Here is a 102,860-nt window from a genome sequence, read left to right as displayed (position 1 = left end):
GTTGTGGAGCCTTCTTTGGTTGGGTTCCTTCTCAGAGCAGTGCTGCAGTGGCACAGGCTGCCCAGGGAGGTGGTGCAGTCACTGTCCCTGGAGGTGTTCCAGAGCCGTGTGGATGTGGCACTGAGGGATGTGGGCAGTGGGCATGGTGTGATGGGCTGCTGGTTGGACTGGGTGATCTTAGAGGTATTTTCCAACCTTAATGGTTCTTTGACTCTATGGAATGCTTCAAGCCTTTGGATGAATCAGAGGCAGGTGGTGACTGCAGGCACCCCAGTGGGATGGCATAAGCAAACACCTCAAATATTTCCAACTATTTGTTCCACTTCCAGATTTCAGATCCTGCTGATCTTTACTTTTTCAGCTGCCTCCTTCGTTTTCATTCTAATGAGTACAGCTGTAGCGTTTCATGTTTGACAGTGTGTTGGAGTTATATGAGCAAATAACTGCATGATCCATCACACTGACGGTAACAGCTGGTGCAAGAGTGAGGCTGCTCTGTTTGATGTACATTGAAAACATGATTACTAGAAGCCAGTGAGTTGCTATGGGGATTGAAGAAGCACAGGACAGTGCAAGGGGTGCTGTGTTTTTTTCCACTGAGCAAAGCTCGTGCTTACTTTGCTGAGAGAGTTTTGAACTCCCTGTTTGACACCATCATGGGGTACTGTCTGAAATCAATACTCAGGGATGTTTCACAACCCTGGCTTTTGTTTCCAGGCATCCTGCCAAAGCAGCAGTTAGAATGTGCTGTGTACATGCTGAGGCCTCTATATTAGTTAGCTACAAATTGGAGACCTAAATAAGTCCAAGCTCACTGCATGCACTAAGGGCAATTACTCCTCAGTTTAAGAGAATGGAATCAAGTCTACAGACTCCTCAAACGTGTGAATTTAAAGAGAGATTTAGCATTGCATCCAGTGTGTCAACATTAAACGCAGCTGTAGCTGCATTCAGCAACAGTAAAATGAGAAACCAACCTTCCCCAGAAAACATGAGGCCAACAAATCCAAGTGTGGCTGGAAACCATGGATTCTGATGTGCATTTGGGTGTATTTAATGCAAATGGTACCGCCAGTTCTTTGAACCACAGCCTTGTAAGAATCGCTCTCACGTAAGCAAGATTTCAGTGTACTTGAAGTATTCTGAAACCTTTCTTCACTTGGATCTTGCCATGTAGGTCATCAGAACTGATACTGACAGCAGAGAGAAAAACGTGGAAGTCTGCAAGCAAGTCTGTATGAGATAACCTGGCCATGATGCCAAGGTAGGAAAACAGGCCGGGAGATTGGTTGGAGCTTCAGCAGGTAGGTAACATCCCAACCTCTGCATGTCATTTTTGCTGCAGCAGGTACATATGTTGGTAAATCACAGCCAGGTCACCTTGAGGCCTGGGTGTCAGCACATACAGGTGCATGAAGAGCATGTTGCGGGCTGCCCATCTCCACCAAGAAAACAAGCAAGGAATAGGAACAAGTTAAAACAGCCACAAGGAATGCAACTGTTTCAGGAGCACTCAGAAGAGAGCAAGGCACTAATATTCTACTGTTTTGCACTAACAACTTCTATCTTCATTGGAACAGGCTGCCCAGGGAGGTGGTGGAGTCTCCTTCTCTGGAGATATTCAAGACCCGCCTGGACGCCTACCTGTGTGACGTGGTGTAGGGAGCCTGCTTTGGCAGGGGGTTGGACTCGATGATCTCTAGAGGTCCCTTCCAACCCTTACAATTCTGTGATCTACTTCAATTCTTGCCACTGAACCTCTCTCTCTCCCTCACAACAAAAAAGCAAAGCTGCCTTCTCCTAAGACAACAGCTTTTCTTATGAGGCAGGAAACAATGTTAGAGTCCACCAAACTCAGAAAAACCAGCACCTTTTAATGATTTTGGCAAGATGGACAGACTGAACTGGGTACTCAAGGCATTTCTTGATTGGTTAGAAAAGCTTTGTCAGGCATGTACAGCCAGGTACCTTGGCTAAGTGTCAATGATCCCCTTGAACACCTGGACAGGAGAGCACCTACACAGATGCCCTCATTCCAGGCTCTAACTCTGCTTTACAGAGTGAAATCACTGGCTGAAAGAATCCCTGACCTGCTTTTTTAGGGGTTTGGGAGCTCTCCGTGCAGAGAAAGCTGCCTTATCTCTACCCAGACCTTCCTCTGTCAAACATTATCTCCATTTTCAGCAGCCCCTGTAACAACTTCAACTTCACACAAGCTTAGTTTTAAACATTTATTGTTTAAACTCCACGCTGGGTCTTCAGTTCTCCTTTTCCTGCACAGTCTTTGTACCACGCAGTCTACCCGTACGACGAGCAGCGATGAGACCGACTTTGCGTCCAGCAGGAGCATCTCTCCTGATGGTTGAAGGCTTCCCGATGTGCTGATGGTTACCACCACCAAAGGGATGTTCTACAGGCTGTGGAAAAGGAAACGTAAGTCAAGTAATTTGTTCAACAAAAGCATCGTTGAGCAGCAATAAACCCATCTGAGGGGACAAGAAGTTCAACTGCTTCATATATGACACAACACGGTAACTATCAAGCGCCAGTAACTACCCTAATTAATAACGTGATAGGCCACAACCCCCGCCATGCCAAGCAATTCCTTTTCAAGCCTTAAAAAGGCAAAGTGAAGACTCACGTTCATGGCCACACCACGGACACGCGGCCAGCAGTTCCTCTTTGCCTTGTATTTATGGTAGGCACGGCCGGCCTTTAGGATGGGCTTGTCAATACGACCTCCACCAGCAACAATCCCTGGAATACATCACAGCAATAACAATGTGAGAGAAAATGCATGAGAACAAAACCAGTCACAGAATCACAGAATTGTAGGGGTTGGAAGGGACCTCTAGAGATCATCGAGTCCAACCCCCCTGCCAAAGCAGGCTCCCTACACCACGTCACACAGGTAGGCGTCCAGGCGGGTCTTGAATATCTCCAGAGAAGGAGACTCCACCACCTCCCTGGGCAGCCTGTTCCAGTGCTCCGTCACCCTCAATGTAAAGAAGTTCTTGTGCACATTCATGTGGAACTTCCTGTGCTGTTTCAGCCCATTACCCCTAGTCCTGTCCCCAATTACTCCTGTCTAGTCCCTACAACATATTCAATCTTAGGAACAAGCTTATGAAGACCAGTTGCCAGCTCAGCTGAAAGACAAGTTCCCAGTTATCCCTGCTTACCGACAACAGCTCTGTTTGCAGAAGAAATCACTTTCTTGGAGCCAGAGGGCAGCTTCACTCTGGTTTTCTTGGTCTCAGGGTTGTGAGAGATAACAGTGGCGTAGTTGCCAGAAGCACGGGCCAGCTTTCCACGATCACCTGGTTTCTCCTCAAGGCAGCACACAATGGTGCCTTCGGGCATGGTGCCGACAGGCAGGACATTGCCGATGTTCAGCTGAGCTGCAAAGAGCCATCACAAAACAACAGCTGCTTCAGTCAGGCTTCCAGACACCGCTCCAACCACAACTCAATTGAACACGGCTCCCTGTGCACAGAAGGGCACTGCATACATTCATGCACAGCAACAGACAGGGGCACTTATTTGAGTTCCAACCCACGTATCGACAGCCACTGTAACCTGCAGTCAGGCAAGAGCTGCCTGCATAGATAAAGCAATCCAAACACTTGAGAGCACCGCAGCTGGGCTTGCTTTAACAGCCTGTGTGAGGAGACTTCCATCTCCAATAGGAAAGTACGTCTGCTTACAGTAAGTGAAGCCATGGCCTTTGTAAAGGCTCCCAGCAGCACCTCAGCATCCCACCCTCTATGTAATCAGACAACAGTTGCTTTGAGCCTCCTGAAACTTCTCAGGCAACCCAAGGTTGCTGTTCACTCACCTTTCTTGCCACAGTAAACGAACTGACCGGTGTGGATGCCCTCAGCAGCAATGAACAGCTCGGTCCTTTTCTTAAACCTGTATGGGTCACGGAACGCAATCTTGGCAAGGGGAGCACCTCGGCCAGGATCGTGAATGATGTCCTGTGGGAACAAGGATGTGTGTTAGAACAGGATGCAGCATTCACCTGAGGTTTAGCAGCCACCCAAGGATTACAAAACCTGATAGAATCACAGAATCATAGAATTAATCAGGTTAGAAAAGACCATGAAGATCATCAAGTCCAACTGCAGCCTAACCGTAGTACCCTAACTCTAACAACACTCTGCTAAATCCCTGAGCACCACATCCACACGGCTCTTAAACACATCCAGGGATGGTGATTCACCCACCTCCCTCTGGAGCCTATTCCAGTGTTGAACGACCCCTTCTGTACAGCAGTGCTACTGTTACACCCCCCCGTTACCTTGACGATGCCCTTGATGTAGCCGTGCCTCTCAGCGAAGTCCACGGCGCGGAGCTTGGCCGGGCCCTTCCTGTGCTTCACGTGTGCGCGGAACACGGACCCCGCTCCCTTCCTCTGGCCCCGGATGACGCGGCCCATGGCGCCCTATGAAAAGAGGCAGCGGGGCCGCACCGCCCGTTAGCACCGGCGAGGCGACCCTTTCCCCCGCCCACTGCCGGCACGGACGGGTGACAGGAGGGGAATAGCGGGGACGGCCACAAGCGGCGGCTCCGCAGCGGCCAAAGCGCGGATGGCGGCGGATGGGGAACGCTGCGAGATGGCTCCTACCTGCGCTGCGGCCTCGCTGGGAAAGAAGGAAGCGCCCACGTCACCGCAGCGCCAAGGCCCTGCCCATGTCGCGGGATGTGGCGTCACTTCCCGGCTGCCGGCTGTGCTGTTATGCGGGCGGGGCTGCGCTGCCTGTGGGGGCGGGTGCGGTGTGAGGGCGGGGATGCAGTGACACGGGCTGCACAGGGAGGTGGTGGAGTCTCCTTCTCTGGAGATATTCAAGACCCACCTGGACACCTACCTGTGTGACGTGGTGTAGGGAGCCTGCTTTGGCAGGGGGGTTGGACTCGATGATCTCTATAGGTCCCTTCCAACCACTACAATTCTGTGATTCTGTCATTCCCTGCTGCAGCTTTGAGTCCTGAGGTTTTGGACTTTGGGACATTAACTACAGTTGCAGCTTCATTGGCTGCAGATGTTACTGTCTTTACTAATTCTGCCCTGCCTCTCTGCCAGGAGTTACAGCTGTGTGGGAGGAGCAGAGGCAGGATTCCTCTAGAGAAGGCTTCTTTTTCCATCAGAGCTGTGTGCTGGAATTTGAGGAACTTGTTCATTTGCCTGATTACTCCCAGAATCACAGAATCACAGAATGACCCAGGTTGGAAGGGACCTCAAGGATCATGTAGTTCCAACCCCCCTGCCTGGCAGGGAACCAGAAACCAGGCAGCGAGCAGGAAGCTGTCCAGATAACCCGGGCTTGTCCACTGCATCTGCACAAATCCACTTGGCTACACAAGGGCCAGAGGTCTAAGGCCTTTCCAGAAGCTTTGGCCTCCTTGCATGTGCATTATTCCTCCTGGATGTGCGCACAGAAATCTGGGTCTGATCTGACAGCACTAGGCAAAATAGGCCATATGTCCTGATCACTGCTGCTGTGCATCGCAGCCTTAATCCTTTCCTGATGGTCACAGGCTAATTTGATAAAGTTTAATTGTACTGTAAATTGCAAAAGGGGTGGTGCTCTGCTTGTTATAGATGGCAGCCAGGGAGAAATACAGATGTGAATGCTGCTTGCAGAGGAGGAAGGAGAAGCAAATGTTCTGTGGGACCCCACTTTGAAAAGAGAACTGAGGGGAAGCCCATAGTTAATTTGTGCATCTTTCTCAAGTGAAAAGCAGGAACATAAGGGCTGGCTGTAAGACTCTTACGAACATTTCCTCTCTGAGATTGATGTGCCCCAATGAAAATAACCCTGAGCTCTTTCAGGTGGGCACATTCCTCTGTCTGTGGCCTTGCTGGCTCCTGCAGGGCTTTGTGTGGAATTAGGAGCTGACACATGGACTCCAAGCAGGCTGCAGCACCACAGTTCCAGCTTGCAAAAATAACTATGCTAATCTCAGTGAACACACTCAGGACGATCATATTACTGCACCACTCCCAGAGCAGGACACAAGGGGTGCAAAACACCTACTGCCACTGAAGCCAAGGGCTAAGGCAGGACTGTGGAGGCAGGTGGAAGTGGCTGCTGAAGGGGCAACTTCTTGCTTCCTTTCTCCAGAAAGGACCAGGTTCTGTTTGCCATCTTGTAATAAATCTTCTCCCCAGCTGTCCCCAGCTCCCTCCTCCACAGCCTCCTTCATTCCTAAACCCTGGAGAGAGCTCAGGAAAATTACTTGAGCTTTTCCTTCTGCTCTTACACGAAGCAGATGAGGTTTCTGGCCTCACAGCAACCTTTTGAATCATAATTAAATTGTAGCTCCTCTCTAAATGTAGAAATAAGTGACCTGGAAGGCAACTTTAGTCTTCTTCTGCTTCTTCAGACACTAATTCACAGGGTAAAAAGAGAAGTAGAAAAGTCTTTACCAATTATTCAATATGCACATGTGGCCCGTGCTCTGTTTTGAGTTACTGCTTTCCTGAACCAGTGCTAGGGAAAGAACTGGCATCCTTCGTGGTTTGGTGACACTCACAGCATGTAGTGGGCTTAAAGGTATGGGGCATGAGAGAGCCCAGACTCCAGCTGTGCCAGGGAAGGTTTGGTTACAGAAGTGTGAGAGTCTGACAAGAGATGCCAATGTAGTGACTGCTTTCTTACACAAAAGGCACCTGACTTCTGCACAGCAAAGTTTGTCCAGGAGGTATTGCTGGCATCTGATAATATTCGCTATTTCATGATGTCTGGATTGCTTGTGAGAGGGGACATAAGAGAGGCATGAAGTCTGCATCGAAACAAAGCAATTTACACTCCCTATCTGGGCTTAGTTCTGCCTTACTAATTATGTTCTGGTGACCTCTAGAGGTCTCTACCCAAAAGCGCCTGATTTTTCAGGATCAGAAACCCTCAGAATTCACTGTTCTGGAACAACGGGCAGGACAAGAATTCTGCATTATTTCAGTTTTAGTCTTTCTTTTAACCTTAACGCTGATGGTATTGCAGAGTTAATAATTTATGGTTGTTCTTTTCATAGAATCACGGAACTACTGAATATCCCAAGTTGGAAGGGTCCCACAATGATCACTGAGTCCAATTCCTGGCTCCACACAGCACCACCCAAAATCCAAATGCTGTATCTGAGAGTAGTGTCCAAATGCTCCTTGAGCTCCAGCAGGCTTGGTTCTAATTCCACATCTGGATATGTGTTTTCCTTAATGAGTTAAATAATAGGGGCAGGCGATGGAAGAGGGGAAGAGTCCTCTAAGCTCATTTTCTTTCCTCTTGAGCAGCTGAGATATGGGATTGAAACAGTACCAAGAAACCAAAAGAATTGGAAGGAGAGGCAGAGGAGCACAGAGACATTGCCCAGAGAGCCACTGGGGAGTTAAGTGGCAGAGGCTTACAGCCACAGAGAGGCTTAGCATGAAGCAGATAGAAAAGCTGGAGGACATGGAGCATATCTAGAGCAATGCAGAGGTGAATAAACTCTAGCAAGCTTGCAGTTTTACAGAGACATGTGGGAGACCTTCTAAATACTCCTGATTTATGAGCACCCAGCTGTTCTTCCAGACTCCTGCATTAGTTGCTGTTCCTAAAAAGACCCTCCGGCCTCCAGCTGTTTTTCTCCTGGCACTTCCCAATGGACCTCCTACCAACCCTTTAATGGCAGCATTTGTGTGGTGACAACATCCCTGGAGGCTACACACGAAGCAGTTTGTGCATCTAGTTGAGAGAACAAATACAATAGCACGAGATTTTATCTTGATTGATAGATACGGCACATAAGAAAGGGAAAAATACATACGTTCTGCATTTTTTTTTGTTGTTGTTTTCTGGTGGCATAACGCTGGATGATTCATTTTTCTTAACCAAGTTTTTATTGTTCTCTCATGTGTTGTCTTTTTTTACACAGCCTCCTGCCTTATTCATGCTCCTTTTGCTGTGTAGGCAAGGGAACTGCGGGGATTTCACGCCTCAAAAAAGACTGAGACTCTGAGCTAGTGAGGAGAATTTAAACCACCCAGTAAAGGGGAAAGATTTAAAGCCAAGACTTTAAAAGAATTTTTAGCCAGACTGCGTGAAAATTTGTCTGAGATTGAGGCAAAACTCCTGAGGAGCGTAAGGAGAAAAGCTCCCGCCTTTCAGAGATGCCATGGGAAAAGGGGGAGGTGGGAGAAAGCGTAAAGGGAAAGACGAGAGGAAAAGAATAATGGGAAAACAAAGGAGTGAAACTCCTCCTTCCTCCAAATCTTCTTTGTTGGTTCATAAATACTCCATTAGACTTAAGATTTCCATTTGCAGATGGAAAACAGTGTGACCGGCTCCAAGTATAAGAACAATGCTTGCGGGCAGGCCTAAGGAGAACAATAAATCAGAGCAGAAAATAGTTCGCACAGGGAACACACAGTTATTAGAACATAAATAATCTTGTTTTCTCCTATCTGCAGCACAAAACAAACACAGCTGTGTGTGCACAGGCGCACGCACACGCACGTGCTGCACACACACAAGCACACGTCTCAGCCCAGGCTCCCCAGGGCGGTTCTCTGATGGCACTGATGAGAGGCAGAGGGCACACAGAGGGGTCTGTGGCACGGTGTCTGCTGCACCCTTCCATGGAGAGCAGAAGGCACAGGAGCACTCAGATGAAGCAAGCTGCTGGCCAGCAGGAAGCTCTGATGCTTTCAATTTCTCTGTGGTAGGATTACAAAGTAGATGGTGGCCTTAAATTGGGACTGTGCTTGGGACCAGGTGGCCTGGGCATGTATCCACTCCAAGTGCTACTCCAGAGCATCCGACCCAGATTAGCCAAAGGGATGTTCCATACCATATGTCATCATGCTTAGCAATAAAACAGCAGGGGAACGTTCAAAGTGATGGAATTTATCTTCCCAAGGAACTGTTACAGGTGATCAGCCCCGCTCTCCTGATGTGGCTGAACACCCACCTGCCAATGGGAAACTGTATATTAGTTCCTTATTTTGCTTACCTTTCCAATTCTCTTCCCATTCTACTTGGGGAGAGTGAGTGAGTAGCTGCGTGGTGCTGAGCTCACCTGATCTTCTTCTGAGATGACCAGCATTTAACATTGTCCATGAGTAGAGTGCTTTGCTTAGATCAAACTTGTGAACATGAGAAATGAGTGGGATCTGGTGTTTGCACAGATACTGTACCAGGGTGATTTCCTCTTGTGACCCAACCTCAGGTGGGTATCTGAGAGCTGGCAGTCCTCCTATCTATTTGCTACAGTTCCTGACTTTTAGCACTGGAAACTTATTTATAGCAACGTGGTTGTTGAAGGCAGGGTTTCAAACAGCAGATGCTTCTCTTACCAGCCCAAGACCCCCAAACCAGTGGGACTGAAGATGAGAACAGCTGGAGGACTCTTGCTACCCATGCATTTCTGCTTCAGGAATGGCTGCCAAGGAATGGAAGGCAGTGGAGGTGGATGGCTGGCTCTGGTAGGTGTCGATCCTGGAAAATGACTGTTTATAAATAACCAAACGAGGCATTATGTCCCCAAACACGCTGTTGGCAGAGAAGAAGGTTGCTTGTGGTGCCTGACTGCTGTCTAGAATGCAAGGACAGTCTGCATTTAATCCTTTTGAAACTTCACAAATAAGAATTCTTTCAGCATGAACTGAAAGCTTGGACCACCACAAAACACATGGTAAGGTTACATGTCCTTACTTCCTCCCTATTGCCACAGTATGGCCTTCATACTTGAGTGACTGAGTCATCAGATTGCCAATGCTAACACCCAGCCTCCAGCACTGTTACTACACAGCGGGGAAACAGAACACACGTCGGACAAAACCTGACAAAGCAAAACTTGGATTTAGGTCAAGCAGAGCAAACAAGAGTTACTTGTACACTATACCTGGCTCCCAGTCAAACACAAAGCCTGATGAATTCACACTAGCCCAGACATGCAGAACGGTATCTCCCTTTTTTCCTTCTGTAGAGATTTCTTTCCAGATAGTGTGTTCAGCTCTTCGTTTCGGTGCCCTCACGACATCCATTTTTGCAGGCTGCCTGGCTGCCACTCACCCTATGGCAAGCAGACAACTTGCATGCTCCACTTATTAACACAAACTGCAGAATTCACGGCTGACACGGGGCATGCCTGAACCATCCAGATACGTGCGTGTCTCTTACTGCAGCCTCAGCTCTGCCAGCTTGCCGTTACTCACTCATTTACCACTCAGTACTGCTACAGCTGCTATCACAGAGCAAGCAGTGGGGTGCTCAAACTCAAACTACACACTGTAAACAGTTCAGCCCCAGACTGTCTAGCTTGGTCTCCTCCATAACTCTGACCAAGAAACCCTCTGCTCAACATAGTAACTTCTGTTGGGCTCTGCAGGGCACGCAGCCTTTGTGTGCTGATGCCTAAGGTGGTGAATACCTCTCATCCCGGTGGTCTTTGAGATTTTGTCTCCTCCCCACTCTTCCTTGATCCCTTCCCAATTCCCTCTGGCTGCTCTTGCTTTGGGGATAGCAGACTTTGAGTTCCAGAGTTGGCAAAGGCTTTCAACTGCGTTTTAGTCTGGTTTTGTAGAGGCTTCAGTGAGTAATACATTAATTCCTCTTTCACTGGTTGCTGGAGTTTTGAATGTTGTCCTTTCCTGTCCTCTGGGCCACCTCAGGGCTCCTCAGCATAACTCCTGCAGTAAAGAAGCCATATAGTACTAATCTTTTGATTCCTGCAAGTATTATTATTCCATAAATGCACAACAGGGATTATTTTTTATTAGTTATACACTGAAAATAGGAAAGTACAGATATCACAAACGTATAAAACACACTGAAGTTAGCCACAAAGTATTTCTCAGCTTTGCCAATTCCTGACAGAAAAGCGATTAAATCAGACTGAGAGTTTAGCAACCTCACCTAAAAGTTTAAGATTGATTTGGTGGTTGGAGAGTACAAGGATACCCAGGCTTTTATGGGAGCAATTGGGATTAGGTTGCATCCTGAGTGTTTTGTCAGCCTGTACAAGAAGCCAATTTAGTACGTTTCTGTATGTTCTTCAGCTCATACGGAACGTTTAACATGTACATGTCTCAATCTTGAAACAATTTTCAATGTTTCTATTAAAAACATATGTGATCTAGGCAGTCAGCTGCAGTATGATTTCGCTGGGACATATATTAAGCACTGGGGTTACTGAAATGCTCTCAGGCTGTTCTAAGGGAAGCCCACAGCTCCTCTCTACAGCACGTCTGCCCTCCACTTCTGCACCTGCAGGTGGGTCTGTAAGGCCAATGTCATAGACTGCAGTTAACACTTATCCTTCCAATATTCTCTCCACTTTGTACTTCAAAACAGTTAATAACATGAGTTTTCTTCACAACACCAATTATACGTAGGCTTTCATGTGCTTGGGTACCCCTGCCATCACTGTATTTTCAGACTACATCTCAAAGTCCAGAGCAGGGCAGTGAGTTTGGAAACTGTGGTTCCTGTGTGCTTTATCCGTTGCTTTGGATGCATTCATCACTTTCCTTTTCTATCTTACCCATCTACTTCCACACAAATTAGGATTCCTAGTGGATATTAGACAGAAGGAAAAACTTTTTCTCTCAGAGAGTGGTCAGTCACTGGAATGGCTGCCCAGGGAGGTGGTGGAGTCGCCATCCCTGGCAGTGTTCAAGAGGCATCTGGATGAGGAGCTATGAGAGATGGTTTAGTGGCTTGTGGTAACAATGGTGATGGGAGGATGGTTGGACTACATGATCCTGTAGGTCCTTTCCAACCTTGTGATTCTATGATTCTATATTCTTAGTGCAGGCTCAAGAACTTGTGGTTTTATTGTTTTGTGGTTGGCAGGTCAGTAGGTGCCCATCAAGCTGCTCTCTCACTTCCCTTCAGAAAGAGGAAATACAATGGAAGAGCTCATGGGTTGACAGAAAGACAGGGAGACCACTCAGTGATTACTGTCACAAGCAAAATAAGCTACTTGAGGAAGATTGATTATATTTATGGCCTGTTAGTAATAGGGCACCAAGAATGGAAAACAGACTGAAAACCTCTTCTCCACTCACCTTTTCTCAGGCTCAACTTCTATCTCCTTCCCTCAGCAGGTGCAGGGGAATAGGGAAAGGGGGCTGTGGTCATTCCATAAAGCTTCATCTCTTCTGCTCCTCCACAGTCACTCTCTGCTTCTGCTTTATGTGGGTCTCTCCCCACAGGTTGCTGTCCTTCCTGGTCTGGTCCCACACACTGCAGCTCTCCCAGCACTGTTCAAACACAGCTCCATACCACGGAGCCCACCTTTCAGGCACTGCTCCACATGGGTCCCACAGGTGGCAGCTCCCCCAGCCCTCCTGCCCCACTGCAGGCTGCTCTCCATGGGCTGCAGCTCAGACCTGGGCTGCTCCTACAAGGGCTGTGATCTGACATGGGGCAGCTGCTGGGCTTCTTGCAGGCCTCCCCAGTGCCAAAACCTTGCCACATAAATCCAGAGGAGGACTATGAGTTCTTTGTCCACTGATGCATTGTCTGTATTGTTGCCATACGTTAACAGGGCTGGAATAAAATTGGCACAATATCCAGTTTCACCCAGATGAGGTTGTTGAGCAGGATCCAGAAGACTGGTATCCACAGAGGGCAAGCACAATGTTTAAACAGAAACAAAGCCCGTGATTTATTTCATTATTTACTAAGTGCCGTCAGGGTGCGTGGTACCATATAAACACTGTCTGCCCCAGGTTATTAATACTATTAGACAAAGCAGGTTCAAGATTCAAACACCTTACATAAATCATTTTCAGAACAAAACTTTTAAGAGCAAGTCAAAAGTTTCCTCGTGGCTGAAATCTGTTTGTAGACAAATGGTGCTGATTAAACATTAGACATCAGAATAGGTAACTATTCCAGTGCAAAGAAATGTTGTTCTAGGAGCTAACTTTCTACCTGTCCTCTATAATTACTCCTCACTGAGTACTGCTGTAATGCATGGTCTGCCCTAATGAACATACAAGGGATGCCAGACTGGTCTTTTTACTGCATGATAAGGAACATCCATTCATCCAACAGAGTGTGAAGAACTAGTGAGAGGTTAGATATCTAGAGATATCAGATTGAAATAACCCTAAGTGTGTGTAATTCCTCAGTGAAGACATCAGTACGTGTCAAAAATGTGTCTGCACACTCAGGTCAGTGAAGATTATATATTAGATAAGGCTGCTTAAAAGATAGAGCTCTCACAAGAATTACAGATTATTCTAGTCCCATGAAAATCATCCTGTTTTTAATTATAGCATTAAAGACAAAACCACAATGGTTTAAGTTCTGCTGGCACAGCAAATGATCATTATAAATCTGGACAGGGGATCACACAGAAATAGTAAATAACGACTGCGAGATATTTCAGTACTATCTATTTTTGTCTATAGGAATGTTTTTCATTTCAAAGAAACTCATTAACACTTCTGCTTGGCCAAAACTTGGTCACAGGACCTTTCAACATAAACTCTCAAAAGGACGCTGTCAACTCAACAGCTGGTCTGTTTTTCAGAAGGTTTTTTGAGATGTTTTAGTATGTGAGTCCCTGCGGCAGTGCCTGTTCTTTTCTCACAATTCTTTAGTTATTTTACAGTGCTTTACCTTGCCCTGCTGCAGCATCAGTCTCTAGACAAGCTCAGGGATCCGAGAAACAAGGAGGATAAGGAGAAGTTGACAGCCTGAAAAGCACTATCGAAAGATGAAAATAAGCCAGTGGAGTTACACACAGAACTAAAAACGTATATTTACTTTTCATTCTCAGCGCCAGGAATCGTTTGGAAAAAGAGAGAAGCATGTAATGCTGTTCTTACAATTCAACACTTAATTATAGCAGATGCTGTAATAAAAAGAGGAAGGATGGACAGAATGGAAAATTCTCTCCTGAGATTAAAGTAAGAAAATGACTTTTTATAAAGAAAAACATCTTTAAAAATACAATAAAAAAAAAAAATCAGCCAAAATACGAGTGCAGCGCGTTGTGGAACAGTTGTACAACACAGTTCCTCCGTCTTCTTGGCACTCAAAAACAAACGTTTGCTGTGAATACCATGATCCAAAGCCAGGATAAACTGCTGGAGATCATTACACTGACTTCAGTGGGTACTGCAGGCCAAACGGGGAAAGCAGTGCTTCAGGCCACCAGACAAGTGTTGTTTGTGCATTTTATTATGTTGCATTTGTTTCCACTACCCTGCTGATAGGATTGGTGTAGCCGGGCCCTTCTTTCTGCAGGAACCCCAAATGATACCAACACAAATATTTCAGCACACTTTCAGACACCACAAAGCTGTGGCCTGAGACAGTAGAACAGGATGGAAGGCCCTCCAGACTGAAGGTTCCTAGAGGTTAGGCCTCACTGCTTCCACCGGGTTTATCTCAACACTAGTCCAGAATCACATCAGAAAAAAACCTCAGACTTTCTAATTCTGGCTGCACTGTCAGTTTGCCTGGAGTTTTACAAGCTTCACTGTGTTTATCCAACTGTTTCTGATGACTTTCTTGGAAAGTTATTTGCGAGGATGGAAAATCCCTAACTCTTTCTGATTGTTGCAATATAGAGTTTAGATGCCTGGAAATTGGTGACTGACAAGTCAATACGTGTAGACCTCTGTAAATAGGAACACAAGCTATTATCGTGTTCTGATAAGTGAGGATTCACTCCATGAAAATACCAGCCAGGAATCATTCCCTATGCAAATGCGTAGAGGTGGGTGAAGAGGTAGAATTGCTGACAGAAGGGCGGATACATCTGCTGTGAAAACCCTTTCCCTCATCTCATCTCCTTTTTAGCAACCAACTTTAGCTGTCTAACTTTAGATGACAAGTAGGCAGAAGCACCCTTTGGAGGTGCTGGTGTCTCCTGTTGACTCAGCAGGATGACTAACCTCCACGCTGGTCCCTACAGGCGGGCTGCATGTCTTCCCCCTCCCACCATACCAGACCCTCACTGGGCAGTTCTCTGCACACAACAAGGAACTCACGTGCTGCGCATGTATCACCCCTAACATCTGCTGTGATCTTCAAACACAATTACAAAACTGTTATTTGGAACAGGGTGCGCTTCTTAAAATGGCAGCCAAAATACAAGCTTGGGACACAGCTCTTCTCTTCCACTTTCTTTTTCCTGCTTTGTCTTCCCAGCTGTTCTAATTGTTGCACAGTATTTGGCAGTGCAGTTAAAGCTGCTGTTGCTTCAGTGTATGAAAAAAAAAGGAGATAACCTTCTGCTGTACTTTATACTGGGTCCATTTGTGAAGATGGGAACTTTCTGTCTCACAATGGCAATGAATTAATATTCCTGAGGTACTCCACTGTTCCACAGGCATGAAAACGAAGCCAAGTCAAACCCGAGGAAATCTGTTCTTTTCAAATGGAAAACATATTCCAGCTTTAACGACACGCTGCTATTTTGTTTTGGTTTCTTTATTGCAATGATTTATGATATGCAAACTTCACATGCGTTTGCTAAAGTCATGTGTCTGCCTTATTTAAGCTTTGAAAATAACAGCCATGCCAATATTCTTTACCGTCATACTCAACAACTCGAGTAGTTTTGAAAGACATCAACCTTATGGTACCCAAAAAAGCAAATAGTTGCTTTTCTACCCTTTGGCTGAGGAATAAAGTAGTAGGTTCTCCAGAAGGGCCCTCTACACATCAAGCCTTTCTATAAACACCTTGACACTGCTAATGCTGCCATACTTCCACTGTTGTCAGTAAAGGTGGGTTTCCCATTTGGGATCATCTGGCAAAAGACTGTCTCATTCTGTCTCTACCTGGCCTGCTTTAAGCCCAGCTGAGCTACAGACAGGTAATAACACCAGAGTTCTGCTAGTACTGGCAGCTCCAATGCTAAGTACATTATTAGAGCTGTAATGATGATTAAATCCTTCAAAATAAAAGCAAATAGAATCCAAAAACAGCTCCCCACCCCTCTCCTTACCTTTCACCCAGGCCCTACAGAGGACTTAAACTAAGCAGAAAGTCTTCCAGTGCTGTCATTTAAGTCAGCTTCCTGCAACGTACCTCTGCAGTTCTGCAAGCAGCCACACAGAGAGAGGGGTGGAAAGGCAGTAGACTTCTCTGTTTCAGTAAGTGCAATGCTCATTCTTGCAGGTATAAAAGGGCAGCACGCAGTCATCTATATAAAGAATGTTCTTCAGATGGGTTATGTATAACTCCGTGATGGCAAGGGTATCAAATGAAGGTCGAACATCAGAGACCTTTAGGTACTTACGAAACATGACTCATGGATTAGTTAACTGCCTGTCAGATTTTCCATTATAAAACTTTAACCACATTCCATATCTGCACAGAACCAACCAACACCTGTAGAAGTACAAACAAACAAGTGGTTAAGGATGCATTTGCACAGCAGTGGGTCAGGAGATGTGCCTTGGTAGCACAGTAAGTTTTTTTCTTCATTATAAACTATTAACTGAGGAATAAAAATGAGAGGAAGAAAATGAAGGCAATTCAATAGTAGCAAAAACAATATTTGGAAGTGCCTATTTTCCAAAGACTCTGCAAGATGAATCTTTAGTGCTCAACTGTATCAGATGAATACAACCCCAAAATTCCTCTCTGCAGAACATTATTATTTTAGTCATGGTGAACATCAGTGAAAAAGCAACTACTCCTGTTTTGAAAAAGGCTTATTAATAAGTTTTGTAAGTATTAAAATACTCAGTTAAAAATGAAGACATTACTTTTCAGTTTGAACATCAGTGAGAAGTTCCAGCCATCAGACCTTGGTACATCCCTCAGATGCCATACTATCTTACTGTTTCAAGGTGCCTTCAAAAAGGCAAAAGGTGCGCTCTGAGGATTCCTAACAGGAAGTGGTGCTTTTGACCTATGCGTCATCAGTTTAGTGAACTCAACATGTGACTTTCAGCTCACCTAATTTTAGATGTCTATCTTGACATCTGCTGCCCCACTGACACTTGACCAAGGTATGTCTTATCTGATCTGGTTTAGATATCTACCTTAGGATGAGATGATTCATCACCTCAGCGTGTGATTTTTCTCTCCAGTGGCTGTAACCTTGTTTTGGGCTCTAGCTAGGCTAGAGAGCCTTTATCCATAGCCATCTACAGCTGATAAGATGAGCCTTGCCTGAACGAACGTTCTGCCCCCACAGAGCTGGTAATTTGTGTGAAATAAGTTGGTTACCACTGTTGCTACTGGGATGTTTTGTCTGTATCACAAAAACACTACCACATCTGGCACAAACAAATCATAATTGTCTGAAACAGCCTAGAGGCTAACGACTTTAGAGGAAATCCCAAACACTTTGGTAAATTTCAACACCACGTAATATTTGTGCCTCTAGAGCTAGTCCAGATCAGAAATCAGGTATGGAGTTCTTGCTATACCTACCACTGTGGCATCTAATCCATGAAGACAAAAGTCTCAGTATCCATTCCTGTTAGTCAGGTCATTTCATAAATGCTATTTCCAGGCAAGTGTAAAGCTACCGCTCTGCTGGACGCTCAGAATACTTGGACTATAAGGACCTATGAAGAATAATATAGTCTGAGAAGGGGCAAGATGCCATTACATAAATATATAAAACAAAGCTGCAGAGAGGAAGGAAATAAAACTCCCTGTTTACTAGGAGTAGTCGAAAAAGCAATGAGTACAAGGAAAATTAAGTTAGAGTAAAGAGAAGTGCCACACAACTAGAAGCCATGCAGCCACTCCTCTGAGCTGAACAGAAGCACCATGCAATCTCTTAGACAAAGGGCTGTATGGCCAGGAAGTCGATCTAAGCAGAGAGGCAGCAGCTCCTGCTTCCCTGCCTCTTAGGAGAGAGCAGTTCCTGCTGGGGGTGGTAGCCCTCCCCCAGCTTAGGAATGCAGTTATTCTGGAGATCCAGTTTGAGAGCATCCATGCGGTGTAAAGGGACATTCCTAGTCTTAAGGCAGCATGATGTGTTTCTCACTTCCCCTCTAACTTACATGATGTGTTAGTTAGCTGCAAAGGGTGCGATGAGCAAACTGAAGCCTGAGTGTTATAACCTCTTGTAGTAATGGACCAGAACTCCAGCTACATCAGCTGCACAGCTGGCCAAAGCGAGCAGAAGGGAGGGAGGGTGGTCTTTGAAGAACTCATCTGGGGAAAAAAAAAAAAAAAAAGAAAGAAAAAAAAAAGGCAGTTTACTCCTAACATAAAAAGAATTACGACTTTTTCCTCTGCTCCCATCACAAGAGAGATGACTGAAATAAAGATTATGCAGCTGAGCGCTCCTGTTTAACGCTCCTTCCGTAGGAAATACTGTTGCAACACATGCAGAAAATATCAGGGATGCAGGGAAACTTAAAGAGGCAAAAGTGACCTTATTTAAAATAAGAAATGAAACAAACCAGGCAGCCTCATGCTAAGTGTGCGGTGCCCAAGAAGTCCAGCCATAAGCCGGTGTACTCAAGCCATCTACCCAAACCCCACCACCATTAAGATCTGTTGTGATGGAGGAGAAAAAGAACGCCATGTATCAAAGTCCTCATGTCTCCTGGGTGAATTCTCAGGTTGGTTGCAGCCAACAGGGTTTAGACATCCTTTTGTGTCTGTTCAGAGCTGACGGTACCTCCATGCAGCCTCAGCTCCGGGAGCCATCGGGACTAATCACTCTTCTTTGTCTCCAAATCTGTCTTTGTGAAGCAGCGGGCAGATGCCCCGGGGTCTCGATGACCCGCTAATCAGGTGTCATTAACATAGGCATTCAGAGCCCTTCCTGCTGGGCGCTCCTCCTGGGACCTCCACCCCCAGGCCTCCCCACTCCTCACACCGATAACCTTTCCAGTTATCGTTATAAACCTCTGTACCAGTTTCACTCCCTCGCGGACCAGCGCTGTGTTTGGCTCATGGGCCCTCGAGGCATTTAGAAATGGTAACTGGAAGAAGTTTACAGAAACCATATGAAGAAGCAGTAGTGCCTTCTTCAAAGTATAATATTAATGCTGCAATACAAAGTGGTATAGGAGCCGTCTTGACTAGGTGCCTATTTGGATTTAGATAATTGCTAGCTTACCAGTTCAAACCAGTTCAAAATGAGAATGCACAGCATCCAAGATTTACTCATGTGCCTCTCGTTGGGCTTTTTTTTTCCTTCTCTTCTCTTCTCTTCTCTTCTCTTCTCTTCTCTTCTCTTCTCTTCTCTTCTCTTCTCTTCTCTTCTCTTCTCTTCTCTTCTCTTCTCTTCTNTTCTCTTCTCTTCTCTTCTCTTCTCTTCTCTTCTCTTCTCTTCTCTTCTCTTCTCTTCTCTTCTCTTCTCTTCTCTTCTCTTCTCTTCTCTTTTCTCCTTTTTTTTTTCATTCTTTCTTTCCCCTGCTGATAAAGTCTACCCTGTTTCATCTTCCTTCATCTTCAGTTACTTTGACTCTGCCTACAGGAGAAAGATAACACCTGTAAAACTGCAGGCTGCTCATAATCCAGTACAGTCTGGGCATTCACGGAGCGATCAAAGAGGGGCAATAAGTGGATATGTATGACTTTGTTCATATTGGGCATGACTATAATCTTATTTATCGATTTAGTAATAGGCTGTGTTTTTAAGTATTTAACACCCATCCCATAGATTGTGTCTTCTGCTGAGGCGAAGGCCCTGTCCTGTCATTTGGTCCCATTTGGAGGGCACAATCCACAGAAGAAAGTGCTGGACTCTCTTTGTTCTGGTGCAGGGAAACACACTGCTTTGCAAGTTCTTCCTGATCGACCTGATCTAACTTGAAATAAGCCATTTATATTCCTGCAAAGGAATAGCAGGTTATCCGCATGGCCTTTTGCCCGGGCTTAACATAATTCCTTTAAGACAAACTGCAAATGAATAGTCGTGCAGTTTTCCTGTGCAGGCAAGCCCTTAATCTAATTGGAGCATGGAAAACAGCATTTGGGAAGGCAAAACAGTGTGTAGACTTGGGGAATGAGAGGGGGAGGTAATGTAATGTGGTGTCCACAGGGGCTGATGGAGAGATCTGGACACAGAAAGCTAAAAGTGATTAAGATTTTTAAAATCCAAACAACAACAAAAAAAATATCCAGCAATGGGAATAGGAAAAATAGAACCTAAGCCTGAACTTTTCCACATTCCGAGAACTTCTACCTTCCTTCTTTTTGTTTTGAAACAGACAAGGTTCTGACAATGCTGAATCTGTAGCATATAAGGTAGTGCTGCCTCTCAGTATGAACTATTTCAAAATATAGCTCTCCCTTAATAAGGAGTGCTAGTAACATTGGGCTTAGCTTGATAGCTGTTTAACGTGAATGCTTTTGGCAGCTGCATTATGTAGCACAACCATCACCTTCAAAGGTCAAAGCTTGTCAGGTGTTCACACCTGTCTGCAACAGAGGGGAGAACACCGGCAAGACACCTCCTTAAAATGCCAGGAAAGATCTGACCCATCCCATACACACAGCATGACCAGGGCAAATCCTCCACAGCCACAAGAGACACGTGAGACTGAAGACACTCCCTGGTGCAGTGGGGATATTTAGCTGAGGCATAGGCCCGAGGCTGGAGGTGAGAGACTGGATGTTTCACCAGGCTATGGTCTGGGTACTAGCCAGCAGCAGCAGCAATTGCTGTGAGGCTGGGCTGAGCACAGCTTTTTTGAGGCTAGCCAACAGACGTGTCAGGAGGCTACAGAGCTAAAACTAACTAGTGCTTTTGTTCTTTCCACTGTTTGCCCCATACTTTCATTCCCCTTTCCTGCCCTTTCAGTGGCAGCCTTGTGCAGCAAGAAAAGACTCCACCAAAGATGAACAGAAAAGCATCACAAACTGCTTCAGACAAGGACCAGCATATGCTTGAACTGATGAAGTCCTCTCCTTATATCCCTATTTCTATGGTCACAGCTTGCAAAACTTAACTGATTCTGTGTATTCCTTCTATAAAGAGTCTCTGCTTTCTGTAAACAGTCTTTTGTGGCTTTTCAGAGCAAGATGTGAACCCCTTTGAAGTTTTCAGATGTGTTTGAGGACATCTTTGGTGGGATCACTCGGAATCTGCTCTTCATCAAGGTCTCCTCAGGTCATTATGTACATTCTATTGGCCTCGACATTCTATCAGCCTTTACCCATCTGGGAGAGGAGGGAGATGAGGGGAAACTGCAAGGCTTAGATGGCAATACACTAATGAAAGAACAAAGAAGCTCTTAATCAGATTGCCTTTTAATTCTTTGTGCAAGTTAAACACTTGATATTCTTCCTAAAAATAAGGGTGCAGAACGAGGTAGGGACTACCTAAAATGATCGTGTCAGTGAATGAAATGCTTGGATTAAGTGTACCAGCTTTGCACTGTGCACTGGGTTAAGGCATGTATTGCAGGAAATAAACACTCCAAACTGAGGAAAGTCACTATGAAACAATATCCCACGGGCATTTCTTCGGGCAGCAGAGTTGACTTGATTTGTTTTTTCCCTGCTCCTACGAACAAAGTTATTTTAAGCTCCTTCATTCACTGCACTGGCTGGCAGCAATAGCAGCTACACTGGGATGGTCACGGGGACACCTTGAGGGCAGGAACAAATGGCAAGGCCAGTGCTGGGAACTGCCTCCACCAATACTGCTCTGTGTGAGATATCTGAAGAACAAGCCCCCAGAATGTGAGGAATCAGGGAAGGGCCCCTTATCCAGTAGATCTGGGCTTGTTTTGAAGTTAGAGTAGTGGTACCACCTTAAAAAATGCTTTTAAATTCCATTCTGCCCAAGAATTGCTTTTTCATGCATTATTTAACTCTTCTCCATCGGTGCAAGGAGTTTTCTGGCCACTGCTGTAGGGAAATTGAGAGTTTGTATTCATTAATACCATATCAGCAATTGCAGGTGCTTCTTCTTTTCAATGTATTGCTCTAAATCTGTAAGACTAACTAACTCTTGTTGCCTAAAAGTGTACCTAGGAATTTGAGAAGTGATCAGCAGCATTAAAAAATTATGCTATTAAAGACAGATACCTGATACTTCTGAGAGATACACCACTGAGTGAAGACTGTTTCTTAGTCACTTCGTTAAAAACAGTCCAGCTTTTGGCTGGAGTTAATTTTCTCTCTCGCTGCTGCTATGGTGCAGTGTTCTGAACCTGGGATGAGAACAACACTGATAGCAGGGCAATAGATGACTTGTTGCTGTGCTTACACAGAGCCAGGGATGTTTCATCTTCTGTCGCTGCCCTGCAGTGAGGAGCTGGGATATGGAAGGAGCCAGGAAGGAACGCAGCCAGGACAGCTGACCCAGACTGCCCGAAGGGATGTCCCGTACCAGGTGGTGTCGTGCTGAACTGTACAACTGGGGGAGCTGCTGGGGGTCTGACACTGTTCAGGGACTGGCTGGGCATCGGTTAGTGGGTGGTGAGCAATTGCACTGTGTATCACTTATTTTGGGTGTTTGTTCATTTTCTGTCCTATTAAATTGTCGTAACATCCATAGCACAGCAATGGACTGCCCAGTGAAACAGATAAACATGTTTTTACATGTTACATGAGATGGAAGTTCATGGCAGAGCCAATAGCTCTGCTGGAAAAATCAATAGAATACCCCTCTGGAGCACCCTGCCCCATCATGTCTGTGAGTAGGAAAAGGATGGGTGAGATACTTCATGAATCCCATAATCCCTGCCAAAATGAAACATATATGATGATACACAGTGTGTAACGTGTAACAGATACTTCTGGCTGTCACAGAAGCAGAAGCTGAGATGCAGTGCAGAGAATATCTACATGTGGCCTGCTGATAAGTTTCAAAACAGATAAGGAAACTCATGTATGCCAAATCAGTGCCCACCAGCTTTGAGGAAGAATATTCTAAAACGCAGCTGCAACTTCATACGTGTTGCTCAATTTATATCCCAAACTGATCGGTGGTGATCATGGATACCACTTAACTAATGCATAGCAACTATCTCCTGAGTGCTCAGGAAGTTGTTTCTCTAGCTGTTCTGATGACAACAACATTGCCTTTGAGAATGAATAACAGAGAAGGCCCTGTAGGTGAGGATATGGCAAATCTAGAAGTCCTGCTGGGACTTGAAATCTGAGTGTCCAAGCACTCAGTACTGCCTAAAGCAGCTTTGAATCCACCAGCAAAAACTCAGTCAGTTTAACAAACACTGAACAGGATTTGTGAGGACTCCAGTGTTAGGTAAGTGCTTGACTCAGGTACTTGTTAGCTTCCTCTAGCAAACTGTCTGAGTCAGCTGCAGGAGAATGAAAAGTGAAACAGAGAATGCACAGTCCTGCCTAATGAGGATTGTAAAACTTAGAGACAAAGGGAAAACTAACTTCCTCGAGCAATGGGAGCACTTACGTGCCTGCAGCACAAGACTCCAAGGTTGTAATTTGCTGTGCCTTGGGTAGACTACATCAAAACACACCTCTGGCACAGCACAGTATGACACACACACACAGGTCCCCCTGTTATCCGATCACTCCCTCACATTTTGTGGATGATGAAGGCATGTGGGTCCACTTGCTTTCCAGACTGCAAGGCAAAGACTGTTATTACTACTAAAACTTGTACAGTAAACAAGAATTAATTAATGCCATTTTCCAGGGCATATGAATTACATCAAGCAATGCAGTTGTTTACAAAAGCTTTGCAAACACTGTAGGGATGTGAGCATTACCAAATCGTTCAGAATTTAGACCTGCCTGCAAAGTTACAAGAAAGAAAAGAAAAAGCCAAACAAAAAGCAAGACTTACTTGAAATTTGCTTTGGAAGAAAAAAAACAGAACAAATTCCGGCCTAAGGCCTGTAGCTTTCTTTATACTGTAGCGGTTGTTTTTGCTTTCTTTTTTAACTGATCTCAGGCAGCCCTGCTGACCACACCTGCAAGCATTTAAATTATATAAATAGGTGCATGTGGAGGCAAACACAGGCTTAAACCTTTAAGTCTGGAGCTGCAGCTGACCACGGAAACATTAGGGAAGACCTAAGCAGGAAGATGGTAATTGTTTTGTCTAAAGATAGAGTTTGTCTCCTATAGTACTGGCTGTGTTTGTTTGTTTTTTAATGAGTATGCATGTTCTTTTAAAGGTTTGTTCATGGATGTTTAAGCCTTGTAGGGTTTAAGTGGAACAGATGATTTAGACTTTAAAGGCCAAACTTCATGGGCAGCTGCATGGATGAACTTTGTAAGCAGGAAAAACTAAGTAAAGATAGGTGAAAGACTATTTTGTTTTTCAGTTTTTGTGTGCGAGTGCTGTGAAAAGTTTTCGTTTTGCTTTTAAATCCCACTGTGAAACTAACTGAGATTTTTAGAACGGATTTCTTCCTTCTACTTTTGTTGTTGCTGTTGAAAGAGGCAGACTGCCAAAGAGGAGAGAAATAGAGGAGTAATTGCTGTGTTTGTATAAAGGACAAACAAAGCCTATTTCCTCTGCCCTGTGACCTTATAGCCTGAGGTATCCTGGTAACATAACACACTTGTCAGTACTTTACTGACCCAAATTCAAGGGAACAGCTTGAACGTTATCCTGTGTCACTACACTGTAACGTGGTGGATATAGTACTGGAGATGTTTTTTGCTTCTTAAGCAGTGAAAGGAGGCTGGATGGTTATTATTTGATGGGTGTTTTACAGGCTAACAGCAGGTTTCTGCCTTGATGAGGGCAAGGTGGGGCTTTTTGTGGTTATAATGGAGTAACCTGATAAAAGTTATTGCTTACTGGTGACCTCAGCATATCACTGAATCTCATAGCTCAACAAGGCTTACAAGGTGAAAGGTGCTATCAACACTAACTAATGCTGACCCCCAACTTCAGCATGTTGGGGTGAGTAGCTCAGTTATGGTAAACTGTGTGGTAACAGACCAACAGGTGCAGTCCCAATCTGTGGGCACACCGGAGGTGTTTCATGCTGGAGATATGAGAGGCCAGTGTATTTAGTGAAGCAGCCCCTCCCCCGCCGACTGTCGTCAGCTGGAGCGGAAAGGGGACGCTCAAGCCGGGAAAACACCACAGCGTGCCAATACTGGAGCCCTCTCAGGGCTGGAGCCGCACTCAGGTCCGGCGAGGCGACGCTGTGACGCCTCCATTAGGAGCTGCGCCATTGCACTGTGGTAAGCGCACAAAATGGCGGCGGGCGCCGGCAGGGCCGGCCACGTGACCTAGAACCCGACTCCTTCTAGAGACATCTCAGAGCGGGCGATCTCGCGAGCGTGCCGAACAAAAGGAGGGGGCTACAGGCAGGAGGGGGGGCGAAATCTCGCGAGAACTAGCGGACCGACCCTGTAGGGAGAGCGAGCCGAGCGGGCCGCCAGCACGAAACATCGCGGTGTCGCCGGCGGAATGCGAGACAATCTGCCGGGCCGGGGCTCCAAATCTCGCGACACCCCCGTTGCTGCCTTCAGCCAGACCTAAGCTAGAAGAGACGCGCGCAGATCTCGCGATAACTTCTCCCCCCCTCCGGCGGCGCAGCGCGGTCGGTTTCTCTCTCGGCAGCGCCGCGCGGGAGCGGGGAAAGGAGGGGGCGGGGCTTAGCTGAGCGCTGAGGTCAGCGCGCGCCGCCGGGCGGGCGGGGACTATATAAAGGCCGGGGCCGAGGCGGGGGGTGTTCAGTCAGGAAAGCGAGTCGTGGTGAACGAGTGGCAGCGGCGGCGAGTTCCACGGCCCGGCGTATCTGAATTTCTTGAGGCTGAGCGGGATATCCCGAGACGATCTCTCGTTATGAGTCATGTGGCGGTGGAAAATGCCCTCAGTCTAGACCAGCAGGTGAGGGATCAGACCACGGGAACGGACCGGGGGTGGGGGAGGGGCGCTCCGTTAATCGGGATATAGGGGTGGTGGGGGGGGCGATGCGTGCGTTGTGAGGGGCCGAGCTGCGCCATTCGAGGCGGCTACGTCGTGATTCTATTCTATCGCTCTCTTATCATCCCATCCCCCCACCGTTTCTGGTTCCATCCCCCACCGTTCTCTGTTCCATCCCCCCCCCCCCCTCCCCCGGAACGCGGAGGGTTTGTGGCGTGTTCGGTTGTTGCGCAGTTCCCGTCGTTGGTGCGGCCCTTTTTTCCCCGCGGAGAGTTGGGGGGAGGAGGAGGAGGAGGGGGGGGTGGGGTGGGGGGCGGCCGGCAGCCAGCAACACCAGCAACAGCGCCGGCGGAGGAGCTACAGCCCCGCGTGTGCCCCTGTGGCCTCCTCTGCACGCTCCGCGCCCGGCTTTGTGTGCCGGGCAAGAGACGATGGTAAACGCGCGCGGGCCCCTGGCGGCGGCGGGCGGGGAGCGGCTGCGATGGGGAGAGGGGGAGGAGGAAAGGGGTGTTGGGGTAGGGAGGAGGCTGGCTCAATGGCGGCCATTGTGCGTGTGACGGAGCCGGGCGGGGGTGGGGGCGCTTTGTGCTGGAGCCCTCGCCGAAGGGGCGGGCGGGGAGAAGCGGGGCGTCGCGGCCGCCTTTGTTCGTGCTGACGGTGGCTCCTCATGGCCGGGCCGCGGTGACGCAGTTGAGCTCGAGCGGGCTCTCGACCCGCCGTGTTGTTGTTCTTTGCTTTATTTCCTTCTTCTCATTACGTCTTCCATCTTCTCCCCCCTCTCCCCCCCCGCACTTGTGGGGAGGAGTCAGGCCCCTGCTTGGAGCTGGGGGACGGATGGTTACCTAACCCTGAGGGAAAGGGGGTGGGGGGAGGAGGAGAGCTCGGCTCTGTAGCGAGGCCCCGAGCGAGCAGAAATAACCTTCGGGAGCTCTTAGGTTTCGGGCAGCCACGGTTCTGGGGCGAAGTAGGTCAGGGAGCCGGTTCCCCCCTCTCCCCCCTCCGGAGCTGCAGCACGTGACGGGTGCCGGCAGCCGGATTAGCTGGGCGGGCTGCGGCTGCTCCTGCTGCGCCGAAAATCCAGCCCCGCAGTGCCGGCTGCACCGCCGCACTGAGATGCGGCCCCGGCCTGCGCCATCTCCACAGCCGGGGGGGGGGGGGAAGGAAGAGCCCGGCGCTCTTGGTTCTCTGCCCGCTTCTTATACCCAGCGTTTGCTTCTTACTGACTACCCGAGTAATGTATTTATCTCTCGGATAAGCTAAAGAGTTTGGATTTTAAGCAGCTTTAGAGGGAGCAGTCCAAGGCTCCCCGTTAGGATTTATTTCAAGGAGCTGAACGGTAGCACATAGTAGAAACATACAGAATCACAGAATGACCCGGGTTGGAAGGGACCTCAAGGATCATTGTAGTCCCGTCACCACTGCTGGCAGGGCCACCAAAACATACACCTTTACCTAGATCAAGGTTGCCCAGGGCCCCGTCCAACCTGGTCTTGAACACCTCCAAGGACGGGGCATCCACAACCTCCCTGGGCAGCCTGTTCCAGGGCCTGACCACTCTCCTAGTAAAGAACTTCCCCCTAACATCCAGCCTAAATCTTCCCTCATACAAACATACAATCGTTGAGGTGGGAAAAGACCTCTTTAAGATTATCTAGTCCAATCATCAGCCCATCGGCCACCATGCTAAACATCTTTGATTTGGATTGACTCCTGTTGCAGTTGGAAGATGTGCAGTGCAATTGGCCTCGCATAAAATTTAGTTGTCTTTAAACATATTTCAGCTCTTAATATGTTCTGCCTTGTGCTCTGTAGGTAAACAACTGTACTAAGCTTCCTCTTTGTTATGTGTGTGGGTTGCCTTTTATTTACGTGAGTTGCTTGACCTGAAAGCCTTTAAACCAAGGCACATTTTGGTAGGCTGAGGGCTGCAAACTAAGCCTGCATAAAGCAAATGAAAAGTTGTATTTGCCAACAGTGAGGGTAGGAGGAATTGGCCTAATGTTTTGGGAGCAGAAGTTGCTTCTGACATGGAAATGCTGATGTCTTAGTGATGTTAATGCAGTCTAAAAGTGGATTCTACAAATGAAGCATTACCAGTAGGGCACATGAACGATCCTATTCATGTTTCAGAAAAGAACAAAAAACCTGACCTCACTCAGAATGCATTTTGATAGACTGGGAGACCATTCTAGGCTGTTACTCAGTCCTCATTTAGTGCATTAAGCAAGTCAGCAGTACTTGATTTGGTGGGTGTACAATAGTCTTCAGTAGTTTTGGTGGGTGTAGTCTTCAGGCTTTGCTGCCTTTATGGTGCGTGTTTATTGGTAGCTTTGAAGACACATGAAGATAGTTCTCAGTCCTACTGTTACTGTGCTATTGAGCATTATAGTATTGGCTTTTCTCCATTAAAGGAAATGTAGCAAAAAAGCTGTTTCTTTGCAGCACTTACTTCTCAGAAATCTGCTCTTGATCTGCAAATGAGCATTTTGCCTCTTAGCATAAATTCATGATATAACATGTTGATATTTACTTTGCTGTTTTGTTCTTTTTCCAGTTTTCTGGTCTAGACTTGAATTCCTCAGACTCCCAGACTGAAGGAAGCTCTACAAACAGTAAGTACATGCAAGTACTTAAAAGTTTTCTGTTGAGCAGGAAGTTTCAAAAACAAGGCAGGCTCTTGTACCTGCAGAAGTAATTTCCAAAGCAAGATGTACAGCCTTTAGCGAAGTGCAACGAGGTTACTAGGTACATGCATACTTTGGACAGGCACACTTAGTTGCAGTGGTTGTGTAAGTTGAGCGTTTTGGTAGCGCTTCTAAGTACTGAACCAACTTGAGAGAATCCAGATCCCCAAATTTTCTGTGGCCTCTGGTCAAACAGCTGAGGCCAGTAATTGTTGTAGTAATTTTGTGACCTGGTTTAGCAAAGCATTCCGCTAGTGTTCACAGAATCACAGAATTATCAAGGTTGGAAAAGACCTAGAAGATCATCTAGTCCAACCATCACCAATACTTCCCAGTTAAAGCATATCCCTCAACGCAACATCCAAACGTTGAACACTCCCATGGTCGGTGACTCCACCACCTCCCTGGGCAGTGCATTCCAATGCCTGACTACCCTTTCTGAGAAGTAATACTTCCTAATGTCCAGCCTGAATCTCCCCTGGCACAGCTTAAAACCATTCCCTCTAGTTCTATCACTGAGTATATGAGTTGTGGTGTTAGAGGTAAGCGTTTTTAGTGGTTATCTGCTCTAATTGAGATTTGTTAGGTAGGAACAGTGTTATTTCACATGCCAAAAAGACAAGTATTTTAAGACGAGAAGGAATGTTCAGGGAACTCCCATTAAGCCTGTGCTTACTATGTTCTGCTTTATGCTGATTAACAATCCAGATGCTTCTGGATTGTAAATGAAGAATGCTATTTGGAGGCAATTGCACGTGGCTTCTGGTTAGATCTAAGCTGAACTGAGTGGGACGGTTAGATTCAAGGGGAAAACCTACTGGCATTAATACTGTGAGTGCCAGTGTAGGAATGACATAGTGAACATCATAAGCTGCTCAAATAACCTGGAACTATGTGAAGCCTTAATCAGTTCTTGGAAGACAAACTTTAATAACAGGTACTGTATGTCCAGAAAAGGCATGTCATGTCTGTATTATCTTTTGAAAGAGAAGTTAATTAAATGTATAAGAATTTTATTTTCCCTGCTTTGGGTCCACTGTGAGAAATGTAAGTATTCAAAAACTGTTTTAAAAATGCCCTTAAAGGTCTAAAAGCTTGTGAGGCAAACTGTTTCTTCCTTTGCAAAGGGTGGTGTTGAAAAGGCTGTTAAGAATGAAGTTACAGTATAAAGCTGGAGTATAACATAACATATATATATAACAGTATATAGTGTTATCTTTAACATTGTCTTTCTTTTGTCCTGCAGAAGGCAGATACATTCCTCCTCACTTAAGGAACAGGGAAGCTTACAAACAGGGTATGTATAAAATAGGGGGCAACGCTTGTAATTGATTCTTAGAGGCTGTTAAAAGTTTTGGCACTATAGTTGGAAGCGACTCTGCAGCCTGCTTGACTGTTCTGCACAAAATACTGCAACTTCACTTCCTGTTTTTAGCTTGGTGTTGTTGGTTCCATCTCCAGGTGATGTTCTAAGCTTGAGTTTGGTGTTTGATAGGCAAAATGTCTATTGTAGAGAAAGATTTCAGAGCTTGGTAGTGACCATTAGATAAAGTGATATTGCTTTGTGTAGATAACAGTTGCTAGAGGAAATGTTCTTTTACATAGACCAGAGAAACTGAAGTGTTCTACTATGCTACGAATTGAAGAAGAGACTTCTCATAGCTTAAATTTTAAACCTCTTACTGTGAAAACAGCGGGACTTTGAAAGGTCCTGCCTTTATGGTGCAGGAGGTCTCTTCCTTGATGGAGTAGGTAGGAGAGTATTGAAATACATGCTGATATCTTCTGAAGTTCTTCTGGAGCTGCTTAATGACTAAAACAAATATTCTGCCACTTGAAGAAACAGATCAGAAATGTGAAAATGAAAATTCCTTTAAACATTGAAGAGTCATTAAATTGCCCTAAGGCACCAATTGACATGAACAGTCTGTAATGGAAGCTGACTTAAGTGGGGAGAGTGCAGGGATTCTTTATCAGCTCAGTTCTCTTGAAGTTCCCAGTAACTTTAGTCTCAAATGTGAGCAGCCTTGGAGGGAATCTCAGAGAAACCCTGGAGGAACTTTGGTTGTAGGAAACGAGAGTTAAAAACGCTGGGGAACGCTGCATACAGAGGTATTTTCATCTCACATTGAGGAACATGATGTGTAAGAGTGTCCGTATTAAGAGCTGCTCTCAAATAAACCTATTTGAAACAGAGGCATCTTGTTTCACTAGATATTTGAACTCCACAGTGTGTGTGGAGTTCAAGTTTTCTCCTTTGAAGTGAGAGAAGTGGGAATGTTGCCTTTTGTATTTGACTAAGGAGAAGATAATAGGATGTATTCATTATGTAACTGGATTTTCTTATTCATGCCATTCATTGTAGGCACTAAAATGTCACCTTGCAAAAGGGTAAAGAAGTCGTGAAACAACTTAAAGAAACAGTGTGGTAGACCTAGTTCTTAGGGGATGTCAACTTCCATTGGTACCTCTGTTGCTTGGGAATTTCCTATGAGCTCTATACCGCTAGATCCCTTGTGACTCCTTGTGGTAGGAAGTTTGTAATAGTTAAGCTGAGAAAACCAAACCAGGACTTATGCATTGTAGCAAAGTGTGTCATCCTCACCATGAGGTGACAGTAAAGTTATTGCATGGCTAGAGGTCTGTAATGCAGTATTTGGTTATATGCAACAAATGCGATTTAACTACTTTTTTTAAACAAACAACTTTCTGTGTATTGGCTGTTGATTAAAAGTCCTTTGCAGGTTCTGAAAAGTGTCTGTACACGTTAGCAAGCAACAGGCAAAGCAGTCTTTGGATAGCAGTAGTGATTGACCATATAAGGAAAGTCTTGAAGTGTGTTCAGCTGTATTTTGATATTCCAGTAGAATCCTCATAAACTGTGCCCTCTAACTTGCATGAAAGCACTAAGTAATGCTGCATTCAGATGGAGAAGGAACTATTAGTTTATCCTGTGTGCTGTTCCCTTAGATGCATTTTGGGAATGGCTGGTATGTAGTTTCTAGCTTGGGGTTCTCAGTTTCTTCCGTAGCTGATTATGGTGCAGTAATACAGAGAGGCTATTAATGTTGCACAGTATACTTGTGGCTAAGTAAGAAATTGCTTAAGGCAGTAGACTCAGTGATTTAACCATAACAGTTTTTTTCCTCTATGTGAAGAGCTGAGTGTCCACTGGGTTTAAATAGGTGTTGGCTGGGGAAGAATACTAAAATGTTGAGGGTATGTCTGTTCCAAAACCGTATGGCATGTTCCTTGTCTGTTAGGTAAATTACAGTATGATGTTTCCATAGACGTGAGGATGTGCCCCTGTTGTGGTACAGATAATGCCAGTTTTGTATCTGAGAGCAGGACAGTGCAGAACTTCAGGAGATCATATAGTAAATTCAAGATTCTTTAAGCTAATTAGTGTCAATTCTGCTTTTCAGCAGCTTAAGCTACTGCATTTAGAGCTCAGAATAAGCAGCCCTGTATATTGATGCGTTTGGCTTTGAGTTTTGCTTGATAATATTGATATGTTCTCTCATGGCATCCTTGTTGAACATCTTAAAGCTACTCTTGGGTATTTGAAGTCTGAGTTTATCTATATTAGATGAAATGAAAAAATACAGCTTTTCAAGTGATGTAACCATAATTGCTGTTAAAACATCATGTAGTGTGACCTAAAATGCTGATTGAAATGTGTAGCAGCTACTGCTTTTCAGAGGTGCGGAAGCCACAGTTTCCTTAGATGTTATCATCTCCTTGGGGAAAATATGTGCTGGATAGGATCATGTAGATCATGGAAAGGGTATTTTCTTACTTATTTTTTGAGTCCAGTATTTGAGACTCTGGTTAGATCTTTTCTGAACTTCTGAAGGTGAAGCTCTAGATAAGTATTATAGAACTAAAGTTTCCAGTTCAGTACCAGTGCTTCTGTCCATCTCCTGTCCCCTGAGTAAACACCACTAGAGGCCTAGTTACATTCACAGCAATGAAACGTGCTGTCATGCCATATTGGATTCCTTACTTTTAATTTGAAATTACTCAAATGCACCATGACCTCTGTTGCCTTTGTGACTTTCTTTCCAGAGGAAAACAAGTACTAGCAGTGATGTAGGTGCATTTTTAAATGTACTGCTTCTGCATTTATGGAGGTATTTCAGCAAGTTTGATTGGCAGTAAGAGATTTGGTGCCTGTTGGAGCAAATCTTGTCTGCTTTTCATTATTTTTTTTCTTTTAAAGACTGCCAGTATTTAAACCATGTGGACTTTTGAGTGGAGACTTACTGGACAGACATTTTTCTTACAAAAAGTTGGAGTGTGTAATATATGGCTTAAAATACTTTCTCTCTACTAGGCTTTGATAGTGGTGGCTGGAGTTCTAGCAGAGACAAGGATGCATACAGCAGCTTTGGTGCACGGTCTGACCGTGGAGCAAAATCAAGCTTCTTTGACCGTGGAAATGGATCAAGAGGAGGAAGGCAAGTGCTTATTTGCATAGGTGCTGAATTCCAAGTCTGTTGCAGTTCTATGGCACATATATAATGTTGCTGTTGAAAATGGAATTCTAGGTGTGAAGGTTCCTCCTCCCATCCTTCTACTACTTCATAGCTGTAGGAATTAAATGATGGGAAGCTTGCATGTTGTAGATGTGCCTTATAGCCCATCACCAGCCAGTACTGCAGTTCCTATGACTTCCTGACTTGCCATGTCATCAACAAAATTCTAAATGGGTGGCTACTACCAGAAATTGATTTGAGCGTTTAGGAGTACATAAAATACATCAGAACTGACTTCTTTTTTCCAGTTTTTTTCCTTGTTGAAAAAGTGTAGTTAATAAACCTGGGTGAGACTCTTGCAGGTTCTCTACCTTACTTGATCAGTCTTACACACATCATGCGTTGTATGCACAAGTGTGGTGAGAGTGACCTTTGTCAACTAGTAAGGCTGACGGTGGTAGTCCTGTATCCAGACTTTTCTCAAACATGATTTACCAGGCCATAATCTAAACAGTTGAGGTAAGGACTTTTTCCACCTTCTTTTTAAGTCAATAACACAGGTGAGCTCACTCTTGGTAAAACTGGAAATCTGACATGTTCCTTGAGGGATTTAGTTTTATCATGTGGTGGGGGGGAGTAGGGGAATAAAATGAAGTTTTTTGGGGAACTGTTTGGGCTTGGAAGATGAATATAACATGAGGCATATACCAAATGCAGGTTTAAGTTTCAATGTATTAAGCTAAAACTAAGCTGCTAAGTTAATAATTAGAACAAACTTTTCCTTTCTGTAATGTAGAATAACATGACCTAGTCCTATAAGTAGGTCTAAAATCACTTCAAAGGTCAGTTTGAGTATCTGTTTATCATCCTGTGGTCATGTATTTAACATACAGACATAATATATTCAGCTAGGCTATACTGGCTTTGGTGTTTTGTTCTTGTGATGGTGGCCTAACACTCATACTGTATTTAGGTATGAAGAGCGTGGAAGAGGTAGCGACTATGATAGGAGTGGCTTCGGTAGATTTGACCGTGGTGGAAATAGCCGTTGGTGTGACAAGTCTGATGAAGATGACTGGTCAAAGCCTCTTCCCCCAAGTGAACGCCTGGAACAGTAAGTAATGGTTCTACACAACACAATGTGATAGTGCTAATTGGTTCACCTAATAAAAAAACCACTTTTTTTTCTACTTTCAGAGAGCTCTTTTCAGGAAGCAATACTGGCATTAACTTTGAGAAATATGATGATATTCCCGTTGAAGCTACAGGCAGCAATTGTCCTCCACATATTGAAAGTGTAAGTTGTTTTCTTAATCCAATTTGTCTAATTGTGACAGTTCTGCATGTGAAATTTGATGTTTTGCTGTGTTAATTTTAGGAAGCTAAGGAAACACTGTCTTGCTTTCCTACAGCAAAGATTTTTTTTTTAATGAGGGGAGCTATATATGATGAACTAAAACATAGGAGAGGTTGTGTAAAGTTAGCACTTCCAGTTTACTTAACTGTATGATGTATCTTTAGTAAATGTGTAAGTAGTGGAAATGCTTGGAGGTGCTAGTTTGCAGGAGCTGTTTAAACATTGCCATTAAGTGAGGTGTTAAGCATTGTATGAATAATGTAGTTTGCTTTAGAAGCTTAGCTGTCTCTTTGAGAATCACTTATATTGCTGGACTAAGTTGATATCATATTCCCAATTAACTGATTCTTTAGTATCTGACGTTATAAGCAACTTCCATAGGAAGAAGTAAAACCAAAAGTATTTCATGAGAAAATCTGCATGGACTGAGTGGCTTGTTCAGGGAGGGATGGAGGGTGAGGATCTCAGATTTAATCTTTTCAATTTAAATATTTAATTTTTAATTATTTTACAGTTCAGTGATGTTGATATGGGAGAAATTATTATGGGAAACATTGAGCTCACACGTTACACTCGTCCTACTCCAGTCCAGAAACATGCAATACCTATTATTAAAGAGAAGAGAGACTTGATGGCCTGTGCTCAGACAGGTAAGTTTGTAACTATTGCTTATTATTTAGTCTCTGTCAGTGATAATAGATTCTTGCATTCTTGAAGCTTTGGGCAAGGTTTCCTTAAGGCAGTAAACCTATTGTTCAGAATGCATTGGAATATGCCTTGGGAATTATGAGTTTAGTCTTGCCATTGATTTGCATGTGCCTTGTCAGGCACATGTGTTACTATGTCCTTAGAGAGCTGTTGATGCTCTAAATTGCTTCAGAGTGTTGTGGTGCTCATTGATTGACAGTCTTCTGTAGATAACTTTTCTGGCTGAAAAATAAACTCGAATAGCTTGTGCAGTATCTGTATATCTAGCACAGATAATACTAGGAATGTTTATGGTACGGGACTGTGTTCAGTAGATAACAGTATGACAGCTTTAAAAATAACTAATAATGCTAAATTGTATCTATTAGGGTCTGGGAAAACTGCTGCGTTTCTTCTACCAATATTGAGCCAGATCTATGCAGATGGACCTGGTGATGCCTTGAGAGCTATGAAGGCAAGTATTTTATTACCTAGTCCTGAAGAAGCTGAGTCCAGTGTATGCATTTGCTTCATATGCTGATGCCTGCTACTGGATGCAGTTGTTGAGCTGAAGTGTGTCGTTGTTATTTTGGGTAGATGAGGGGAGTTTCTCACATCTGAAGCCTTTTCTTGGGCATGGAGAAGTTTGTAACTTTTTCCTCAACTGAAGGAGAAAAATGATTTTGTTGAATGACCTTTTGAGTAGATCCTTGCTACTAAAAAAACTGTTAGGTTAGTTGTCTACGTTGCTGATTTTAAGATGAGGCAGTACTCCTCTTGTTTTCCATTGGTAGGCTTGCTTCTAGTTGTAGATATTGTTACAGGTTTTAGAGGACATGCTTGTGCTGCAGTTATGCAGTTGTTAACATAATTAACCAAAAGTTTAATCTTGGGCACTGCAGCAGGGCAGTCAGATGCAGTATCCAAAACAAGTTGATGCTCAACTGTTTGCTTTCTTGTGTTTTTAATTCACCTTTTATCTGGGGATTTTTCTTCCTGTTCTAGGAGAACGGAAGGTATGGGCGCCGTAAGCAATATCCAATCTCACTGGTCTTGGCCCCAACTAGAGAACTGGCTGTGCAGATCTATGAGGAGGCCAGGAAGGTATGTCTAGGGGTTTATTAGAATACAATAGTTCATGTGTCGTTCTTCTTAGCACTAACTTGCTTGTTTTGTAGTTTGCATACCGTTCCCGAGTTCGTCCATGTGTTGTGTATGGTGGTGCAGACATTGGGCAACAAATACGTGACTTGGAACGTGGATGTCACTTGCTCGTAGCAACTCCAGGTCGACTGGTTGATATGATGGAGAGGGGAAAGATTGGACTGGATTTTTGCAAGTAAGTGAAGTGATTCTGTCCATAACCTAATGAGTTGCTGATGTGAAACTGAATCTCTTTTGAGATCTAGAGAGAACTCTATAGCACTTAAACTATAAATGTCTGGTTGAGAAATGTAGTCCAGTGTCTGTAGTGAGTTGTTATTTCTAAAACCATCTGAAAAAACCTCTTATTATTACTTTAGGTACCTAGTGCTTGATGAAGCTGATAGAATGCTTGACATGGGTTTCGAACCTCAGATTAGACGAATTGTTGAACAAGATACAATGCCGCCAAAGGGGGTTCGTCATACCATGATGTTCAGTGCTACTTTCCCCAAGGAAATCCAGGTACTTCATGAAAGTTCAAATACCTTAATGTTCAGTCTAATCCTATCTCTGAAAGGGGGGAAAGATGCTGATCTTTTGCCTTTCCTTCTTTAGATGCTTGCTCGTGACTTCCTTGATGAGTATATCTTCCTGGCTGTTGGCAGAGTAGGTTCTACATCTGAGAATATCACACAGAAAGTAGTCTGGGTGGAAGAGTTGGACAAACGATCATTTCTGCTCGACCTACTAAATGCCACAGGTAAGCTACCAATTTCAGATATCTAAGTGAATATTATAATTTAAGTATCTCCTTATATTTCTTCAGCATCCAGTGAATTTCTTGCATTGGCTAAATGGTGGTTTTATGTTGAAAACTTCCAGTAAGATCTTCAGTTTATAGAATAATTGGGAGCAGAGAACTAAAGCTGACTTTTTCCAGACTGTGATGTATTCATCATTGCAACTTTTCCTCTTGTAAACTTGTGCTTCATTTATTCTTAGGCAAGGATTCCTTGACTCTGGTGTTTGTGGAAACGAAAAAAGGAGCAGATGCTCTTGAGGACTTCCTCTACCATGAAGGATATGCCTGTACAAGTATACATGGAGACCGTTCTCAAAGAGACCGAGAGGAAGCACTCCATCAGTTCCGTTCTGGCAAGAGCCCAATTCTTGTTGCCACAGCTGTAAGTCCAGTTTTTTGAAGTTTTTTGAAGGCACATCATCTCACTGAACTCGGCTCAGGGATGGATTTTTCTTTTACTCTATTAGGTAGCAGCAAGAGGACTGGATATATCAAATGTAAAGCACGTCATCAACTTTGACTTGCCAAGTGACATTGAAGAATATGTGCACCGCATTGGTCGTACAGGCCGTGTAGGAAACCTTGGTAAGTATAGACATGTAGTAGCTGATTTTTGAGTGTAGTGATACAGAATAAATAGCAAGCTAAAGCTATGCAGGACTTGAAAGGAGGGGAGCCCTTGTGCCTTCTGTGCCAAGGCAGAATTGCTAAGAAACTCTGCAGTATGGAGTGTAGGGGTTTTTTTTTTTTCTCTTTTATTTGGGATTCTGGAAGTTATTTACAACTGGAAAAATGAGTAAAGAGGACTGAAGCTGGAAGTGAAGCCTAAGCTATATACTAGCACTCTGTTTTTAGCTTGGTTCCGCAGGGTTCTGTTTTAGTTCCTGCAGTTTTTTTACTGAGTTTCAAAAATACCTTCAAAGGGGAATATTAAGATGTGGAATACTTACCCCCCTCATGGTAGGAAAAGCCTGTCTGAAGCCTGTTCTAACTTCTCGCTCTGTAAGAATGTTTTAGAGGATCACATGTATTATGCTTTGCTGAGGAAGAATGGGATGAACAGTCTGTGCAGTTTTCTTGTAGTACCCTTTTTTTTGGTGCTTATGTAACTACATGAGATCCCAGCACAGCTAGAACTTCAGTGTTCTTCACTTGCATAACTGTTAAAGTCTGGACAAAGTGCCACTGAAAACTAATGCTAAGATTTGATACCATATGTAAAATAGATCTGTCTTCAGTGTCTGTCAGTAAATAGGAGACCTGTGTGAGTGGCTAGGGTGGAAAAATGAGCATTTACTGTTCAGATCATTCTAATGCTCTTCATGGTTGAGTTTGAGAATATGATGTGCTTGATATGGAATGAGTGCTGTACGGTATCTACTTCACGTGGGGCTAAAATTGAATGTGTCCTTCAGGTCTTGCCACCTCATTCTTCAATGAGAGAAATATAAACATCACCAAGGATTTACTTGATCTTCTTGTTGAGGCTAAGCAAGAAGTTCCATCTTGGCTGGAAAACATGGCTTATGAACAGCATCACAAAGGAGGTGGCAGCCGTGGGCGATCTAAGAGGTAATGACATGAGAGCTTTGGCTAAAGGTATATTTCAGTGACTTGTGAGGGGCAGTTCTATCTAAAAACAGTTAATTTTTGAAGAGTACAAGCCAGTGCATGCTGCTGTCTGCTTCACCCATAGGTTTGTGTGTTCTCTACAGTGTTTTTTTTCCTTCTAAACTAACTAGGTAACTGCTAACATTTGCTAGCAGAAATAGCTCTACAACTCACTGAAAGCATTTAAATACCTTCTTTTTTTTAAGAAATTAAGAGAATTTCTTAATTGTGCGAGCCACAGTTGTACTTGAGCACCTGTTGAAAAGTTAACAGACAAGTGTTACTAACATTAAAGTATAAGGTAATGTGCAGATGTGAGAATACTTGTGAAATAGTTTTGGTGCAGAAAGCTGAAATGTTTCCCGTAAATTGGAACCAATTATGTTAGTGGCTTTATAGCCATTAATGTTTATATATCACTTAAAAGCCCTGTGGAACAGAGGTTGGACTGAATCAAATCTCAGCAGGTCCCGGTAAAGTAATTCTTTGTGACAAGTTGACTGGACATTTAAGTTTTCCTTTGCTACATTGAATGTCCTTTCTAGGTAGTATTGGGTGCTCATTAAAAAGAGAATTGAAATCATATTTGCACTGATTGCTGGGCAGTTGTAACATTTATTGAAGAAACTGTGCTTGAGCTTATAGTCCTTAAAATATCACTGAATAACGTGTTTTTATTCCTTTATAAAGCAGTAGGTTTAGCGGAGGATTTGGTGCCAGAGATTACAGAACAAGTAGCGGTGCTGGCACCAACAGCTTTAGCAGCAGTCGAACAGCCAGTGGCCGTACTGGAGGAGGTGGCAGCAGAGGATTTGGAGGTAAGGAAAAAGAGGGCAGGTGTAGCTGGCAGCTATAAAACAAGACTTAGAGTACTTGTTACAATAGCGCTTGTGGAAGTTAAATGGGTAATTGGGGTCATCTGGTACGTTGTATGTAAAGTTCAGCATCCTTATTGGGTCTGTATTAGCATAAGTTAACGTGTATCTGTTTGATGCAACCTGTCTCTTTGGTTTTGTTTACATGTAGCAGAGCTTTTTGGGGTGGGTTTCTTTAATTGACTGTAGATGTCTTGTTTGTGTTCTGAGCTGTTTTCTGTTGTGAAGGTGCTGCAAGTTACCTTTAGCAGGTTAATTAAGCATCGCTTTCTCTTGCCTTTCGTAGGTGGTGGTTATGGAGGCTTCTACAGCAGTGATGGATATGGAGGAAACTATAACTCCCAGGGGGTTGACTGGTGGGGCAACTGAATCTGCTTGCAGCAGATAACCTACCAAACAAGCTAATATGGAAACCACATGTAACTTAGCCAGACTATACCTTGTGTAGCTTCAAGAACTCGCAGTACATTACCAGCTGTGATTCTCCACTGAAATTTTTTTTAAGGGAGCTCAAGGTCACAAGATGGAAACAAAGGAACAAGTAGCCCTATCTCGAAGGTGGTTTTGAAGACTCTATTGCTGTAGTCAGGATTAACTCCCCTCCCACCCATCCCCACCCAGAAACTGCATTTATGATTTTGTGACTGAGGATCATTTGTTTGTTAATGTACTGTGCCTTTAACTTTAGACAACTTTTATTTTGATGTCCTGTTGGCTCAGTAATGCTCAAGATATCAATTGTTTAGACAAAATAAAAATTACTGAACTTGGGCTAAAATCAAACCTTGGCACACAGGTGTGATACAACTTAAACAGGAATCACTGATTCATCCATAATATTACAAAGAAAAACTTATGCGGTAGCCTGCATTAGGGCTTTTGGTATCTGCAGATTTGAAAAATAAAAACATCTTGAAGCATATCAATGCAATTAGTTTCTAATGTGGCAAAACTGTACTAAGTTAAAGTTCTGATTTGCTCACTCTATCCTGGATAGGTACTTAGAACCTGATAGCCTTTAATAAGCCATTCCAGTCATGATGAGATGATGTATGGATACATGCATACATTAAAAGCACTGTTTTTGAAGTTAATGCAAGTAAATACAGCAATTCCTTTTTCAATATTTAGGCAGATCATTAACGTGAGCTAGCCAAACGTGGGCAGAATATTACAGGGAACGTTTAAAGGTCTGATAACTTGAAATAGTTTTTAGGAGAATTCATCTATTTAGACTTTTTAAAAATGCCTGCCATATGAAATTGAAATGGTAGAATGGCTGACCATGGCAGTGATGGGTCCTCCTTCAGGGCCTGACTGAATTTTTGGTCTAATAACGCATGCTAGTGTTGATGTTTTTTGGTCAAGAGGGTATGAACAGGAAGAATTATGCAGCAGGCTTTATTTTAATGCAGATTCACATTACTCTGTTCAAGCTGCGTGGAGATGTTAAACTGGCTTACTGTAGACTTTGTAAAATGGCTCCAGAAGAGTAACAAACAAAACCTGAGATCACAGAGGTTGGAAATGTACATAAACTGCACAAGGTTTCAATTCTGCTATTAAAGTGCAGTTTTAGTCAGTTTTAGTTGCATAGGTTTCCATTGTATTTATAGTCTGTTTATGCTAAATCTGGCCAAAGATATAAGTATCGTCCACCAGAAAAACGCCTAAGCCACTCGGAATTTCTGTGCTGACTTTGTGGCCAGAGCGGTTACCAACTCTGATCTACAGTGGCGTAGGAAAAGAGGCAAAAATCTCCTAAAGTGCAATAGATTTTTTCAAGTGTATTGTGCCTTGTTCTAAAACTTTTATTAAGTAGGTGCACTTGACAGTATTGAGGTCATTTGTTATGGTGCTATTTCAAGTCTAGGTTTAGGCCCTTGTACATTTTGCCCATAACTTTTTACAAAATACTTCTTTTATTGCACATTCAGAGAATTTTATATATGTCTTGTGTGCGTGTCTTTAACTTCCAATCTTATTTTGTCTCTTGGAGATTGAACGCAGCTTGTTTAAGGAGAAGGAAATAGATTCTAAAACTTATTTGGGACCACGGGAATGATAGCTGGGAAGAAAACTATTTGCACACGACAGATTTCTAGATACTTTTTGCTGCTAGTTTTGTGTAATATTTATTGAACATTTTTGACAAATATTTATTTTTGTAAGCCTAAAAGTGATTCTTTGAAAGTTTAAAGAAACTTGACCAAAAGACAGTACAAAAACACTGGCACTTGAATGTTGAATGTCACCGTATGCGTGAAATTATATATTTCGGGGTAGTGTGAGCTTTTAATGTTTAAGTCATATTAAACTCTTAAGTCAAATTAAGCAGACCCGGCATTGGCAGTTATAGCCATAACTTTCTGATAGTAAAACAAAAATTGGCAACTTAAAATTGAAACATGCCAAGGTTTTGATACACTTGTCTTAAGATATTAATGAAACACTTCTAAACACTGATGTGAAGTGTCCAGATTCTCAGATGTTTGTTGCGTGAGTTTTGTTTAGTTGTGTGTTCTTTTTTTTTTCTTTTGGTTTGTTTTTTTTTCCAGTGAATGTCTGGCACATTGCAATCCTCAAACATGTGGTTATCTTTGTTGTATTGGCGTAATCAGTGACTTGTGCATTTTAGCAAGTTTGATCAGCCAGCAATACTTTTCAGTTCAGTTACAAGGATTCCAAACAATATGCAAGAATGGATTGAAACTTGCTGAATGTGAAAATTTGAATTTCAAGTCACTGTAGGTTTAGAATTGCTTATTGTATTAGTTTAGATGCTAGCACTGCATGTGCTGTGCATATTCTTGATTTTATTAAAATAAAAAAGTTGAACTGCATAGTCGATTCGTTTGTGAAGCGTCACTCTCCTGGTTTCTGAGATGTAGCTCGAGCAGTTTCATCCACGTGCAAATCTGGAAGCAGGTGAATATAGTGTGGTACACGTCAGCGTGCTTATCAAATGGGAGCTGAACCCAGGCTCACTGCTGTGGTAGCAAGCACAGAATTGCCTGTACTTAGCAGCATTGTGTACTTATTCAAGTCTAAAGAAGCTGAAATGGGGGCAGGACTGATAAGATTTCCTTCCCCTCCCTTAGGGGTGACAAGTTCCAACTGCAATGAAATTTGATTGAAGTTGATGTAACAGAACTCAGTTCTTCAGCCATAGGTATTCAGACCCATCTCGGTTGTGTTGCATCGTAGTGGAGATGTCTTCTGTAGGGTGTCACCTGTTGATAGTTGCTTGGTAGCCCTGTTGAGAATAAGCGTGCAGTTGTGTGGGAAAGCTGCAGTACATAGTGGGTCACAATTGGAGGGTGGTAACTTGTCCATCTTCCCTCCAGAGTTGCTGCCCTCTGGTAGCACAGCCAGACCTGTGCTTGTAGTTCTGCCTTAGCTTTATACAATGTGGGGTTATGAGCTCTGTGAATAGAATGGAGTGAGCTTGTGTGCTGGGATAACCGTGGGGAGGCAGTGAAAGGAATAAATTCATGTCTTCAAATCTGTATTGACCTATTGTAGAAACAAATCTAAATGCATACTGGAATGATTTAAGTGGATTCCTGCTGAGGAGGAAGAAAGAATGAAAGTGAATCTGCTGCAGATCCACGGTGTGGGTTAAGGACTGGTCCCTCAATTAGTAAAGGTGTGATGTGTACCTGTAGTCCTGTATCCACAAATGCCCATCTATGAGTCTTCCTTGCCTTGTGAAGCATCTCTCAGTAGAGCACGTGTGCTTTGAAGCATTGAAGTGCTGTGGAGGAGATAGCTGTGTTTACCTGCGTTGCTTCCTTGTGGCTTGCTGTTTTGAACACACTGAGCGTGGACCACACTAAATTTACCTGCTTTAGACTTGCACTAATTCCCAACCTCATCCTGCAGGGCTTTGTGTTGTCATGCCGTGTCCCTGGATGTGCAGCATGCACTTGCCTTCCAAAAGCTCTAACCTGGCAGTTATTCCTCCCTTTGTTTGTTATTAGTCATAGGAATTCCATACTGTAGTTGGGACGTAACTGATTGAAGCATAGTGTAGTTTGGAGGTGGTGCATAGGGCATACAAGTTGAGCCTCAGGCATAGAGGTTTGTGTTTTCTGAGGTTGAGGCTCGTTCAAAGTGAAGGTTACTGCAAGCGTGAATGACAGAATTCACTTGGGTGACTGAAGAGCTCAGTGGAGCAGCCTTTAGACCAGACGTGCATAAACTATGCTCTGGACAAGGGAACGTGCTCATTAGTGGTAATGATTACTGTAAAGCAGGGGGAGCTCTGATACATGAGAACTGGGGTTTCCTGTGTTTTGACAGAAATATTCAGAAGTTTCGATACAAGATAGGAAGCGGAGAGTAATTTCCCTCTAGTGGCAGGTATGAGTGTTAGGATGCTTATAAGCTTTTAACATCTTCCCACAGAGGTGGGGAGGGGTGCCTGATCAGTTCTCGGTGTAGCAGGCCCTGTAGTTCTGATGTTTTGTGTGATAACTGGAGAAGTTAGAGAGGAGTTGTGAAATTAAATGGTAAGGGTTGCTCATCTGAGTTTTCTTGTTTTCCTTTAGTGAGGTCACTGTGGTGGTGGATAGAGGGTGGGCTTATAGAATAACATACTATGGAACTTTCAGAGCGTGGGAGGGCAGAGGGGTTAGTAGGAGGACTTGTTGAGGACTAAAGGGTTAGTTTCATTAGGTGCTGGTGTGAGATCTAGGCAACAACTGTACAGGAAAGACGAACAAGCAGGATGTAGCTGAGGATCTCCTTGTGGCCAGTGAAAGTTATCCTGTATACCTCATTAAAATCGTGTGTCTGTAGCCTGCTGAGTTTGTGAATCCTCCCATCAAGTGTAGTGTTTACTGTTGCTCGCATTGGTCAGTGTGTTCATAAAAATAACCCATGGCTATATACTGCAGTCTTGAATTACAGAGCTTGAGTGTCAGCTCATCCCTTGGTGGAGGAGAACAAATTAGAAGTCTGTAGTTTTGCTCTTCTGTTGTGAGCTCGTCCACTATGACTGAACCTGTTGTGTGAGCACACAAGTAAACTCCCAGGACAACTGTAACTGAATTATTTCTGAGGGGAAGATTGCCAGGGCTATAGAGATGACAAAGTAATGCCTGAAACATCTGTCTGGAGCTATATCAGGGCCACAAAGATGGTGAAGGGCCTGGAGCATCTCCCCTATGAGGAGAGACTAAGCAAACTGGGTCTGTTTAGCCTTGAGAAAAGAAGGCTGAGAGGGGACTTGATCCAGGATTATAAATACCTGAGGTGTGGGAGCCATAGTGGTGAGGCTGGTCTCTTTTCAGTAGTGCGTGGGGACAGGACTAGGGGTAATGGGATGAAACTACAAGCCATAGGAAGTTTCTGCACGAATGTGCACAAGACTTCTTTTACAGTGAGGGTGGACGGCGGAAGCCACTGGAACAGGCTGCCCAGGGAGGTGGTGGAGTCTCCTTCTCTGGAGATATTCAAGACCCACCTGGATGCCTACCTGTGTGACGTGGTGTAGGGAGCCTGCTTTGGCAGGGGGGTTGGACTCGATGATCTCTAGAGGTCCCTTCCAACCCCTACAATTCTGTGATTCAGTGATATCAGATCTCTGTGGTTCTATCAGCCTTCTGGTTGATTGCTTGCTTTTGTTGAAGCAAGCCTCGTACACAGCACTGCTCATACGTTAGCACTCATAAAAGTAGTCCCCAGAAAGTCATTGGTCTAGAAATCCTTAGTCTGCAGAAATGTTATGAAATAAGGAGCTGCTATGTGGGAGTGGAAGGGCAGACGCTGATCTCTGGTGACAGACCGTAAGTCCAAAGGAATGGTGTGGAGCTGCGTCAGGAAGGGCAGAGTGGTGGGTGTTAGGGAAAGGTTCTTCACCAGAGCGTGGCAGGCATGGCCCCAAGTGCCGGAGTTCAAAGAGCGTTTGGACAGTGCTCTCAAATGTAGAGGTTGAATTCTGAGTGGTCTTTTGTGGAACCTGGAGCTGGCTTTGATCACTGTGGAGTCTCTTCTAACTGTTCAGTGGTTCTAGCTGGAGTAACTTGTTAATGAGAGCTGAGGTTAAGAAAAGCCTGAGTGATGGCAGTCTTTGCTCACTTCATCTACCAGAATGTGGTGGTTCTGAAGAGAGAACGTTGGTTCTTGGTGTTATTTACAGAAGATACGGAAGTCTGTCAGCGCTACGGATCTCCTGAAGTCTTGGCAATCTGTTCAGGATAAGGTTGGAAGGAAATTCTGTCATGTATTTAATTGTGAGAGGCACTGCTCCTCTGCAAACAAGCAATTGAAATCCTGCTCTAAACTGAGCATTTTGCCAACAGCAGATCCGCTATAAATCCTACCATTTGACTGGAGACTTATATCATCTGAATTGGTTAGCGGAGAAATATTGCTGTTAAATGAATTACATTGCTCAAATAAACGTTCAAACAGCGTGTTTGGAGGACAGAGTACGCTGTGCTGAATCTGATTAATAACTCAGACAGGTTTCGGTACAGTGACAGTGGCAACGTATGCGGTCTGAATGAAAACGTTGTTCTTGTTGCTGTTTTGTGTAAGCTTGATACTTCAAAGGAGCTGCTTATTGTTCTTCCAGGGGTGAACTGTGGTAGGCCAGGGATATTGATTGTACAGGGAAGGCTTAAGTACAAGCCAGAGTAAACTGGTAGAAATCTGTTGGCATTATGTAATTCAGTAGAAACCGCAAGTGTTATTTCTGAGTATTGGAGCTTTTTCAGGAGTGAGGGGGCTTATCTAATTTCCTTGAGTAGGTGTCTCAGAGGGGAAGAAGGTAGTGATAAACCTTGAGGAGGGAGCAGTAAGAATAAAGGTTAGACAAGGCCTAAAACAGCTGACAACCTTTCTGAGCTGCACAGGGAACTGTTCTCTGAGTGCAAAACACTTCTACTGTGAGAACTAGCGCATGGAAAGAGAGCACTTCATTATTGATCTTATCCAACTAATCTCATTTTTGTCTGTGTACGAAGAAGATGAGGATTCTCTGGTAGAAATGACCGTATATCATTAGGCTTTCAGTTGCACAAGTCTAAAAATATAATGGGAACGTGTAGTTGAAAGCTTGTTGGAGTCTTCCATCTTCCTTTCCAAAGGAGGATACATCCTTTCCTCCCCCCGTCCCTTTAACAGCTGAGAAATCTGCTCATTAGGCTGCTGTGGGATTGTGACATACTTTATGGATGAAATGGAGTAATTCCCAAAGGGAACTCCAGTACGTGCTCACTTCATAGAGATAAATGATGGCCCCACCCAGCCGCTACTGTTCCCTGCTACTTCTCACAAGTCTCAGCAGGCTTTGAGAAAAGGAGGTCACTGTTAGCAGGAAACAGACCCAAAGCAGCTAAGCAAGAGGCCGCTGCTGCAGTCAGAAGTAGAACCCAGAAGCCCCGAGTGTCATTGCTCTCTTCTGACGATGACCCCACAGTGGTCTTGTGCAAACAGCAACTTCCCTTCTTAGTAACCTGGCGAACAAGGAGCAGCATGGGGCACTGCTTTAGCATGGGAACTAACAGGCTGCAGTTATAGCTCTTCCCTTCAAAGTGTAGTCATTCCTTTAGTAGCAGCTCCCTGGGAATCAAAGTTCCTCACGCAAGACTAGTTTTATGTGATCTTTAAGGTTTTAGGAGGTGCTTGCTGCTGCCCTCGTCTTCAGTTTAGCACCAGGGTGGTGTAGCCTTGCTTCAGATGATAGGTCTCTTGCTGTAAAACTCTTTGAGTGGTTCTGAAAGGAGGTAATCATGAATTTGAGATGTGCATGGCAGGAACCCTTGTGAAATGGAGGCAGGTTTCACAGTAAATACTGCAGTACAAGACAGTGCTCCCGTGGCTTGTAGCACTTAAGGAGTTGTACTTTGCAGCACTGCTAAATCTTTAGGCATGGGCCATGCTATAGGATTGTGACTGCTTGTGGACAAGGCTGTGGGTACCATATGCAGGTTCACCCCCAAGCTGATGTTCAGTTCCTTCAGCTACTGGCACTGGACTGAAGGTGAAACACATCAGAAGAACCCTCTAAGAGGAGAATAGATGTAAATATATTAATAATTACATAGATACCATAAATGTGTTTAGAGATAAGGAATGAGTTTCCATGTGGATGGTTTAATTGGAGATCTGTATTTCTGTGTGGCATGGAGTCTTCTGGCTACCCTGGTTGTTGAGTGTATTTTGATGCTCTGTGATGATTAATTCTGTGCTAGGTCTTACTTCTAGCAGCTTTAGATGGGCTGTTACATTGCTAACCGTGAAGTGAAGGACCAGGAGCTACTTATTGCTGCATATTTGTGCCATTTGTCCCGCTGTCTTAAATCCATTGTTTTCCTTCAGTCTTCAGAAGGAAAGGTAGCTCAGAAGCCTATACCTCCCTCTGAGACCCAAAGGTCTGTCCGTCATCCTTCTGAACCAGGAAAAGCCTCTTTTTATCTTGAGCTCTTAGTCACCATTTGCAACCTCTGTGTGGTTTGAATATTTTCAGACCTACTCCCTCAGAAGTCAGAGATTTTATACCACTGTTTTCATTCAAGTTCCTGCTCCCAGAGACCTGTTTCTTCTGTACACCATACTGCCTCAAGTAGGCTCTTTGACAGTCGTGAATGGCTCCTTTTGGATAGAGACTGTAGCTGCCCTGCACTTCAGAGTAGCTAATCCATGCCTTCAAATGAGGAGTTGGCAGGGCTGCTTGGGCAGGACCTTGTAAGTAATAGTTTCTGAATTACAGGATGATTGCTGCTCAAGGTTTTTCTCTGCAAAATTATGACTTCATATTATTTAAACAGCTCTCGAAGGCCCCAGAGCTCTTTTAGCACAGAGCAGTAGCTGGTAGAACTGTAATGGATAAGGCTATAAAATCTGTACGCAGTCCTCAGAAGCAGCTTTATGAACCACTCAGCCTATGACTTCTTAGCAGTTAGCCCCAAAACAGTTTGGCTGAAGACTTTCTGACCAGCTCTATAACCGTTCCCTTTGATTCTGTATGTTCATTTTGCAAAGTTGCCACCAGTACATGAAACCACGGCTTCAGCAGCCAACGTGTTCAGTGTGAAGAAAACTGAGCAGAGCATCTCTGAAAGCACCGCTTGTGCTTTTAAGTTGCCATGGGGCAGCTGAGACCTGTCCTTCCACCGTTGCTCATAGGGTTGAGTTAAGTAAGGGACAGTGTACTTTTAAACCTTGAAGGCAGCAGATGGTTGGTAGTATCACTGTTATTTGCTACTGTAGGTGAGGCTTATACTGAGTCTGCCGCAGAGGGGGGAACTTGTGTCCTGAAAAACAGGGTAGCCCAACCTTCCTGCAACAAGGCCTTGTTCCCTGGTGTCAATAGCAAAGCAAGAATAGGATTAAAGCTTTGTCTCTTCCTGCTTTAAGGGTGGGAGAGGAACACGACTCTTTCTCACTTCAGAAACATCTGAGTTTCCTTCCTGGCGCGAGGGTGATTTAGCCATTTAACTTGTGGTGCCCAGTGTTACCCATCATCCCTGTTGTCCCTCCTGAAGGTCAGATTGGTGCTCCCTCATGTTAGGAGAAGAGAAGGCTTCTGGATATGGGATGACACCTTCCATCAAGCTTGATCTTCCTTTGTTGCTGCCCTCAGAGGTCTCGAGCAGAAACAGAAACCCCCACCCTGTACAACTTGATGTAAGTCCAGTGTAAGATACAGAGCTGTGCTTACCAGTATGGACAGGCCAGCAGGTAGAGTTATTTGCAGAAACTTAAAGGCAAGCCGTCTGTGCAGGAGGACTGGGAAGCATTTTCCTTCTGGGTACTTGGCTTGGGCAGCACCTGCTCCTTTGCAGAGAATGCCCCACCCAGGGCTACAGGCAGCCCTGCAGTGTTCTGTTCAACTGCTGCTCTGTGAGCTGAGTTCTCGGTCTTCCACAGCTTGCACATGGGAGGAGAGGGCTTGTACAACACATGTGCTATTGGTTTTGGAACAGTGCACTTGGAGAGTGTCAGGGAGATTCCCTGTCTCTGTAACTGGAGATAATTCATTTTTGCCTTGGATAAGGCTTTAATATGTTCAAATATAACCTTCCCTCCATTCCAGCGTTCGTGTTTTTGTGTATGATCACGTGTCTTATGTGTATTATGGGCTGCTTGTGTTCCTGTGTGTTTGATGGAATGAAGTAAGGTCACAGGGTACCTGAGGCTTCCACATGCACAAGTCCCAGCCTTCAAGCATCTTTCATCTGTTTCACTCTCTCTTACCTTGTTCCCAGTTCTAATAACCACAGGGCTGCTGCCTAAACTCTTCCAGGCCATCTTTTCCCCCTGTCCCATCTTACTTCAGGTATGCTTAGTTTCCATCATCTACTTCCTCTCCCCTGGTGGTGTTACAGTGTCTCTAGCAAGGAGCTGTAAGACACCAGGAAATCTGCATGGCATGCAGGAAAATGCGGGTGTTCTGCAGCCTCTTGTTCTTTGTTTGTATAGCATCTGTTGGAGCGGTGTCTTATTGGAAGTGCAGTACGAATACATAGTATTGCTCATGAGAGTGTGGGAATTAACTCCGTAATTCACACAAGTTGATGCTAATAAGAGCTGCTTAGCTCTGCCTTTCCTCTGATCTCTTGGAAGGTATCACCTGTAGGCTTTGAGGGGGTGACTGGCAAACCATAATCAGTGGTGCTCCAGACCTCAGCTGGAGAAATGAATGGCTGGGGGGAAATGAATCTAAACAAGCGGTGTTGCATGCTTTGCTGTAGGAAATTCCAGGATTATCTGTGTTTTAAACCTCCTCCACCCACAGAATCCAGCTGTGAGAACCCTGCGATCTGAACCCTCTCCCTCTGAGCTGCCGTGCCGAAATAGAAACAGGCTTTTTCCTGGTCAAGCTTTATCCTGAGATGATCTCTCAGTTTGTGAATGTGCTCTGACTTGGCAAAAATACAGCCATTTAAAACATGCAGCCTGACAGCTGGGACACTGTGCACACTACGGTCTGGTGACCGACCGGATGAGTAACAAGTGCCCTCTACAGAGAAATGCTGTCAGCACTGGAGTCAGTCCCCGCAGTGGCAGCCCTGCTGGTTTGCAAACCCAGCACCCCTCTCCTCCAGCTGAGACACTAAATTGTGGCTTTGGCAGCGAGCTAGGGAGGGAGATGTGAGGTCATAAAATCCATTGGTGACCTGGAATGCACTGGTGTTTGCATTGCATTGCAGCCTTTGATGTGCATGGCTAAAATAGGGTACCAGAGGCAAAGTGCTCCGGTGACCTTCAGAGGCTGTAAACTTCAGATTGAATTGTTTTTTTCTATTTACGGGTAAAGAGCCAAATATTCGGGCTGCAAAGGTGTGTAAACAAATTGACAAAAGAAACCCCTACATTTGTATAAATCTCCATTCAGTTGTTTTCGTAGTGGAAAAGAAAGGTCAGCCCTTCCACGAACCCCATGGCAGTGCATGCATGACAGTCTAAGTTAGATGAATAAAGGTATTTGAAGGATTGATTCCTGCAGTAACTGTGTCGCCAGTTTAAGTTCACATTCAGCACTACAGAGAGTATGCTGGGATGGTTGGAACGATGCCCCTTCCCATGTTTAGGGATGTTTACTTATCCTTTCACAAGGACTCACATGTCCCAGGTGACAGCTCTGAGTTTTCCAGACTTAGCAGTGGACCCAAGCTGGTAGGAAAGCTGAGAACCCAGTCATTTCTTTTGGTTAACTTATGATATATAAGGCAGCACTGAAGTGTTTCTTTTTCTTCCCAAATGAGGAACATCAGCTAAGGCCTTTCTCATCTCTCCTAAGAATACGGCGTGGGAGGTCTCTGAAGTACAGAACTGCTTTTCCTTAATCAAAAAGACAGCAGCCCTGGAGCTTTAATAGAGACATATTTTCTTCCCAGCAGTTCTCAAACATTTGTGCTACATTTAATTTGATGATGGAGGAGTTTTAAAGGGGCTGAATAAATCGTTCTTGTGTGTTAACTGAGTGACACTCAGATGATGTATCCTGTGCCAGGGATCTGGTAGGTCTTTCAAGAAAGAAGAAACAACGATTAAAAGCAGACTTGATTCACTGTGTTTAAACAACAGGAGTGGAAAACATGCCTAATGTACATAAATGTTCCTGGTGAGAGAAAAAAGTAAAATAGGCGTGAGGGCTCTTCAGCTACACTGGGCCAATGCATTCAGTTACTAGGGGTAACTTGGAAGATGTTGAAGTGTGGGGAAGAGGAGGAGGGCTGGTCCAACACAAGGCTGTCATGTGGGTGCAGCAGGGCTGAAGCTGCTGCCTTGCAGGGCAGGGATGGCTTAAAGCTGGGGTAGGTCATGCTTTTGCTCTTTCTGAATTATGAATGCCATGCTCAGGGTATACTTTTGCTTTGCTGTGTTAATGGCCTCAGTCTGCGTGTCTTAACCAGGCACTTGTATGTCCTACATACATCGGTCAGCAGGCAGTGGCAATGCACAGATGGATTGCAACCCTTGCACCCACTTGAAGAAGCTTTGCAGCACTTAAAGCCAGAGTTACATCACTGCGTATTCCAAACTCAACTCTAAAGAGATGCAGTTAGTACTCAGAAAGGACACAAATAGCTCATATTTGCTCTGTGTTTAAATCAAGCTTATTGTGCATTACCATGCAAACCTGTATTTCCAGCAGAGTCACTCAGCTCTCATGCATAGATGCTGTCAAGTCAGGCAGAAGGAAAATTAAGTATACAGAAAAATGAATAAAACAATATGCTCGCACATGCTGCATCTGCATCACATCTTGTTTATTACATACAGCTCTTCTTCTGCAGCTCCTCCCACCCCGGTAATGACATGCTCTGAAGGTTTCAGTGTGGAAAGCTCAGCAGCTGCTGATTCAAAATGACAGCAGTAAAGCCATTATGATTTATGCCGCCTCCACATCAAGTCTGCAGGCTTTGTTTACGAACGGCAGGGCTGTTTGTGCAAGGCCGTGCCCCATTTGGTGTATGGGAAATCTGGTGGTGCAATGATGTATTCAGTTGCGTTGGGAAATAAAGAGGCATTCTAAAGACTTAAGGCACTCAGTGCTCCTTGTGTGCTGCTGCATTTCATTTATAACATATCCAGGCCTGGCTCTGATTGGCTATAAACAAACTCTCAGTGAAAAATAAAAGCACAGACTGCCTGGGAGAATGTCTTCCAGATTTCTCATACAGACTTCATTAGCAAAGCTAGTCCTAATGAATGCACAGCAGGCTTTACATTACACCCTGCAGATACCGGGGCAGGACTTTGATATTTACAGTATCAGTACCAATATTTACACATAAGCTATAGGCTGGAACGATAGGAAGTGCAAGACATGAGAGCTAGGGTGGGGTATCATTTAGAATGGGAAAATAAACAAAGTTATTTCTACCACGAATGTGGGAATTCAGAGCTGTGTGGGCTGAGTTTTGTCCTCACTTGGCTTGGGGGAATTATATGATTTTATTCTATGACTCACAGTTGTTTCTACAGCATTTGCGTCACCCAAAGAAGTTGAATCTGCATAAGACCCAGTGTGTTCCAGGAGGGAATATTTTGTTCTGTAATGTGAACTCGCGAGCACAGACTGGCAGCTTTCTTGTTTTGCTTCTTTCTTGTCGTTATCACTCGGGCACAAATAGCAGAGTTTCTCGGAGCCGACAGATTGTGTTATCACAGGAAAGCAAATGTGGCAGCAGGGAAAATCCTAGCGCTGGGAGATTCATCTGCAATTCAGAGGGAGTGAATTTCTCTTACCGAGAGCCCTAAGCCTCTGGTGTGCCTCCCTTGGACTCTGTTCACATGTGGAAAAACACAGAGCTTGCATTAGTTAGGTAACTAAACTGCTTTCCTCAGTTCCACCCGGATTCGGCCTTATTTCACTTTCAGAGCCTCTCCCATTATAAATCATCCCATCATAAGGTTGCCACAATTTAGTCACTGCCCTGGAGTGGTTGGGGTTTTTCCACCTAGGAGAGTTGCTGTGGGGTTTGGCACACAGAAGAAAGGGATGTCAGAACTGAAAGGTGAGCTCAGCCATTGGGTTGGAGGTACAGCAGATCCGAATGTAGGGCTCTTTGGGCTGGATCACAAGGACTACGGCCCTGTGGCACAAAGTGCTGACCCAGCCCTGGCTCGCTCTGCTTGTTCAGACGTGTTCGAGTGTTTCTGAGAAGTTATATTTGTGCTGGCAGGCTGTATGGCAGTCAGGTGGTGTCTATCCACGCGGCTCTGCTTTTTGCAAGGCTGGATTGTGTTTCTTTTCCTGCAGCTGGCACATTGCTGTCAGACAAGTATGATGTTGACATAAAACACCGTGCCAGCTAATTTGACAGAAATGAGCTGGCGTGACCTGGAACCTTGCAGATGGGGTTATATTAAGAGCTGTGGGAGTACCTCAACCCCCCACCTATGGCTAGGGAGCAAGCAGTAGCTCAGACATAGCTGAAATCCCAAGCAAAACGAGGCTTTTCTTGCACCAAGCACCTCATACAAGGTGCCACCATTTTGGCTTTTGTTTTCCATTTGGTCAGGATTTGCCAAGGCCAGCTCCTGAGGCCCAATGTAAGGCGCAGGCAGGAGCTGCGGTAATCCCTGCACTCCCTCTCTTGTGTCCAAAGGAGAGGGAAATGCAGCTGATGCAATTACCAGCTCATTAACCAAATCCCATTACGACTGGTCACTCTGCACATTCTTGGTGATTTAATTCCCCCATTTAATTAATTCCTCCCCTAGACGTGATTAGCTCACATTAGAGACTAATTACCTGTTAATTTTCAATTTGATAGTAAGTGCTCTTCCAGGCTTTGGCTAAGCTTCCTTGGTCATGCTGGGTTTGCTTAGAAGCAGCCACTTATGCCTCTCGATCCGGGTTCCTGCTGACCTTGCTGTCTCCTACACCACAAGCAGGCTGACTGCAGTCCCACCATGACGGCAATGCCTGCTGATGCTGAGGAATCCTGAGGGCACTGACCCTTCCCATCACTGCTGGGCTCTTCCCACCTGCCCAGGTGAAGCCCAAGGGATGTGAGAACCCAAACTGGGATATATTTACAGTGCCCAGCTTTGATCCTCTGCCCCACTGGTGCCCAAAACCTGTGAGCTTTGAATGTTCGTATCTGCTTGTGTGTTTGTCAGGTGCCCTGGGGATGTGCATGAATCCAAGGGCTGGATGCTGCAAGGGTTCTTGGTGCACGGGGAGCTTTCCTTGTGATCCGCTCTCTGCTCCCGAGACTTCTGCATTTTATCCACAGGATGGCTCAGTACAAAATGCAGAAGCTGAACAGGAAGCAGAAGGCAATGCTTCCTCCCCATCTCCTCCCCCCCCGGATGTGTCTGCAAAGCTGCTTTCTCAGTGTGCTTCTGCCACGTGGAGGCCTCCTGGCCTCATTTGTGAACTGCACAGCACAGTGTCATGCTTTGGACAGGAGGGGGTGACAGTCCTCTTCTGATCCACGCCAGCAAGCAGCATCTGCTGTCAGGGCACTCCTTCATGGGCTATGTGTGGGTTTGCCCCCCCCCCCCTACACAGCAGAAAGCAAAACCTCGCTCTCACAACCCCCTACAGCTGTTTCCATGAAAGCAACCCAAGCTCTGACAGGCAGCCTGGCCCTGCAGTTTCCTCTGGAACATAATGTCTGTAATGTCACAAACACAGTAATGTCTGGATGGCACTTGGGTTGAACGAGGCCTCAGAAGCTGAAAGCTGTCAGCTGGGGCCTCAGGCAAGGCTCTGCAGGCATGGGCTGGCCCTGCTGTGCCTCCTGCACCAGGCAGGAACTAAGGGATGCCCCAACCCTTCAGGTGAAGGCCTGCAGGAAATGCAGATTGATTTCCTCCCCCACTTTCCTATCCCACACTCACGAGCCCATTGCTCTGACAGCACTGTGTGCAGAGAATGCTGTTCCCAAATGCACCTAGGCAGCTGCTGGCAGTGCTCATTGCGAGGAGGGTGAGGATGTGTTTTGGGTGCCCTGCAGGGTGGAGGGATGTATGGCTGGAGCTGTGCACATGGGGCATGCCAGAGGTGAGCAGGAAAGGTGTGCTGCCACCTGCCTAGTGGGCAAGGGGACAAATTATGAGTTTAGGAACATAAGAAATTGATTAAATGGCTTCCTAGATGTGAGGTGGTCCGAGGTGACGAGTCAGAACAAGGAGTATGTTCCCCCCTAGAATCATTTGAGTTGGAAGGTACCCCTAAAGGCCGTCTGGTCCAGCTCCCCTGCAATGAACAGGGACACCTACATCTCCATCAGGTTGCTCAGAGCCCCATCAAGCCTGACCTTGGGTGTCTCCACAGATGGGGCATCCATCACCTCTCTGGGCAACCTGTGCCAGTGCCTCATCTGGAAAAAATGTTCTTCCTTATTTCCGATCTAAATCTCCCCTCTTTTAGTTTGAAACCACTTCCTCTTGTCCTGTCACAACAGATACTGCAAAACATGTCTGTCCCTACTGTTTCCTCCACCCATCTGTGCCATAGAAGCTGAGAAAAGAAGACAATGGCATTTGGTGGCCTTTGGTGGTCTTTCAATCTGCCATTCTTCTTTTTGGGCACTGTGGGGCATCAGGGTGAATGTAGGCACAGCCCTGAGTAGTTAGAAACAGTGCCACTTCCCCATCCCACACCTGAACATGCTGAACGTGCATCCCCAACACAGCTTCTTGGAGGAGAAGTGTGAAAGCTCTGCTGAAATCAAAAGGAACTAAGAGCAATAGCAAGAAATTCTTGGTAGAACCAATATTTATTTGTTTTTTTGTTTGTTTTTGAGAGCTGATGTGTCTTGCAGAACCCCAGTGTGATTTATTTTTAATGCCGCATGTTTAGCCCTCCTTCACCTTTCCTACAGCTCAGCTTGAGCACTGCTGAATTGCATGTGTGGTGTTTACCTCATTGGTTTTCTGCTTCCCACCATACACAGCATATGTTCTTATTTATAACTCAAGCCAGGCACGGTAGCTCAAGCAACTTGTTGAACACACTTGTTGCTAAAGTGCAGCTCTTGCTATCACAGCTTCTCCCCTCTCTTATCAGGATCAAACTCGATGCAACGTGCACAGCCTCGTTGGGTAGCTCAGTACAACCTAGAAGGGGTGAAGTGACTGACAAACTGCAGCTTTGCTGCTGTTGAGTTCGTGGGAGTTGAGCTGTCTTTTTGCCAGTTGCTAGGCTGGAGACCTGGCACTCATCTCAGCCAAGAGCGCAGCACTCATTGTGTGGGCATTGCTTCCTTTGTCACCATTGGCTTGGTGTCTAAGAAAAAGCCTTTGTGCTTCTTCTTACATTTGGGCTAACTTAGGTTGCCTGAGTTTGTTTGTCCCTTGCACAGTGCCCATGTTTCCTCTGTACAGGCTTCCTCCTGCCTGGTCTCTTTTCTAGGAGGGGTGGAAGGCATGTGCATGGCTGCTTGTGTTGAAACCTGTTAGCTGGAGGGAGGGCTTGGCCACAACAGCCTTTAACAGGCTCTCCTGCTGTGTTTTCAGCCAAGTCGTTGATGTGGGCTTGATTATTCAGTGAATGAATGCATTTCCATTTTGATTATGCGCTTGAGAAAGTACAATAAGTTCATTTAACGAATCTTCCAGATCATCTGTAAGAAAAAAAGCTGCTCTAAACCTTCTGATCATTATGTTATTGAAGTATCTATTCTGTGCAAGGGGGAGAAGGTGGCACCGTTCCTGTCCCCCACATGGGAGATGTGAATGACCAAGAGGCAAATAACCTGTCTGGTGAGGCCTGGCATGGCTTGAACAACCTATGAAGTGCCGTGGGTTTGCTGTAGAGAGGCTATTTCAAAAGACATTTGCATGGCTGTGGAAGCAACTCTATTTACTGACTCATCAGCTGTGAGGGAACTGTGCCGCATTTTCATCAGATAACAAGGAACTGAAAGTAGCCATTACCAGCAGCCCATGGAAAGCACAGTGCGAGGAGGTGAGCAGGACAAGGCAGCTCTGGGCTTGTTACACTGGACAGAAGTGACCCCACGTCTGTGGGTCTGTGACCCACATGCGAACAGCAGCTGCTCGAAGGCAGAAGTGAGAGCAGGGGGAAGATGACGAGGTAACTCAGCCCCAGTTCAGGTTTCACCAGCAGCCATTTGTCCCCAGAGTTCAACCTAGAATATGTTGTTCCCTTTCAGATGACACTTCTGCTGCTGGCTCCGCACTTTCAGGTCTCTGCTCCTGCTGCAAGGTTTGGCCATGGTGCAGGACCAGGCTCTTAGTCCAAGGTCTGAGAGCTGGTGCCCACCCTGACCCTCTCCTCCTGCTGTTTCACAGGCTTTGCTTCTTGGCCCTCCTTGTGCAGCAGAAAGATAGGAAAATCTGCTGTTCTGGCAGCAGCAGTGAAGTGTGGACATTGACAGAGGCTGCTGGAGATACTGCTCTTTTTAAAATAAAACCAAACACGAGTTTCTTTTATCTGCCACTCAGAACTGCAGCTTTTCTACATAAGAGGACTGAAACTTCTCCCCACTGAACCACTTTCTCACATTGCCATCTCATTTCGGCCCCAGGGGCGATCAGAACGTGAAGCTGGAGTTGCGGGGGCTGGCAGAAGAGCTCAGTGTTCCTCCCCGAGGTGTCTGCAGAATGCAGCTCCCCAGCCAACTGGCTGCCCACAGATGGGTATTTCCCAGAAAAGGTGATCTCAGTGCCCCCCCCTCCCCGACAGCCTCCCCACTGTGCCTTGTGCAGAGGCATCTTCTCAGTGCTGTGGTTGAGAGGGGACCACAGGAGGGCTTGTGCGGGTGGATAGCGCAGAGCTGAGCCCTGCTGGAGGCAGCTTCTGCAGCACCGCTGTCAGGGTTGAGGCTGCTGACATTGCAACAGGCACATTCTGCCTCCATTGCCCCCAAACGTGGCTGCTGGAGTGAAGCTTCCTGCTGCACTGAGCATAAATTCGTCAGGAATTCCATTTCCTAAGGGGGGAAAAAAAGAGAAGCTTTTCACTTAGAAATAAAGCATAGAGCCATTTTCCCTCAGACACGGTGAGTGCAATTACCTGAGGCATGGAGGGCTGAGATAACTAGCTCAATCAGCTCCCTCTCTCCACTGAGACCATCATCATTATGTCAGAAAAGGCTTTAAGAAGCAATTCACATCCCGAATGCAGAGTCTCCACATACTGGACCCGGCCTTGTGATTTCCATGCAGCAGCTGTAGCATCACAAGCAAAACTGTCTTTCAGACAGTGCAGTGCTCATTATTTTGAGGGCCTTACCCACCACACAAGCTCCCTGTGTTTGCAGTCCCTTTTCCCCAGAGCTGCTTTTGTCTCCTCGTCCTTTAGGATCAAAGCTTATTGGCATCCTATTTGGAAAGCTCAATTAACTGCAGCCATAAGCCTGTGCTTGTCCCCAAATATAATCACGTTTAGGCTGCGCCCTATGCCCCCACCTCCTCCATTATCTAATGGGCAGTGGAGTAATGGCTTTCGGTAATGCTGTTTGAATGGCAGCAGTTCAGTTCTGGGCTTAATTTTTTTTGCATGGTGGATTGGCAGGGGGAGAAAGGGCCAGTTTGGATTGCCAGCAATCCCTATTTTGCTTTTGGAGCTTTAGGGGACGGACATGTTCTTCCATCTCCGCTAATCTCCCTCTGATATCGAGGATTTTCCTGCCATTAAATGATAGCTTGTGAGAAAAAAAAAATAAATAAAAAATGCCAGCTTCCCAGAGGCAGAATGCAGCTAATGGCATCCCTGTGAGCAGGAGGGAGAGCACAGCCACTGCCCAGCCAGGTAAGCCATGTCTCTAGTTGCTTTCTGTTGGGAATTGTAGCTTTGGCTGCTCAGTGTGATGCCAGCGCCTGTTGCCTGGGAAGGTGACCAGTCCCTGACCATTGGTCATCTCTCCCCACCTCAGCCAGGAGCACAGCACCGTCAGCACCGCTGGAGGGAACGAAAACCTGCAGGGTTGGCTGAGAAGGCGGATGGTGGAAGGAAGGCACCCGGCAGGGACGTGTGGAGTTCTGGGGACCATCAGAAACCACGCACAAGAGGATCCTGTTCCTCAGTCTTCTTTGTAAATATAGACCTGGCAATGGGAAAATGATGCAGGCAAACAAGAGGGTGAAACCTGTCTCTGCTCTTCCTGTGTGCTTTTAGATCCCCCAAGTTTGCTTGGCAGACCTGAAATGCCACTAGTGAATAATCAAGGTAATGTTTGTCGTCATTTTAAATGGTGAGTAGCACTCTTATTCTGCATTACCCAGTAGTGAGTTGAACGGATTGTTCTGTAGGTTAGATATGGAATTATTGCAAGCATTGCATCTTCACCCTTCTAAAATCTCTGGCAAACACTTTTCCCATCTCTCATTCTTACAAATTATAGTAAAGCAAAAGGGATCATCCCTGCATGGAATTTTTCTATTCCTTAATCTTGCTAATATTTGTTACATTTATGCTGAATTAAGGTAACCATCCTTCGCTCTGACAGTGCTAAAAGCCAACAGCATCCATTGTGGGGGGGAGGGAAGGAAGGACTAAGGATGGCAAGGTGGGATGTTTCATGCTGTGTTGGTGAGAGGAGATCTGACTGCTGGGGGTGAGACTGCGTTCCTGTGATCGCAGGAGGGGGGATTTGGGAACACTTCCTTTGCATGAGAAAGAAGGAGAATGCAACAAAGGTGCTGAGGGGCTCCTCTGAACTCCTGTTGCCTGGGGGATGTTTTCCAATTGGCTGCTCCTCAAGCATTTGCTTTCAGTGTACTGCGCAGCACAGAGTTACATTTGTAGATCTTTCTTAGATGTGTGCTGTGAAATGCCACTAGCAGAAGACATAAATTTGGCTCTAAAAAACTTTGTGCCTAAGGAGAACATGCAGGAAGATGGCTTGGGTGCAGACATCTCCTTTAATCAAGAGATCAGAGAGCAGGCAGGGAGGGAAAGGAGGGGATTTTGCTCATTTCTACACAGCACACAGTGCACACAGCTGCTGGGGGAGGTTTGCTCCAAAGGCCATGGATGGGACCAAGGTTGGAGTAGATGTAGCTGAATGCTGAGCTTGCTTGGGACAGTCTCACATATGGGGCAACCTATGCACATATGTCCCCGTGGATGTCATCCTGAACCCATGCAAGGCACTTGTTCCAGCAACAGTACTTCCATCAGCTGTTTCCAGACAGCCACCTGCAGCCAAACATTTGGAAACAGGCAAATCCTTAATCTGGCTGAACCTCAGTTTATGTAACAGCATCAAAAAAATAACATGCCCCTGTTTGCACACAGTGATGAGGGGAGCAAAAGAAACAGCTCCTGTGCAAAGACAGAGCCAACTGAGGCCAGTGCCTTGTCCCCGCGTTTGTCCCTTGGATCCTCATCCATTGCCTACCCAATGCCCTGCTAAAGTCAGTAGAAGGGTTTAGGAAAAAGGGGGAAGAGAATATGAAGAAATGTCAGATTGCATAGAATCTTTCCTACCTTTCCAAGCTCTTCCCTGTTTCTTTTTGAATGCCTGTTTTGCTAATTCTCCAGTCAGCATAGCATGGCCAGGCTTGGTGGGAACTCATTCCAACAGAAGCCAGAGACGAAGTCCTTCTGGGGTGCACCCTCCATTTACCTCAATCTGCCTTCTAGGCCAGTGACCAATGGACAGTTTGGGCTGACCCGGGTGGAGAGGCTGCTGGGTTGGTGCCAATGGGCACCTGCTCCTAGTCGAAGAAACTTCAGGCACTGCAAACAATACCATGTGTGTTGCTTTTCAAAAGGATGAAGGGCAGAGCAATTGTTGCTCACACTGCCGTTTGATCTGTGCAGTGAAACCTTGGGTACTGTGAAGACAAATGGATGCTTGCTGAAAGTGATCCTTCCTTGCACAGCACCTCACGAATGTCTCTTAATCAGGAACACAGCTTAATAAGGAACAAACAATACAGCTGTAGTGGGCCATCACTGTACTGCATGGTAGCAGGGAGAGGTGGTCCAGCTGCTGGGAGCCTCCCTCAGACAGTGAGACAGAGAATGGGGAGAAGCCCCTTCCTTGCCCTTTGGCCCCTGGGACTAGCCAGGCACATTTCAGTGCTCATGTGGTCCCTACAATGCTGTTAATAAGGACGGTTAATGGAAAGGATGATATTATTTCCTGTGGAAAAAAAAATATGAAAGGATTTCACTTCTGTGAGGGGCAATGAACAGCAGCAGGAAAAACACCATTTGGGTGAGAAGCAGGTAAGATGTGTCTTTGAGAGAGGTTACAAAGTCAGATCTGTAGTATTCAGTTCTGGCTCTAATGAGTTTGTTGTTTAGTCATCTTGCTGCTAGGAGTTTCTTTCCACAAGAAGTTCCAGCCTATGCTGGAACTCGTTCCCTTCATTCTTCTCTGATTTATCCCCAACAGCTTTTACCTTCTTGGACATTCACCTGCTTGGGACTAACTTGACAAGAAACCACACATCACTCAGGTGGCAAACTGATAAAATGACTGGAAGTGTCTCCTCCCACCAAACCCATGACACTATGGTGACTGTCTTAAGAATTGGCAAAACCACTCCCCTGGTGCAACTTGAGGCCATTCCCTCTCGTTCCATCTCTAGTTACATGGGAGAAGAGGTCGACCTTCATCTCACCACAACCTCCTTTCAGGTGGCTGTAGAGAGCGATAAGGTCTCTCTCTCGAGCTTCCTCTTCTCCAATGGAAGATGGAACAATCCCAGTTCCCTCAGCTACTCCCCATAAGGTTTATTCTCCAGACCATTCACAGCTTCATTGCCAGAGCTGCAATGTCATTCCTGCAGTGAGGGTCCCACAGTTACTGTCCTTCAAAGCACCTCTGCAGGCCCTGCAGCCAAGCTCTATCCCCACCAGCTTGCAAATCATGGGAATGCTGAGTCCATGTGGCCCAACCCTCATTCCAGCAGTGACATTCAGATCAGGGTGGCCAGGACCATGTCCATGTGGCTTCTGAAGTTCTCTATGAAGACTTCACAGCCTTTGTGGGCAACCTGCTCCAATCAGGCTGGATGATATCCCCTCTTAGGGAAAGAAATTCCACAGAAAGGATGCAGTAGGAAACTCACGCTTTCCCAGAGGGTCTATAAACACCATCAGATTCCTAGGAGTTATTCATAAGGGCTTCTTAGCACAGGCATACAAATACCGTGTGACAATTAGCCTTCCTAGAAGGGAGGCAGAGGCAGCATAATATTTCTTCTTGTGTCATAACTAATATGTTTGCTAATGTCTCCTTTTTTTCTCTTCTCACACCTTTATGGGGTCGGCACAATCCTTGCTGTCAGTGATCCTTTGGGTGCCCCATGTCCACGCGGTGTGGGCCTGCGTGCGGTCCTGCCCTGCCAACTGTGTGTGCACCCAGGAGCGGAGCTGCTCTGTCCTCTGCGACCGTGCTGGCCTGGGGCAGATCCCCAGTGAATTCCCTTGTGAAGCTTCCTCTATTAACCTGGACAAAAACAGCATCAAATTCCTCTCTGAGAGGGCCTTCGGTACTTTGCCTTCCCTTAAATCCCTGTCCCTCAACCACAACAATATTTCCTTCATCACTCCGGGGGCTTTCAAAGGGCTGCCCAGCCTGACAGAGCTGAAGATGGCCCACAACGAATACATCCGCTACCTGCACACACGGACATTCACTGCTCTCCGGCGGCTGGTCAAGTTGGACCTGGCGGACTGCAACCTTTTCAACATCCCAGACAGGATCTTCATTGAGCTGCCCTCTCTGCAGGAGCTTTTCTGCTTCCAGAACAACTTCCGAAGGATCCCTGGTGCCATCAGGGGCATGGAGAATCTGACCCATGTCTACCTGGAAAGAAACAGGATTGAAGCGGTAGCCTACAACTCCCTACAGGGCCTGACCAAGCTGAAATACCTGAATCTGCAAGACAACAGGATAAATGTTGTTCATGAGCGAGCTTTTCAGGGCTGCCGAAAGATGGAGTACCTGTACCTGAATGACAATTTGATCAGCGAGCTTCCGGAAAATTCCTTTGATGGCCTGAGGTGCCTGAAAATGCTCAACCTAGGGGGGAATTTCCTCAGGAACGTTTCCAACACTTGGTTCAGGGACCTGGTGGAGTTGGAGGTCCTCTATCTGGACCGCAACAGGATCAACTACATTGAGGAGGGGGCTTTTGAGAACCTCACCAGCCTGGTCTCCTTGCACTTGAACAGCAACAACCTGACGACCCTGCCCTTCTCTGTCTTCCAGCCTGTGTACTTCCTGGGACGGCTGTACCTCTTCCGCAACCCCTGGGAGTGCGACTGCCGCATTGAATGGCTGAAGGAGTGGATGGAGAACTACAGACTCGTCAGGGACATTCCCTGTGCCTCCCCATCCTCTGTAGCTGGGATTGACCTAATGGACGTGCTCTATGATAGATCACCAGAAGGTTACTGTCTTGACCCTGTGGAGCTAAATGTCACATCTGACAGCCCGACCCCAAGTGGCGAGCCTTTCTCTACCACAGAGAGCAGGTTCAACAGCCTTATTTCTAAACTCTTGCTTCAGATGGGTCTTCCTGAAGAGGTGGTGAACACTACTGAAGTCTTCAGTAATGCTACGCAACTGGATGGACTCACCGATGGGGTTACTTCTGGCACACGGGAAGAGAGGAGCAAAACCATCTCCCTCTCTTTCCACCTCCCAGCACTTCTTACAGTGGTTATTTTCCAGAGCAAGTAGTGCAAAAGCTGCTTGAATCATGCGTCCTGATGGAGCTTTTAGTCTTTGTCCCTTCTTTGCATGGGCACTGCCCAGGGTTGCTATAAAACATTGCCAGCCCTTTTAAACAGGAGGGTGGTACCTATGGAGGGTCTGGGGTGAACATGGTGTTTTGGGTTTGATGTCAGATAGGGATTTTGTTCTTCTACCTGCTGTCCTGACACATCTGGTTGGAAAACCAGAGATACCCATTTTTGTCAAAACAGTCTTCCCCGAGGAAAAGCTTTCAACACAACAGTTCACTCCTCAGTGTTTGTTTCAAGTGTTCAATTCATTTTTCAATGAATATATTGTTTCAAGGAATATACTGTTTTTATTTATTGGTTATTTCATGTCCTGATAGCAGGAGCGGAATATGGCAATGACAAATGTAGACAGGCTGTATTGTACTGTTTTATATTTCTATCAGTCATTAATATTTATCACACAATACTTACCATACATGACATCATATTGTGGTATACATGTTCATATAAAATGTTAGGACATATATAATCCCTTATTACTACTAAAATGTCACAAAATTAGAATAAAAATGGAAATGCATTTAAACTACCCTTTCTAACATTTCCCTAAACCTTTGTTTTCTCCACCCTTGCTTTTTCACAAACAGTTCAGTGTAAACATGAACTCCAGAGACCATCAAATCACAGAATGGTTTGAGCTGGAAGGGACCTCAAAGCCCAACCAGCCCAACCCCTGCCATAGGCAGGGCTGCCCCCCACCAGCTCAGGCTGCCCAGGGCCCCATCCAACATAGCCTTGAGATGTTGAAGATATCCATGGTCTGGTAGCTCTGGACATAGCCATTTCTGACACACAACTGGTTTTGTTCACCTGCAGAAATTAAGGGTCAGTGCTACTGTATGGTTGGACAGGGATCCTGTGGATACCATGGAACACAAGATTTGTAGATGAGAGCCTGGTGTGAGGTGGCACATCCATTAGCTCCCCATCCTTCCCCTTCCCCATATCACCGTCCAGTGGCCACTCAAAAACAGAAGCAAAGGACAGGACAATAGACTTGGGCCTTTGAACAGTATTGGGTGACATAGAAGTTTCATGCAAGAAACTTCTTGCAAAAGAGTTCAATGCTTTGAATCATAGCATCATAGAATATCCCAAGTTGGAAGGGACATGTAAGGATCACTGAATACATAAGGAGCACCAGAAAAGATACGTTGGGCCAGGTCTGGCCAGCCTGGAGCAGCTGTGACCAGGAGCTGGTCCCTTGGTCTCAAACAGTGCCAGCACTTGAGCATGCCAAGGGAACAACCCGCAAAGTGTCCCACAGACTTTGTAGCAAACTTCTGTGGTGAAAGCTGACACGAACTCACACAAAATAACTATGCACTCCTAACGTGCCACAGCAGCTGCTTCCTTAAATGGAAGCTCCTTTTTTTCTCCCTGTCCTAATATGCCCATGCATTTTGTCACCAAAAAGGCTTCAGGACTTGCTCCTCAGGGTTGCCTGGTTTTGTGTGCAGAGAAAATGATCTGCTGCTTTGTAATTGGCACCAGGAATTTCTAAGAGTGGTCAACACCAGGCAATCCCTGTCAGAATGGCCCCTCAGCTATCTGTAATTAGACCACAGCTTTTTCCCTCAGTGAAGAAAGATGGCAGATGGTTTGATAAATGCCTGCTTGACCTGTTCCACGAACTAAATGCAATGAGTTTGGATTTCCAGGCTATTTATGAATCCATTAATCTTCTTAAAAGCTAAATTCATCTCTGTATTATGAAAGGCTGTTTTTCAAACCCAGTCCAGCCAAATGCTGTAGATGCACATTATGTTAAGGATGCTTCTACAGGAGCAGTGCTTCATCCTGTCAGGAAAGGTTTGTCAATAGGTTTGACACAGTCAGTGGCACAGTGGGAACAAAAGGTCATGTTTCACTTCCTGTAGGATGGATGTTCGATGGGTGAGTTGTTTTATGACCCATGCTTTCATTTTCTGTGCTGAAATACATTAGAGCTGAGGATTGTCTTCCTGTGTAATTGAAAGAGTATGGCTTTCAAGTTAATTATTGCTTCAGATATGCTTCTTTATCTGCAAGAATGGCAGATAGATTAGAGCTGAATGTGAAATGCCTGAAAATGGCAGAGATTCCTCTGTGAAGTAAAGGACAAGGAGAGTGTCTGTGATATACTGCAGCATGACCATAGAAATATGGAACCAGAGGATTATAGAATCATAGAATCACCAAGGTTGGAAAAGACCCCCAAGATCCAGTCCAACCGTCCATCAATCGTCAATATTCTCCACTTGCCATGTCCCTCAGTACAATATTTACACAGCTCTTGAACACTTATAGGGACTGTGACACAACCACCTCTGTTCCAATGTCTTACTACTCTTTCAGAGAAGAATTTATTCCTAACATCCAACCTGAACCTCCCCTGGTGAAACGATGCCATTCCTTCTCATCCTATTTCTGTTACTTGGAAGAAGAGGCTGACCCTCACCTTGCCACAGCCTCCTTTCAGGTGGCTGTAGAGAATGATAAGGTCTCCCCTGAGCCTCCTCTTCTCCAGACTGAACAATCCCAGTTCCTTCAGCTGCTCCTCATAAGACTTGTGCTCCAGACCCCTCACCAGCTTCATTACCCTTCTCTGGACATGCTCCAGGGCCTCCATGTCTTTCTGTACTGAGGGGCCCAAAATTGAATGCAGCACTCAAAGTGTGTCCTCAACAGAGCTGAAAACAGGGGTGATCATCTCCCTGCTCCTGCTGGCCATACTATTTCTGATACAAGCCAGGATGCTGTTGGCTTTCTTGGCTCATGTTCAACTGAGAGCCAGCCAACATCACCAAATTTGTTTCCTCCACACAGCCTTGCAGTCACTCTGCCCCAAGCCTATAACACTGCATGGGGTTGTTGTGGCCAAAGTGCAGGATGCAGCACTTGGTCTTGTTGAACTTCATCCCATTGGCCTCAGCCCAGCTATCCAGCCTGTCCAGGTCCCTCTGCAAGGCCTTCCTTCCCCCAGGCAGATTTTCTCCCAATTAGGTGCCATCTGCAAACTTACTGCGGGTGCACCTCTTGCAGGTCATCAGTAAAGATAATGAACGGGACAGGCCCCAGTATCAACCCTTGGAGAACACCACACATAATAACCGTTTGCCAGCTGGATTTAACTGCATTCAGCACCACTCTCTGCGCCTGGCCATGCAGCCAGTTCTTTACCCAGCACAGAGTGTACTAGTTGAGGTCATGGGCTGCATGCTTCTCCAGGAGAACACTGTGGGGGACACCAGGTCTGGAGCTGTACAGTTCTGGGCCAGTGACTCTAGGCATGAACAATTTAGACGTATTGTATATCCCGGAGTGCTTGCCCCAGGAAGCATCTCCCTGTGGGTCTGCAATTCAACTACAGCTACTGAGAAAATGCAAGCCACAAACAATGGTTTCCAGCTTCCCTGCAGTAATGGAAGCCTTGCTCCTTCCAGCTCTGAAATCATGCTTGAGCCTCAGAGCCTTTGAGAGATCAGCATTGTGCATTGCTAGCTGTGTGGAGTAGCTGGCAAGTGAGCCCTTTGTTTCCACCAGCAGAAACCTGAGTCTGTACATGACACTTCCCCTTTCTTCCCTCTCCTTCATCTTTCTTCATCCCCATAGCTCTTCGTGCTCAGCTTGAGCATCACTTTTGGTCTGCACTTACCTGAAGTTGTGGCCAAAGTGCAGGATGCAGCACACAGAAAATGACCTCCAGCTGACACTGGAGCCTCACTGCCAGATTTGAAGTGAGTATTAAGTATTCAGCTAATTCTTGGTTTGATGACATCTTGCTATTAGCTCTTAAAAAAATTAGACCTTGAAATTGGTGTTTTCCCTTGATAATTGTTGTGATCATAAATTCAAGAGGAGCAAAATCAACTGAAATAAAATGGCTTACTCTACTAAACTGCTATTCCTCCACTGCAGGACATGAAGCCTTGCAAGAAAGCAGCCTGCTGTGGTCACTGCTGCCTTAGTGAGAACTACATAGGACAGGGCTGGCTTGGGTAAGAAAAGAACACTTTCTAATTACATTAAACACAGCTTTTAAAATGCCCACTTTATTAGAGTCAATATATGAGTTTGTTGCACTAACACTAGTAATATAAATCCCTCTTCTCTTCATGCCTGCTGCCCAAATCTGATTGACAGAGACCCATGGAGTTTGAGATGTACATTGTGAAGAATCACCAGTGGGTGAGAACCTCAGCATACACAAGGCCTGCTTCAGTGTTTCATTCTTTTGGAACAAAACAGGTCTAAACTGCAATCTCTAAAATAAAACGAGTACAAATATGGCAAATACCAGATACTTCTCAACAGACTAGATCTTAACCAAAGCCTGATTTTGTTGACCCCGTGGTTAGTCTGTCTGATCTGTGGTTAGTCTCAGCCTTGAATGTGAAAAGTTCATTACTTCTGCACTTTTTCTCACTTTGACCTTTACCACATCCTTTGATTTTTATTATACTTCCCCCTTAATTTCTCTCTCTTAAAGATTGATTTAAAGCCTTAATATAAAGCATAAATCTTATATTCCCTACAAAGGATCCCAAAGCATTTAAAAAAGACCTAAAAACTTCCATTCATTTTACTATATTTCCTCAACCCACACTTTACTTTGTGTGGACACCCCACTTATTTGATTTTTTGGATTGAGAGAATTTCATTCAACACTCATTCAGTTTCTAAGAGCAGGACAGGGAGGGGTGAGATGACCTGTGACTGAGACCAGCTTAAACTGTCCTGGACCTCACAAACCATCTCTTAGCCTCCTGTAACTGCTTGCTCCTCTTCCAAGCTGCTTTTGCTGGTACCTCTGCTAAGCTGCTGCAACAGAGCTGTGCTTGAAGCTGAGTTTCTGATTTTACTGAGTGACTTACTCATGCCCCCATGGACCTGGTGAAAAGGCTTAAGTGTTTCTGTTAATAGGCCCCACACTATAGTTAAAGACACTGTAAAAGGACTTCTACCATTAGTTCTACTTACTGCAGACAGGTTGATTTGAAGATTATGTTTCTGCAGCTTTTCTGCCTTGTCCCACAATTTCCTGGCACCAGGACATGAGCAGTCTCTGAGTTGGTTAAAGCACTCAGCTGCCCTCATTGAGAGGATGAGCAAGAAATGAGCATCCAGCAACTATTAAGACCTGATGGTGTGCTATGAAAATGTCAATGGGGAATATCTGGCTTCAGCTAGAATAAGGTCAAGTTTTTAAGCCATACCCGGTCTAATAAAAATTAGGAGGGCTTTCCTTCCCCAGTGCATTGCGCTGTGGTTGTGTGAGACCACGACATGAAGCAGTGGTTGTGTGGGGTCCCCTGGGATGTTCATCCTGACACAGCCTGTAGCTGAAAGGATGTGGACTGTGTGCAGGCAAAACTTCTCCATACTTGCAGGCATAGAGATACTGCGGAGGCAGAAGGGGAGGCTGAGGGAGGCACGGAGGGGCACCATCCCATCCCATGTTGTATAATTATAAAAATATAAAAACATAGAAAATTAAAATGTTGAAAGATAAGTTTATCATATATTCTAATTATAATACTGCAGTATAGACATATTGTACTGATGGTGATGATGGTACAGCTTGAGTAAGCAGAATTCATCAGTTATGCTTAGAGAGAGGGATGGGGATTTCCCAGGCTGGCCTTTAAAACAAATTGTATTGGCCAAATGCTCTGGACTAGATACATGTTCAAAACAACATCAGGTTATGTTACATTCGTAAAGTCTTGCAGCAGTAAAACCATTTATCCATGTGTGACTTTACATGATTTTATGCTAAAGCACATGAAGGTTTACAAATGCAACAAATATTTAAAACACTGAACATAAGAGTTCAGTATAATGTTTCAACAGGCTGGTGTCTATGGCAAAATCAACCAGTGAAAATTCAGTGGATTAGTGCAATAGCAGATCTGGGCATGGGTTGAGTTGCCCCTCTTCTGCTGTGTCTCTTCTAAAAGTTGGCTCATTCCTTGTTTCTTTGACTGTGACACTGAGCACAGTTCACATACTGCCTCTGCTTTTCTCAAGGCTTGCCCCACTACCACAGCCATTTTGTGAAGAAATAGAAGTCTCCAACTGGACGGCTGCACATGGGGGAAAACAGACTCATGTTTCAGCTCCAAGATGAATTATACTTCAAAGCCAACTGCTATCAGCTCAACATCCACAACACAGGTACAGCTTCAAGTCATGTATTAATCATAAGAACAGAGAGACGTGGCCCAATTTATTTTTTCTTAGAAAGAAAAGGGTAAAACTACATGAGAAGTGATCAGTTTCCTCACTGTCTAGAATATTAACTGAGGTCTTAGTTAGAGGAAAGTCATCTGTCTCTCAGATAAGAACTAATTATTTATGTACTTTTCCAAATATTCATTTCAATGATGACATTATGAAATCATTTCCTTAGAGGCTAAGAACAAGAATGGATGGAATACTGAATTCAGTTTGTACATCAGATTACTGGCTTCAGTATCCGGTTAAAAAACATCCACTCCCCTTCAATGCTGCTTAGGCTCTTACGTCTCACCTTCTCTTTGATGCAGTGACACTTACAACACTAGGAGGCCCATCTCCAGTTGGAAGATGGAAAGAAGGGATTCTAACATTAGCTCTGCACCTTCATGAGCCTTCCCTGTGAGAGCAAAACTGCCTGCTGAATTTATAGCAGCTTTTTGTCTTCTATTTACCACACAAATAACCCAGATGTACCAGCAGGGTTTGGGCAGGAGGCTGGGAGGCGTGGATGGAGTGAACTGAGGCACTGTGGGCTTGCTCTATGCTGTCTGTGACTGTGCTGAAACTACTTCGAGAAGGCTGTGGGGTGACCTCACTGCAGCCTGTCAGTACATAAAGGGAGCCTATATACAGGAGGGGAGTCAACTATTTACAAGGGTAGATAATGGCAGGACAAGGGGAAATGATTTTAAGTTGAAGGAGGATGTCAGAGGAAAGTTCTTTACTATGAGAGTGGTGAGGCGCTGGCACAGCTGCCCAGAGGGGTTGTGGATGCCCCATCCCTGGAGGTGTTCAAGGCCAGGTTGGATGGGGCCCTGGGCTGCCTGGTCTAGTATTAGATATGGAGGTTGGTGGACCCGCATGCAGCAGGGGGGTTGGAGCCTTGTGATCCATGAGATCCCTTCCAACCCAAACCATTCTATGATTCTATGATTCCAGTTTTTGTCTCTTGATAAAAGGCCATACAGTGGGAATTGAAGACACAAGGATTTCCAAGTTAGTCTTTTTACAGTGTAATATTAACTGAATAGTAGCTCCACTTAGGAGAAGAAAAGTATATTGATTCTATTCAATCACCATTCATGTCATCTACATACGGCAGAAGCACCCTCGGGGTTTTTATGAGTTTTCTTTCCTTACAGGCTGGATATACAGAATCTTCAAGAAATTCACATGAACAGAGCCAAAAGTTTGCAGTCAAAACATTTATGGTGAGCTGAATCCCAATTATTGCATTTACCTTACTTCTTCAGTGTTGTTAACAGTTGAGATGAAGAATGCGTCATTGAAGTCAAATACCTGTGCTTACCAGATAAGTTTGTATTTCCAGCATCAGAAACACTCCACCGCATTGCTCTCAGCAAGTCTTCTTGTCTTTGTATTTTATTGGGATTAGAAGTGGTTAAGAATGAATGAAGCCAGCACCTGGGTGAGCTGTTAGTGTGCAGTGCTACCACTGCAACAGTCAATCTACAAGAACACCAGCTCGGATGCATCCAGATCTAAAATGACACAAGACTACCTGAATGAAAAATTATATTTTATGCTCAACACAGCACACAGCTTGTACCCCTTCCCCTTTAGAGGGGCTAAATTCAGACCAGGTGAGCAGCTGCTATCTGTCTGATCAGTTCCCTCTTGTTGGCTGGCTTCCTTATGCCTGGCCTATATAGACCACTTATCATTGTTTTGCTTCCAGTCCTTCACACACTGTACATTCAAGGGATGTGGTTATGGTACTCATTTTGGGACTAGGGCACAGAGCTGTGAATCCAGTCATGGCATAAATGAGCTTTGCATCAGAGTAAAGCTATGGATGGAGTACCCTGCTGTCTTGCACACTGCCAGCTGTGCCGTGAGGGCTGCACAAAGGAAACACACTGCCTGGTTTGGCTGGAGCCTCACAAGAGGAATAGATTTGGCCACCTGACCTGCAGGAGTAGGCAGGAGAAAATAAGCAGCTTTTGCATTTGATGATTATTGCCCCGATAATAAAGTGAGAATATTTTCTGATGACAGAAAAATTCTGATTACAGGAAATGTGGTCCCACACAACTGAACCAGCCTACGGATAATTATGGCTCACAGTTCAACTTAAGGACAAATCATTTGAGAACACGTAAATGCTGAACTTCATACTATAAAACAGCGCAGCCAACAGAGCTTTTAACACAAACCGTGCTAAGGAACACTTCTGACATCTAGAAAGAAGCTGTAATGCTTGCTTCTGTTATGTATTTGCAGGAAAAACATAAACCATCTGGGCCAGTGAGGGCATGAAGAAAGGAAACAAAACATAAGGTTGGCACATTTAATTACTTTTTCTTCCTTGGCTCTGCTCTGATTCTAAGCTGTGCTTGGAAAGGCCCAGCAGAGCCCCTGAGCTTCTCCGCCACGGCCTTCACTGAACAGACGTCAAGAAATCTCTTCTCGCTGCAAGAAGCACTGATTTGTTCTTGGAACTCCCTGCGATGAAATGAAGGACCCAAAAACATTTGGTTGTTGAACACATAAAAGGAAGTATATTTAAAATAAAAAAACTTGGTCAGACTGTAGCGTCAATTACCATTTTGAAGGAATTTACAGGGCTGTTTTCGATGAGTCTTTTGGAATAGTCAAGTTTATCGCAATGCCTAAACTGGTTTCTTCATTGCACAGTATTTTCTTTTAAAATGTGTGCATTTTTAAACAATTACATACATATTAAAAATCAGCATTTCTTTGCTTAAACTTAATTAAAACGTTAATACTCTCAGACGACACAGATCTGAAATGGTGAAACCAGTAATTGCCCCCTCCCACCTTACAACAAATTAAATTGAGACAAAATTACAAACACATTTCACTACATGATTATTATTAATAAAAATCGGTTTTTCTTTTTTTTTTTTCCTTTTTTTTTTGTATAAAGTTGCCCAAAATGCAAGGGATGTGCATAGGTTTACAACTTAAGTCAGAATAATATTTCACTTTATTCCCTTGGGTACGTTTTCCCATGAACGGAATGTACTTTGCTGTAGATTACAGTTTTTTTTTCAACACAGATACACCAACGGCATGAACGCTTGCGACTGTCCACATGCATTAAGAGTCAAGACCCAATTTCAGATTTCTAAAAGAAGTTTTACAGAGTTCTTCAAAGAGACAGTATCACATTATCTGGATGTTACACAAAAGTATTTAAAAACGCTACCCTAAAAAACAAACAAACAAACAACAACAACAACAAAAAAAGAGCGAAGAAAGGCCTTTAAGATTGATGAATTTGTTTGGTAACCGCTAGACTGATTATTTCAAATAAATAAAGGAAAGTATTCCGATCCATAAAATCAGACTCTAAAAAGAATGTAGTGTTCCACCCCCAAGTTAAGGTAACAGAATCATATTATTATTACTATTAAAATAGATTATAGAAAGCAGCATCTATTTTGTGCAGTTTTTAGGGGCCCTTGAAATAAAAAGCTATTATTTCCAAAAATATAACATTCCAAAGGACTGAATAATACATACATTTAAAGATACACTTTATTAAATTTTAGGAGAAATGATTAAAAAAAAAAAAAAAAAGATACTGTCTCTTTAAATTAGTGTTTAATTTTTTTTTCCCCCTCCTCTTATCTATTAGGACATGACAATAATTATAAATTTAGGTCACACTACATCTAGGTAGTCTCTAGGGGCCAAGACCTGCTGACACAAGGTCAATAACGAAGAGGTTTCCCATGTATGAGGTGGTTCCCAGTAACGCCAGGCTTTTTCAATGATCTCGCGAGCGGCCTAATAGACCCAGGAGACTGGCACCCACTGCGACGCTGTACAAACGAGCTCAATGGCTTCCTCCAGGTGCCTGATTGTTTCATCGATTTCATTGTTGATAATTGTTAGGTCAAAGTAGTGTGCATATGTTCTCTGTAAGATTTCAGACTCCTTTTGCAGGCGCTGAAGAGATTCATCCTAGTCAATGATGAGAAAAGGAAATGGGAGAGGTAAGTTGGATCGTTTCCTTTACTTCTATGGCAGCTTTCTAGCTGTTGCTTACAGAGAAGAAAGCAGGCAAAAAAAGCTTAAGTGGTCTAGAGACCCTGCCTAATTCCCTAGAAATTACAAGGAAGAAATTACACAGTTTCTGTCTTGAAGCTGACATTCAAATACAAGTCATTTACTGACGTTACGTGAGACAAAAGACAAGTCTAGAACTAAAAAGGCAAGGATGAAAGCTAATAAAAGCAGCACAGACATGGAACTAAAAAGACCATACGTGAGTTAAACAAACAAAGTGCACAAATTCAAGCTACGTGGCCTATGTCCAGGGAAGAGAACAAGAAACAGGATAGGGTATTTTGTTAAATATCAGCTGTTCCCAGTTTTGGTAACAATTCACTGTTCAACATCAGTCTTCTGGGGTTTACTTTCTTTAACCACCCTTTGCCGATGAGGAAGTTCTCACTCCATGTTGCCCAGCAGTTCCTATTTCAGTATTTCCTATATCACTTCTGGCATCTCTTAGCGTCTTGTACTGAAGACCCAATTCCACGGTTCACAATTGAGAAGGGTCAGCCATTACAGGGTCAGCACTTCCCTTGGCTTTGTGTCCATTTCTTATGGGATTGGCTTCTGCCAGTTTGGTAGGTGTGATGCCTAATTCTCTGTAGCTGGCAATGCTATCATAGTGGGCTTGCTAGCTGGGCCTGCATTTCTGAGAGACTACAAAAGGCTTTCCTCTAGGGTCCTGCAGTGATCCTGAAATCCCTTCCTGCAAATTCCCTACAAAATTAAAAGAATCATTTCCTGCTTTTATGAACTTTGAAACGGTCACATGAATTCCTTCCCTCCCACATGTTTGGAGTGGAAATGGAATTAAACCATGTATGTACAGCACAGATTCCCTGCTGTACTGGTATCTATATTGTCACCTTACTTGCTCAGTCAACTGGGATGCACTTTACTGAAACAGTTCTAGGCTGTAAGAAGTATAGAGGGAGTGTCTATGGCTGGCTTCACAAGAAACTATTCTAGGAATGGAACTGTATCCACTAATATGAGATACTCCTTCCATACTTTGCTTTTTTTTGGTATGTATTTGTGTTTTGTTTGAACTTCCCAAGCATCTGTAAATATAGCGACATGTTGCTGTGAAATGGTGGCTTTCAGATCCTCTGGGAATAACCAGTGTTGAGATAGTTCTCCTTCTCCGACACCATGAAACCAGCCGCTTCCGGAGGGTTCCTTATGAACCAAGTTACAGTTCTGCTTCTTTCTGAAGTTGCAGCCCTAGATGGGGTGCAAATGTGGCCTCCATCAGATAATCACTTAAGGCCTCATTCAAGGTCAGACAAATACTTTTCCCACGCACTTCTGTATAGGGCATGCTCCTTTTATAGAGCACTGTGCACCTATAGCAAAGCTTGGCACTTCTGTAGAAAAAAGCAGCGTGTGCTGTTCTTGTCAGTTTCCTTAAAATTTCTTAATTAAGTCTTGACAGTGAAGATCCCAGAATATTCTCAAGAAGAATCATCTCCATCGTCTGCGTGCTCAATAGTGCCAAAGAATAAGATATTTACCAAAATGTTCAGATAGCTGAAGGGAGCAGAATGTCTGCCTCTTCTTCTACAGTCAGTTCTCATGTCACACGTACTACACATGGGATCAGTTGCAGTGTGTTCACTATCTGGAAGAGACTTTTCTACCCTATCACTAGTGTTCAGTCTGCTTTCCTAATCCTCTTTCAATCTCCAGCAAACCTGGGAGTGAAACATGACTGTCATCCATGGCATCCCTTGCACATGCATAATGGCTGCCAGTGATGTTTTCAGCCTCCTCTATCTCTGAAGGCTTTTTTTTTCTTTCAATTTCAATATAAGTTGAGAAAAATTTCTTCAGAAACATTTATGTTTTAGCTATTGGAAAAGAGAAAGAAGTTACACATCGCTCAATGAATATTTGAATAAAAAGACTGGAGCCTGCTAATTCCTCTTTGTTGCTGAATGGGAAAACAGAAAACAACTAGAGGAGAGAGGAACTACTCAGCTGTTCCGTGATCTGCTCTCTCCTCTCTCTGTTTTACCACACCAATGACATGATTTACATTTTCTTGGTGATGAGATAGGTGGGTACTCTCTGAGATTTCCTATATGATTCAAATAGGTTTTGTGCTTTGAAGAATTGCTTATAATAATAACACATTCAGTAATTAAGCATAGTATTTTGCTTCCTAGTTAATTCCAACGATGTGATCCTCGTTTACTGAAGTATTTTATGTGTTCTATAGTCGGCTAAAGCATCTCAAGGTAATTACCTTTAAGACAGGGTCTTTGCTTTGATTTTTACCACGATGTTCAGATGTCCAGCTCTAATAGTAGAAACTTTACTTTCTTGTTTCTTCTTAGCAAATAATTCTTATTACATCCATTACAGCAAGATACGTAAAGCCTTTTTTGTGTAAATTTTTATCCCAATGGTAGAAAGTAATGTTGAACGTGAATGAGCAAATCTACATTCTAAAACTACTAAAATAACCGGAACTACCATGTCAGCCCCTAGCTGGTACTTACAGGCAATTTTCTGCACCATTTTGGCAGCTATGTACAATTAGTACGAGTGCAGGAAAATGAAAAAAAAAAAGCAAAGATGAAATTCAAGAAAGCATAAGGGGAAAAAAAGGACAGTCATTTACAGAAGTGTTCTCAAAAGACGTATGTAAAATAAACAAAGCGAGATAAGAGGATAAGCAGAAAGGGATACTCAATATGCACATGAAGCTTTCCAAAAGTAAGAATGAATGGGAAATATGAAACACACTCTGGAATCTTGTTTGCTGCCACACAGGCTTCTGATGCACATACGTAACTTGCATCTCTTTCTTCACTCAGCAGAGAAAATCTTAGAAAACAGAACACTGAATTTTGGTAGATTCTGTTGCTACTTCCATTTCACATCCCCCTCCCTTTCCTTAAGCTTAACTGATTCATATATTAGGATGCCATTTATGTGTGGCCCCAGTCCAGCAGTTCATGTGCCTGAGCATCTCTGTGTGCACTGTGACTTCAGTCACAAGAACTTAAAAAAAAAGCATGCTTATAGGGCATGAACGCAAATATTTAGAATCCAGTATCTTATTTCTATTAATGTGTTCCCACCACAACTATAACAGGTATATTTCTATCTTCTTCCCAGTATGCCATGGAGAGCATTTTCTTTGATACATTAGCTGCCTTGAATCTCTCTGCATTGTATCCTACAGCTAGAAAACTAAAAGGTTAATAGTTCTGGCAAGTAAGTGAGGCAGCAAAAGACCATTTGGGAGCTAAAATACAAAGGAATAGAACGAGGTAATTACATAATTCCACAGCATACCTAGTCTAGCATTACACGTGCAATGATTTACACATCCTAAGAATATATATATATATTTTAAAGTGATGCTATGCCATTTGCTTGCACAATGGCATTCAGCGTGGACTACAAATTTGTAGTGTTCTTGCAAAATCATACTGATTTATAGCATATGCCAGCATCAGCATCAGCAGTTAGACAAACTGTCATTTCACTAGTATTGTTAATTTTCGTGTCTTGAGATGGTATTCATCAAGTAATGTCACAGGACACATTGAAATGATATATTTCACTTCTTCCCTCTCTCATCTCTTTTCTTGGCTACATGCTTTCACCATTTGTTCTGGCATTGGTGATTGTCAGAGCCTTTTTGAACTGCTTGCAAACTGACAAAACCCCAATTTAGAGCAGTGAACAGTAGCTCACTAAAGGATCTGATATGTGCTGTGGCCAATGCAGATGGGCAGTACCAGTCCTGAAATTAGGGAAACCCACTCCATTCAGCAACAGTGAACTAGGAGAACGCCTCAGCTGCCAGTAAAACTGCAGCTTAAGGCCAGTGTTTATTGCTCTCCTCTTACCCTGAAGGATGATTATTTGAATTTAAATATATTTGTCTCATTCCTTATTTCCTGCAAGCCTCTAGAGTGATGCTGCAGTTTTGTATTTGTGATACTGTAATTACATTTCTATGGAAACAGCTGTAGAAACAGAGCTGACTTTATTTTTGTGTGAAAAAGGAACACCTAGGGGGTTTGGAACAGATTCATGTTTAAATCCAATTAATTAAGTACCTTGGTAATGGAGTTTAAAAAGGCAGAGCAGATCAAGTATTTGTACAAACATTGCCTGTCCTGTTGTGAGCTAAAAGCAGAACTGCTTGATAACCTCTTTGAAATCAGTAGCAGCTGTAAAACTCCACACAAACTAAGTAAGAAATTCAGGATGTGTAATTGCACAAACTCTTAACATTATTCCACAAGCAAGTAACCCTTTGGTAAAAGCTTATGTCCAGTTCTGAAGAGAATGATTTTTGAAATTAAGAAGCTTAATTCTGATGTATATTTGCTGGTTAGAAAAAAATACTACAAGATAAAGGTGGAACATGCATTCTGCAGTTCATGCCAGCTGTAGTCCAGCGGTAGCACTGCAACTCAAAATTGAGTAAATTTTGTTAACTGAGTTATTTGTGCTAATGATTTGTCACAGATTTGGAAATGAACCTTGGGAATATATATATTCGAATACATCATGTGGGTCCTTCAACTTGAAATTCATATTCTGAATTAGAAATATCAGTTATTAAAAAATGAATACATCTCAACTGACTTACTTAATAATGCTGCCCTTCAACTGTCCTTCTACCTCTCCAGCTACAGACAGAAAAACTCCTATCTGCATCTTTGAATTCCATCCTTAATTTTGTCTCTGATAAGACATTAATTTGTAAGATGCCATACCTCATTAATGCCTGGGGTAATCGTAGGTGCAGCAATAAAAACAACAAAAGGAGCAAACTCTGCAGTTCTCAGGACCTTCAATGCCTAGGGTAAAAGAAAAAATAATCTTGAGAAGGATCCCCCAGCAGTCAGTGTCAAAACAGTCACATAAGCAGAAGATGGAAAGAAGATGGACTTATATCAGCAATTAATTGTTTTTTGCTGATTTGGAGTCACAACCTTAGTAATGCAGACACTTCTTGTGTTATTTTACATTTTTTGGTACTCAAACAATACATTTATAATTAAAATAAGTATAAATTTCAAGACAATGAAAGCTTCTGCATGTTCAGAGAGGCTCTTCCCATAGTGTGCAGAATTCTATTTACATTTAAAAGGAATGGTTAACACCACATTTAAAAAAAAAAAAAAGAAGAAAGAAAAAAAGAAAGAAAAGGAAGTGATGTCATGAATAAGGGACAAAAAGCAAGTTGTATTAATTTATTTATCTTATTTTCTGAAGCAAATAAAAATGAGAGGTCTTTAAAAAGTTAAGAGCAGTAATGAGCATTGCATTAATGCAGTAAATACTGCACTGGGCACCTGAACTACACAAAAGATGACTGTTCTTATCAAAACCTTGGCTTAGTTGTAACTTAGCTGCCATAGGTGAAACTTTGCTTCAAGCTTGTAAGGGAAACAGTTGATCACAGCCTGAATGTCACACTAATCACACTCTGATTAACCATCTGAGGCAAGTAATGAGTCAGCCTGAAACCCATATATGAGGGCTACTCTGAAAGCAATGTCTCCTATTTTAATATGCTGGCTTACAACATCGGATGCAGATTTTGGTGGGATGGCAGTAGAGGCTGAACATTCTCAGCAACATTCTGTTACATTTTGTTGCTGAGAGACCGATGGCAGCAGAGGGGTGGCCTGACAAAACCCAGTGGCACTCACTGATGCTTGCTGGACACTTATGAATATCAAATGGTGGCTCTGAGCACAGTCAAGTGGTGGGTCATGCATTTCAGCAGTGGTGGCAGTGATGAGAAAGACAAGCCATGTTCCAGACAGCTGTGCATATGTTTATAAGTGCAGCATGGAGGCTCTTGTTCATCAGTGGTGAAAATGCACAGCTAGTGCTGGTGACTATGTTGGAGGAAAAAAAAAGAAGTGGCTTGTAGCTGAGAATCTGCTCTATCAAATCGTGTTATTGTGCTCCTTGTATCTGAGAATTTCCATGGAAATAAATAGGAGGCATTACTTTCAGAGCGACCGGTGTCCATTAAGCTCCTCAAAACAAAAGAGATAAACCCTATATATGAATGTCATGGAGACACACGTAACTAGGAATACCAAAGGAAAACAGGCAAGTGGTGTTAAGATAGCTAGTAATTGATCCATGGGCATGTTGGCATAAAGGCACTGAGACAGATGCACGAGGAAGCTGGTTAAAAAAGAGGCTTGTCCTTTGATGGCAGAAGTGCAGGAATAGCAGCTGGTGCCAAATGTGAATTACTTGGGCTGTTATCAAATGTAAATACATTCTAATCAAGATTAGGATGGTTTCTGAGGTTTGTACTGTTTCTGAACAATCCAAATTGAAATGCTGTATCAAGAGATCTCACTTTTAACAGCTGCTCCATTTAAACTAGCGATAAATGCTTTCTCCAAAAACTGTTCAATGCAGGATTCTATTTTTCAGAACAGTACTGCATCAGCACTCTATGTGAACTGCACTAAGTAATTTAGCTGTTTCTGTTCTTAAATGAATTTTTGAATCAAAGAAGAAAGTAGCAAGCAAAAATAAATAGTTAACACTGGTCACAGTTTTAACTTCTTTCCTCCCATTTCTTTTGTTCTGCACATATGATACAAACATCACTTTTTGTCCATATTCATGTAGTTCCACTTAACAAAGCATACATCACTGTGAACTAAAAGTCACAATTACACAGATGCTTCAAAGGAAATATATCAGATTTTTTCACTGAAGACTTTATATAATGAATGAACAAATTTTTCTTGAGAGCCTTATTTTCTGTCCTTCTCTCTTTTGAAAAGTATAATACTAACACAAAAAGGAGTGTCTAAAATAATGATGCTGATCTGGTCATATCTAGTATACAATCATTGATGAAAACAAATGTATCTCAATAAAATAATGTTGAAGGGTTTGCGTTAAGTCCCATTTTCATCTACTTCTAATGAGTTACCTGAGGTTCTACATCAAGTATTGCAATTAGTCCCTGCTCATGGATCTTCCGTATTGTTTCCAGTTTTGTCCCATACATTGCATCCTCATGGCTGCCATATTCCAAATATTCATTGTTTGATATATCCTGCATCATTTGGTCATGCGATACGAAGTAGTAATTTTTTCCATTTTCTTCATCTTTCTTTGGAGGTCGGGTTGTGTCTGAAAATAAAATGTATTTTTTTAACTCAAAAGCAGTACTACGCTTACATGTGGCATCTTGATTGGTTTATCAATATTTATTCACTGAATGATTTGGCCTGCTAATTCATATGTAGAACAATGAAGTGTGAGCTGAGGGGAGTCAGAGTAACAAGGTCTAGGGGAAGTGGAAGGCTGAGGGATGTGCTGGGGAAAGCAGGAGACTAAGGGATGTGGAAAGGATTAAAAAGAAAGGAAGAACAGAAGGTTATAATTAACCTTTATTTCATAGAATCATAGAATAGAATCATAGAATTGCTCAGGTTGGAAAAGACCTTAAAGATCACTGAGTCCAACCACAACCCAAGCATACTAGCCAAACTCTAACAACCCCACTAAATCATGTCCCTGAGCATCCCTTCCAAATAGTTTTTAAACACATCCAGGGATGATGACTCAACCACCTCCCTGGGGAGCCTATTCCAGTGCTTAACAACCCTTTCTGTAAAGAAGTTTTTCCTGATATCCAACCTAAACTTACCCTGGTGCAATTTGAGGCCATTTCCCCTCATCCTGTCACTTGTCACCAGTGAGAAGAGACCAACCCTGCTCTCACTGTAAGCACCTTTCAGGTACTGGAAGAGAGCAATAAGGTCCCCCCTCAGCCTCCTTTGCATTATAGAATCTATTCTATGATTCATTTTTCTTTCTTATATAGAATTTTGCACTTCAAAATGGTTAGCTTGCAAAATTTTCAGTGCCAAATTTTATTTTATTTGGTGAAGATGTTAAGAGTCTATGTTCTTTCAAGAGCAAACAAACTTTTATTCTACAGTTTGTTATTCATCTTTGATTGATAGGTTTGATCTCACTGCTTTTATAGTTTCTAAACCATTCCCTTAAAATCCCCTAGGCAGTAGGGCCCCTCTTTACACCAGAGCCAATACTAGGTCCAATCCTGTTTCTTTAACGATCTGGCTGATGGGGAAGAGTGCACCCTCACCAAGTGACACAAAATTAGGACATTCAGTCATGCTGCCATCCAGAGGGATCTCAACAGGCTGGAAAAAGTTGAACATGAACCACTGATGTGCCCATGCTGCTAAAATGTCTAACAGTATCCTGGTTTGCATTAGGCAAAATATTGACAACAACTGCAGGGAGTTGAACCCTCTCCTGTAACTGAGCATTGGTGGGGCCAAATGAGTGCATTTTTTAAGGAATTCAAGAAAAAATGGACTAAACAAAACCTATAATATCACCATTCTACTTACTGCTGTCATAGGTCTACCAGAACTTACATATTCTCCTACTTTTCTCTTCAACTGTCTACATTTGTTAAAACTTCTTCTTCTTCTTTTTTTTTTTTTTAACACATGTATTTTTCTGTGGTTTTCTTCAGAGTGTGAAAGTATAAAAAGCGCGTGAAGGCCTAGCTACTTGTGGTCAAGACAGATAAAAGCTAGCTAACAATGACTTACTTTTCAAATATATTGCTTTTTCAAACCTATGTGGTAAGAGACATATGGCCTGCTAATTCTTAAACCACCAGTGTGTGACATGACTTTTTGACCTTTAAGATCAAGTTTTCAGTAGCTAGATAATTTTTCCATAGTGCATGCTGATAAATACAACATACAACTCACAGCCCGCCTCAAGAGTTACCTATTCTTAGCATGATTTTTCAAAATAATGAAGAAAATGCAGTAAAAATCTGTCCCTGAGAGCTAAAGAGAATTCAATTACCCACAATCAGCTGAAATACAGGTGAGGTTTCCATAATACTTAAAGTGTGTGATGTATTTTACATGATTTATTTCAGATAGCAAAAATAAGGGATTAATTTAGGTTCCTAAAAACAAGCATAAGGTACTATATTAAATACCCTAAATGTGCCTAAACTTGATGCATCCATTCAGTCCCATCAAGCATGACACGGGAGCTAATACAGATGACTGCTCTTCCAAAGTGGGGCCGAAGGTTAAATGATGTCTAAAACAGTTATCTAAACATTAGAATGATGCTGAAGCACACGGACTGGACCATGATTTGCAGCTAGTCTCTTCAGTTTTCCTATATAACCAGTGAAACAACTTAAATGCTTCCACAGAATGCAGGCAATCCAACACATGGCCTTCACAGCATATGAGTTCATTTTATAAATAATTTGAAGACAAAGTAAATATTTCAGCTTCTGCCTCCACAGAACAATACACATAGTACTTGAGAGAGCCTGGGTGAAAGGTACATTGAAAACCATTTATTACTCTTTGCTTTAGATCTTTGTAATGGAATACACATATCCTGATTTCCTATATTTTGAAGTTAGCCTGAAACAAGAGTGGGTGGATTTAGCTACTGGATGGGCTTGCTTTAAAATGCCTATGCTTGAGGAAAAAAGCTGCATCTCCAACAAATAATGTAGAATATACAGTTCTTGCCATGGGATTAGCTGAGCCTGCTGTGAAGGAAAAATGCCCCTGTGCTCTTGGTAACAACCCATGTGGTGAGCCGTGAAGCTAACTGCATTTTCTTATTGTCATCTCTGGAAACTTGGTGCTACTTACTACACTCTCCTCTGAAAAAAACAAAACAAGAAATATTCCCAGTCCATTCACAATTCATTCTTCCTTAACAGAAGATTCTGTTAGTGGGACTGTTGTCAAGCACACTACATACAATTTTGCACTACATAGAACATTGCTACTTACGAGGAATGGGGTACGCAAATCTGTCCGGATGTTTTGTGATGAGTGTGTTTTTTATGTGTCGTCTTCCAACGCCATGTGCACCTAACCCACAACACAAAAATCATCCATTAGTTTTCTGCCACAAGATGTTAATAATTATGCTCTTACGTTTGAAATAACAACTCAAAATTACCTAGTAAGACTAGCGTTTTCCTTTTGAATGCTGGCAGTTTTACTACTTCTTCATATGTGACGAGATCTAATTGATCAAACACTAAAACACAAAAGAAACCCCCAGAGGGATAAGAAAAAACATCATTATTAAGGATGATAATAAACTGTGCTACAAATTGTCATTTTAGCAAGTGTTAGATTCACAATACAAAGCAATATGCTATGGAAAGTAAAACCATTTCCTTAAGTAATTTTAAGAAAAGTGTCCATTAAGAAAACTGTTAAAAAGCAATAACACAGCTACTGAAATGCTCAGGAAAACTTGCATGTCCTTTCATGCAGAATTCAGCAGACCACAAAAATCAGCTAAAAAGGCATGCTATTTACATTTGCATTCCTAAGAAGTAGCAATACTAAAGAAAATCTGTAGACAGTGACCAACATGAATATAGTATGAGAACATCTATTTACACTGAAGATATGGATACTTTCACGTTCATGTTTAACGAGATCTTTGAGTAATCATGATTTTTAAGGTTTAATTCTTTGTGGTATTTCTTCTTCAAAACACGTTATTTGTAATTAGAGTTCTCTTTGAACACACGTGCTCGTTAAATTGACATGCTTTTAAAACTTTTGATAGAACAAAAAAGTTTAACAGAAAGTGATGACGTTACATAAAAGAACCTCCACCATATTTAGGGAAAAATTGTAAAAGTATTGTTTCAGAAATGATTTCAACTGCAGTGAATGAATTTCATCATGCCTATCAATCTACTGTGAATTGCCAAGATAAGTAATGATTGACAAATCAAGTTTTGTTCATAAAAACAACTTCTTACTTTGCCCAACAAGATCTGTGGCCATTTTTATAGAATTTTGATTAAAAGAAAAAAATAAAAAGCCAGGAGGCAGTTGATTATATTTTTAAAGATCAGAACAATCAGAAGTTAGGAACATAATAACTTGCAAGAGTTTACAGTTCTGTATTTGAATGCGCTGTAAACAGAAGGGAGAGACTGCATCTTAAGTATGACATTTTTGAGTGTTTCCAAGTCCCAAAGTGGCGTATTCACTTCAACTACATCCTGTCCATCTCTCTCTCTCTTTTATTTTTTTTAAATTTAATTTTTTAAAGAAAAAATTTGGATGTATTTCTCTCCTCCTCATGGTTAGGTACCCCTATAGTTAGGTAGGCAGGGGTAGGAGCCTGTGTTTGCTTGCTCCAGTTGTCACCAACCTCCACAGTCTGAAGACATTCTGACTGCAGAGCCTATCAGAAAGCACATGCTTTGTACTACAGTCAAAGCAACAAAGGGTTTAACATTTCCTTTTATAGGGCAGATGTTAAACCCAATGGCACCATTTCCACCCTAGAAAAAAGTGCAATTACTTTAATTTAGTCCAAATACAAATTAGTCAATTGACACACTTGACTCTTTAAGGACTTGAAAAGGTATGCATTTGAAAACTTCCTAAGTTCCTTTGAAGCATTTTGCACTTCATGATGAAGAAAAACCTCTTTCAACCTTTCCCCAAATATTACAAGATAAAACAAGCAAGAAGTTAGTCATATTTTTTCTTCCTTTCCACAAATTACCAGCATGGAATTCTTCATTTTTGCAACTTTGCACTAAATTAACTAAATTCATTTCATATCAGAAAGATATAAAGATCTACAACATGTTGAAGAGTTTTACCATTCTAACCATTCTAGCTTTACCATTCTAACTATCTACTGGGAAAGGTGTCTTCTCCCGTTAAAAAAAGTCAATCCTTTATTTTTTCTTGAACAAAACCATGTTATGTTAGATACAAACAACAGGAGCAAACAACAGAAATGGCACATATTAATGCCTCCATCACAAATTAGTAGCATGAAGAAGATATGTCTCAGTCTACATGGAGTTACCTAATGATTGTAGGGTTTTCAAGCACAAAAGAAAAATGAATATTTAAAAAATATACACAAGATATGAGGAATACGGGATACATATAAAGACTGAACTTGTAATACTCCTGTGTTACTAGCTAGTAAAGAAAAGGAGTTTTGAAAGGAAACAGTAAGAAGCAAATAAAGAGGCATTGTCACTTGACAGGTTACTTACATGCACAGAGGCCATTGGGAGTAAGACAGCATGAAAAATGTACAGGGGTCATTGAGATATGGCTTGTAATATATTAGTAAAATAAAAAGTATATGCACAAAATAAACTTTACCATGCAGTAGTCTAAACACGAGGCAAATAAATCACATTAAGAAATGATAAACATATTTTATAAAAGCTTGGCAATTTTTACATTATGCATAATATGACACATAGTTCTAGTATGTTCTGAAGAGCGTTCTTTTATGAAGTCCTGCAACAACACTTTTAAAAATGTAAATATCACTGCAGTATATCTCTAGAGATAATCTCTGGAGCATTTATAGAAATGCTAATGAATCTTAAATGATTTTTGTTTTTCCTGTAGGTTTTGGTTCCAAACAGATTTTACAATGATAAGAAGTATGATCTAGAAGATGTATCTTGAAGGACACGCTATTCTATTATCAAGTATGGAGGAAAGTAAAATTAGATGAGTTATTTTTCTTATAAAGGAGAATATACTTGCTGAAGACATGTTTTTAATTATGAAACACACACACTGAAAATCTGCAAAAAGTAATGTTGCAGTATTTCTGACTAACAATACCACGTGATATTTCAGAGATGGTAAATTCAGTACTGAGTTCATTAAATGTAATACATTCACATAAGCATGACATCAATTCAGTGATCCTCTTAATATCTACGTACTTCTTAATTCTCTGGAATGTTATTGGCATCAACTTTTGTACCTCAAGGATACAATGACCAATAACGTTGCTAAGTGAAATATAAATCCCAATTTGTACTTTGATTAACTTTTTGACTTCCTAGGGGAAGGGCAAGTGTCATACTGTTACTTTGAAATGAATGTGTTTTAATGATTATGACCACTTCAAAGGTTCACGTTTCTAATTTTTGGCAAACTCTGACGAGAAGTTTCCAAAAGCACTACCATAGGCAAGCTCTAAGGCCATCAAATCATGCAATCAAACGTCTGTCAACCTCCTCCAAAATGACTCCCTCTTGTCAAGATTGTGATGTCTATATTACTGTCCATTGATGAGGGTTTAATTGATACAAAGTCTCCAGAAACAAAATTAGCTCAACGTATTCTCTGCTCCTCCCCGGACATACTCATTCCTTTGCAGCACGCCACGTGAAGTCACAGTGACATTATTTATCACATAGTTGTAGTTGTGAACTGTACTATGAAACTTGTCTGTTCTAAAGGAAAAGTGTTTTTTGTTAGGTTGTTCTTCAGCTAGTCCAGTTAACAACATGACCATGCAAAGTTATACTGGCACAACTGAAGGGAGTAGCATGCTGTGGAAATGTATGATGGGAACAAGCGGTAACAATTTAAAGTGAGTATTGCCAGAGAGTATAGGTGATAAAATCCAGTTCATTTGCAATAGTTTCTAGAAAGGTCATGATTAGTAAAACATGGTTTATTGTTACTGCAGTGCAGAGGAAACATTAAAACAACCATAACAGAAAGCCAGCAAAAGAGAGTAAACCAGTTAAACTTTCAATCTCTACTTCCCTCATTAATTAAATATTTAGAGAATATGCAAAACAGGTTTCAGGATAACAGGTAATTTTATATTTGACTGTGAGTATCTTAAATGTGACTGTGAAATAGGAGTATATATGATAATTATTGTTCTTTGACTGTATTAGATTTTATTTTCAAGTAATGAAAGTTCCAGAGCACAGAAATATTATGAGCTCTGATTCTACACACAGACTGTACAAAGAGAAATGCGAAAATACAGATATGTATCTCTTTCACAACAACTCAATTTTTCAGCAGGTTCAATAAATATTCAAAAATCAGGATTCAGGCAGAAATCACTGCAAGACTGCCAGTTTGTCAGATTTGATAGCTGTTAAATAACAGTCTGACTACACAACGACTCTTATGTTTGCATCTATAACAGTTCAAGAAAAGCGTTCTTTTAATGATGTTTTCACATACACAATCCAAAACTATAAGCACACACCAACAAGAATGCTAGCAAGAAGTGTTCTGTAGTGCACAGTGCAGTATCTGATTGTAAAATTCATATCCTGTTGGTTTCTAGTTCTTGTTTAAACATAAAGACGAACAAACAAAAAAATGTAAAGTCACTGTAGGATATATATTTAATTTCTGTTTCTGCAAGTTACCAATTAGGTTAATAGTGCCTGCTGAACACTTAATGGCAAGGTTCAGATGGTAAAGATTTCAACCTTCTTATAAATATACCTGCTTTTTTTTTTCTTTTTTTTTTTTTTTTCCCCCTACCTGCATTGTGCTTTGCCAAATATTTATCTTTGTACTGCTTTTTTTTCTTCCCAAACCAAGTACAGCTGGCCTGTTGTTCCTGTTTGGTCTTCTCCATGGCAATGCAAGCAACCCGCCTGGCATATGGAGAAGAAAAAAAAAGTTGTAATAACTGTATTTAAAAAATGTCATGCATGATGAATTAGAAAAATAAGTCTGTTTAATAGCATAAGAGTGCACTAAGACTTTTCCAAACTTTGTTTTTGATGACTTAAATGCACTTACATACTGATACATTTTGATATAAATAATATTCTTAATGGTTGATTGTAAAAGCTCACATATCACTGGGACATGCGAGGAAGGGCAGCTACTAAAATGACTGTAAACCAGCGCAGTAGACTAGACTGGAAGAGCAAAATCTGTATGGGCTGCTGTGTTCTAAAGCTCAAGGCAAATGTGTTGTGCTGAGCAATGCCTTGAGGTTGACCTTCAGGATGAAGTATTGCATATATTCCTATGCCAACGTATACCAGTCTCTCCCATAAGGGCTTGCAAGAGATGCAATGAAATGGATACCTGTCTCTGTTTTTATTGTAGTAGAATTTTCTCTAGACAGCAGAGGTGGTACAGGTGCTGTTAAACCTTTACAGTACACTAATTCTTTACGTAGCAAATCTTGTGTGAAATATTTTGGGCTAGATTTTCCACACCAATAAATTATCCTGAGTTGTGGTCCTAACATTGATGCTCAAGGACTTACTTGCCAGAGCTTGTGTCAACATACGTAAAACATTTGCTAGATAAGCTCTGCAAGGGTTTGTTTAAATGCTCTACATTGCTTTTGTGGAACTGGGTGCAGCACTGTTCATTAAATCTGTTCTTCATTAAGTTTTCGCACTGTGGTTTCTTTCTAATATTTGGCTTTCACATGAAAAAGGAAAAGGGGAGAAAAACCTCAAACTCCTTCAGTGCTTGACAGTTAGTTACCACCTTATTCCAGCACCACTTACACTTAAGTATTACCAATGACCAAGTGTTTAGAACCTGAAGGGGAAACAGATTTGACTGGCTTATATAAATGATCTGTACATAGCCTTCAGTTCTAGTTTCCAAAAGTGCATCAGAAAGACAAATAATGTTTATAAAGCAGGTGTAAACATATGATATTACATGCAACTCTTACTGTTAAGCAGATGTGTGAGAGAGAAAAAACAATCAAATCCATAGGAACTGAGGCAATATAGACTTTTTTTTTTAAGGAAAGATTACACCAAAATTAGCTATACAAAAATGACAAGCACGAAAGACAAAAATACAAGCATAACTAAATTCTTTTTAATAGAAAACATAAGCCATACCATTCTTGAAGTTCAGGAGAAGGAATAAGACCTGCAGTACCGTTTTTGGAGTTCTCCAGTTTACCCTGCCACCAGTTGTGATCGTCTTTGCTAATGATTTGGATAATATCACCAACTCGAAATCTGATGCCAGCTTCTTTGCATGGAATGAGGTCATCCTTTGCTGGATCATATTCAAATTGTGCTCTTACATATATCTACAAAGGAGAGTTTATAAAAGATGCTGCCATATTATTCCTAATACAGTATTAAGAGAAGTAGGTGAAAATTGGTGAATGTAGCTATATGCACTATTTGCAACAGGAAGAAACAGAAGGGCAAAAGCATAAGTGATAGCTGAAAATGAAGCAAAAAAAAAAAAAAAAAAGCAATGGAGACATGTGATGTTATTCTGCAAGCTCATGTCTTCTATGTACTGTAAAATTCAAACAGAAAAAAATGAAAGTATGCTTTTGAAGACTTTATGCAGATCTCTAACAAATGGCCAGGGTCCCTCAACTCAATATTAATTACTGTAAATCATTATAGAGCCTGCAGCTTATAACTTGAACTGTGCTGCAATTTCCAACTGAAGTTCCAAGATACATTTTAAAATGTGTACAATGAGAAATATTATTGGATAGCACAAAGGATTTAGGCTACATTATTGATCATCAGTATCTACACTGAAAAATTAGTACCGCATTTTTTTAGACTAAATACAAATCTGGTGTTGCGCCTATCACATTTAGTCACCTGGGTGGAATCTGAGAATTCTCTATACAGGGATTTCAGTAAAAGTCTAGTCCCATATAAATCCCAGTATCATAAAATCTTTCGAATTTGAAGAGACCCTTAAAAAGCCATCTAGTCTAAATCCCCTGCAATGAACAGGGACACCTACAGCTACATCACATTGTTCAGAGCCCCATCCAGCCTGACCTTGGATGGCTCCAGGGACAGAGCATCGGCACATATCTGGGCAACCTGTGCCAGTGTCTCACCACCCTTATTGTAAACAAACTTCTTCCTTATGTCCAATCTAAATCCCCCTTCTTTATTTTGAAACCATTTTCCCTTGTCCTATCACCACAGACCCTGCTAAAGAATCTTTCCCCTTCTTTCTTACAGCCCCCCTTTAGATATTGACAAGCCGCTCTCAGGTCTCCCAGGAGCCTTCTCCAGGCTGAACAGGTCCAGCTCTCTCAGCCTGTCCTTGTAGCAGAGGCGTTCCATCCCTTGGGCCTTTTTTTGGCTCCAACAGGTCCACACCTCTGCTGTACTGTCACACTAATAAGGATTGGAATGAGTTATTCTCCAAGGAATATTAACAGAAGGAATTTGGACTTTAACTTCATATTTTAATATAATATACAAATTCTTGCTTTGTGTGTTAGTGTGGTCTCAACCACTGAAAAATTATAGCCCTAATGCATCAAAGATCTTAGAATTAATATCATGCCCAAAACAGGTAATTGGGTAATTTCTACAGTTCATGAACAAACACCACCCTACAGGGACTCTGGCAGTCATGTTCTCCACTGCTAATTTTCTTACTAAATTAAAAGCAGATATAGTTTTAAATTGCAACGTAGTATCCTTCATTTAAACTGCAATACTTTAAAACCTTTGTTCAGAAATCTGCAGCTATGGAATGACTTGTAGCTGCCAAAAAGTTAATTTCTACGGTAATCTAGTCTGCTACCCAACACATATTGACTTACGATAACCAGTTGCTTCTATGGTGCGCCTGAATTTTTGTATGTTTAGAGTGGAACTGATGGTAACATCAGTTTAGTACACAACTCCACTTCTAATGTTTCCCAACTGACCTTTATTACACTGTATATTGAGTGTGTGACTTTACATCAGCAACCCAAGCTCTTATTTTCCACAAGAAAAAAATAGATATTTTAAAACAAAGTTCTTTTTGTTACTCACTTTCTGTGAAGTCATCAGTACTGAACTACTTCCTTGATTTACCTCAACCTAATCTAATATAGGTCCACAAAAGTGACCAGCATTTTTACAACACAGGAACTTTTCCCCGCCTTTCAATTTCCTGCTGCAGTTCGAGCCATTAACTACTATATCTCCATCCAAAGAAAATACTGGTTGCTCACAAAACATCACACACTTCCTTATTTATATCAGTGTATCGTATCTGTTATCCTAGCCCTTTCTATATCAAGAATGACAAGCTACCAGATAAATGGTAGCATTCCCTCTGGAGCTTAAGGAAAAGAAACTTGAAAGAAAAGGCAAACTATGAATAGTATGAGTATGAGGGACAACATTATTTTGATAGTTTTGAACAAACTCTCCTCTCCTGGGAAAACTACCTAATGAGAGTAAAAACAAAACCTGACATTACAGCTTGAAAGGTCTTCCAAAGAGCTTTCTCTATATTCAGGCAGCCTGAAATTTCAGAAGACAACTGAAAGAACCATACAGTTGTAAACTTCAAAAATGGGAAATGAAGTGTGAAAAATATATTCTTGCAATAAGCATTCCAAACAACATAACTAGAAAATCATACAAAAAGATTCTCAAAGGAAGAGCTTATGGGGTTCATCGACTCTTCTGAATCGAACTACAATAAAAAAATATTATATAAATAAGAGGTTGAGTCCACATTCTTTGGATGGAAGATCATTTTTTTGGACTGTGAATCTTCACCTTGGGACTGAAAATATACTATCTTCAGACTTACCAGCTCTTAATACAAACTGTTCTTCATGCATTTCTTTGAAAAGCTTTGTTAATGTTAATAATTAATAACAAATCAACTCAAGATACAGAAACTTTGTGTTTTAGAGCATTATGCACTTGCCCTTCGTTTCAGCTAAAACATAACAGTGAGCCTTTTCTAGGATGAAAATCTGCATAAGTCACATCTTGCTTACACAACATATCGTGTTAAAGTTAAAATGACTTTATAACTCTTGCATATACAGACACATGAAAAAAATGCTATTTTGAATTAGCCGCAAACAAATGAGTTAAAAAGAAAAATGAAACAAACAAAAAATAAACTACACAGATTTTCAAAGCTTAAATGGTTTAGTCCAGCACATACAGGATATGAGGGGAAACAGATAAGCAGGGATGTTCACTAGCAACTAAACTGATACATTCCCATGGAGGATAGCTATTCACCTGTCGTCCTTTTGGTTGTGTTGTCGACGGCAAGTCCTGCAGAATAAAGCCAACCCAGGAAAAGAAATTTTCATTTTACTTGTTAAGAGCATACAACACCATTTGTTAGTGATTCAGACTACATTACGGTAAAGTGGTAAGTCAGATAAAAGTATAAAGCATTGACCCGTATTTAGAAAAACCTTTTTCTTAAAGAAAAATCAAACTCAGGCTGTTTAGCAGCAAGCTGAAGAAAGCAGGTAAATAGTTTAAGCAGATAGAGAATGTGCTTTTTAATATACAATTCAGCATCTTCAACACAAAAGCACTGTCAAGTGAAAGAGGCTCTTTATATGAATGCCTTTCCCACTTAATATTTCAGCTTGTTTTTAAAAGACAAGAATGACCATAATAAATACTAATTATTTTATGGTTAGGAGTATGTTGCACCAAAGAGTATGGTTATAACTAGTAGTCATCTTGTTACTTAATTCACAAGAATTTCTTAATTTTTTTTAATCCACACAATTATTTCTCATTGTATTAATTAATAAGTACTTTACCTTGTGGCAAATCATTTCTCAGATGTAATGCCGTATTTTTTTTTTAATAATTAAAGGACTTTTTATTATTATTTTTTTTTTTTAGCTAGTTCCATGACTCATGATATGGACAGCACTCTTACTAAGGGAACTTGCAAGTACAGTTACTACATTGGTCTGAACAATGACAAATGGTAAACAACACAAATTTCAACACTACTATACATTAGAAAAACAGGAGATAACAGCACCTTTCTACCTGAAACAGGATGTTTGAAACAGGAAGTACTTTGTGTTAAAGATGTGATGAAAATAGCTTGGTTTGTAGTGCAATTTAAAGCCTTTTGCTTTTCATATCCAGCCAAGGCTTGTATTTCACAAAGTATGTGCACGTACCACAACAGCAGAGGGCACACCAATTCGTTAACTCAGATAGCGGAAACCAGTACACGTTCCAGAGGTCGCTCAAAACACAAAGCTTATGGAGTCTAGCAGGTCTTGTTGCATCAACTGCACAGTTACTTTTTCTTCAAACACTGCTTCCACAGTTTAGGATGGAAATAAGACTTCCACTTGAAACCTTTTCTTAGCTTTGAGGAAATTGCTAACTATGATCTAAGACTAGCCAGAGTGTCACATTACAGTTATTAACATTTAACTCACTGTATGGCCTTTAATGAGAAGAATACACTGGAAAAAAAAAACTCTCAAAACAAAAATGGGGAGTTACATATGTAATAACATTGGTTCTATCAGGACAAAATTTTCCACTGACCACACGATAAGTATAACAGTAATGGCAGATGAGCACCAACAAAACTTTCACACTCTCTGTGTGGTACTGGAAATCTTACCGAAACAGAATTGTTAGTGCTGCTATGGCCATTAGCTGGGGACTGTCTGGATGTAGAGGGGGAATCTCTCTGAAATAAGACACAAGGTTCATTAACAACACAACACTATCACAGGAACACAGATAAATTTTTAAAAGAACAGTTACATCCACAGCCTTATAACCATTTGTTTTGCTGCTTTGTCTGTGAAAGTTTCCACACTACTGTGTAAATCTGAAGATTGTTCAGTTTGAGATTCACATTTGACATTTTGATGCGTCTTATGTAATATTTATTTTTATGCTGCCTCAGCAGCTTTTTAGTATTTCATTTTAAAGAAGCTTCTAAATCTGTTTTTCAGCTATGCGGAGGTCAGTGTTGATCACCTTCTACTCCTCTAGGAATAACTCTCTATAGTGTCTTAAAGACACTGCTGCTAACACAGGAGCAGGAAGTTGGACACTCTCTTGTCTTCTCATCCATTTTACAGTATATTAAGGTTTTTTTTTTTTTTCCCTCTTTTTTTGCCCTCCAACATTCTTATGAGTTTAAAAACATTAAACTTTGCAAAAATATATCATTTGAAAAAGCCACCTTTCTTGTTTCACACTATCACTGTGATCCTATATTTTAATGAGAAGAAAGCAGATGCAGACATTCTACAGAAGAGATGACAGAACTTTCTGACTGGGTCTTGCAGAGCCAAGAGAGTCACATGCTGAGCAATCTCCTTCACATGTCTTTTTGATCACTATGTCCTTAATTCCACAATACCAGACAACTGAGTTTAGCTGCGTCTTCAGAAAATCAAATAATTCACTAAAACATTGTGATAAAAATTCTCATCTCCTTTAGCCCCAAAGAAACTTTGGAATATATTATTCCAAATCAAGGGTCAACTGAGGAATGACTGGTAACTTTGTGTAACACAAAAGATAGTAGATAAAAGAGGTAAAACAATTTTCAAAGATGACAAAGTTACCCTGCCACATTTTATCAATACCACAGCCTTTGGTGAACAGATTAAAAAACAGAATTGGAGCCATTAATCAAGTGAAAGTCCACCAATATATTCTCCTGCTGCTAATAATTATGTGATAGCACACAGCTATTCTAAAGCACACACACACACAAAAATTAAAAAGGCAAGCAATACTCTACTTTTGCTGCCTGTATTCTTGATGTACAACAAACTCATCTAGAACATCCACTTTTTTTGGGCTCACTGCATGAAATAAAGCTCATACACAGCTATCTGAAAGTAATATAAATGCAAAATCATTTAGCTCTGTGTAAGTAAGTCTGCTAAACATGTAAGAACAGAAAACTCATTTGCTGCTAAAAGTTGTCTGCAACACATAATAAACTGGAGGGAACTGGTTTTAATTATACTCAGAAAAATCACTCCAGCACAAATTCCAAATGAACTACTAATTACTGCAATAGCCAATTACATTTGCTCAAAAGAACCATTATTCCTTTTTTAGGGAATTGCATATTGGTACCACCTTTATTATCAAACAGCAGCTAGGAGACACTTCTTTGCAAAAAAGCAGCAAGTTCTTCCTTTCATAAATAGATATTCTGCTTACTGAGCAATTCAAGCTCTACCAGTTTCTCTCATCTTCAAAAAGAGATGGAAGGATGAAATTTACTTCTGTTACTGTTTGTTGTTGTTGATGCTGCTTTCTTTTTAGAACTAGTTTGTCATCATCTACTAGTCCAGTAATGATTTGGCTGGGAAAGGTTTGGAAAGTGACGTAAGCACTCAAGTCTTTTGGAGAAAAACATGTTTAGAGTAATGATGCTATTTCTGGACACTCTTGAAGGCTTTTCCCTTTATAGGAAATTTCTTGGTTTGAGAATACTTTGATTTTATTCCTCCAACAATTCTCAGCAGAAGACAGAACACTATTCAAAGAAAATGCTTGTCAAAATGCTGAGAAAAATCGACATTTCCAGTGCTATTGGCGATTTTGTACTAATTGTAAGAAACTGCAATGATATCATGCTAGTCAAGAAGCATATGCATATTTTTAAATATTTAGCTAACTGGGACACATTTTCAAATACATCTAGGTTCCTGATTTCCCAGGGACCTAATCTTTCACTCCAAAAAGACTCAAAATTTAAGAGGAACTCTGTAAAAGCAATGAGTAGGAAGATCCTTGTAGAAAGTCAGGGCTGCTTAGACCTGGATTTGAATACTTCATCTCTGATTCTTAGTTTGTTCCTCCACTGAACTAGACAAATCACTAGTTCTCCTGGTCAGAATCTTTTCTGACTAGACCCTCTAGACAGAAAAGCACTCAGAGAATTAAATTATACTGAGTATTGTGGAAATGATATTTCAGTACTACTGAACGTCTAGAATTCCCAATCTTATCTAGCCAAAAGCTAAATAATAAAATGGCAGACTTCAAGATCATCACTATTTAGTTCATTTAGTTCATACATTATCAGCCGAAGTTTTAGAAAAAACAACTGCAGTCATTTCCAAATGATGGCAAAATTACTTTCATGTTGGCTCCTTGTTCTAGTGGATAGATTCTGAATGATAAATCAATGTGTCTGAGACACAGTCCCATAGAAGAAATCAATTACATCTACTAGATGTGGCCCAATCAAGTCAGACAAACAGACTCACAGAATCATCAGGATTGGAAGGAACGTCTTGAGATCCCCTAGTCCTATCCCCTTGCTAAAGCAGGTTCCCTACAATAGGTTCCACAGGAAATTATGGGTTTTGAGTTATGTCCAGTAAAGAAGACTCATCACCTTTCTGGGCAGCCTGTTCCATGATATTCAAAAAATCTCCAAATGCATTTCAACTCCAGTTTTGCTCAAGCATTTTATCTTTAAGTTTGAGGTTATATAAAGATCTAAGACTACAAAAAAATCTTATCATCTTAGCCCTAATGGCAACATTCCAAGGCTAAGTACATAAATCTATGATTATATATGTGAGATTTTTAAAATCCACTGGTAAAGTTTTTTTTTTTTCCTAATGAAACAGCTTAAGTGTTTCACAAGATAATCTGAAACAAAGGGTGTTGATTGCAAGGAAAGCTTTTTCTTAAGAAAAGTACTTCCCTTACCATTCTTACGTATCCAGCAATACAAGAAGTTAGGACATCTTGCCAGTTTAAAGTGTTTAAGTGTAGCTAAAGGGCTTCAGTTGGATAAAGTACTAGCTGAAATGTATACTCAGCATTCATAACTGTTCTAAATCATTACTCAAGTTTGTTCTTATGTAAAAATAAGTTTGTAGTGGAAGCAGACAAAACAACATCCCAGCCACTGTGTTATCTATATGTCTGAGTCATGTGTTCCATTAATAAGCAGGTGTTCTTACAGTAGAATGAGTGGATCGAGATTTGCTAAAGGTGGAACTCACAAGTGCTATGTTTTCAAGTTTACTTACAAAGTTTACTCCTAAACAACTTGAAATTAGTAAGCTGAAATTCAGAATATTGCCTAGGGACACTGAAATACTTTACAAACTACAGGGACAGGACTTGCCTAAATATGTAAAATGGTATAATATTTAGAAAATACCACTACAACAATTCTCTTAAATGCTCACAAAAGAAGAAAAACATGGCAAGTGGGATTGTAAAAAACGTTTAAGAAATAAGTTCCTTCAAAACTAACACCTGCATACCTTTCTATAATAAAGGGATACGAACAGCTTTTATATAAGAGCAAATAGGCAGATGACGTCTGATTGTACTAATATTTACTTCTGTTTATTCAAGATTATCAAGGTGTTTTTTTGCCCTGATGATGTTATTATCATAAAAATTACCTTAAAAAACCAAAACCAATTACTGATTCTGTTTCACATTCCTCTTCTAGTAAAACTACGTGACATCAGCAACCATCCATGTGTGAAGGTGGGCAGGAAAAGAAAACCAACATAGTTTTCTAGAAATACTTGAAATACAGCCTAAAATAGCATTTTAAGCCTGCATCAGTGGCAAATAATTTCATTCCTCATTTGAATCACAATTCTGAAAAATTCTATGAAAGAAATTCTCTCTGTACCAAAGAACTAAAGGAGATTTAATAGCATAATTTGAAATGTTGTTTTTTTATGAATACTTGTAACAGCTGGAACACCAGACAAAGTCATAGATATGGCCAAACAATTGGAATAGATTTAGGCACCTGATCAACTGAATGCAGAGTGCCATGAAGTGTGGTAATAAAACATTGTGGGTTTTTTGTTTGTTTGTTTTTCTTCTGTCTTTGATCACACATTTCCAGTTCCAGTGTTTTGCTTTAAGAATGTTAAGAGTCTTCTGTGAAAAACTGTCATGAAGAACCTAAGTACAGAAAGCTAAGAAAATAAATGACCTACTACAACTAAAATATCACTTAATGGTATTAAAGTTGTATGCCACATTTAATTTTCTCCAAAGGATCATATTTCCAAGGAGATCCACAGTTTCACCAGTTTTTGTGTTAAAATATGAGGAAGAGGGTTATATTTTATTATAACTACTACTTACAGTACCAAACTCAATACATGAATGTATCAGCACACTCTAGAATTTCTATTTGAGTTTTTTTTTTTTTTTTTTAGCCTTCGTGTTTCATGAAAAACTGTTGTTTTCATATTTATACCTGACAGGTGAAACTTTGTTGAACCTTCTGTCTCTAAAAGCTTCTTGTTCTTGCTGACTTTCATTAAAAGGACAGAAGGCAACCCAAAATCAGTATATGTATTTTTTCCAAACAGACCTTTCTGACAAACACAACAGCTTCTGTGTGTTCCGGCATCTTCTGAGACTCAAAACAATAAGTGTGAAACTACAGATCCAATTAGGTTAAGGTGCTTAACTTCAACAGGGTCTGTGTTTTCACTCTTGGAATTCTAATTTGGAATTTTGTGCAGTGAAGCACGTGGCACAGAAAGACTGGCATCATCTACACAGTGCATTTGCCATCTGTATACTTTAATTGGAACAGTATCTCTGAAGTAGTCATTTTCTAGAATTTAATTCCCTATATTTGCAAACTGGAACATAACTTTGTGAGCAAGAAGGAGGGAATTCAACAGTGCTACTGTGCAAGAACCATAATACCAAGTTTCTAGTTCAATGGGAACTGATCTTCAAATTTGTTTTTCTTCTGTAATGACAAATACCATTTTTGCATGGAAACATAATATTTAGCCACGTGTAACTGTTACAGACAACCATCACAAATTTACCTCAACAGGGTAGTACAGAAACAGATTATTCAATTAACCCTTAACAGCCCAAAGTAGCAAAATAATGTTTCATGCTTGAAAAGGGAGGACAGCTCCTCACATTAGGAACTTTAATAGACTTCCTGGAAAATGTGTTTAAAATATAATTTTAAAAGGGGCTTTCTAAATCCACCAGTTGAGGATGCCTCTCTCTCTTTTTTTTTTCTTTTTCTTTTTTTAAAATTTAAGTAGGCTGTAAAGAGTTATTTAAGGTGTTGATGAGATGAATATGAAGGCAAGGCTGAGTAGGTAGGTGAGACCTACTCATGTTCCGTTATCTTTGTTGTAAAATTGGTGTGCGTGATCTAACAGGACAGGCAGAAACAATTTCCCAGAAAGCAGTAACATTCAGCCATCAGCAGGCAGTTAGTTACAGGACTGAGGAAGAAACAGGGTGGTTCATTAAATTCATTACCTCACAGGATGAAGATTGCGTGCGATAACTTGGCACTATCTTAAAGGTGATACTTCCACGCATTTCCCTCTGCAAAAAGAAAAGCACTTTATTAAAGACTAAAGTTGCCTAACATAGAATCTCCAAATCACTAATATGTGATAGGAAAACATCACAGTCTAAGAGCAGTTGAATGCTTTCCTAAAAGAAATATTCAGGGAAGCTGAAATGCTATGGCAAATTTGTAATTTCACTTACAAGTGAATGTTTAGATAATCTCTCACTGATCTAAAGGATGAACATACATTATCAGTTTGTTCACCTGACCAGTTTTTGAATCTCTACATACAGACATATTTTAAGTTGAAAAATTCACAGGCTTCTTCCAAATCAGTCATTCCTTTGCAGACACATGCTTGTGATCTACACAATTCCTGCTACGAAAGTGACGTTTTCTTCTCTTCTAATTACTCGTGTTAAACAGTGAAAACACATTCACTGCTTCTGGAAAAGTTGCATGTCACTTCAATAAAGGTAGAAACACAAATAGTCTTATTCCAAAAAAGAAGATGGGGTCTGTTGGCTTGCACTTGCTACAGTTATATTTGCTACATATTCACGACAAGCAGTAACTGTAGAACAGTAGTAAGTAACTGTAGAACAGTAGTACGTTATGGCAACATATTTGTACAGGCATAATTTCTTAAAGAACAGCTGAAATCTAAGTGCCACCATATGTCTGACAGCCACAGGACTTGATCTGAGCAGAAAGGTAAGGAGATCACTTCATATGTTCCTGAAGTTTTCCCCTTTTCCTCTGTCTGGCTCATTGTGAGACTACAACATATTATTTGCCTGGACTTGCTTAAGCTTGTCTGTTAGGTCCTGAGAACAACAAAAGGAATAGTAATTACCATTCAAGACCCCAAGATTAGAGTTGCAAGCAAAAAAAAAGAGAATATCAAACTGACTAAGACAAGATGCCATTTTCCTCCAAAAAGCCAGACTGTTTGAGCTTGGTCTATGTTTGAGCTATATATATATATATATATGGTGTGTGTGTGTGTCTGTCTGTCTGTCTGTCTGTCTATCTATCTATCTATCTATCTATCTATCTATCTATCTATCTATCTATATGTATATGTTAACACCAGTAACTATGGATTACAAGAGTTGTAAGTTGAAACTTAGAACTTATTAACAGCTGAAATGCAGAAAGGTTTTGCAGTACGTGTACAAGTAGACTATCAAGAATAGAAGAAAAAGGGGATGTCACAGTATGATTTTGCAAAGTTTTGTAAAAATATGACAAATTGTTTTATAAAGAACAGGGGAAAGACATCAGGTACTTACAAGCATTTTTTGCAGTTGTTCTACTGTTTGATTTGCCACACTGATGCCGTTTATTTCTCGGATTTCATCCCCTACATGTAATGTACCTGCAGAATTAACAAAACACACAATCAACACAATTACTCACACAAACTAAGAATTGTAAGCCAGTACCAATATTAATACAAAGGCATAAATATGTAATAATGTTATTAGTATTATTATTATTGCTAGATTCATAGAAGAACGCTGGTAATGATGCATTAGAATCTGCCCTTGAGACTGCATTCAGTATGCCAGCATGAGGTGCCCAGGCTCCTTACAGCGTGTAGAAAGAAAACATCAGTTCCCTTACAGGTACTCACACATTAAATAGAAATTCCCCTGCAAATAGCTGGCTGGCAAAGTTCAGCAGAGATATTCAACCAGTATCTTATCAGACTATTGCTTAATTGTCATGGTTTTGTAATTTTGCTATCAGTATCAGTATTCCACATCATAACATCATGTAAAGTATCAATAGTTGACCAAAATTACTTTAAGAAGATTCATAAGAAATATGCGTTCCGACAATCCTTAAGACAGAGCAACTGGGATGAAGATGTGGATTCATACTGGCAGGCTCTGTAAAAAGTCAGCAGGCTAGTCTAGCTTTGCTTCTAAAGGAGAAAGACAATCCTTTGTGCTACGAGTCAAAAGTCTAGATAGCCATTGCCTGAGAATGTATACAGGCAGGCCTTAAATGTTAGACAATTTGTCTTATGGTATTTCAAGGTCACGCAGTGAGCAGCTACGGAAAAGATAACACTCCCCTACACGAGAGCTCTTTCAGAGTAAAAAGAGAGTTGTTTCCTAAAGCTTAAAAAGCTCTAATGCCACGCCATCCTGCCCGAAAAAGGTCTTGTCCACGGTTAACGTAGATTTAACCTAGTGCGCGTGACAGGGGAAGCCACCCCGTGGGCCCCTCCCGGGGCCCGGAAAGGAGGGAAAAAAAGGGAAGTGATAAACCAGCGACATCTGAAGGAGGGAAAAACTTATTTTGAGCTAATATAAGATACCTAACGAATACCAGATAACAACATATAATATAATTGAGGCATAACAATTGAGACGAAACAGAGAGAGAGAGTCCCCGAAAAGCCGAGAGGCTACTGTGAACTCTAGGCGACACGGCTGGAACAACTTCCCCTCTCCAGAGAAGTTCGAGAAGAAGAGGAGGGCACTCCAGCCATGGGAACGAGATTATACAGCGTCCTGTCCCGTGGACTATCATTAACCCTGTTGTTCTCTGGGATATGTAGTCTTCTTCTGTGACTGCACATTCAATAGAAGTATCCTTACATATCTACAG

The 102,860-nt window shown here is 42.5% G+C and overlaps 4 protein-coding genes and 1 long non-coding RNA gene across 19 annotated transcripts in view; 2 read left to right on the top strand and 3 right to left on the bottom strand.

Annotated features, from left to right (window-relative positions):
* Positions 1-2,217: 2,217 nt before the first annotated feature.
* RPL8 (ribosomal protein L8) lies at positions 2,218-4,757 on the bottom strand. Its single transcript, XM_015884828.1, has 6 exons — positions 4,631-4,757; positions 4,304-4,447; positions 3,839-3,980; positions 3,183-3,401; positions 2,642-2,757; positions 2,218-2,417 (listed from the first exon to the last, which is right to left on the bottom strand). Exons 2-6 carry the CDS (start codon positions 4,439-4,441, stop codon positions 2,259-2,261), a joined length of 774 nt encoding a protein of 257 aa, XP_015740314.1. The 5' UTR covers positions 4,442-4,447; positions 4,631-4,757; the 3' UTR covers positions 2,218-2,258.
* A 3,106-nt stretch (positions 4,758-7,863) lies between these two features.
* LOC107324643 lies at positions 7,864-15,951 on the bottom strand. The gene is made up of 2 exons (XR_001559529.2): positions 12,053-15,951; positions 7,864-10,672 (listed from the first exon to the last, which is right to left on the bottom strand). It is a non-coding gene; the product is annotated as an uncharacterized LOC107324643 (long non-coding RNA).
* A 7,960-nt stretch (positions 15,952-23,911) lies between these two features.
* Positions 23,912-42,241, top strand: DDX3X (DEAD-box helicase 3 X-linked). Of its 4 annotated transcripts, none has more exons than XM_032449257.1 (17): positions 23,912-23,957; positions 28,313-28,370; positions 29,689-29,739; positions 32,779-32,902; positions 33,894-34,034; positions 34,118-34,217; positions 34,792-34,927; positions 35,354-35,439; positions 35,970-36,068; positions 36,143-36,303; positions 36,488-36,632; positions 36,726-36,870; positions 37,113-37,294; positions 37,380-37,497; positions 38,328-38,484; positions 39,214-39,341; positions 39,685-42,241. In XM_032449257.1, the coding sequence occupies exons 1-17, from the start codon at positions 23,955-23,957 to the stop codon at positions 39,765-39,767; spliced, it is 1,917 nt and encodes a 638-aa protein (XP_032305148.1). In that variant the 5' UTR covers positions 23,912-23,954; the 3' UTR covers positions 39,768-42,241. The 4 variants fall into 4 exon arrangements, with proteins under 4 accessions (XP_032305148.1, XP_015740336.1, XP_015740343.1 ...); XM_015884850.1 differs by lacking the exon at positions 23,912-23,957 and adding an exon at positions 25,532-25,722; XM_015884857.1 differs by lacking the exon at positions 23,912-23,957 and adding an exon at positions 25,532-25,722 and having other exon boundaries at positions 39,217-39,341; positions 39,685-42,236.
* A 13,452-nt stretch (positions 42,242-55,693) lies between these two features.
* Positions 55,694-66,445, top strand: NYX (nyctalopin). Its single transcript, XM_015884878.2, has one exon. It carries the CDS (start codon positions 62,561-62,563, stop codon positions 63,986-63,988), a length of 1,428 nt encoding a protein of 475 aa, XP_015740364.1. The 5' UTR covers positions 55,694-62,560; the 3' UTR covers positions 63,989-66,445.
* A 6,329-nt stretch (positions 66,446-72,774) lies between these two features.
* Positions 72,775-102,860, bottom strand: part of CASK (calcium/calmodulin dependent serine protein kinase) — a 182,348-nt gene continuing 152,262 nt past the window's right edge. For 5 of the 12 annotated variants that reach the window (XM_015884890.1, XM_015884907.2, XM_015884967.2 and 2 more), the window contains 11 exons: positions 101,531-101,616; positions 100,199-100,267; positions 94,548-94,616; positions 93,173-93,208; positions 90,035-90,231; positions 88,695-88,810; positions 84,334-84,414; positions 84,162-84,242; positions 81,269-81,471; positions 79,068-79,151; positions 72,775-74,229 (listed from right to left, as the gene is read on the bottom strand). In XM_015884890.1, coding sequence (XP_015740376.1) covers positions 74,053-74,229; positions 79,068-79,151; positions 81,269-81,471; positions 84,162-84,242; positions 84,334-84,414; positions 88,695-88,810; positions 90,035-90,231; positions 93,173-93,208; positions 94,548-94,616; positions 100,199-100,267; positions 101,531-101,616 — 1,199 coding nt within the window. In that variant the 3' untranslated portion in view covers positions 72,775-74,052. The remainder of the gene's footprint in view (positions 74,230-79,067; positions 79,152-81,268; positions 81,472-84,161; positions 84,243-84,333; positions 84,415-88,694; positions 88,811-90,034; positions 90,232-93,172; positions 93,209-94,547; positions 94,617-100,198; positions 100,268-101,530; positions 101,617-102,860) is intronic. The other 7 variants (XM_015884924.1, XM_015884941.2, XM_015884899.1 and 4 more) reach the window with 6 other exon arrangements.

The sequence above is a fragment of the Coturnix japonica genome, chromosome 1 (assembly GCF_001577835.2).
Source record: "Coturnix japonica isolate 7356 chromosome 1, Coturnix japonica 2.1, whole genome shotgun sequence".
In the NCBI taxonomy this organism is placed as follows: domain Eukaryota; kingdom Metazoa; phylum Chordata; class Aves; order Galliformes; family Phasianidae; genus Coturnix; species Coturnix japonica.
The sequence above is the reverse complement of the archived record's forward strand: the minus strand, read 5'-3'. Positions and strand labels throughout refer to the sequence as shown.

Excerpts from the sequence above, each read along its gene's own strand:
- NYX (XM_015884878.2), top strand. The coding sequence starts at position 62,561 with ATGGGGTCGGCACAATCCTTGCTGTCAGTGATCCTTTGGGTGCCCCAT.
- DDX3X (XM_015884850.1), top strand. The coding sequence starts at position 25,678 with ATGAGTCATGTGGCGGTGGAAAATGCCCTCAGTCTAGACCAGCAG. Across the intron at positions 36,069-36,142 it reads TCTATGAGGAGGCCAGGAAG|TTTGCATACCGTTCCCGAGT; the intron begins GTATGTCTAGGG and ends CTTGTTTTGTAG. Across the intron at positions 37,498-38,327 it reads AGGCCGTGTAGGAAACCTTG|GTCTTGCCACCTCATTCTTC; the intron begins GTAAGTATAGAC and ends TGTGTCCTTCAG.
- RPL8 (XM_015884828.1), bottom strand. The coding sequence starts at position 4,441 with ATGGGCCGCGTCATCCGGGGCCAGAGGAAGGGAGCGGGGTCCGTGTTC. Across the intron at positions 3,402-3,838 it reads CGTTTACTGTGGCAAGAAAG|CTCAGCTGAACATCGGCAAT; the intron begins GTGAGTGAACAG and ends GGCTCTTTGCAG. Across the intron at positions 2,418-2,641 it reads TCCGTGGTGTGGCCATGAAC|CCTGTAGAACATCCCTTTGG; the intron begins GTGAGTCTTCAC and ends CCTTTTCCACAG.